At 40.6% G+C, this 144179-nt stretch overlaps 1 pseudogene; it reads left to right on the top strand.

Moving 5' to 3' along the window:
- Positions 1–52704: 52704 nt before the first annotated feature.
- Positions 52705–134077, top strand: LOC128061303 (cysteine dioxygenase type 1-like; annotated as a pseudogene).
- Positions 134078–144179: the final 10102 nt, after the last annotated feature.

Genomic DNA, 144179 nt, shown 5'->3' with positions numbered 1-144179 from the left:
ATTTGGATAGGTACATGCACCCCTGTGTTCATAGCAGCGTTATTTACAATTGTCAAGATATGAAAGCAACCTAGTGTCCATCTGTAGCTGAATGGATAAAGAAGCTATGGTATATTTATATGATGAAATACTACTTGGAACATAAAAAAAGAGTGAAAACCTGCCCTTTGCAGCGGCATGGATGGACGTGAAAGACATTATGCTAAGTGAAATTAGCCAGACAGAGAAAGATAAATGCTGTATAATATCACTTATATGTAGAATCTAAAGAATCATACAACAACAAAAAAGCAGAGTCACAGATATATAAAACAAAAGAATGGTTACCAGCAGGTGGGTGATATAGGGGAGGTACAAACTATTGGCTGTAAGATAGGCTCAAGGATGTATTGTACAACTTGGCAAATATAGCCAATATTTTGTAATAACTACAAATGGAAAATTACATTTAAAATTAGTGTAATAAATAAAAATAAATTAAAAAAAAAGAATATCATTATCCATTAACCATCATCTTTAGAACCCAGTAAGTCAAAACACTTTGGTTGACATTCCAGTTTTGCTGTTCATTGCAGTAATTATGTCCATCTAGCCTCGGCCAGTCAAGTTCTGCCATTTGCCTCTGCATCCCAGGATCCTACCATCCCCATTTCTATAAAGAATCCAAATCCTCCCACCCCCCACCGTCACTCCCAAATTACAGAAGATATCCAGAGTAGAATTTTTCAAAGACGCTACTAGCCTTTTCAAATGACAACAGTAACTGTCTTTGTGAAGAGAATATCCTAAAGGCCCCCTCCTGAGAAAGAGTTAGATGGAGGTGCTTGAACCATATACAATACAAGAAAAAAGGAAGATGCTGATCCATGTTCTGTTGCTCAGCCATGTCCGACTCTTGCGACCCCATGGACTGTAGCCCACCAGACTCCCCTGGCCATGGAATCCTCCAGGCAAGAATACTGGAGCAGGTTGCCATTACCTACTCCAGGGGATCTTCCTGTGGGGACTGAACCCGTGTCTCTTGTGTCTCCTGCATTGGCAGGCGGATGCTTTACCACTGCACCACCTGGGAAGCCCGATGCTGATTCAGAGTGCATTTATAAGCAGTTAACTCCATGGGCAACTGGCACCTAATCCCAGTGGGCATCTCCGGGAGATGGTGTGCATATGGAACTCAGAATGGTCTCACTCAAGGAGTGAGGGGACTGAGGGACCATTTTCTAATTCTCAAGTGGGATTGAAGGTTACCTGTAAAGGTGTGGACTCCCTAGCACTTCAGGCCATCCCAGCTGACCCTAAAGATTCACTCAGGTGAAGAGTTACAGGTGCTTGCAGTTAGACACCTCTGTGTGTGTGCTCAGTTGCTCAGTTGTGTCTGACTCTTTGTGACCCCTCGGGGCTCCTCTGTCCATGGGATTCTGCAGGCAAGAAGACTGAGGTAGGTTATCATTTCCTCCTCTAATGGATCTTCCTGACCCAGGGATAAAACCTACATCTCCTATGTTTCCAGCATTGACAGGCGGATTCTTTACTGCTGAGCCACCTTTGGCCTTATGAAAGCAGTGTGTACCAGGGGATATGGGCAAAATCTCAGTAAATTTCAGCTGGACAAATAAACAAATCCCGCATTCTTTAGTATTTGACTCTCAAAAATCACATTCTTGATATTCACTATTCTTGTATCAGTGGAGAATTGACAAGTGAACAGAAGGATCATTTCAAACTTATATAGAAATGCTTCCTTTCAGCAGACTGTAGAAACCATGAGAATAATGATTTTTATCTCCTTTGATCACTGTGACATTCCCAGTGGTCTAGTAGAATACCCAATTAGTTTTTATTTGCCTCATTTTATAGTGTCTGCTTTCTCATATTATTGAAATGGGAGGATTCTCTCTCTTTCTTAATTTTTGAAATTATGGTTCAGAGCATTCTACGAGGTAGGAATCAGTTAACCTGGGCCTGGTAAAAAGTAGGTGGTAGGTAATATTAGTAGAATGAAGGAGAAGCACAGAAAATCATTATTAGTGTTACAATTTTAGTCATGCTATATTTTGATAAATTTTAATATTTTGCTGTTATAAATATTGTGTTAAATTTTAATGGGAGCTACAGTGCTTATTCTGCTGATAAATATTAATACTAAAAGATATATATTTTTCAGTAAATGATACATGAGTCTATTTCATCTGCATGCATTTATTATAGTGTAGTATTTAGAATTTCAGATTATCCAGTTTATGGCTATACTAAGGAATATTTTGACTTTTGAGATGCAAACACACGAATGTACAACTTGACATTCTCCTTTATTCTGTTCATGGATATGTAGATGATTCCACTGAGTTCAGAATAATTGATATTTTGCACTGAACTATGTTAAGTAATTTATTCTTGCAAATGTTCTTCTTAAAGATTTTCCCCTTAGGTCTTGAAATTGGTTTGTATGCCCTGAACATATATCAGCTGAAAGCAGAGAGAGGTCTGACCCACAAAATTTGGGATAGAGGGGAGAAACCAACCTAAAATTAAACATGGACTTTATAGGATCCACAAAATATAGATTCGGCTTTGTCTTTTCTCTGTCATATACCTATCTTTAGAGCATTTGATGTCTTCTTCATCTAAATTCTTCTTTTGCCAAGACTGTATCTGTCTAGATACAGTTTTATTGGCCTATTGCCCTGGTTTCTTACAAGTAGAGAAAGATGGAGCTAATTTGATGTCTGTTACTTTTCCAGTAGTCATGTATGTGTCATGGATGTGAGAGTTGGACTATAAAGAAAGCTGAGTGCCAAAGAATTGCTGCTTTTGAACTGTGGTGTTGGAGAAGACTCTTGAGAGTCCCTTGGACTACAAGGAGATCCAACCAGTCCATCCTAAAGGAATTCAGTCCTGAATATTCATTGGAAGGACTGATGCTGAAGCTGAAACTCCAGTACTTTGGCTACCTAATGCGAAGAACTGACTCATTAGAAAAGACCCTGATGCTGGGAAAGATTGAGAGTGGGAGGAGAAGGGGATGACAGAAGATGAGCTGGATGGATGGCATCACCAACTCAATGGACATGAGTTTGAGTAGGCTGTGGGAGTTGGTGATGGACAGGGAAGCCTGGTGTGCTGCAGTCCATGGGGTTACAGAGTTGGATACTACTGAGGAACTGAACTGAACTGATACTGTTGGGAGGGGGTTCTCTGTAGGAAAATATTTCTTTACTTTTTTATTTCTGCCAAACATTTAGAAATAAATAGCAGGTTTAACACTTGCAATTTCATCTCACAATTATCTCCAATTACAAATTAGCTGCCTAAAATTATTTATAAGTAACACTTTTGCTGACACATTCATTGTAAATGTCTGTGGCTGTATCATGCAAAATGTATATTTAGCTTTATAATGCATTATTCTGTGAAAAATAACTATTAGTTGAGCACATGATGAATTTAGGTTTTGTGAAGACCAAATTTTAAAATTTTGAGAAGCCTGCTTTAAAAAATAAAAGCATTAATATTATTAATATAAAGTTAGGTATAAAAGCAAATATTTATTTAGAATGAGGAATCATAACAACTGAAAAATCATACTTAAGACAAAACCTGGACTGATAACACTACCTACTATTATTGACTATCTGATACGTATGTCTAATAATGTTTTCCTACATTTTTAACTACATATTTTTGAAAGTCTCTTCATAACAGCTATGTAATTTAATTTTTCATGGAGAATAGAAAGATAATTTAGTCTTTTCTCTAAGAATGTTCAACCAAAAGTTGTGTTTATTACTGCTAGTTTAGAAAATTTGCTTTCTGTTCCCTAACTTGTTATGGACAATGTGCTATCCTTGCAGGGAGTGAGGTTGTATTTGGGAAGACTCTCAGATTTCTTTCCTATCTGAACTGTGAGCTTGTAGGACATCACTAGTCGTCTCCTTATGAATTGCCTTTTCTGAACTACTCATCTCCCCTTAGAGAAATGTTGGACTTCTCCGTTATATTCTCTATGCTTCCTACCTTTTCTTTCACTTGTAATCTCCTCTCATTTTTTGTTGTGTGGAATATTTTCTTCTGATTTATCTTTCAGTTAATATGTGTTTTCCAGATCTATTACTAAATCTGACTTTTAAGTTTTAATTTCAGTTATCAAAGTTTTTATTTCTAGAAGTTCTTTTTGCAAATTTACTTAGGTATGTTTCAATCCCTTGATGATATTATCAATCTGCTTTTTACTTCTTTAAACCGTAATGTTGGTAGCTATTTGATATTCTGTTCTCAACATTCCAATACCTGAATATTTTGTTTAATGTTGATTTTGTTGATTGATTCTGTTTAGTATTGATTTTGTTGTGTCCTGCATGGCACCATGTTACCTTGTATGTTTTGGTTTTGACTGTGAGCTCACATTTTCTAAAACTTGATCTAGAGGAGTATTTTAAGGTTTGAGTTGCAGGTCCATAGAAGCAAATAAGATTTTTGTTTGTTCCTGCTTATTCATTAGCACTATCAACTCAGGACTACTTTAAAGTCAATTCTCAGCTCAAAGCTTTATTATTTTTCTTTTCTTTAAAATCTCATAGATAGTATGAATTTGTATGGTGTCTTGTGTCTCTGAATTCTTGGGGGGGAATTTCCCTCTTGACTGGGCACTGAAGTTAGGATAAGTATGTTACCTTGAAAGACTCTTCAGTCCATGGGTTCGTTTCTAGTTCTGCCTCACAGTGAAGGTGAATCTCATTGATATCCCACATTTGTGCCGGGTCCCTATTTGACTCCCTATCTTGGGTTACCCTCGGGGTTGGTCTCTTTTGTCTCATATGCAGGGCGCTGGTGGTAAAGAAACTGCCTGCCAGTGCAGGAGACACGGGTTCCATCCCTGGGTCGGGAAGATCCCCTGGAGAGGGCAATGGCAACCCTCCACAGTGTTCTCGCCTGGAGAATCCCATGGACAGAGGAGCCTGGTGGGCCACAGTCCACGGGGTCACAAAGAGTTGAACATGAGTGAAGCGACTTAGCACGCACAGGGCCATCAAAACTCGAGCTCAAGTTCATCGGGGTTCAGCTGCTGCCCTTGGAGTGAAACCGGAATCAGTGCTCTGCTTGGCTTTTCAGTTCCCCTTTCACCGAATTTTTTTAGCCTCTGAGCATTCTTTACTTCCTTTCCACAACAGCAGTACTTTTAAAAAGATGTTTAAAAAATGTCCACTGTGTTTATCTCTTTCAGCAAGAAAGTTTTTTCAGATTATCGGCGTTAAAATAGGCATCTCTTTGGCTTTGTGTTTAAAATAAGAACCTGTGGAAATAGAACAGGTTGTGGGTTCCTACAGCTCTGTGTTTGGAGCCCAGTTTCACCAGTTACTTTGATAAACTTGCATCAATCACAATTTTCTTATATCTGTTTCTTCTACTTTAAAGAGAGATGGTATTACTTGCTCTGCCTGCTTTTGTAATTATTATTAATGTGTGTGTTTTAGTTGTTCAGTCATGTCTTGACTCTGCAATCCCATGGACTGTAGCCCGCCAGGCTCTTTTGTCTGTGAAATTCTCCAGGCAAGAATACTGGAGTGGGTTGCCATCCCCTTTTCCAGGGGACCTTCCTGCCCTAAGAACCGAACCCAGGTCTCCTGCACTACAGGAGGGTTCTTTACTGTCTGAGCCACCAGAGAAACTGACTGTTATTAATAGTGTAAAGTAACTAGCTTAGTGTCTAATACATTGAAGATATTTAATAAACAGTAGCTATTATCATCATCACCCTAATATTTTTGTATACATAATTTACTACAGTATTTATTATTTTAACATCTTGTTAAAATATACACATACAATAAGATATTAAAATAGTAAATATTGTAAAGAGTTATGTATGTACATATATACACATATATGCATATGTATCTCCATGTTGTTCAGTTGGTAAGTTGTGTCCAACTCTGTGACCCAATGGACTGCAGCATGCCAGGCTTCCCTGTCCTTCACTGCCTCCAGGAGTTTGCTCATGCTTATGGCTATTGAATTGCTGATGCTTTCTCTATATATGCTTGCATATATACATATAAAGTTTGTTCTTTAATCTTCATTTTTTTTTTTTTGGTTGATGACAATCACAGACAAATTAATTCTATGGAACAACGTTTCTCCCAATAATACTTCACTGCTTTTGCCCTAGTCCAGGCCATCATCCCCTCATTCCTCATTATTACCATATCCTCTTAACCAGTCTTTCTTCACCCAGTCTTGGCCTCTTCCAATCTACTCTGAACACTGCAATGAGAATTACCTTTCTGAAATGTAAGTCTCTTCATATCACCCCTGTGCTTCATGGTTCCATTGCCCTTGAGATGATATGAAACTCCTTTTTGTGGCCAGTGAGGCCCTTTGAGACCTGCCTTCACTATCTCAAGTTTTGCCTGGTACCTTGCCTTGCTTCAGCCACAATGAACTTCTTCCAGTCTCCCTCTCCAGGCTTCCTCTTCCTTCCAAGCCTTGGCACAAAGTTTGGTCCTCTTGCCTGGAATGTTCTTCTTCTTCATTCCCTTTTCCATGGGAAATTCTCTTAAGGGCCCTGTTCTTCAAGAAGCCTTTCCTGAATTCTTGTCCCCTAAGTTGAAATTAGGTGCTCCTACTTCCTATTTCTGTAAGAGCTCAATTACCCCCCCTCCCATAGCACTGTGTAAGCCCAACAAGAGCAGGGTCACATCTGTTCTGCAGAACATCAGACCCAGCACAGAGTCTGCCATAATGTAGGTGCTCAAAATCTCAAAATGCATGAAAGGCTGAAGCAGTAAGTCATCAGTGATCTTTGCTGCCGGCTTCACTTCCCACCCCTTCCACCTCACCCTACTCTCCCAAACTGAGTGTATTTTGAGCATATTTCCTCAGTGGCTCCAGGGGTTTTTTCCTTCCCAGGCTTGGCAATGCTGTTTTCTTTCTTTTCCTCTTTATCTCATTAAGTCCTCCTTCTCCACGCTATCCACTTACATGCCACCCTCCAGTATCATGCCCTTCTTACCCTCTACCGCACTTCAGTTGATTATTACACTTCTGCCCTCCTGACACCACCTGCATGTTCTAAGAATGCTTGTTGAAATAGGCCTTCCCCATTCTCTTTCTAGTTCCTGTCACTGTGCCTGTCCCAGCTGATTTTTGTAGAATGAATAAATGAATGACCTAGTATTCTGCTGAACACACCTTGTGGAAAATACTTTAGAAATAGTTGCCTCCAGGCATTTATTTTATTCTTTCTGATTTCTTGCAAAACCTAAAATGAATTTAAATTGAATGTGTTAATAGACACGCTTTTCATTCTGAGTGTGAGGTATCAAATTATAAAAAAGAGCTTCCTCAACTAGGGAGAAGGAGAGCAAGAGTGCAGACAAGCAGGAAGCTACTGAAGTAATTCAGGTAGGAGATAATGGAGGCTTGGGCTGGGAGCCTGTAGCTGTCGTGGTGGGAAGTCTGCAAAGCTAAGGCTGTACATCCACCATGTGACTGGAATCAGCATGACACACACGAGAAAGAGAAGTCAAACATAAAATCCAAGAGAAGACATAACTGGCCTGAGCAACTGGGTGAATAGAGGAATCATTGCTGAAACAGAGCATTAGGTGTTGCCACAGGATTTTGGCAGGAAAGGCCATAAATTTGATTATGGATATTTTGATATGTTTATTAGGCAAAAAGTGGACATGTCAATAAGAGTTAGACACATTGTCAGGGTTGAAGATGGAAATTTCAGAACCATCCGTGATAAGTTGACATTTACAGCCAGCAGGCTGGAAGAGATCACAGAATTTTCTTTTCTATCAGGTTTTCTTTTAGAAACATCAAATAATAACTTTTTCAGTCTTTAGTGAAGCAGTCTATTACTGCACAAGAAAATCCAAGTGATGAGAATGATGTATGTCAGGAGTGCATTTTGTTGTAAGAGCTAAGGATTCTTTTGGAAATTAACCATTTGTAAGATAATGATCTAAAGGTTTTCTGATAGTTGCGATGCATTTTGACTTCAAAATGAGCCTTAGAATTTAAAGTAAAATTTTTAAAAATTAGTTCCATTTGAATAATGAAAATGAAAGGATACACTTTTCCAAGAATGCAAAAGGAATCTGAAAGAGATTGTGGTTTGCCAATGGTGTAAAGCAGAAGATGTGAAACTTTAATTTGAAGCCAAGTTTTCTTTTTTTTCAGGGCCCATTCTTTAAGCTACACAAACGGCAAGTCATCATGTTTGGAAGAAAACAAAGAGAATGCCCTGTCTTCCACTTCTCTCATTTGCTCTTTTGTGAAATCCACAAAACATGCTTTTAAATCACAGAACTGTACCTTAAATTATATCAGAAAAATAATATTATTTTTCATGTAGCAATCTTAAACATATATTTACTTTTTGTTATATATTTCAAATGTTCCATTGATTTTTCTGATTAGAAAATGAAATATATATAATGCAGAAATTAGCATGATGCGAAAAATATAAAGAGGAAATTTCTACCACTTGTACCATAGAAAGATGGTCATGATTCAAGTTTTGATGTTTTTATTTCAAGATTTTATTTTTCTGTGCATGCTCATTCACACTCAAGCTTTTATTTTTTAAAAAACAAAGAAATATAACAAAATGGTAAGGCCATGACATACTCAAGCTTTTATTTTTTAAAGACAAAGATTGAAATATAACAAAATGGTAAAGCCATGATGTATTATAGACACCTAAATATATGGACTAATAGGATCTATATTATTTTTTGTATAAGCTGTAGAGCATTACATTGGTAGAAAATCATAAGTTGTGTATATCAAATGTTCTACTGATGAACATTTCAACTATTATAATTTTATTATAATCAGTGTTGTGGGCAGTCATATAAAGGAATATATAACACAATAAAAATTTTTATGTCAAATGAGAAGTTGTTTTCTGTGGACATTGTACCAGTATATATTTCTTTTGGTACAATATGAGAGTGCTCATTTCTTCAAATTCTTGCCAACATTTTCTTTACTTATTCACTTTTTTTCTTTTTTTATTGGCGTATAATTGATTTACAATATTAGTTTCAGATGAACAACATGCTGATTAAAATTTTTTATAGATTATACTCTTATTATAGAGCTTCCCTAATGGCTCAGCAGGTAAAGAATCCACACCTGCAATGCAAGAGATGCAGGAGATATGGGTTCAATTCCCTAGAGAAGGAAATGGCAACCCACTCCAGTATTCTTGCCTGGAAAAGTCCATGGACAGAGGAACTTGATGGGCTACAGTCCAAAGTGTTGTGAAGAGTTGGACATGTCTGACGACATAACACACCACATAATTGTATGAAGTACTGAGTATATTCCCAGTGATGTACAATATATCCTTGTAGCTTATTTTATATGTACCTCTTAATCTCCATACCTGTTTTGCCCCTCTCCACTTTCCTCTCCCCACTGGTAAGCACTGATTTGTTCCCTATATCTGAGTCTGTTCCTATTGTTATATTCATTTGTTTGTTTTATTTTTTTATATTCATCATATAAATGAGAACACAGAATATTTTCCTTTGACCTATTTCACTATGCGTAATACCATTCAGGTTCATCCATCTTGTTGCAAATGGCAATATCTTATTCTTTTTTATGGTTAAGCAGTATTCCATTGTATATATACACTCTAGTAATACTCTGTGGCTTTTTCTATTTTTCAAAGTGATTTCTTCTTTAGTGGTGGTGGTGGTTTAGTCACTAAGTCATGTCCAACTCTTGCAACCCCATGCACTGTAGCCTGGCTGGCTCCTCTGTCCATGGGATTCTCCAGACAAGAATACTGGAGTGGGTTGCCATTTCCTTCTCCAAGGGATCTTCCTGACCCAGGAATTGAACCTGGGTCTCCTGCATTGCAGGCAGATTCTTTACAGACTGAGCTACAAGGGAAGCCTCATTTTATCCATACAATAACTCTGAGATATAGGCCAAATAAACATCATTTTTCTAATTTCATTGAAGGGAAAGTTGAGACACAGTTAAAAAATAAGCCTGAAAAAAAAAAAAAGAAAGAAGCCTGAGATTTCACAGGTAGGAAGTTTTCAGACTAGGAAAAGGACATTAAATTCTATTATGTTCTCTCCATGCTAATGAAAGTCTTGCTCAGTAACTGTTTATGTGTGTAAGATTTCTAGCTTACCTCTGTGTCTTCTAATCCTATTTTTCCCTTTTAACAGCAGGAGTTGGAGACACATGGTAGATACTCATTAAATACTTTGATAGATGCTCTCTATCAGTGAGGATAATGGTTCCACCTGAAGTGACTACCATGATTGACTGTACTTGCTACCTAGGGGACTGTGAGAAATATTCTGAGAGTATATCTGGGCTCAGGTGGAAAGAGTGTGATAATCGATGAGCGACATCTGTTTTTGAGCAGAAGAGGGCCATATATTCCCGCTAGTGAAGAGAGTAGTCATGCGTACAAATTACTTCTCATTTTTGAATTTCTTATCGACTATTTTTGAAAACTATTTTAAAAATAGTCTTTCAAGTCCTTTTTCTTTTTAATTTATGGATAAATTTATTCAATTCTAGGAAACATTACAGATCTATACTTATTTTAAAACAATGATTTTATGAGTTATGCATACTTCGTGTTTGTGTTTTATAAAAATAAATTCCTTGGGGAAGGATCCTTGGTTTTCTTGTTCATTGCTACATCCTTAGTGTCTGTGTATATTAGGTGCTTAATCAGTATTTATTGAATAAATGAATGAAAGTCTCAGTGGTTTTTATGTTTTTTGAAACCATGATTCCTTTATGTGTTGCTTTAAACTGATCAGAAGCTTAAATCCATCCTTGTGTGGGGGTTGGATGGACTCTGAAAATCTTAGAATCAAACTAGTTAAATAATTTACCTAATTTTAGTGAATATCTGTTGCTGTCTTATAGACCCTGTGACTGTATGAATCAAAAAATTTGAAACTGCTTGGTTAGATTAATGCATATTTAGTAGAATAATGTGGGCTTCCTGGTGGCTCAGGTGGTAAAGTGTCTGCCTGCAACGCGGGAGACCCAGGATCGATCCCTGGGTGGGGAAGATCCCCTGGAGAAGGAAATGGCAGCCCACTCCAGTACTCTTGCCTGGAAAATTCCATGGACAAAGGAGCCTTGTAGGCTAGAGTCCATGGGGTTGCAAAGAGTTGGACATGACTGAGTGACTTCACTTCACTTCAGTAGAATAATGTAGGTCTAGCCTTTGAAGGAGCTGATAGTTGATTCATCTGCCTTTTACTCCAATGGTGTAAGCCGTTTGTGAGATTGTAACGCTGATCCTTCTACCACTTTACCCAGCATAGTGCCTTGGGAAGGAACCAATTTTATCTTTCAAAAATGGAGGAGAAATTGAAAAGTCAACTGTTCAGAGGCACAATTTATTACATTATTGTGTTAATGGACATTAAAACCCAGCACTCACTCATAGCTTCTTTTATATATATCTGTGTCTCTATATATCTATGTCTGTATCTACTCTATGTACATATCCTTCTTGTTTCTTTCTTAGGAAAGTCGTGGCCATAGCTGAAAGTTTTTTATTCATTTTCATTTTATTGTAACTAAATAATTGAATTAAGAAGAGGTGGCAAGAATACACAGAAGAACTGTACAATAAAGATCTTCACGACCCAGATAATCATGATGATGTGATCACTAATCTAGAGCCAGACACCTTGGAATGTGAAGTCTAGTGGGCCTTAGAAAGCATCACTACGAACAAAGCTAGTAGAGGTGATGGAATTCCAGTTGAGCTGTTTCAAATCCTGAAAGATGATGCTGTGAAAGTGCTGCACTCAATATGCCAGCAAGTTTGGAAAACTCAGCAGTGGCTACAGGACTGGAAAAGGTCAGTTTTCATTCCAATCCCAAAGAAAGGCAATGCAAAAAAATGCTCAAAAACTACCACACAATTGCACTCATCTCAAATGCTAGGAAAGTAATGCTCAAAATTCTCCAAGCCAGACTTCAGCAATACGTGAACCGTGAACTCCCTGATGTTCAAGCTGGTTTTAGAAAAGGAAGAGGAACCAGAGATCAAATTGCCAACATCCGCTGGATCATGGAAAAAGCAAGAGAGTTCCAGAAAAACATCTCTTTCTGCTTTATTGACTATGCCAAAGCTTTTGACTGTGTGGATCACAATCAACTGTGGAAAATTCTGAGAGAGGTGGGAATACCAGACCACCTAACCTGCCTCTTGAGAAATCTATATGCAGGTCAGGAAGCAACAGTTAGAACTGGACATGGGACAACAGACTGGTTCCAAATAGGAAAAGGAGTACGTCAAGGCTGTATATTGTCACACTGTACATCATGAGAAATGCTGGACTGGAAGAAACACAAGCTGGAATCAAGATTGCCGGGAGAAATATCAATAACCTCAAATATGCAGATGACACCACCCTTATGGCAGAAAGTGAAGAGGAGCTAAAAAGCCTCTTGATGAAAGTGAAAGAGGAGAGTGAAAAAGTTGGCTTAAAGCTCAACATTCAGAAACCGAAGATCATGGCATCTCGTCCCATCTCTTCATGGGAAATAGATGGGGAAACAGTAGAAACAGTGTCAGACTTTATTTTTTTGGGCTCCAAAATCACTGCAGATGGTGACTGCAGCCATGAAATTAAAAGACACTTACTCCTTGGAAGGAAAGTTATGAGCAACCTAGATAGTATATTCAAAAGCAGAGACATTACTTTGCCGACTAAGGTCCGTCTAGTCAAGGCTATGGTTTTTCCTGTGGTGATGTAGGATGTGAGAGTTGGACTGTGAAGAAGGCTGAGCGCCGAAGAATTGATGCTTTTGAAATGTGGTGTTGGAGAAGACTCTTGAGAGTCCCTTGGACTGCAAGGAGATCCAACCAGTCCATTCTGAAGGAGATCAGCCCTGGGATTTCTTTGGAAGGAATGATGCTAAAGCTGAAGCTCCAGTACTTTGGCCACCTCATGCGAAGAGTTGACTCATTGGAAAAAGCTTTGATGCTGGGAGGGATTAGGGGCAGGAGGAGAAGGGTACGACCAAGGATGAGATGGTTGGATGGCAGCACGGACTCGATGGATGTGAGTCTGAGTGAACTCCGGGAGATGGTGCTGGACAAGGAGGCCTGGTGTGCTGCGATTCATGGGGTCGCAAACAGTCGTACACGACTGAGCGACTGAACTGAACTGAACTGAACTGAAATAATTGAATGAATTCAAGGCTCATCTTGTGACCCAGACCATCTCTCTCTCTGAAGGTAATTAACACATGCTGTATTCTAAGTTTAGAGTAGGAATAATGATGGGAGTAGTTAACGTCACAAGCTTAGACTTAAGTCTGAAAAGGACTGAACAGTCAGTAAATTGATATTTTCACTTCTTTTCTCCTATTGCTCCTTGTTTATAGGGTTGTTGATCTGAAATCCTTCAGGGATTTTGAAAAGATTCATCTATTTCAAATAAATTGCCCTCTGATTGAACTATAAAATGTCAGCTACCTTAATAAGACTAAAGTTTTGAATTAGAAAATGAGAGTTCTGTACAATATTTTAGGGAAAATTTTGATCATTGTAGAGACAGATGGTAGAGTTCTCACCTTCCAAAAAAAAAAAAAAAAACCCACAAATAGGAGCTTTTAGAAGCCTGGTGTTAAAATCACATAAGAATGGAAATTAAGGGAGGAAAGCTGGGATCTAAGAGATTATCTTAATGCATTTTAGATGTGTTCAATTCTATACAGTGATAACTTGTCAATCATCTTTAGTATTAAGTGTATACTTTTTGTAAATGAAGAATTTGATAACCTCTAAGTTAAGAAAGAAGAGATAAAACATCTATCTAGCTGCTGGGAACACCCCAGCAGACATGGAGAACATGAGCAGATGAAATGGAAGTTACTGGATTGAAGGTGCAGTTCAATGCACTGTACTGAGGTAAAATGTGAATGTCTAAAACTATTAAAAACAGCATCTATTGGCATTGGAGCAGGTATGGTATAAGAACAAGACTATGATGTAAACCAAGACATATCCGTTACAGGAATTTTCATATTTTATCCTGTGCCACAAACCCATCTTTCTCCCCTTCTTGGACCACAATTTGAATCCTATAATTTGGGGATTCCTATTAAATTCTTATGATCCAATGAATCACTCTACCAAAAATATTTTTATTTCCATTCATTTGGAATAAAATAATGATGATGTGATTTCTGTTGAAGAAAAATGAAAAAGGGAGATGAAAAGCAAGTAAAGGAGACAGGCATAGGGTATCAAGTCCTGGGAGAGGTGCTTATCAAAAATAGGTGAAGAAACTGAAGACAAACAGGGGCTCATTTTCAGCTTCAGCTCTCTGAACTCCCCTTATGTATACAAGGATTATATAATTTATTGTCAAAACAAAGACACCTTTCTGAGCAAGATGAAGTGCTGTTGATAATATGCCCGGATGGTGGTATAAATCTAACTTTTCTGGGGAAACAGGAATGCATGACCACTCTACCCACTTGGTTTCTTGTGGCATGAAATCCAGCTGCCATGATCGACACCTTTATTTTCTCTAGCAGATTCCCTTAGAGGTTGGTCAGTGTTCTTAACCACACAGGCTCCCACAGGTGGATCCCTTGCCTTTGTTTACTTTGTTCTCCTGGCACACAGCCTAATGTGACGGGTGTGAAACTGGCCAGGGATGCTTCCTTTCAAGAGAAACTCCAACAGTCTCCTTTTACTTTGGCTTCTCATTTGCATCCTAGACTCTTCCAGGGCGACGTGTCGGTGCCGTAAGTTGACCAACTGAGTAGCTTTTCCAGCCTTGGGCTAAGAACTGCCCCTGGGAACTTCTCTCCTTGCTGGTGTGTGTTCTCTGAATTTCCTCACCAGAAGCACAAGAGACTGTTGTGAGTTTAGAGGTAGAAGACAGTAACCTAGTTTATTTTTCTATCATTGTTTTGGCTCCCTGGGTTCATGTAAGCCTTAGCAAAAGTAAACCGATGAGTTGATCTAGTTTATCAGGGTTCTGCATTGAGATTTGAGCTCAAATTTTCAACTAATAAGTTATTCCTTTTCCCGGTTTATGTAAGAGGAGTCTTTCCATTTTAGCTGTGTGACATTTTCCATTTTAGCTTTTTGGTGCTCACGGTTGATCTTCTAGAATATTCTTTTACCTGCCCAGAATATTTAGACAGTATCAGAAGTGTTTGGAGTTAATCTGGATCTCTTTCTCAGAAGTCTGTAATGCTCCAGTGGGGACTATTCACAGATATTTGGAGACAAGGGCAGTTCTTTTTATTTACTTTCAGACATCAGCTTTTTCTGCTAGTCAGATACTTTTGGCTCTGCTTCTTTGCTGATAGATTGAACATCATTTCTAGCCTTTTGGGAAGGCTTTTTCTTTCTGTTTATTCCCTTTGTCCTCTCCCTGAAGCACAACATTGATTTTGCTTTGTGTTCTTTTTTACTTTATTTTTCCTTGTAAAAATGTAAAATATATTTCTATAAGGATGTGTAAACAAATACCTACCTTTTAAAGAGTCAGTAAAAATCTAATGTGTAGCCACCACTCAAATCAAAAATAGAATTTCACAGACACTTTAAAAATTCTCTGTATGCCCATTCCCAATTCTGTCCCCATCCTGGCAACATTCTGACTTTCCTGTTAATCATTCTCTTGCTTTTTAAACTATTTTTATTTTAAAGTCAGCTTTGTATTATGTGTCTATAAGCAATATATTACTTAATTTTACCTTCTCTGAACTTTTCTATGAATGAAAACTAGCTCTCTGGAATTTTGGAAATAATTAACTAATTTCAGTGGAAAAGTTTAACTATAATTTTAAGTAGTGGTATCTGAAATGATTAAAGCATAAATTATATCTGTTTAGTCATATTAATATTGATTAAGAAACTAGATTTGCTAAATAATTACATAAATTTTGAGGATTAACATTATTAAAAGTGTGACTTTGTTTTGCAAAATTATTAATAGTTTCCTTGATGCATTTGGGCTTTCCTAGTAGCTCAGATGGTAAAGCGTCTGCCTACAAAAAACCTGGGTTTGATCCCTGGGTCAGGAAGATCCCCTGGAGAAGGAAATGGCAACCCACTCCAGTATTCATGCCTGGAAAACTGCATGGACCAAGGAGCCTAGTGGGCTACAGTCCATGGGGTTGCAAAGAGTCGGACACGACTAAACGACTTCACTTTGATGCATTTAAATCTTGGCTAATAAGTAATTAACTGCTTTCAAAAAGCAAGGAGAAGGAAAGGCAGAAATTCTGAATGCTATACCTTTAAGGGCCATCACTTAGCAAAATAATTCAGGATTGGAGTTAAAGCATACCTAAGAGCATAAGGCAATAAAAAAGAAGTTTTTTTTTAAAACAATCCAGACATCTCGTCCTCTGCTGCCTTTTCCTTTTGCCTTCAGTCTTTCCCAGCATCAAGGAGAGTCAATTCTTTGCATCAGATGGCCAAAGTATTGGAACTTCAGCTTCAGCATCAGTCCCTCCAATGAATATTTAGGGCTGATTTCCTTTAGCATTGACTGGTTTGATTAACTGGGTTTCCAAGGGACTTTCAAGAGTCTTCTCCAACACTGCAGTTTGAAAGCATCATTTAGTCAGTGTTCAGCTTCTTTATGGTCCATTTCTCACATCCGTACATGATGACTACTGAAAAAACCATAGCTTTGACTATATGGACCTTTGTCAGCAGTTATGTCTCTGTTTTTTAAGACTCTGTCTAGGTTTGTCATAGCTTTCCTTCTAAGGAGCAAGAGTCTTTTAATTTCATGGCTGCAGTCACCATCCACAGTGATTTTGGAGCCCAAGAAAATGAAATCTATCACTGCTTTCACTTTTTCCCCTTCTATTTGCCATGAATTGATGGGACCGGAAGCCATGATCTCAGTTCTTTGAATGCTGAATTTTAAGCCAGGTTTTACACTTTTCTCTTTCACCTTCATCAAGAGGTTCTTTAGTTCCTCTTTGCTTTCTGCCATTAAGGTGGTATCATTTTCATATCTAAGGTTGTTGTTATTTCTCCCGACAATCTTGATTCCAGCTTGTGATTTATCCTGCCCAGCATTTTGCATGATGTACTCTGCATATAAGTTAAATAAACAAGGTGACAATATACAGCCTTGATGTATTCCTTTCCCAATTTTGAACCAGTCCATTGTTCCATGTCTGGTTCTAATTGTTGCTTCTTGACTAACATACAAGTTTTTCTAGAGACAAGTAAGATGGTCTGTTATTCCCATCTCTAAGAATTTTTCAGTTTGTTGTGATCCACACAGTCAAAGGCTTTAATGTAGTTGATGAAGCAGGTAGGTGTTTTTCTAGAATTCCCTTGCTCTATAATTCAACAAATGTTGGCAATTTGATCTCTGGTTCATCTGCCTTCTCTCTCCCCAGCTGGTACCTCTGAAAGTTCTCAGTTCACGTACTACTGAAGCCTAGCTTGAAGGATTTTGAGCATAACCTTATGAGCATGCAAAATGAACGCAGTTGTCCAGTAGTTTGAACATTCTTTGCCATTGCCCTTCTTTGGGATTGAAATGAAAACTGACATTTTTCTATCCTGTGTACACTGCTGGGGTTTCCAAATTTGCTGGCATATTGACTGCAGCACTTTAACAACATCATCTTTTAGGATATGAAATAGCTCAGCTGGAGTTCCATCACCTTCCCTAGCTTTGTTTGTAGTAATGCTTCCAAAGGTTCACTTGATTTCACACTCCATGGTGTCTGGCTCTGGGTGAGTGACCACACCCTCATGGTTATCCCAGTCATTAAAAATTTTTTGTATAGTTCTGTGTATTCTTGCCACCTCTTCTTAATCTCTTCTGCTTCGGTTGGGTCCTTATCGTATCTGTCCTTTACTGTGCCCATCTTTGCATGTGATGTTCCACTGAAGAGATCTCTAGTCTTTCCCATTCTATTGTTTTCCTCTGTTTCTTTGCATTTTGCATTTAAGAAGGCCTTCTTATTTCTCCTTGCTGTTCTCTGGAACTCTGTATTCAGTCGGGTATCTTTTTCTTTCTCCCTTGCTTTTTTACTTCCCTTCTTCAACTATTTGTAAAGCCGCTTCAGATAACCACTTTGTCTTCTTTTTTTCTTTTTCTCGGGGATGGTTTTGGTCACTGCCTCCTGTACAATGTGACAAAGCTCTGTCCATAGTTCTTCAGGCACTCTGTCTACAGGATCTAATTGAGTGAATCTATTGGTCACCTCCACTGTATAATCATAAAGGATTTGATTTAGGTCATATCTGAATGGCCTTGTGGTTTTCCCAACTTTCTTCAATTAAGCCTGAATTTTGTAATAAGGAGCTGATGATCTGAGCCACAGTCAGCTCCAGGTCTTATTTTTGCTGGCTGTGTATATAGGTTCTCCATCTTTGTCTGCACAGAATACAATCAGTCTGATTTTGGTGTTGACCATTTGCGATGTCCATGTGTAGGGTCATTTCTTGTGTTGTTGGAAAAGGGTCTTTTCTTTGACCAATGTGTTCTTTTGACAAAACTCTGTTAACCCTTGCCCTGCTTCATTTTGTACTCCAAGGTCAAGCTTGCCTGTTACTCCAGGTATCTCTTGACTTCCTGCTTTTGCATTCCAATCCCCTGTGATAAAAGGATGTCTTTTTTTGGGGGGCGGGGGTATTATTTCTAGAAGGTCTTGTAGATCTTTATTAGAACTGGTCAACTTCAGCTTCTTCAGCATCAATGGCTGAAGCATAGACTTGGATTACTGTGATGTTGAAAGACATAAATAATAATGTGTTGAAAGACGTATAACATTTCAGTAAATTTCAGTAAATCTCTTTTCATCTTTCCTATTCTGCTGAATTCTATTTTCAGAGGTCTTTCACTTACTCTCCTCTTCTTTGAAATAGTTATATTACTCTTCTGAGGAAATCACCTACTTGAGTCCCTGTTTAGTAGCTAAGATCCATTTTTCTTGGATCATGAATAGTCAATGAACAAATAGTTGGTGGCTATAGTGTATTGTTATTAGAAAAGGAATCAAAAGAAGGAGACTCCATAGTATATGAAAATCATTTTTAAGTATTCTCTTTTTTGGAAATAATCCTTTTTCTTTTTATGTTTTATGAGAAATATGATAAACTTGCCCAACAGTGTCTTAAAATAAGGTGAAACACAGTTGAACATCTGAAACATAGAATATCACAAAGAGCAAGCTACAGTCCATGGGGTTGCAAAGAATCAGACCCAACTGAGCACAACACAAGCAAGCGATGTTATGAATATACATCTATTTTTGCCTTATAAAGAATCACAGAGTAACTTTACTTTTCTCATAGAGAAATTCTTTCTTGTTTTGCTTTCACCTCACAGTACTTACCCAATCTTATAGTAAGAACCATTTCTACTTAAGGATGGGAATATGTAAGAAGTGCAAATTAATTAATCGGGCAGCTTTCAAAGTAAATGTTTTATCCTCTCCATGATTAATCATCTACCCTTTGCTTTAAATTCCATCAGTATTCTGGAGTCTTCCAAGTATAAATCTCCTGTTTAAATATCTCTTTAAAGCTGCATCTGCAAATCATTAAGAAGCATCTCCACTTGGATGCTGTGTTGGTCAGGGTCATGTTAGGAGATAGAAAATACATGACAATTTAAATGAGAGAATATTTAATACAAACAACTGACTGTGGCCTACCAGGCTGCTCTCAGTCCATGGAATTTTCCATACAAGAATACTGGAGTGGGTTGTCATTTCCTCCTCCAGGGGATCTTCCCAACCCAGGTACTGAACCCATGTCTCTGGCAGGTCTTGCATTGGCAGACATGGATTCTTTACCCCTAAACCACCTGAGAAGACATATGTATAACATATTGGCTTACAAAATAAGTTGGCAATGAAAACACTTGCAATAAAATAGCCTGAAATTATGTATATGTAATTTACATAGATAGCCTTCTTTGGTGTCTCAGCAGTAAAGACTCCGCCCGCAATGCAAGAGATACAAGTTCAGTCACTGCGTTGGCAAGATCCCCTAGAGAAGGAAGTGCAATATTCTTGCCTGGGAAATTCCATGGACCAAGGAGCCTGATGAGCTAAAGTCCATGGGGTCACAAAAGAATCAGACACGATTTAGCACCTAGGCAGTTTATTCAGTTCAGTTCAGTTCAGTCGCTCAGTCGTGTCTGACTGTTTGCAACCACGTGGACTGCAGCACACCAGGCTTTCCTGTCCATCACCAACTCTCGGAGCCTACTCAAACTTGTGTCCATTGAGTCGGTGATGCCATCCAACCATCTCATCCTCTGTTGCCCGCTTCTCCTCTTGCCTTCCATCTTTCCCAGCATCAGGGTCTTTTCAAATGAGTCAGTTCTTCCCATCAGGTGGCCAAAGTATTGGAGTTTCAGCTTCAGAATCAGTCCTTCCAATGAAAACTCAGGATTTATCTCCTGCAGGATGGACTGGTTGGATCTCCTTGCAGTCCAAGGGACTCTCAAGAGTCTTCTCCAACACCACACTTCAAAAGCATCAATTCTTTGGCTCTCAGCTTTCTTTATAGTCCAACTCTGACATCCATACATAACTACTGGAAAAACCATAGCTTTGACTAGATGGATCTTTGTTGGCAAAGTAATGTTTTTGCTTTTTAATATGCTGTCTAGGTTGGTCATAGCTTTTCTTCCAAGGAGCAAGTGTGTTTTAATTTCATGGCTGCAGTTACCATCTGCAGTGATTTTGGAGCCCCCCAAAATAAAGTCTGTCACTGTTTCCATTGTTTCCCCATCTATTTGCCATGAAGTGATGGGACCAGATGCCATGATCTTAGTTTTCTGAATGTTGAGTTTTAAGTCAACTTTTTCACTCTCCTCTTTCACTTTATCAAGAGGCTCTTTAGTTCCTCTTCTCTTTCTGCCATAATGGTGGTGTTATCTGCATATCTGAGGTTATTGATATTTCTCCCGGCAATCTTGATTCCAGCTTGTGCTTTATAGAGACATGTAAATTATTTGAATATATATCATGTTAATACAGTTTTTGCTTCTTGCACACTAAATGATTTGATCTATTAGCTGTTGTCAGTTCATATGGACAGATTCTCATTCTGACATCCAGAATATTTATATTTTAGAAAAAGATTGCAAAGCACATTAAGCTAGACAACCAGATTTGAGAAATAACTGCTACTTTCCACACTGAAGACTGACTGTAGGTTCAGAATAAAAGGCTGAGAGGCACTTTTCCATTCCTATCCCTTCTGGAGGATTAGCCAAGCATTTGTATTGTAGGACCTTGTTCTTGTTTGTTCTTAGTCACTTAGTCATATCCAACTCTTTGTGACCCCATAGACTGTAGTCCCCCAGGCTCCTCTGTCTATGGGAATTCTCCAGTCAAGAATACTGGATGGGTTGCCGTACCCTTCTCCAGGGCATCTTCCCAACCCAAGGATCAAACCCAGGTCTCCTGCATGGCAGGCAGATTGTTTACCGTCTGAGCCACCAAGGAAGCTCACTGTAGGACCTAGGCCAATATTTTTCCAAGTGTGGTCCTTGAACCACCTGTTTCCAACTTATTCAAGGCCCTTCCTATAAAAGGATCCACTCAAAACTGACTGACTAAGATGTATACATTTAAAGGTATTTCAAGCTATACTTATCCAGAGTGTGTTTTGAGAATCATTGATCAAGGGCCCCTTCTTTTCCCTTTTGTATCACCTTCAGGTTTAGCCAGGTAGCCTTTGTTGGGGAAGTCAGGCTCAACAAGGGATGCCATGAAGTTGTCAAGAGAAGAAGAGAATGAGGGGAGAGAGGCTGATGCTTGGAAGAAGAAGAGAGTGTTCTCAGCAGAGATTCACTGAGGCAGGCTGTGTTGATGGGTTATAGATTCTGTGGATGATGGAGATTTGCAAAGCTCCTCAACAGGTAATGGGCCACTGGTGGGAGTGGCTCATGGATGCTGGAGGACTTAATCCCTGTAGACAAGGTCTCGGAGAGGCACTTCTTTAGCTTTTCCTAAGAAACAGTATTTAACAGATACTTGAAAGTGACTTCAAGTATAGCATAAGAAAAACAATAACTGTGGAAAGCACCACCATTCAAAGCCAAGCTGACCTTCAGTTTCTTGAAACATGAGGATTCAGAGTTTTGTATAATCCAGTGGATTACAGGGTATGGGTTATGTGGGATAGAAGAATGAGAGCAAACTTAAATATTCAAATATACTCTTAAATGTAAAATACTCTAAAGACTCTCATAAGAAGACCAGCTAGGAACTCTACATAGAGAAGACACCATTGTGAAAATCCCAGAACCCAGGGTGAGGCTGAAGCACTCACTGGTCCACAGAGATGAGGAGAATTGGATTAGATGAGTTTGACAAGCAGTTTTGCTTTGACCACTTTGCTCCCATCGCTCCCAGGCTGGCATAGCACTTCAACAATATGGCACCCGATCCCCACCCCTTGGCCTGTGATTTCTCCAGTGGGAATGCAAAGTGGATATCTAGCTTTCTCAGCATTGCAGGACCCTTCACCAAGAGGTCTCCGTAAATTTCACTTCATGGTGATCATCAGGAGAAACACTGGGGATCAATCAGATAGACAGAAAGCAGACAGGGTTTACAGCAACTGGGCTTCAGATATTGTTCAGATATTCCTACTTGCAGTAGATCTCTAGCAGAGATCTCAGCTAATGGGACCCTCCCATCCGAATCATATGAGGAGAGTCAAGTCAGTGGGCCCATTTAGCCAAGACATGGAAACTGTCCCTGATTTGGACCCCTGGACAATAAGCCCTACCACTGTGGAGCTTGTTTTATGAATCCACTTGGGCCGAGAGACAAATATGCAGCTCCGGTCAACTGCTGAACAAAGCCTCTTGTCCGACTCAATCAGGAAGCCTGGTGAAAGCTGCAAAACCCATTCGACAGTCCCAGGAGCCAAGCCAGCAGCCCTGCCCAACTGTTGAGCATAGCCTGTGACTCTGCATAACCTCAGTAATGACCTTGAGTGGCCTACAGCCCAGCCCTGCAGCCCTGCTCAATTGTTGAATGTAGCCTGCGGCCTTGCCCAGGCAAGGAGACCAGCCAGTGGCCCTGTCCAGTCACAAAACATAACCTGTGGTACGTGGGAGCCTGAATAGTGACCCTGCTCTGCTGCAGCGCACAGGCTTCAGCTCCATACAGCTGTGGAGTACAGCTGGAGGTCATGCCCAGTCAGAGTGCCCGACCAGCAACCTTGCCCAGCAGTGCAGCACAGCTGCACAGCCAGTGGGATACTCAGGTTCAGAGCCCCAGCTGTGGCCCCACCAGACCCTGTAGCACTGCCCGTGGCCTCACCCTATCACAGACCACAGACTGAGTCCCCCCCAACCACAAAGCTCTGCTTGCACCCCACTGAATATGGAGTCTTACAAGTGGCACCATCCAGTTTAGCACAGCCTGGGGCCCCGCCAGACCAGGAGCAGTTGTTCAACCCAGCCCACAGCCATGCCAAATGGTAGAATCCAACCAGTGGCACTGCCCTGCCAGGTTACTTAGCCTGCAGCCCCACTGGCCAGAGCCTAGCTAGTGGCCTGACCTGACTGTGAAGCACCACCAGAAGCCCCTCCTGGGCATAAAGACCACACCATAGCCTCGCTAGAACAAAGAAGCCAGCCGGCAGGCTCACTCAGCCATCGAGCTTAGCCAGAGGCATCCGCTGCCTCTCCTTGACCTGAGAGCATGGGCAGTGGTCTTGACAAGCTAGAGGCCCTGAGAGCAAGCCCTGCATGCCCATGGACTCTGCCTGTTGACCCAGCCAGTACCCCACCCTCAGCTAACTAGTGAATGTTTTTCCATGCTGCAGTGAATCTGTAAAGACTGGAGGAAGAGACCACTTACTTGAATGGTCTCCTCATCACTTCATAGCAAATAGACGGGAAACAATGGAAACAGTGGCAGCCTTTATTTTCTTGGACTCCCTCACTGTAGATGGCGATGGCAGCCATGAAATTAAAAGACGCTTGCTCCTTGGAAGAAAAGCTATAACAAAGCAGGAGGAGAAGGGGACAACAGAGGATGAGATGGTTGGATGGCATCAGCGACTCAATGGACATGAGTTTGAGCAAGCTCTGGGAGGTGGTGAAGAACAGGGAAGCCTGGGGTGCTGCAGTCCATGGGGTCACAAAGAGTCAGATGCGGCTGGGTGACTGAACAACAACTTTAAGTAAGGAGGATGTGGAAGCGGAGTACATTGGTTGTTTCCAGGGCCGCTGGGAGAAATGGGTGAAGGTGATCAAAGGGTACAAACTTCCATATATAAGATGAATACATGTTATTCATCTTATAATGTACAACGTGATGACTATAGTTAACAACACTGTATTGCATACTTGAAAGTTTCTGAGAGAGTACATCTTAAAAGATCTCAAGGCAAAAAAAACAAAAGGTCCTCTGTGAGTTGAGAGGTGATAGATGTATTAACTAAACTTATTGTGATAAACACTTCATAATATGTAAGTACACCAAGTCATCACATTTTATACCATAAACTTACACAATTTTATATTTAATTATATCTCTCAGGTAAGCTGAAAGGAAAAAAAAATACTCTGATCACACTTGACAGTTCTTGTATTCATGATATATGGAGTTAATTAATATCATGAACCATGTATAATTTATATATTCATTGAATATTGAAGTTACACCTTAGAGGAATAATGAATGTTCTCTGTTCTGTTTATTTCAATACATATAAAATATTTAAAACAAAATGTTTAGTTTGTAAACCTTACTGAAAAATGTCTATGGCTGGCACAGAAACCAAGTCATCTCTTTTTATTTGTTGAGATCATGGGAGATAAAAGCTTTAATGAAAATTCAAGGACATTTTTTTGTTGTTGGAATTTCTATAGTATTTACTGCTTTTGGAAGAAACATCAAGTTATTTAATCTATTGCAGATTCACCTATCTCTTAAACTATTGGCTCAAGTCTTTATATTTCCTGGGGGAAAATTACACAATCATATAATGATGACAACAGTATTTTTTAGATTTCCTTTTTCCTCAGTTGTGTATGTATAGTGTGATGAAAATTGTTATTTTGACTATGCTCATTAAACCCTTTTTCACTATTATCTGGATTGTTGGAAATCATTTTAAAAGGATTTTTCTTGAACTCAAATATTTTACATCCACTGGTTTCTGTCTGAAATAGTCCAAATGTTCTGAAAAAATGTTATGCTTTGGTTTTTTTTTTTTTAAAGAAAGGCAGTTTGAATCATAATATTATAAGCTCTATTCTAAGGTTTTGCTTTTTTTTTTTTCTTTTGCTTTGAGTTTTAGTTAAGTCCTTGGGTATGAATGAAAGCCGTTGGTTTCAAAAATGTGTCTAACTGGGTAGGATGTTATCCTAGAAATAGTGGTAGGTGATGGGTAAGGCAGTCAGGTTATTTGTCCCAGCACTGACACCCACCAACTGGATGACTCTGAAGTGAGTCAATTCATGCCTCTAGTTTTGCAACCTAGTTTTTCTACCTATAAAGTGGAGATAATATTTTTTTAAATTCTATTTTGCTAATGTACTACAAGTTTAAGTTTACCTTCTTTCTAAGGGCCAAATGTTTCCAGGAATAAAGACACAAAGACATTAGCAGTGAGGAGAAGAAGGAAGATCCATTAATAAATGTAAAATTTACTGGATCTTGAATTGGCACCAGAGGGATAAGTCAGGACACAATGAATGTATGGGCTCAAATGGTACGCAACTTGCTGGGGAAAGACTGCAAGGTCAACGACAGCAGGACCTAGGGCTGCAGACACGTGGAAGTAAGGCACTGAAGCCCTGGGTATTGTTTCCTTGGTTTAGCGAGGGCCATCATCGCTGTCAGCTGTCAGTTACAAATGGGAGCCTTCAGGGATGCCCCTGGAAGCTCAGATAGCAAAGAAGCTGCCTGCAGTGTGGGAGACTCAGGTTCAGTCCCTGGGTCAGGAAGATCCCCTGGAGAAGGGCATGGCAACCCACTCCAGTATTCTTGCCTGGAGAAGTCCATGGACAGAGGAGCCTGGCAGGCTACAGTCCATGCGGTTACCAAGAGTCGGTCACAACTGAGCAACTAACACTTTCACTTTCAGGGCTGGGAAGACAGGAAGAAATTGAGAAGTTGGAGGCAGATGATCAGAAGACAGAGGATGAAAGAATGGCACAAGGGAAGAAAGTAGGTATTCCCCGTTTATGTTCTGTAAGGGCTGCAGAATAAGAGTATGAAGACCTTCTCAAGGAAAGATGTGGCTTAAGAATCTGCTGAACATCTAGTTATAAGAAGCAGTGTAGCCAGGGCATGTGTAGTGGGGACTGATTAGATATTCAATTTGGATGAGCAGAAGAACTTTCTTTGTTATAATCCAAATTCTGGAGTCAGGGACGAATGCATTTCCCATCACCACAGAAGCTAGTTCTAATTGTAACTGTTTAAGAGAGACAGGGCTAGAATCTGTAGACTTCCTCATCTGTTACCTAGACTAATATAACAGTCTCTGTATTTTCTCCCTCTCGCCAGTCACTTTTTATAATTTATACTAGGCACATTGTTGTCAGAGTGATCATAAAACAAAAACAAAATTTAAAAATCCACAGGTCTGATCATTGCTTAAAATTATTGACTACCTATAGAATGAAGTCCAAATTTTTCAATGTGATATTAGTACTTTTGGTCATAGTCCAGCCTACTTTTCCAACCTCATCTCCTAACCCCCTTACATTATATAAATTTATTTTATATAAAGTTCAATCTATATAAAAAACATTCAATCTGTAATACTGGTTTTCTTGCCCCAGAGTTATTGGAAGCTTTGAGATCAAATCTGTCCTGGATTCTTCTCACAGACTGAGGTTTCTTGTCTCCATGCTGCCCGTGGGCCACTGTGTATCATTTCAAGATCGCTTTCGGTGATCTCCAAATAAATTTTACTTGGGTTGTAGCAGTGGTTAAGTCTGAGCTGTGAAAAGTCTGCAGTGTTACTGTACTTGCAAGCTAACAAGTTGTCCTGCCATAGTTTTCTGTCTCTGTCCTCGTATGTCTGTCTCCAAACCCTTATCCGTGTGTGTGTGTGTGTGTGTGTGTGTGTGTGTGTGTGTATGTAATCTATATCTTTATATATATAAACATAACATCTCAGGATCAGGGAGAGGACCCTTCTCATAGAGCAGCTTCCATCAGTTCCCTGACTCCGAATTCTCCAGGGGGTGAATGCACAGTGAGTGCTGTATGAACCCACCCATGCAGAGGTTTGCACTGTAGGCGAGGAATCCCCAGATTATGAAACTTGGAATTTATATAAGAGTTGCAGGCACAACTGCACATCGTGCCCTCTGGGAGCTTCAAGGGGAACTGGGGAGGAAGGAGATGATGGGTAGAGGGAGGGAAAGAAAGCACAAGAAAGAGAAAATGGCTTTTGTTTTGTAATGTGAACAAACCCTCACTGTGCAGTGTGAACAAATGGTTCCAGGGTGATAACTCTTCGTTCTCTCCAGATGTCCGTATCTTTAGGGTTGCTCTTCAGCTTTCCTTCTACACAGGCGTCAGCGCTGTTCGCTCAGAAGGTCCTGAGTGCAGAAATGTGAAAATCCTGATGGAACACTGCCTCCCAACAGCTGCGCAGCCCGGTACTGTTCTCATCCTGTTACCCCCTTGTGCCTTCTCTGCTTTCCCTGGGTGAAAGATGAGTCAAGGGTATAAAATTTGGCACACTTTTAACAGATATTTGGGAATAACAGGAAGGAAGCACGACACAGGGAGGAATTTATTGTTGCTTCTAGCTGGGCCCAGTTTCAGAACTGATAGACCCTGACACAGGCCCATCCTCTGGGGGTCTCTTTGGGATCATTTCTTGCCTACATGACAGGAACCAACTGCCTGAGCCCATTAAACCTCCTCCAGAGAAGACTTCTCTGGAGCAGTTCACTGTGCTGGGAGAGCCTGGCATTAATGCAGGGATAGAGATAGTCCAGCGGGCACAGTAGAGAGCCCTGGCTCAATTTCAGCTAGATGTTCCATGATGCTTATGTTATAGATCAAGGAGGAAGAGAAATATGATTAAACAAGTGATTCTGGGACAGTTTTTCATATTGAAGGAAGTGAAAATACATTTTACTTCCCATCATAAGTAAACGTTACTTTAAAGTAGGTTAATTATTTAATTGTGAAAGGTAAAATGTGTTTTATTTTTTTGTGTAACTATGAACAAGTCTATCTCAAAACCAGACTGTGTTTTCTGTCACATAGTATGAGTTTATTACATGATGTTTGAAAATGTGTTTTGAGGCTCAGGAGAGATATTTCTGTGTCTCTAGAGTGCTTTATCAAAAAAACACCCCAATATTGTTTATTATGTCCCTACTGCCTTCATTTGTAAATTTGTAATATTTTAGATACAATTCTGTAAGAATTTAAGATGAAGAAGTATCAGAGATATGAAAGAAAATGGGAAAACAAGGCAAATACAGAAAAGTTTAGGGAGAGAGTACACTTCTAAGATTTTACTTTTAATAAGACATATTAAAATTTGAGTAATTTCCGAATGTTTAATAAAATATTTATGTAAGGCATTCTACATTGCTTCTCATCTCAAACAACTCCGAATTATTACTAAATACCACAAGTTGAGATTTGGCACTTAATAGATACTTATTGGATTTCTTGAATTAATGAATTGAAAAGAATTTTTAATGCCAGAAAATGTAAATTTCTGGCCATAATACTGTTGTTGTCATGATTCCGAGGTAGAAAATGAAGGTAACAGTGGCCAAAACTAATTAACATTTGATTGTGTTCTAAATACAACACCGTATTTACAACATTAGAAAGTGTGGTGGTCATTTGTCACTGTTTATTCAAACTCTTTCCAACGTTTGGGAATCCCCCACCTTGGCAGGAGACCGGGGACTATTGGCAAAGACCTCTCTCCTTCTGATGTGGCCCACTGGCTGGCTCAGACTGCCTTGCAGTTAGAGGGCGGGCAGATTACCCAGTGTGCACCGCGCAGCTGCCCTCCCATCAGGTACCGTGTCAGGAGCCAGTGACATGGGGGAAGGAAGGGTCAGAGCAGAGGCAGCAGGAGCTGTCCGGTCGGGCTCCTGGGCGAAGAAGTGCACGCAGCTGTTGTAGTTCAGTTCAGTTCAGTTCAGTTCAGTCGCTCAGTCGTGTCCGACTCTTTGCGACCCCATGAATCACAGCACGCCAGGCCCCGCTGTCCATCACCAACTCCCGGAGTTCCCTCAGACTCACATCCATCGAGTCCGTGATGCCATCCAGCCAACTCATCCTTGGTCATCCCCTTCTCCTCCTGCCCCCAATCCCTCCCAGCATCAGAGTCTTTTCCAATGAGTCAACTCTTTGCATGAGGTGGCCAAAGTACTGGAGCTTCAGCTTTAGCATCATTCCTTCCAAAGAAATCCCAGGGTTGATCTCCTTCAGAATGGACTGGTTGGATCTCCTTGCAGTCCAAGGGACTCTCAAGAGTCTTCTCCAACACCACAGTTCACATGCATCAATTCTTCGGCGCTCAGCCTTCTTCACAGTCCAACTCTCACATCCATACATGACCACAGAAAAACCATAGCCTTGACTAGACGGACCTTAGTCGGCAAAGGAATGTCTCTGCTTTTGAATATGCTATCTAGGTTGGTCATAACTTTTCTTCCAAGGGGTAAGCGTCTTTTAATTTCATGGCTGCAATAGCTGCAGCAAAATGAAGCGGTGGCTGAATTGGGGCTAGCGGGACGTTTGCTCTCCAGAGGGGAGCCTACTCACAACTCACCGTCTTGTCCTGAGACCTGGCAAAAGATCATCAGCTCCAAACACTGTCCAAAATAAGTCTATTTTCCTAAGTCTGTGTTGTTCCCTTTTGAACAATACCATATGTTGAGCCTTATATTTCCAGTGTCTTTACTGTTTCTTGTCTGCGCACAGCAAATATCGTATTTCTTCAGTTTCTAGCATCTTTGCTCCCAGTTTGCCTCTGAGAAAGCGCTTGAACTCAGGTACACACGCACATGCACACATTGCTGCAAAAACAAACACGACAAAGACATAGGGCAGTTTCTGTTCTTATAGAAAACTAGCAACATTTATCTCAACAGCCAGCTAAATCTTCAGAGACATAGCTCTGCTAGAAACATCTGTACTCAGGATGCTCACGATGGATGCTCTGTTGTGCAATAGGTGTTTCTATTTTCCTTTTTTCAGAAAATGAAGGGGCAGTTTGCCTCAGTGGTTAATTTGATTCTCTGTCTGTCAGGAGACAGAAGTATTTGCGGTTTTAAAATGATGTTTTTTCTTCCCAATTTCTGGTCATGAGATTAAAAGAAAAAAAATTAGGCTGAAAGCATATCTTATAAAAAGGGAAGCAGAACTGGACTTAAGGGACGTTTAAGAGTCTTCTCTGGACTTAAGGCACATGAAATAACATGGTGTTAATATACCAAGTGCTAAGTTTCTTCAGTCGTGCTCAACTCTGCGTGACCCTATGGTCTGTAGCCCACCAGGATTCTCTGTCCATAGGATTTTCCAGGCAAGAAGAGTGGAGTGGTAGCAATGCCCTCCTCCAGGGGATCTTCCCCACCCAAGGATCAAACTTGCGTCTCTTATGTCTCCTGCATTGTCAGGTGGGTTCTTTACTGCTGGCGCCACCTGGGAAGCCCAGTATAATAACATGGATATATGTCTTTTGGCCAGCCAGGCAGCACAACACCGAATCAGTTTGATTTTTGAATGATCTCATTAGGTGAGCGTAAGTGGGACGCACAGCCCTTCATCCCTTTCGCTATGGAAACTGAAAAAGGCAAGTTAGTCCCTCCCCCATCTCTGACAGCCAGAGCATGTGCGCCTGGTTTCAGCTCCACCATTAAGATGCTCCTGTCTGGGAACCTGGTCCTTGAGAAGAAGCTGAGGAGCTGTGAGGCCTTTAGCAATGACTTCAGAAATGAGCGGTCAGAGATCACACTCTGCAGTCGGCTTCCAGAGCTTTCTTGGCTCCTGTTTACATATCAAGCCTGCTTCTATACTTTGTGAACCCCTCTATGGTTTTATTAATCTCACCTATGCATAAAAGTCAGTGTTCCTTTCTATGGCTTGCAATCAAGGATGCAGACAGGAGAATATGATAATAATTTTTTGAGTCAGGAGACTGAAGAACCTACAACGTTGTTCTTTCTTGGGCTATAACCAGGCCAATAAGCAGCTCCTCTGTATTCCTTGCTCAAGTTTTTGACCAGTATAATTTTACTCATTTACCTTCCTTATCTCTTCCGACCTTAAAGATAGCAACATAGATCAATGAACACAGGATATCTCTTTTGTCTGTTTTGTTCATGGCTGAATCCTCATGATAGATTGTGGTTGTTTAGTTCTCAGCCATGTCCAACACTTTTGTGACCCCATGAACTGTAGCCTGCCAGGGCCTCTATCCATGGTATTTTGCAGGCAAGAATACTTGAGTAGGATGTCATTTCCTCTCCAGAGCATTTTCTGATCCAGGGACGGAACCTGCATCTCCATGTCTCCTGCATTGCAGGCAGATTCCTTACCAGTGAGCCAATGGGGAAGCTCCTTGTTAGATTAGTACCTGGTTTATAATAGGCACTTAATAATTATTTGTCGAATGGGTGAAGGAATAAATGAATGAATGGGAAAGGCATATGAAAATAAAAACATCAACTGTATTATAGTTATACTTAGTTGCAAGGCCCCTTAGGCCACTGGAGGACATGTGTTCACCAAGGGCAGACCAGCTGTCAAGAATAACAGGGAGGGGGAGTGATAATTATGCCAGCTTATCACTTCTAAATCTGCTTACAGATAATGGGGGAGAGTGAGCCAGGGGTGGACAGAGCCCAGGAGCTTCATGACAGGGAAGCTTGCTCCACAAGGAAAATAACAGCGGGGCTGAGAAACAATGTCCTGTGGTAAGACTTCCAAAGAATAGCAAGGATATAAAAGAAAGCCTTCCTAGGTGATCACTGCAAAGAAACAGAGGAAAACAGTGGAATGGGAAAGACTAGAGATCTCCTCAAGAAAATTAGAGATACCAAGGGAACATTTCATGCAAAGATGGGCTCAACAAAGGACAGAAATGGTATGGACCTAACAGAAGCAGAAGACATTAAGAAGAGGTGGCAAGAATACACAGAAGAACTATACAAAGAAAGATCTTAATGAGCCAGAAAACCATGATGGTGTGATCACTCACCTGGAGCCAGGCATCCTGGAGGTGAAGTCAAGTGGGCCTTAGGAAGCATCACTATGAACAAAGCTAGTGGCGGTGATAGAATTCCAGTTGAGCTATTTCAAATCCTGGAAGGTGATGCTGTGAAAGTGCTACACTCAATATGCCAGCAAATTTGGAAAACTCAGCAGTGGCCACAGGACTGGAAAAGGTCAGTTTTCATTCCAATCCCAAAGAAAGGCAATGCCAAAGAATGCTCAAACTACCGCACAATTGCACTTATCTCACACGCCAGTAAAGTGATGCTTAAAATTCTCCAAGCCAGACTTCAGCAATATGTGAACCGTGCACTTCCAGATGTTCAAGCTGGTTTTAGAAAAGGCAGAGGAACAAGAGATCAAATTGCCAACATCCGCTGGATCATCAAAAAAGCGAGAGAGTTCCAGAAAAACATCTGTATCTGCTTATTGACTATGCCAAAGCTTTTGACTGTGTGGATCACAATAAACTGTGAAAAATTTTGAAAGAGATGGGCATACATGACCACTTGACCTGCCTCTTGAGAAACCTGTATGCAGGTCAGGAAGCAACAGTTAGAACTGGACATGGAACAATAGACGGGTTCCAAATAGGAAAAGGAGCACGTCAAGGCTGTATATTGTCACCCTGCTTATTTAACCTCTATGCAGAGTACATCATGAGAAATGCTGCGCTGGAGGAAGCACAAGCTGGAATCAAGATTGTCCGGAGAAATATCAATAACCTTAGATGTGCAGATGACACCACCCTTATGGCAGAAAGTGAAGAGGAACTAAAGAGCCTCTTGATGAAAGTGAAAGGAGAGTGAAAAAGTTGGCTTAAAGCTCAACATTCAAAAAACGAAGATCGTGGCATCCAGTCCCATCACTTCATGGGGAATAGATGGGGAAACAGTGTCAGACTTTATTTTTCTGGGCTCCAAAATCACTGCAGATGGTAATTGCAGCCATGAAATTAAAAGACTCTTACTCCTTGGAAAGAAAGTTATGACTCACCTAGACTGCATATTAAAAAGCAGAGACATTACTTTGCCAACAAAGGTCAGTCTAGTCAAGGCTATGGTTTTTCCAGTGGTCATGTATGGATGTGAGAGTTGGATTGTAAAGAAAGCTGAGTGCTGAATTGATGCTTTTGAACTGTGATGTTGGAGAAGACTCTTGGACTGCAAGGAGATCCAAGCAGTGCATCCTAAAGGAGATCAATCCTGGGTGTTCATTGGAGGGAATGATGTTGAAGCTGAAGTTCCAGTATTTGGCCACCTGATACGAAGAGCTGACTCATTGGAAAAGACCCTGATGCTGGGAAAGATTGAGGGCAGGAAGAGAAGGGGATGACAGAGGATGATATGGCTGGATGGCATCATCGACTCAATGGACATGGTTTTGGGTGGACTCCGGGAGTCGGTGATGGACAGGGAGGCCTGGTGTGCTGCGGTTCATGGGGTCACCGAGAGTTGGACATGACTGAGCGACTGAACTGAACTGAGCGACTGAACTGAACTGAGCTAGAAAGATTCCAGAATTCCCAGGCAACTAAGCCCATGTGCCAAAACTACTGAAACCCTTCCTCTAGAGCCTGCCAGTAGCAGCTACCAATCTCAAGTACCTAGAGCCCATGATCCACAACCAGAGAACCTGCTGCAGTGGGAAGCCAGAGCTCCACAATGAAGAGTAGTCTCGGCTTACTGCAACTAGACAAAGCCTGTGCAAAGCAATGGAGAGCAGCACAGCCTATATATATGTGTATATATATACACATACATGCATATGTGCACATGAGCTCAGTTGTGTCCAACTCTTTGCAACCACATGGTTCTGTAAATTGCCAGGCTCCTCTGTCCATGGGATTTCCCAGGCAAGAATACCGGAGTGGTTTGCTGTTTCCTTCTCCAGGGGATCTTCTTGACCCAGGGATTGAACAGATTGGTGATTACCAGGGGCTGGGAGTCAGGGGAGTACGAAGTGTGTCCTTGCTACTGCTAAGTCACTTCAGTCATGTCCGACTCTGTGCGACCCCATAGATGGCAGCCCACCAGGCTTCGCATCCCTGGGATTCTCCAGACAAGAACAATGGAGTGGGTTGCCATTTCCTTCTCCAATGCATGAAAGTGAAATGTGAAAGTGAAGTCGCTCAGTTGTGTCTGACTCTTCACGACCCCATGGACTGCAGCCTACCAGGCTCCTCCATCCATGGGATTTTCCAGGCAAGAGTAGTGGAGTGGGGTGCCATTGCCTTCTCCAAGTGTGTCCTTAATGGAAATGGCTTTTCTTTTGGGGGTGATGATAACATTTTGGAACTTCATAGGGGTAATGTTTGTACAGCGTTGTGAATGTGCTAAATGCTACTGAATTATTCACTAAAAAAAAAAAAAAAAACTAGCTTGTTTGTATTTTTATTTTTTGGCCAAGATATGGGGCATGTGGGATCTTAGTTCCCTGACCAGGGATTGAACCTGTGTCCCCTGTAGTGGAAGCATGGAGTCCTAACCCCTGGGCTCCCAGAGGAGTCCCTGAATTGTTTACTTTAGAATGGTTAATGTTAGGTCATATGAAAATTGCCCCAATAAGAATGGCAACAACCACAAAAAATCCCATCTTTGGTAGAATACACAAAAACCTGATGATCTCTGGGAAGCTGTCAGCCACTTAAAAAGACAGAACCAGGAAGAGAGTGCTCAGGTTAGAGAGCCAGCACTACCAAAGCCATTCGTGCAACAGATTTTTACTGAGCATCTATCGTGTGCCAGGCTCTAGTTTACGTACTTGGAATATATCATTGAGTTAAAGTAAACAAAGCCCCTCTTCTCATGGAATTTGTGTTATAATGAGGGGAGACACATAATATATAAGAGACACTTTATAAAGGATATTCAAAGAATATAAAGTGCTATAAAAAAAAACTTGTGGTAGGGTAAGTGAGATCAGGAGTACTGAGGGGATTTTTCAATCTTAAATAGGATGGTCAGGGTAAGTCTCATTGAACAAGTGACGTGAGCACAGATTTGAAAGCAGTGAGGGAATTAGCTCCGTGGATATCTGGGGAAAGAGCGTTCCAAGCCAAAGGGATACGCTTGGTATTTCTAAGAACAAGGAGGCTGGAATGGGATGAGAGTGGGGGATAGCAAAGCAGGAAGAGCGGTATAAAGGGACCAGTGAGGTCAAACCCTTTAGTGTCCTGTGGGCAGCTATAGAGGTTGGACTTTGATGACCCAGTGCATGAGAATTTGTTGTGGTGTTCTGAATTATATAACTAAACTTTTATGTGTTTTATAAATGACTGTGACTGCTGCACTAAGCCCAGACAAAAGAGAGGCAAAGATGGAAACAGGGAGATGAATTAGGCATCTGTTGCAGTTGCCTCTGAGAGAAATGAGAGTGCATGAGAGCAGGATAGTAGCCATAAAGCTGGGGAGAAGTGGTCAGAACCTGGATACATGTTGAAGATCGTGCTGACAGGATTTCCTTGCTGGCTTGGCTCTTCTTTGTAAGGGGGGTGGGGGGGTGTGGGAAACCACAAGGATAGCTCTGAGGTGTTGACCTGAAACCTGGAGAGATGGAATGACTGTGAATTAATATGAGAAGACCATGGACCCAGTGGTTTGGGGAAGGAAGATCCTGGTAGAGTTTTGGACACATTAGGTGGAAGATGTTCTTTTAATATGCAAAGGGAGTTGTTATATAGGCTGTGGGCTATATGAAGAGAGAGTCTGGGAGGGAAATCTGAGCTTGGATGTGTAAGTTGGAAGCTGTTGGAATGTAAGTAGTACTTAAGATCACAGTCAGAGAAGTGAGGAGGGCTGAGGACTGGGTCTGCGATCGCGCCAACATTAGGAAGTTTGAGAGACAAAGAGGCACCGTCACAGGAGATGAGAAAGAGCAGCAAGTGAGATGCGAGGAGAGTCAGGGAAATGTGGAATCCTGGAAAGTACAAGGGAAGCCATGGCTATGCAGTGTCATGGATACTACAGTGACCCCATGTATCAAACACTGCTGTGTGTTCAGTTAGGTGTGGACTGAGAATTGAGCACTGGATTTGTCAATGTGATTGTAACCAGGGACCTTTACAAGAGCAGTTTCAGAGCACTGGTGAGAGAGATCCTGCTCACGTGAATTTAGAAGAAGGGAGCAGAAGAAGGATTGTAGGCAAGGAATGCAAATAATTTTTTGGATAAATTTCACTACAAAGCACGGGCAGAAGCTGGCAAAGGAAGTGGTTTCAAGAGAAGTTATTTGAAAGTGGGGAAAATAAGATCATATGTATTAAACACATTAGAGAAGAGGACAGATAAACCAGGAGAGCTTAAAGACTGGTGGTGAGTGTCCAGGTAAAGATGAAGACTGAGGATGAGTAAGGAGGACTAGAAGCAAGAAGCCGACATCTCAGTGCTGATTGGATCACGTGGGATGTGAACAAGAGGGAGACTCTGTGAAGGGACCAGTGGAACTGATTCTATTGCCTTCATCACACAGGCAAGGAGACATGGGAAATTCTTGTCGGAATCCCCTGCATAGCACATTGTATGTACTTCTCCTTACAGTTGATAACAATGTGCTTTCCTCAGCAATACTTTTCATCCCCAAGGCTTGGTTTCTTTGGCTCTAAAATATGGCTAACAGGGGGACACCTCCTTAGTACACGGTGCATGCAAAGCTCTCAGAAGAGTGTAGGACACAGAGAAAACGTTATTGTTATAATGGTCATTCTCAAGCAGCTCTTTTTTTCATCTTCACAAAACCACAAATGAAGTAATTCCTCTAATTTCTGCATTGTAGGACTGACAGGAAAAGTATCTAACAGCCGGTTTATCATCCGCAGTGACCAAGGAGTGGCACCAGCTATGGTGCTTGAGCAGGGCTCCGGGGTCCCTTGCAGTGGGAAACATTATCCCTTTAGTCAATGGACTGTAGCGAGGTGAGTGAGTGGGTGAGGATGGAGTGGGAAGCCTGTGGGGACTACCGCCATGGTAACCAGGTGACAGCTATTTTCAAACATGATATAATATTTCAGGATTATTACAGCCTGATGAATAGTGTGGCTCCTATCTGAACTTAGGAAAGAATTATAATTTTCAGAGCAGGTGACATCAGGGTGGGCAGCCTTTACTGAAATGTATAATGGAGATGCTTCTTTCTGTTGGCTAGCTTAGTTTTTTTAAAAGCAGGGAAAGTTAGCGGAAACAGAAACTTAGGATGAAAGAGTTCCTCTTTGTTAGCATGCCTCTGTGTGTGTACATATTGTGGAGTAGGGGGACATTTTTTCCTGGGTTGCCTCCTCTGCTTACCCTGCACAGAAGAACATTCCGATGTATTTATTGGTTAAATTGTTGGGAATACTGACTCACTGTGTGTGGAAGGCTGTGCATTTATTTACCTGTGACTTGTTTCTACTGCAGCCTCCGCCAGATAACCAGATGCATGAGGTCAGCTGTTTTTCTCCTTTTGTCTTGCCTTTATAAAATTCACTTGTTACTTTTTAGAATCCTGTACCACTTAACCAATTAGAGGATAATAGGAGCCTAGGTAACCTTCTGGTGAGGCTTTTAGTTTAGGTCAAGTGTTCTGCTGTCTTTGATTTGGAATGGTGTCTTATATACTATTTTAATTCATTGAATGTTTGTTTTCATGGAGGAATTCATGGGTGTGGAAGGATTGACCACACACAATTAAGGCACCTCTAGTTTCTTTAATTAACACCATTAAAGTCTCATTCTAACTGCTAACTAGTAAAATGAACTTTAAAATATGAAAGGAATGATTAATGTAAAGGCCACCCTGCTCCTTTAATAAATGACTGAAGTGTCAAGGGATATGTTTTCAAAAGAAGCAAGTAATCGAGGTGAAGAAACAAAATCACAGAGTATTTTAAGAAACGTAATAGATATTCCTGTAAGCTAATGCAATCCATGAAGATTAGAGATTGATATGAAAGGTTAAGTAACTGTGAATAGCAAACATTTGAGAACAAAGACAATAGAAATCAAAGTTAATGAAAGCATATTTCGCAGTTGTCAATAATGACACCATCAAAAACCAAAACACAACAGACTTCCTGAAATTTTCAAGAGGGAGGGAAGGGAAGTGGTTAGACTAAGAGATGAATACCACCGGGGCTTCCCTGGTGGCTCAGAGGTTAAAGCATCTGCCTGCAATGCGGTGAGACCCAGGTTTGCTCCCTGGGTTGGGAAGATCCCCTGGAGAAGGAAATGGCAGTCCACTCCAGTATTCTTGCCTGGAGAATCCCATGGAGAGAGGAGCCTGGTGGGCTATACGGTCCATGGGGTTGCAAAGAGTCAGACATGACTGAGTGACTTCACTTTCACCACTTTGCTTAAAATGGCATTTATCCAGAAATGATGGAGAACACAATTATTAACTGAACTTTTAGCACACACAATGTGAATGATTGAATATTACCAATACATATTATAAATCACTTTGTCCTTTTGCATTTGAAAGGTTTAGAAAATGATAGTTATAATGCTAAATTCCTTTGTAATTTGATTATTTCTTCATCTAAAGTATATAAATAAACATGTCCTATCAGTTAGCTTGGGTCAAGTTCTCTGGAAACCAGATGCAGAGACACAGAGAGTGTGTGAAGGAAATTTAGTAGCGGGTACTCTTGGGATCAGCGCCTATGAGAGAGTGAGGGAAGCGGGTCTGTTGAACTGTGATGCACAGAGCCCTCAGCTAGAGTCTTTAGAGTGGCCCAGAATCAGTGAGTGACGTAAGGCAACTCTGGCTGACATCAGGCAGCCGTTGGATATGAATTGCCCTTGTCAGTGGGACATAAACTTGGATGAGGCAGGTCCTCTGACTCAGGCAGAGTCTCAGCTCTGAGAGGTCAGCAGCCGACTGTCCCGGCAGCCTGTGGAAAGGATGCCAAGAGCCTGAAGGGGGATCTGGGTGACATTCCACAGCACCCACCCCACTAGTTGCTATGGAGTATTTTCTCTCAGGTAGGACATATGTCTTCATGTTATCCTTTTCTGCTAAAGAATAATATCCATTAACATTAGGGAGCTAGGCAGATCATATTGAAGGAGATCTTGTTAGGGCTATTTGAGAATAGCGTATAGAGGAAGAAAATAAGATTAAAAAAATCAAATTACCACTGTCCTAGGGCAGATTCTAATAAGTACTTTTCTAGACATTCAGTAATCTGTATTTATTCTTTTATATCAATTACTGTAATATCCAACCCAGTGACCTGAGAGATTTAATGCAGCTACTAAAAAATATGCCTAATTTTCACTAGGCAATGGTTCTTGCTTGATAATAGCTGTTCTAATGCTACATTTGCTTCCTTGGGACTCTCAGCTTTATCATTTTTTTTTTTTTAGAATGGAAGTGATGTATGGCCCCTCAGACCCCTATGATTATCCTTATTCCATAGCTGTGAAAATAAGAAAGTCATATTCTGGAACATTTACCCGAACATTTTGAATACATTTACCCGAAGAAAATGAGAACTGGGTTAAGACAATAAGTTGTTAGAACTTAATAGGAATTAAACCAGCTGCTTAATTCGGATCTGCTACATCTCACACTGGTTTCTTCAACAAAACAGAAAACCCAGGAGGGCACTGTGGTGCCATATTGCTTGATTTCTGTGCAGCAGTGATGCTATGACCAGTTTGTCCTTCTGGAGACTTGCCCTCGTTGGCTCTCGAGACACTAGTTTCTTCATGATTATTATGTTGCTCCATTCTGCCAGCTCTGCCAGGCTCTCCAAGGACTTCTTTTCCTCTCTCCACTCTTTATGTGTGGATGTCTCCCTGAATTATGGTCACTTTTCTTTTTCATCCACATTACATTGGTCTGGGATGATGTAATTTATTTTGTGGCTTCAAACCTACCGATGTTCTGGGGATGTTTAAATGTCTTTCTACAGAGTTTAAGATGAGCAAGTCCAGTGGCCCGCTAGACAACTTCATTTGCATGTTCCACAGATGTATCAACTCAGCACATAAGATAGAACACACCAACTAATAATAATCATCCACTATTTTCTATCTTGGTGGCTGTCATTATCGTTTATGGTCATCCCAGTTGTCCAGCTAGGAAAACAAAATCATCCTTGACCTCATCTCTCCTGCCAAAAGCTGGTGCCCAATCTGTTTATTCTGTCTTGCCATGTCTTGAAACAATCTTCTTCTTTCCCCTTTATATCTCTGTATCAACTATGTCTTTTTTTTTTTTTCATTGCAACTTTGCCTTCTTTCAATGATTTTTAACACGATGAAAAAGATCTAATTTGCTAACAGTTGTGAGAGTTTCTTCTGAGGAAGAAATACTCTTTATGGGAATATGCCTTGATGTGCCTGCTTGGGGGTGGCTGAACCACTCCAGGCAGAGAAGTGTACAGGAATCTGACATCAGAGCAGAGGGCATGCTGGCCAAATAGAGAAAAAACCATTTCTTGCTCCTAAGAATATGCCCAAAAGGAGTGAGAAAGTCACAGTGATACAGTAAGGAAAGAGAAACAGGTAACTGCTAAGGGAAACCCAGTTAGACTCTAGTGGGCTGCAATGGATGGCCAAGGGGATTTTGTGTTGTTGACATGTAAACCTTTCTGCATCTTACCGAAGAAAATTTCAGTGTAGTCTTCAAAACAAAATAAGAAAAAAAAAAACCAATAAACTGAAGACTTGGTGTGGGCTTCCCTGGTGGCTCAGATGGTAAGAAATCTGCCTGCAATACAAGAGATGCAGCTTCGACCCCTGGGTGAGGAAGATCCCCTGATGAAGGGCATGGCGACCCACTCCAGTATTCTTGCCTGGAGAATCCCGTGGACAGAGATCCCTGACGGGCTACAGTCCATGGGGTCGCAAAGGGTCTGACACAACTGAACAACTAACACTCACAAAGACTTGGTGTAAATGAAGAAAGTTTTTATTGTGTGTTTGAAATCAAAGGAGAAAGCTGGATTATCTATTGGGGTTGAAAGGGAATAGAAGCCTGAGAGACTGGAGAAGCCAGGAAACAAAAACTCCTCAGGGAACTAGCAGAACTCTCTGAGAGGACCCTGCCCTTGGGGGAATCCCAGGATATTCTTATTATGTCACTAAACGGGGTCAATGCCGCTGACATCAGGGTTACACATTGGTCACGCTGTCATCAGAGCCACTGTGCTTTCTAAAGTACAAGCACATCTTTTGCAAAATACTTCAGTGATTCCCTGTCGTTTCCGCATAGAATCTACACTTCTCATCAGTATAGAATCTATGCTTCTCATCAGTGAACACACAATCTATTACCACCTGCACCAACATCTCTTGTCATTGTTCTCCCGTCTCTAAACTCTGGTTCAATGCAGGTAATAAACATCCCCTTGGTTTGACTCTCTTCTCTATGATTGGATGCCTACTTTCTTGTCTTTGTCTGGCTAAGCTCATATATTGATAAACATGATATTTTCCCTACCTTTTCTGTCTTCCCCTGCCTTTGCTCCTTTTTTCATTCACCTGAAATTTCCATTTCTTTGCATATATAACATGCCAATATTTGAAAGGCATGTTCATGTAACAAAACAGATACGGGTGATATGAGATGGAGAAAATAGCATTTATTGGAATTCTTGGAGAAGGAACATATTTGGAAGAAACTCAGTAGGTATGCTTATGGAATTAGGAATGGTGGCTAAGTGATCAAGTTAGCTTTGTAGGTATACAAAGAAAATTACAACACAGTGTGGAAAGTGTGATGGAAAGGGCCTACAGAAAGACCTAAGGGAGTACAAAAAAAGACACTTGACTAATTTCAAGGACTAGGAGACTCTGTTTCTGAACCCTGAATGCCTGGATCCTAAAATAACTAGAAGCTATTTTCAGTATTTATAAAAAGCCAGTAGAAATGATTCATTATTATTGCAGACCTGCCCATGTTAATTAAAATGCCAATTTTCTTTGCTTTAGCCTGGAATTATAATTAGCACACTGTAGAAATACCAATTTTTCTAGGTTGTTTTAAATTGATGAAGGTAAAGTCCCTTATAGATAGTTGGACTTTTCCTTCTTCTGTCTAGTGAGGCTTCTATCGCCATACTCATCTGCCATATTGTCCCACTTTAAAAATGTCAATTTCTCCCCTCTTCTGGCCCCATTCTATCACTAGATCTTTCTCTTGTACACAAATTCTGTCCATTTCCCTAAGTACAATGCCTGCTTCGTAAACTTGTGGTTTCACTGCTGTGGTAAAGTATAATTTCAAAGTGATATCTATTTCCCATTCTCTGATTTAAGCAAAACCTGTCTGTTTTGTTATTCTCCTGGTGAGTTCCATTTGCCACTCTATAGATTACAAGTGTGACTTTCATTTGTGACAATGGGAATTCTTCCTGTGAAATCAACTCAAAGAACCCCAACTGGGGAAGAAGAGAGTCTCAGGAAAAAATAAAAGCAGAAACATTTGTTCTTCAAGGATGTTCTAGGCCTTTTGATGCTTCTTTGACAGCAGCTTTGTGTGGGAGTGCCCTCGGAGGGGGCTAGAGAGGGAAAGCACTTGGATTCTTTGTTCTTAGGACTTCTGGAACTTTTTTGGCTATGTTTTTTCATATAATAGTACCTTTCCAAAGCATCTGGTAAGTGTTTTAAGTGGTTTCACATCTATCATCTTATTTGATTCTCCTAGCAGCTGTTTCTAAGATCCAAGAAATTCTGGAGCTGAAAGATAGCTTGAGGTCATTTAGGTTAATCCTGTTCCTCTTACATTAAAAGAAGCCCATTCTAGAGAGTTTAAGTGGTAAAAATCTGACCATCACTACTAGGTCTTGGCCTGTGCCCTTTTTTGAGCAAAATAGATCATCAGAGTCTCAAATTCCTCCCTTCCCAATTCCCATCATGGAAAAGCCCACTCTGGGTTCTAGGTGAGTTCTAGGTGTTTTGCAGACAATGGAACTAAGGGCTTTAAATTTCTTCTACAAAAAAAAAAAGGTTGTGATTGAATAGTTATTGCTCCAGGGCCTACTTTTTATGCTCCTTTTTGTATTAACCTCATGCTAGTGATACCTAGCCCAGTTACACTTTGGTTCTCTCCTTTGATTCCTGGAGATAAGAAAATCATTTACTTTTGGGGGTCATGGAGGGAGGGTAGGTTTTGTAACCTGTCACTTATGCCAATTCCTATGGGAGCTTTCAGGCTTCCCAGGTGGCTCAATGGTAAAGAATCCACCTGCCAATGAAGGAGACGCAGCTTTGATACCTGGGTCAGGAAGATCTCCTGGAGAAGGGAATGGCAACCCACTCCAGTATTCTTGTCTGGAAAATCCCGTGGGCAGAGGAGCCTGGCACGCCTCAGTCCATGGAGTTGCAAAGAGTCCAGCACAGATGAGTGACTGAGCATGCAAGCATGGGAGATTTCAATCAAGATGTTTAATAACCCAAATAGGAACTAAGAGCCAATTTATAAATATCTGGAAGAGCCCCCAGTAACCCATCTCCCAGGATGCTATTCAGAGCTCAGTAGAGTTTGTAGCACAGTCCAGGGAGCCTGTAGGAGGCCCCTTATCCTTTGCCTTTGAATCTTGGTTGTACTGGCAGAGCTGATTTTTGACCTGACTACCCATTTAATTTCCTCATGGCAGAGGTAAAAGAGAAAAAAGTGGCCCATGACCTGACTCAGAAGACAGGCTTTGCCCTGGTCAGCTTACCATAAGTGGTCTCACATGGGTCCTGTAATCACATTAAGGGAGTATGATCTTTCCTACCTTAGCAAGGCCTTTGCCTCCAGCTCTGAACTCAGATTGGCAACTCCTTCTGCACAGTAGAGGGTTAACTAGAGCAGTATGGGGTCAGGAGGCAAAAAACTCCTTTCTCACACAAGGCTGACTTCAGAGAGCAGCTGTAAGGCAGGAAAGTATTAATGCAAGCAGACTCCTTGGAACACAATAAGGACTCACCACAGTTTGGCTCTTATTGTTATTTTTTTTTTAAAGATTTTTTTATGTGGACCATTTTTTAAAGTCATCATTGAATTTGCTACAGTACTGCTTCTGTTTTATGTTTTGGTTTTTTGGCCCTGATGTAGGTGGGATCCTAGCTTCCTACCAGGGGATGGAACGTGCACCTTCTGCCTTGGAAGGTGAAGTCTTAACCACTGGACCACCAGGGAAGGCCCTCAGCTCTTATTATTCCTGGGTGCTCCTCATCCTTTGGGGAATTGTGATAACCAAAATAAATCCCATCAAATAGGAAATATAAATGTTTGAACTACACTGGGAAAGGGAGCCCATAGGTAAGGTGAAATCTTTACTTTTTCCTCTTAGCTGAGGGGTCCAGTCTTGGTGAGAAGTAATTAAAGCTCCAGGAATCTTTTCATTTTTACAGGTTGAGACTAGGAGAAACCACCTATCAACTTCTATAGTTTTAGCAGATGTTTGTTCAGTTACAGTTTACATTTTGACTCAGACACCCTTTTAAGGGCTTATCTCATGTCCTTCTGTATGCCCTTGTACTAAAACATCTATTTTGTATGTCTTTGTCTGAATCATTCTATGTTGATAGAAAACGCTCTCCCCTATTAATGCCTCCTATCATTGTGCCTTCCAAGATATTAATGCCCCTGAATTTAGGTGTTCAAGTGCTCTGATAGTTTAGTCCTATTTATTAAAAGTTTAGGAAGTTCATGATTCCAAATACTTTCTAGGTCTTACCATTGGAATAGCTCAAAGCCAGGCAGCGGGTGTGTAATCTAAATTTTACTATTAATATTTACTTGTCCTAGAACTCTGATCAAGATACTTAGTCTCTGTTTGTATTAGTTTCTACATTTACAAAACAGGGGTAATAATAGAACAACCAAATAGGATTAAAAGAATTAATATACAGAAAGCACTTAGAGATCTATCGAATGCATATAGTAAACATCACCACTGCAATTATTCTGTAAGTAAAATTAATATTATCCGTGTGGATCACAATAAACTGTGGAAAATTCTGAAAGAGATGGGAATACCAGACCACCTGACCTGCCTCTTGAGAAAACTATATGCAGGTCAGGAAGCAACAGTTAGAACTGGACATGGAACAACAGACTGGTTCCAAATAGGAAAAGGAGTACGTCAAGGCTGTATATTGGCACCCTGCTTATTTAACTTATATGCAGAGTACATCATGAGAAATGCTGGGCTGGAAGAAGCACAAGCTGGAATCAAGATTGCCGGGAGAAATATCAATAACCTCAGATATGCAGATGACACCACCCTTATAGCAGAAAGTGAAGAGGAACTAAAAAGCCTCTTGATGAAAGTGAAAAAGGAGAGTGAAAAGTTGACTTAAAGCTCAACATTCAGAAAACGAAGATCATGGCATCTGGTCCCATCACTTCATGGGAAATAGATGGGGAAACAGTGGAAACAGTGTCAGACTTTATTTTTGGGGGCTCCAAAATCACTGCAGATGGTGACTGCAGCCATGAAATTAAAAGACGCTTACTCCTTGGAATGAAAGTTATGACCAACATAGAGAGCATATTCAAAAGCAGAGACATTACTTTGCCAACAAAGGTCAGTCTAGTCAAGGCTATGGTTTTTCCAGTGGTCATGTATGGATGTGAGAGTTGGACTGTGAAGAAGGCTGAGTGCCAAAGAATTGATGCTTTTGAACTGTGGTGTTGGAGAAGACTCTTGAGAGTCCCTTGGACTGCAAGGAGATCCAAGCAGTGCATCCTAAAGGAGATCAGTCCTGGGTGTTCATTAGAAGGACTGACGCTGAAGCTGAAACTCCAGTACTTTGGCCACCTCATGCGAAGAGTTGACTCATTGGAAAAGACTCTGATGCTGGGAGGGATTGGGGGCAGGAGGAGAAGGGGACGACCGAGGATGAGATGCCTGGATGGCATCACCGACTCAATGGACATGGATTTGAGCAAACTCCGGTAGATGGTGATGGACAGGGAGGCCTGGCATGCTGTGATTCATGGGGTCGCAAGGAGTCGGACACGACTGTGCGACTGAACTGAACTGAACTGAACTGAAAGGTAATCAACCCTGAATATTCTTTGGAAGGACTGATGCTGAAGCTGAAGCTCCAATACTTGTTGAGAAGAGCCAACTCATTGGAAAAGACCCTGATTCTGGGAAAGATCGAAGGCAGGAGAAGGGGGCAGCAGAGGAAGAGATGGTTGTATGGCATCATCGACTCAATGGACATGAGTTTGAGCAAACACTGGGAGATAGTGAATGATGGTGAAGCCTGGCATGCTGCACTTCATGGGGTTGCAAAGAGTCAGACATGACTTCAGAACTGAATAACAACAAAAGCAGTATTAAGATCCCTCCCACACAGGGAACTATATTTAACATCCTATGGTAAACCATTATGGAAAATAATATAAAAAAGAATGTCTATAAATGTATAACTGAGTCACTCTGCTGTATAGCAAAGATTGGTACAACATATTAAGTCAATTATACTTAAATAAAAAAATAGATTCTTTCCCATAATGCTTTATGGGAACCATGTAATTTATGAAATATGTTACTACCTTACTGCCTTGCAATATCAATATCAAGTTTGGGTCTTGGAATACCCACATTATTGGAAAGATGCCATAAACTATAAGGAGATTAGAAATGAACATGTAAATAAAATAAAGGAAAACTCAACTATCGTCTAAAAACAAAAATGTTTCAGTAGTTTTTAATATATCAGTAACTGTTCTCACTAGAAGCTAAAGTCCATTTAATTTAAGAACTGATATAATTCTTCCAACCACAGACAAACAAGTTAATGCTCAGTTCAATTCAGTTGCTCAGTCATGTCAGATTCTTTGCGACCTCATGAATTGCAGCACGCCAGGCCTCCCTGTCCATCACCAACTCCCGGAGTTCATTCAGACTCATGTCCATCGAGTCAGTGATGCCATCCAGCCATCTCATCCTCGGTCGTCCCCTTCTCCTGCCCCCAATCCCTCCCAGCATCAGAGTCTTTTCCAATGAGTCAACTCTTTGCATGAGGTGGCCAAAGTACTGGAGTTTCAGCTTTAGCATCATTCCCTCCAAAGAAATCCCAGGGTTGATCTCCTTCAGAATGGGCTGGTTGGATCTCCTTGCAGTCCAAGGGACTCTCAAGAGTCTTCTCCAACACCACAGTTCAAAAGCATCAATTCTTCAGCGCTCAGCCTTCTTCACAGTCCAACTCTCACATCCTACATCACCACAGGAAAAACCATAGCCTTGACTAGACGGACCTTAGTCAGCAAAGTAATGTCTCTGCTTTTGAATATATTATCTATGTTGGTCATAACTTTTCTTCCAAGGAGTAAGCGTCTTTTAATTTCATGGCTGCAGTCACCATCTGCAGTGATTTTGAAGCCCCAAAAAATAAAGTCTGACACTGTTTCCACTGTTTCCCCATCTATTTCCCATGAAGTGATGGGACCAGATGCCATGATCTTCGTTTTCTGAATGTTGAGCTTTAAGCCAACTTTTTCACTCTCCTCTTTCACTTTCATCAAGAGGCTTTTTAGTTCCTCTTCACTTTCTGCCATAAGAGTGGTGTCATCTGCATATCTGAGGTTATTGATATTTCTCCCGGCAATCTTGATTCCAGCTTGTGTTTCTTCCAGTCCAGAATTTCTCATGATGTACTCTGCATATAAGTTAAATAATCAGGGTGCCAATATACAGCCTGACGTACTCCTTTTCCTATTTGGAACTGGTGTGTTGTTCCATGTCCAGTTCTAACTGTTGCTTCCTGACCTGCATATAGTTTTCTCAAGAGGCAGGTCAGGTGGTCTGGTATTCCCATCTCTTTCAGAATTTTCCACAGTTTATTGTGATCCACACAGTCAACGGCTTTGGCATGGTCAATAAAGCAGAAGTAGATGTTTTTCTGGAACTCTCTTGCTTTTTTGATGATCCAGCAGATGTTAGCAATTTGATCTCTGGTTCCTCTGCCTTTTCTCAAACCAGCTTGAACATCAGGAAGTTCATGGTTCATGTATTGCTGAAGTCTGGCTTGGGGAATTTTGAGCATTACTTTACTAGCATGTGAGATGAGTGCAATTGTGCGGTAGTTTGAGCATTCTTTGACATTGCCTTTCTTTGGGATTGGAATGAAAACTGACCTTTTCTAGTCCTGTGGCCACTGCTGAATTTTCCAAATTTGCTGGCATATTGAGTGCAGCACTTTCACAGCATCATCTTTCAGGATTTGAAACAGCTCAACTGGAATTCCATCACCTACACTAGCTTTGTTTGTAGTGATGCTTTCTAAGGCCCACTTGACTTCACATTCCAAGATGTCTGGCTCTAGGTTAGTGTTCACATCCTCATGATTATCCGGGTTGTGAAGATCTTTTTTGTACAGTTCTTCCGTGTATTCTTGCCACCTCTTCTTAATATCTTCTGCTTCTGTTAGGTCCATACCGTTTCTGTCCTTTATCAAGCCCATCTTTGCATGAAATGTTCCCTTAGTATCTCTAATTTTCTTGAAGAGATCTCTAGTCTTTCCCATTCTGTTGTTTTCCTCTATTTCTTTGCATTGATCACTGAAGAAGGCTTTCTTATCTCTTCTTGCTATTCTTTGGAACTCTGCATTCAGATGCTTATATCTTTCCTTCTCTCCTTTGCTCTTCGCCTCTCTTCTTTTCACAGCTATTTGTAAGGCCTCCCCAGACAGCTATTTTGCTTTTTTGCATTTCTTTTCCATGGGGATGGTCTTGATCCCTGTCTCTTGTACAGTGTCATGAACCTCTGTCCATAGTTCATCATGCACTCTATCTATCAGATCTAGGCCCTTAAATCTATTTCTCACTTCCTGTATAATCATAAGGGATTTGATTTAGGTCATACATGAATGGTCTAGCGGTTTTCCCTACTTTCTTCAATTGAAGTCTGAATTTGGTAATAAGGAGTTCATGATCTGAGCCACAGTCAGCTCCTGGTCTTCTTTTTGTTGACTGTATAGAGTTTCTCCATCTTTGGCTGCAAAGTATATAATCAATCTGATTTTGGTGTTGACCATCTGGTGATGTCCATGTGTAGAGTCTTCTCTTGTGTTGTTGGAAGAGGGTGTTTTTAATGCTGCAAAGATTTTTTTCTACTAAAAGAGAATGAAGTAAGCTCTCTACATGAGTAGGAACATTCTAGAACTCTCTGCCAGGATTTCATTTACCTAGAGATTTCAGTCTTGTTGTAAAAGCTAAATTATTTGAATGCCCTTGTATTTGTCTATAGACTTTCCTGTTTTTTTTTTTCTTCAGCTGAAGTCAGTGATTGTCTATATTAGTGACTAAGATGACTGTGAAGATTTCTGTATATAAACCTTGTATACTGTGCTTTAGATCAGTTTGAGGGATTTTTGAAGGATAGTTTTGATTATAAACAATTACGGCTTTAACCATGGAGACATAGGATTAATTTTCCTACCACTGATCCCCTGCAGGTTGGCCTTCTAGTTAAGTAATTGAGTTTCCTTGAAGTTCCATACAGACTGGTTTTGAGTCAGTGCTTAGGATGATCAGTCCTAATCAGCTGCAAATTTGGACACTGACCTCCTATCTTCATCCGTACCATCTTGGGAGGAAGGTGCTGCAGTTATCCTCAACAGTGAATACTTAAGATGAAAGGATATGATTGGAACCAAGGCTCTGTTAACTAACATTGCTGTTGTACCTTGGCCCCTGTTCAAACCAGGAAAGGGGCATGCTTCCTTAATTATGCAGTGTAGGAGCCCTAGAGGCCCAAAGTTTGGGTCCCTCTTTTATCATCTGAAATACAAATGTGATAGATTTCTATGCACAACCCAAGCAGGTCTGCTATATGGGACCATTGGCTATTTGCACCAAATTGTGTGATAACCATGGCTTGTATGGGCGCATGCTAAGTTGCTTCAGTCATGTCTGACTCTGTGACCCCACTCAGTGTGGCCTGTCAGGCTCCTCTGTCCATGGGATTCTCCAGGCAAGAATACTGGAGAGGGTTGCCATTCCCTTCTCCAAGATGGAATAGTATACATACATATATTTTATACATTTACAAATCTTACTTTTTAAATTTTAAAGAGGCAAAATTCTCCCATTGCTTCCTCTATCTTTTCCAGCAGAGTTAGAAGGTTAAGGAAGACATAAGCCTAAAACCCTAAACCTCAGTTTTTCAGCCTTTTGCACTTTTCTGCTTGTTATATTATTGAAGTCTAGGCATTGTGTCTATGTCATGTTGCTATAGTCTATTGGCTTCAAGCAGCAATAACAACAGTAGAAAGTTTGAATATCATTTTCCAAGCACTTGTGACAAGCAGTTCAAAGTATTATCTTCCTTAATTCTCATAAGTACCCTCCAAAAAATTATTTACTGTTTTATAAGTGAATAAATAGATGATCAGAGAGGATGAGGAACTTGTTTGTGGATCCATAGCAAAAAGATGACTGATCTTTGAATCAGTCCCTAATCTGTCTGACTCCAGCTTTCAAGCTCTAAAACTTAATCCTCTAGCACCTTTCAACTCTGGGAGTGAGGTGGGGACCCGGATCTGCCACATTACCTCAGTCTCTATTCATGTCTCTTCATCCACAATATTATTCGAAGACTGCTTCCTATAAAGAAGCCTGTATTTTATTTTTCTTTAGATATTGGAGGCACTGACTGTGTAGTTGCTGTTTTTTTCTTAGAAATGTTATTTTGTGACACTTCCTTCATAAAACAATTATCTTCAGTAATTTATTTACAAGTTCATTTACAAAAGGACAATTCCTAAAGGCATTAATTTAACACACTGACACCTTCCTGATATGACTGATTATCTGATTTCAAAGTTCACTGTACTTTTGAAGCATCAAACAAGACAGCAGAGCGCGTTGATGGAGGCTAGGTGTGGCATATGACCACCTTCTATCCTACTCAAATTATCATTTTATTTTAGTTTTTATATATTGTCCTGACAAGTAAAGGAGTTGACAGAAAAATAACAAAATCTGATATGTAAAGTTAAGTTTAAGATTTGGGTAAATAATTCCACTAACCTCAGGAGATTGTCAGGTGAAACTGTAGTAGTATTTTATGCTGGTTGATGTTTATGTGATGATGTTGAGCCATTCCATTCCATATATGTTCTCTCTTAAAAATGGCAATAACACTTTAAATATATATTTGGAATGCTTTAATTACAAGTTAGATTTATAGTAAACATTTTTATGTTTATGAGGTTAAACCTAAATTAGAAATCCATCATTCAGAAAAACACTGTTTTTCAGAGGATGTCCACTTTTATGGTGGAGTACATCAAAGCCCATCAACACCTGAATCTACCATGGATTTACTTCCAAAATAATGATACCTTGGAGTCGTTTGGTGGATATATTGAAAGTCTTCTCTCCTCAGCTAGTTTGCCTGTATGTTTCTCTTTTCCTTACGGTGGGAGTATAGGGGATTTGGAGTCAGTTCAGATGAGAATGAACCTTAGTGCTGTGACCTTGGGCAGGATTTACACCTCCTATTATAAGAATTTATTTTTAAACTCTGGTGGCTCAGATGGTAAAGCATCTGCCTGCAATGCGGGAGACCAGGGTTTGATCCCTGGGTTGGGAAGATCCCCTGGAGAAGGGAATGGCAACCCACTCCAGAACTCTTGCCTGGAAAATTCCATGGACAGAGGAGGCTACAGCCTCTAGTAGGCTACAGTCCATGGGGTTGAAAAGAGTTGGACACGACTGAGTGACTTCACTTTCATATTATAAGAATGTGGTAGCTACGGATTTTTTTTTCTTCCCTGAACATATTTTCTTGTCCTTAACTTTCTCTGGTCACTGAACTCTTCTTTCTATGGGGACCTTCTTTGTGTGGTTTGGTTGAGGCTGATTACACCTTCTCACTACACGATGGGCATGTGACCCACCCTGGCCAGGGTGCCCTGTTCAAATCATTGGTTCAGATAGAGTGATGTGATCCAAGCCAAAAAACCAGAGACTTCCTTGGAACGTTTTTCCTCAGAATTGTCAGGAAAAAGGCACTCTTTCTCCCCTCTGGGATTGTGAGCTCTAAGGCTGATGTCAGCCTGGCACGATCGTGGTCATCCTTGACATACATGGCGAGAGTCTGTCTCAGAATAGGGCCAACACAGAGGGAAACAAGACTGAGCAAAGAAGATGAAGCCAGCAGTATGATAACCTTTGAACCTGTGGCCTCAGCCAGGCCTGAAGGCAGTGCTGTAGATTTTCCAGTTGTTTGAGCCAACTAAATTCCTTTGCTTAAAATAGTTTGAATTGGATTCCTGGCAGTTTTACCCAAAGAATCCTTATTCATAGACTCCTTTGGTTTTCCAATTTGTGAAATGGTAATGAGATTCAGTACATCGTAGAGTAAGGTTTAAATAAAATGATGTGTGCCAGCTACACAGCACACATTACATCCTCAACAAATGAACTCTGAATTCAACAGCAGGCAAGCCCTCCGATTTCCTTCCCTAGGAAGAAATCTCTGTCTGCAGTTTCTCTCTGCGCGGCTCCCAGCTGACAGCCGTTGTTCTTGCCTTCTCCGGGATGGGTCACTTGACTGTGGGGCTGCCTGTTCCCGAGCCCAGTTGGTCAGAGAGGTTTGCCCGGCTTTTGGTGGCAGATGTTCTTCAGAGGGTGAGGAAGGAAAGGTCTCTTCCCTGAGGCGCGCTGGAACTGAGAGAGGTCTCACCTAGAGAAGACAGCAGCTCTCACAGGAATGCCCGAGGAGACCACATTTAAGGCCCGGATGAGCTGATTTTGGTCCTCGTTCAGGGACATCTGGAGGAACAGCTGTGGATGACAAGAAGTGTTTATCTCTTTCAAAAAGAAAAGTAGTGAAAAGGCAGGGACCGCAGCTCGACCAAACAGAGATGTGCTCCCATCATCCAAACTTGGGGTGGAGAATAATGGAAGAAAAACACAGCTTGTTTTTAAATCAAATAGCTTAAAGGGGAATGAGTTGAGGGGGCGGAAGAGAGAACCAGTCTTCAAGCCTTGATGCTTCCTATCTGCTGCTAATGGTAGTAGTAAGAATCTAGACAATATATCAATGTCTGACTTCAAAATTTTCTCCACTGGCAAAACCTAAACTTCTTCCTTATTATTGGAAGATTAACTCCCTTGGGATTTTATTTGGGAGCTAGTATTATTGATGACCTGAAAAAGTCCCTAAAATTTACTATACTTTCACAAGTCAGAATTTTCTTTCTTTCTTTCTTTTGGCAGCATTAAAAAGACTACTATGACTTTTTCATGAACAAATTCAATAGTTTGGGCTTCAACCTTACAAATTTATGATCATGGCTTTTAAAAGAATTTTGTTTTCTAAAAAAGTGCCTGCCTCATATTTCCCAAAACTAGGAAAAATAAAATTTAAGCATTTATGATACTTGGAAAAAAGTAGGCTAGTTGCAGTTTTATGGTCTAAACTCTGACTATAATAACCACTTTTTTTTTTCTTCTTGTAGCCAAGTTACCGAGGGTTTTTTCTCTCTCCTTATAAGCAAATGAAGCTTCAAGTAAATGAAGAAGAATTAGAATCTGATATTAAACTAGTTGTGGAGGCATGTTAGATTGGTTATTATTACATACTTTCTAATTTTCCTTTGTGGGGAAATGATAACAAATCATATCTAGAATACTCATTTGTGGTAGTGCAATGGGGAAATTCAGGTTTATTTTTAAGAGGGAGAAAAAGCCTTGCAAAACATATGGGCTTAGCTTTATAGGAAACAGTTTCTAGACAAACATGGATGAATGATTTAACAGCAGCAGGGCACCCATTTATGTAAATACTGAACTGTGGGACTCAAAAAAACAAATTCAAAGAAAAACATTATTAATCAGCTTGAGATCCCCCCGCCTCCTCTCAACATTCTAAAAGAACAAACAGATCAACATTAAGGAATGCTTTCAACAAGAACAACAAGCAAAGCATGATTTAGAGTTGCCCTTGATAAAACTTTTCAGAGTTAAAAAAAAAAAAAAACTTTTCAGAAGTATTTAGACTCTTTAGCTATTCTTCATTTTCATGCATCATACATGTGGAAATAGTCAAACATCAAAATACCATTATGTCCTAATTGCTTTTCCTTTAAAATGTTGCCTAATCAACTCTGGTTGACCCACCAAATATGCTCCACCCTCTATATGATGAAACCCTGCTTTCATATATACCTGACTTTCATAGAAGAGTTTACATACCAGTGCTCAAACTGCCTTACTGAAAGTGTCTTTGTAGAAAGATACCACAGAGTATTAGCTAGAAATCTTATATTAACTAAATTTGCAAAGTGAAGTGGAGATTTAAAATGCTCTTCTGAGTAATCTAGATCTGAAACACTTTCAGGGTAATCACCTAAAATAATTAAGAAATGGACAGAGAATAATTTTTGTTCCTTGATTTATCACTGTAATTTTCTTCATTGAATGCTTAGTTCAGCCAAAACTTGTGCAAAAGTTCTGATAGTCCCATGACAGACTCTAGGCACCTGTTAGATAAATGTTCAGTCACTCACATCTTACCAAGCGGAAGACAGGGCCACTGGCTCAGGTCCTCTCTGGCTAATCATTTTCATACTCATGTTCTTTAATCAGGGGTCTCCAACCTCTGGGATCTAATGCCTGATGATCTGAAGTGGAGCTGATGTAATAAAAATAAAAAGCACACAATAAATGTAATGTACTTGAATCATCCCCAAACCATCACCCTTCCTGTCTGTGAAAAAATTCTTTCGTGAAACAGGTCCCTGGTGCCAAAAAGCTTGGGGATCACTGCTTTAGATAATTTTGCTTACGCTTGAAGAAGTTCATTGCAGGGTTGGGATGGGGGACAATTTTTAGATATAATAGTAAAACTGTCTGCACATTCCTAAACAGTGTTATTGACCATGAGGTTAATGCATTTAGATTCTTGGATGGCCGATGTTAATCTGTACTTGGATTTGAATGTCTCTTTATATATATCTTTGTTAGGGTTAAAGATTGTGTTTAAATGTAATTGTCAATGCTGAAGATGCTCCTTATTGTATTCTTATAGATAAATGGGTATAATCACACATAAAATGGTCAATAAGTTGTAAATGGGGGTAAATACTTTCTCAAACACATTCAATGGTGCATTTATAAAAATCTAACCCATGTTGAAAGATATTTCTCAATAGAAATAGGTACATAAAAATAATTTCTCAGTAAGTCTATCACTTTTAGTGTCTAGATTAGAGAGCTAACTAGTAGATCTAATTTCTAGATATTTACAACATTTAACAACCATTTATCTGCTATTAGGAATCCTAGTATAACTATTTTCAACTATTTGAGGATTCCTTATGAATTTTTCATAATGTTTTAGTAGGTTTATAAACTATTACAGAGAAGTTCTTTGGACAATGAGATTGCTTACCGTTTTTTATGTGTATGACCAAAAAAAATAATAATGAGCAACTTTCCATAGTCAAATAGCTAGATTTTTAAAAAGAGTTTAGTAGGTATGGTTATGTGAACAGTGTAAAATGACATGTAAGCAACATAATAACAGTGAAACATTTTTTAAAAAATCTTTATTTTCTTGGAAATTTTGTCTCTTCAACAAAATCTAGCTATTTTAATTTTTTTCCTGAACTTTTTCTAGTCCTTATCTATATACTTACAACATTTTAATTATATAGCATGCATTTGTAAGTTATATGTATATGCTATAGTATTTACATTTAAACTATTCTTAAATGTATAGTATATACATTTAAAGTATACTTTATAAAGTATATACTTTATATATTATTTATATACTATATAAAAATTAGTATATATTATTTATATACTATTAAAATATACATAAATATTATAAAAAATATATAAAGTATATACATAAAGTATACTTAAATGTATAGTATATGCATTTAAAGTAGTCTTATTGTTATTTACACCATTGGCGTTGTGTTTCAGCTTTGGTTTTTATGAAGTGCCTTAGTCCATGCTTATTGGAGATCTACATTTGTAAACATGGAAAGTAAAGGTAGGCCTTAGGGTACTAAAAATTGAAAAGTATTAAAATCAAATATTTCTTTTTTGTTACTTAAACACATTTTCTGGTCATGAGGATGAAATATATTAATAACATGATAATTTATTATGGATAATTTATTGGACATTAATAACATGTCCAAACAAAGTTGGACAACAGCAATTATTGTAGTTCTGTTACTAGCTTCTAATAGTCAGTCAGTCAGTCAGTCATGTCTGACTCTTTGCGACCCAATTGACTGCAGCATGCCAGGCTTCCCTGTCCATCACCAACTCCCTGAGCTTGCTCAAACTCATGTCCATCGAGTCAGTGATGCCATCCAACCATCTCATCTTCTGTCGTCCCCTTCTCCTCCTGACTTCAACCTTTCTGAGCATCAGGGTCTTTTTCGATGAGTCATTTCTTCACATCAGGTGGCCAAAGTTTTGGAGCTTCAGCTTCAACATCAGTCCTTCCAATGAATATTCAGGACTGATCTCCTTTAGGATGGACTGGTTTGATCTCCTTGCAGTCTAAGGGACTCTCAAGCTTCTCCAACACCACAATTCAAAAGCATCAATTCTTCGGAGCTCAGCTTTCTTTATGGTCCAACTCTCACATCCATACATGGCTACTGGAAAACTTGAATCTAATGTGATCATGAAATTATATCAGTACTATCTTTGTTCGGGCTGCTCTGGTGAGCACTGAAGGATTCATCGTGTCAGTCACTGACTTTCCATTCTGTAGGGAAGCAAACAAAGGAGAGAGTACTCAGCAGAGATGGGCTCCGGTTCTGACTATTTATACATAAATAAAGAGCAATTAATAGCTTTTCATCTCTACTAACTTTTTTTTGATTGCAGTTAAGTGTTGCACCAAATAGTTTCATCTATGTTTTCTTTCTTAAATGCTCCTAACAATCTTATAAAATAGATCCCATTTTGCAGATAAAGAAACTAAGATTCCAGTGCTTGAGAACCTTGCTTAAAGTCATCTCTCTACAGAGCAATGCCATCGAGCCATGTGTTAAGCCAGGTGGTATGACTCCACAGCAAGTACATGTAACCACCAAAATGCATTTCACCTAAGAGTGAAAAGTTGAAGGAACTCAACTGTTGAAAAAGACCACATTGCTGTCATTCTCTAAGGATTTCATTGTCAACATCATGATCATTTGTCTGGTGAGACATTCTTGAGCTTGTCTTGGAGATGACTCATTTATCTTACTATGGATTTTATATATAATATACTGTGGTACCATGTTGTATATTGGATCATCACATCGTCTTTCAGTATCTGCTCAAGAGATTGAGCCCTTCTTTCCTGGAAGGGGCCTGGATTTACTTTGGGAAAAATAGATCCAAATATGTTTCACTTTTCTTTGTGTACATGATCTAAAAATTTATGAGACGGAAGAGAAGGTGGTGCAGATGCTACTCGCTTCCTGTTACTGCCTGGCCATTATCGCTGCATATTTGCCCTTTGCTACAAATGTGGAGCTGACTCAGTGTAGTGGAGGTCCCAGAGCCTAGATTATATCCATGTCTAGTCCCAGAGCTCTGGAGTGGATGGACATGGAGACTATTTCTCCTGGAGAGAGTTGATAACAGTCAAAGAGTTAGACTGTGAAGAAGGCTGAGCGCCAAAGAATTGATGCTTTTGAACTGTGGTGTTGGAGAAGACTCTTGAGAGTCCCTTGGACTGCAAGGAGATCCAACCAGTCCATTCTGAAGCAGATCAGCCCTGGGATTTCTTTGGAAGGAATGATGCTAAAGCTGAAACTCCAGTACTTTGGCCACCTCATGCAAAGAGTTGACTCATTGGAAAAGACTTTGATGCTGGGAGGGATTGGGGGCAGGAGAAGATGGGGACGACCGGTTGATATAGCTGGATGGCATCACTGACTCGATGAATGCGAGTCTGAGTGAACTCCGGGAGTTGGTGATGGACAGGAAGGCTTGGCGTGCTGCGATTCATGGGGTCGCAAAGAGTCGGACACAACTGAGCGACTGAACTGAGCTGAACACTACAGTCTAGAGCCATTTAAACCAAGATTTTCAGCTCAGTCTGTCTATAGGGTCGCACAGAGTCAGACACTACTGAAGCGACTTAGCAGCAGCAGCAGCAGCAGCAGCATCCTGGAGTTAGTGAGAAAGAAAGCAACAGCTTGTTTCTAACCACTGAGTGCTGGAGTTGATAATAACTGTTCCAATGGACAGGCATATTACAAAACAGTTTATTCACTATGGACAAAGTTCTCTTAAGAACTAAGGACTAGAATTGGCAAGGTGTATTATGATTGCCTGGGCAAATTTTGCTTCATATTTTATCTATATTGTGTCCTTCTTTAAGATATTTTTCTGGTCAGTTCATCTTTTGTGGCTTAAACACAGGTGCCATCCAGTTCTTTTAGGCTGTTGAACCCTTTGGAGACAACAAAATCAACTGGAAAAGCTATCAAAGTTATGAGTCAGTTTTCTTCCTCAAAGTGGAAATCTTTCAAGAATTAACTACGGAAAACATGTTCAAGATGTGTTCACTAGATAGATATGGAATACATTTAGCTAGAAATAAGAATACAACTTTCTTTAAAATGTCTTCATGATATTCTGCACTTATGTGAAGTTAATTTTCACTTAGATTAATCACTTTCCTTGGTTCTGTTTACATAATATAAAAATGTGTCTAAAGTATCATAATAATTATTCCAGAACCATCTGCTCCTTTGTGTCTCCAGAAGCAGAGAATGGCATGCTTTAGCATTTTAAGTTATTCAATTTCTAACAAATGAGAAAATTTTAGAACAAAGATAGATTTTTATGGTTCATACAACACTATACATAATTAGGCAACATACTTTTCAGTAACTTCTCAAGAATGTGAAAACTCTGGGTAAGAGAAAAATCAGATAAGAAATTAACCTCTTATAGAGAGATTTCATTAGGAAACTATCTAAGAATCTACTATATGGTTCATTAAAGACTTAATCAATATTTGCAGTGAATTGTCAATGCGATTTACTTCCTAGAAAGAACATGACTCTACAGTATGTGATGGAATTAAAAGCCAGTAAAATTTAAGATTGTAAGAAATATTATACTTGTTGTACATTGTTTATCATTTTAGATTGATAACTGAAACATTAGCAGAACATGGTGATGTCTGGTATTATACAAAGAGCTCATATTACAAGCTGTTAGTGTGGGATGTGCTTCACAATAGTCTTGCATTGACTTGTCAATAATGTCTTCTTTAGTGTTGCTTATGACTGGTAGCAGGAATGTTTAAAGCCATATGGAAGTAAGAAAATATGTTGTTTCACTGGAGCCTTCAACTTTACATGTTCTTGAGCTGGATAGGGTGAGTAGGAAGCAAGCAAATAGGCAAGTAAGTTGTTTTCCTGGCTAGGGATACTGATGCAAACAAGGACTTTCTTTCTCTAGCTTTCCGCCTAATCATTGTCATTGAGTCATCCATGTTTTATTATTTGGAAAAATGTGTATAATAGTTATGTCTGTATGGATTCAATACAGGTATGTTCACTATCAGCATTTAATTTCTCTCTCTATTTCTTCTAATGAAAGTCTAAACCTTTGGCTTAGCTACAGGAAGCTTTCTTTGCATTTAAGCAATTAAACATTTTCCTTATCCCTCCATGTCCATTTCTGAAAACAAAAATAAATAGATTTTTATTTATTGGGAATAAATAAATAAGTGGGGAGAAAACATTATATTGGAAAATGATGGGATGGGTTTTAGTTTCAGATCTCTTCCTGAGTAGCCAATAATTATGGACAAGTTATGGGCAAATTGCTTAACCACTCTTGGTTTGGGTTTTCTTATTTGTTGGCTTGAGGAGATGGGATCAGGTAAGTTCTAAGACTTGTATCATTGTTGTGTTTTTATGAGTCTAAGCATTTTATTCGGAGAAGGCAATGGCACCCCACTCCAGTTCTCTTGCCTGGAAAATCCCATGGACGGAGTCGGACACGACTTCACTTTCACTTTCACTTTTCACATTCATGCATTGGAGAAGGAAATGGCAACCCACTCCAGTGTTCTTGCCTGGAGAATCCCAGGGACGGGGGAGCCTGGTGGACTGCCATCTCTGGGGTCGCACAGAGTCGGACACGACTGAAGTGACTTAGCAGCAGCAGCAAGCATTTTATTGAGTTAGTCCTCTTATATACACTTATGGATAAGTCTATACAAGTACGCATCTCCATTCTCCCCTTATTTTGTCTCCTATGAACTTTGAAAAGAGCTATCTCTGTCTCTTTTTTGAAACATTCCTCTTTTTTCTTCAGTGACACCACACTCTGCTGGTATTCCTCTCAACTCTCTAGCTGCTCTTTCTCAGTCTTTTTGCTGAGAACTTTTTTCCTCATTAAATATTTCTATTGCCTTTCCTGAGCCCTCTTCTATTTTGCATACTTTCTCTATCTATTATCTTACTGATACTCATACCTCTAAATGTTATCTATATCTTGCTGATTTTCATATCCATATATTTAGCTTTGATTTTTCCTTTGAGCTTTCGGCTTATAGTATTTTAAACTGCCTGCTTGATCTCTCCATTTGAAGGGTTAATAGAAGCTCTAATTTTAACACATCTTATCCTAAGCTCTTGATTTCTCTACCCTCGCCATTGTCAATCCTATTTTTGTTGTTGTTGTTGTTGTTGTTTTGTTTGTGTGTTAGTTGCTCAGTCATGTCTGACTCTTTGCAATCCCATGGACTGTAGTCCACCAGATTCTTGTGTCCATGGATTTCTCCAGGCAGTAATATTGGGGAGGGTCGCCATTCCCTTCTCCAGGGAATCTTTCTGACCCAGGGATTGAACCTGAGTCTCCTGCATTGCAGGCAGATTCTTTACCATCTGAGTCACAAATCCTATTGGTAAATAGCAAGTCCACCTGTCTTCTGATTGTTCAAGCCAGAAATCTTAGACCCATTCTTGATTTCTTCTCTTTCTTCAGAATCCAAATGTCAGCATCAGTTCAGTTCAGTTCAGTTGCTCAGTCGTGTCCAACTCTTTGCGACCCCATGAATCGCAGCACGCCAGGCCTTCCTGTCCATCACCATCTCCAGGAGTTCATTCAGACTCACGTCCATCGAGTCTGTGATGCCATCCAGCCATCTCATCCTCTGTCATCCCCTTCTCCTCCTGCCCCCCATCCCTCCCAGCATCAGGGTCTTTTCCAATGAGTCAACTCTTTGCATGAGGTGGCCAAAATACTGGAGTTTCAGCTTTAGCATCATTCCTTCCAAAGAAATCCCAGGGTTGATCTCCTTCAGAATGGACTGGTTGGATCTCCTTGCAGTCCAAGGGACTCTCAAGAGTCTTCTCCAACACCACAGTTCAAACGCCATCAATTCTTCGGCACTAAGCCTTCTTCACAGTCCAACTCTCACATCCTACATGACCACAGGAAAAATCGTAGCCTTGACTAGATGGACCTTAGTCGGCAAAGTAATGTCTCTGCTTTTGAATATACTATCTAGGTTGCTCATAACTTTTCTTCCAAGGAGTAAGCGTCTTTTAATTTCATGGCTGCAGTCACCATCTGCAGTGATTTTGGAGCCCCCCAAAATAAAGTCTGACACTGTTTCCACTGTTTCCCCATCTATTTCCCATGAAGTGATGGGATGAGATGCCATGATCTTCGTTTTCTGAATGTTGAGCTTTAAGCCAACTTTTTCACTCTCCTCTTTCACTTTCATCAAGAGGCTTTTCAGTTACTCTTCACTTTCTGCCATAAGGGTGGTGTCATCTGCATATCTGAGGTTATTGATATTTCTCCAGACAATCTTGATTCCAACTTGTGTTTCTTCCAGTCCAGCGTTTCTCATGATGTACTCTGCATATAAGTTAAATAATCAGGGTGACAATATACAGCCTTGACATACTCCTTTCCCTATTTGGAACCAGTCTGTTGTTCCACGTCCAGTTCTAACTGTTGCTTCTTGACCTGCATACAGATTTCTCAAGAGGCAGGTCAGGTGGTCTGGTATTCCTATATCTTTCAGAATTTTCCACAGTATATTGTGATCCACACAGTCAAAGGCTTTGGCATAGTCAATAAAGCAGAAGTAGATGTTTTTCTGGAACTCTCTTGCTTTTTCCATGATCCAGCAGATGTTGGCAATTTGAACTCTGGTTCCTCTGCCTTTTCTAAAATCAGCTTGAACATCAGGAAGTTCACGGTTCACGTATTGCTGAAGCCTGGATTGGAGAATTTTGAGCATTACTTTACTAGCATGTGAGATGAGTGCAATTGTGCAGTAGTTTGAGCATTCTTTGGCATTGCCTTTCTTTGGGATTGGAATGAAAACTGACCTTTTCCAGTCCTGTGGCCACTGCTGAATTTTCCAAATTTGCTGGCATATTGAGTGCAGCACTTTCACAGCATCATCTTTCAGGATTTGAAACAGCTCAACTGGAATTCCATCACCTCCACTAGCTTTGTTCGTAGTGATGCTTTCCAAGGCCCACCCGACTTCACATTCCAAGATGTCTGGCTCTAGATTAGTGATCACATCATCATGATTATCTGGGTCGTGAAGATCTTTTGTGTACAGTTTTTCCATGTATTCTTGCCACCTCTTCTTAATATCTTCTGCTTCTGTTAGGTCCATTCCATTTCTGTCCTTTATTGAGCCCATCTTTGCATGAAATGTTCCCTTAATATCTCTAATTTTCTTGAAGAGATCTCTAGTCATTCCCATTCTGTTCTTTTCCTCTATTTCTTTGCATTGATTAGCATATCCTGGTAATTTTTTCCCTGAGATTTATAATAACCCTATTTCCTTTCCTCGTCACTACTCCACCATCTTGGTCAAGAAAATCACTCTTTCTCATCTGGACCTTTACAGAATGAGGTCCAGACCCTCACTTCCACTTTTGTCCTCTACAACCCTTTTTCCAAATAGCAGCTGGAATAATCTTCTTATTATGTAAATCAGATTATGTAAGACATCACACCAAAGATTGTCCCTTACTGGAAGATCAAAGCACTCTGCTGCTGCTGCTGCTGCTGCTGCTAAGTCGCTTCAGTCATGTCTGACTCTGTGCGACCCCACAGACGGTAGCCCACCAGGCTCCTCCATCCCTGGGATTCTCCACGAAAGAACACTGGAGTGGGTTGCCACCATGGCCTTTTAAGACCCAGACTTTGACCCCCTCTGCAGCTTCATCTTGGGCTTCCCTGGTGATTCAGACAGTAAAGAATCCACCTGCAATGTGGGAGACCTGGGTTCGATCCCTGGGTTGGAAAGATCCCCTGGAGGAGGGGATGGGAACCCTCCAGTATTCTTCCATGGAGAAGTCCAAGGACAGAAGAGCCTGGCATGCTACAGTCTATGGGGACGCAAAGAGTCGGCCATGACTGAGTGACTAAGCACATCACACCCAGCCTCATCTTGTGGCCCTTTCCCCTGCACTCATGGCTCCACTAGCCTTTTAGTTCTGTGAAAAAAAGTTTTTCCTGCCTCAAAACCTTTGCATTTTTAATTCCTTCTGCCTCTAAGACTGACTCCTTCTCATCCTTCCCATGACACATATTCCCATTCCTCATTAGTCCTTATTCCTTACTAGCAGCATCATACCTTTTATATTATACTCATTACAGCAACTATTATTTTTTTGTAGATAGTCTTCTTGAGGTGGACACTGTTAGATGCCTTCCTAATATCTCTTCTTGCTTTTTTCTTATTGAGAAGCCCTTGGTATTCTTCAGAGTGTCATTGTGCCCAGGTAAACAGAAATGCTTCACTAAGTTTTCTTGCTACTAGTATGGCAGTGTGATACAGGTCTAGTCAATGAGTCTTAAACTGATGATGGTTTCCTATGAAGCTTAGAAACTCAATCCCATGTGTAATGCATTCTTGATCATTACATTTTCCTCTTGGATGCAACTGAACGAGAACAGCAGCCATGTCCATCTTGCAGTCCCTGCATGTTCCTTAAATGCCTGACACACGGTAAGCTCTCAGTTAATGTTAGTTAATTTAAGACTAGAATTTGAAGCACAAAAACAACCACTACAAAAAAAAGCCAAAGCAGACATTGGGGAAGAATATTTTCAGCATACATCAGAAATACTATTAATATATTTAAAATATGAAGATTTGTAAAAAGCAATAGGAAGAAATATTAATATCAAAGTAATACATACTAAAACAATAAATTGGCATATTTGAATCAAATATTTGACACAATCCATTGTTGCTGAATGCAAAACAAAATGGATATTTTTAATTGATTTTGTTTGTATTGTAAACAGGCTCAACTCTTCCGAAAGAATTTTAGTACAGTTCACTTCAGTACAGTCGTTCAGTCATGTCCAACTCTTTGTGACCCCATGGACTGCAGCATGCCAGGCTTCCCTGTCCACCATCAACTGCTGGAGCCTATTCAAACTCATGTCCATCGAGTCAGTGATGCCATCCACCACCTCATTCTCTGTTGTCCACTTCCCCTCCTGCCTTCAACCTTTCCTGGCATCAGGTTCTTTTCTAATGAGTCAGTTGTACCCATCAGGTGGCCAAATTGTTGGAGTTTCAGCTTCAGCATCAGTCCTTCCAATGAATATTCAGGACTGATCTCCTTCAGAATGGACTGGTTGGATCTCCTTGCAGTCCAAGGGACTCTCAAGAGTCTTCTGCAACACCACAGTTCAAAAGCATCAATTCTTCAGCACTCAGCTTTCTTTATGATCCAATACATGACTACTGGAAAAACCATACCTTTGACTAGATGGACCTTTGTCAGCAAAGTACTGTCTCTGCTTTTTAATATGATGTAATATTTTTTGGGGCTCCAAAATCACTGCAGATGGTGACTGCAGCCATGAAATTAAAAGATGCTTACTCCTTGGAAGAAAAGTTATGACCAACCTAGATAGCATATTCAAAAGCAGAGACATTACTTTGCCGACTAAGGTCTACCTAGTCAAGGCTATGGTTTTTCCTGTAGTCATGTATGGATGTGAGAGTTGGACTGTGAAGAAGGCTGAGCGCCGAAGAATTGATGCTTTTGAACTGTGGTGTTGGAGAAGACTCTTGAGAGTCCCTTGGACTGCAAGAAGATCCAATCAGTCCATTCTGAAGATCAGCCCTGGGATTTCTTTGGAGGGAATGATGCTAAAGCTGAAACTCCAGTACTTTGGCCACCTCATGTGAAGAGTTGACTCATTGGAAAAGACTCTGATGCTGGGAGGGATTGAGGGCAGGAGGAGAAGGGGACGACAGAGGATGAGATGGCTGGATGGCATCACGGACTTGATGGACGTGAGTCTGAGTAAACTCCGGGAGATGGTGATGGACAGGGAGGCCTGGCGTGCTGCAGTTCATGGGGTTGCAAAGAGTCGGACATGACTGAGCGACTGAACTGAACTGAACTGAGTAGGTTGGTCATAGCTTTTCTTCAAAGGAGCAAGTGTCTTTTAATTTCATGGCTGCAATCACCATCTGCACTGATTTTGGAGCCCCCAAATATAAAGTCAGCCACTGTTTCCATTGTTTCTCCATCTATTTGCCATCACTTCATGAATGTCATGATCTTAGTTTTCTGAATGTTGAGTTTTAAGCCAAATTTTTCACTCTCCCCTTTCATTTTCATCAAGAGGCTCTTTAATTCTTCTTCACTTTCTGCCATAAGGCTGGTGTTGTCTGCAAATCTGAGGTTATTGATATTTTTCCAGGCAATCTTGATTCCAGCTTGCGCTTCATCCAGCCTGGCATTTCACATGATGTACTCTGCATATAAGTTAAATAAGCAGGGTAATAATATACAGCCTTGACATACTCCTTTCCCTATTTGAAACCAGTCTGCTGTTCCATGTCCAGTTCTAACTGTTGCTTCTTGACCTGCATACAGATTTCTCAGGAGGCAGGTCAGACGATCTGGCATTCCCATCTCTTGAAGCGTTTTCCACAGTTTATTGTGATCCACACAGTCAAAGGCTTTGGCATAGTCAATAAAGCAGAAGTAGATGTTTTTCTGGAACTCTCTTGTTTTTCTAAGATCCAACAGATGTTGGCAATTTGAACTCTGGTTCCTCTGCCTTTTCTAAATCCAGCTTGAACATCTGGAAGTTCATGGTTCATGTACTGTTGAAGCCTGGTTTGGAGAATTTTGAATATTACTTTGCTAACATTGAAATGAGTACAATTGTGTGGTAGGTTGAGCATTCTTTGGCATTGCCTTTCTTCAGAATTGGAATGAAAACTGACATTTTCTACCCTGTTGTCACTGCTGAGTTTTTCAAATTTGCTGGCATATTGGGTGCAGCACTTTCACAGCATCATCTTTCAGGATATGAAACAGCTCAACTGGAATTCCATCACCTCCACTAGCTTTGTTCGTAGTGATGCTTCCTAAGGCCCGCTTGACTTAACATTCCAGAATGTCTGGCTCTAGGTGAGTGATCACACCATTGTGATTATCTGGGTGATGAAGATCTTTATTGCATAGTTCTGTGTATTCTTGCCACCTCTTCTTAGTATCTTCTGCTTCTGTTAGCTCCATACCATTTCTGTCCTTTAATGCAGCCAAATTTGCATGAAATGTTCCTTTGGTATCTCTAATTTTCTTGAAGAGATCTCTAGTCTTTCCCATTCTATTGTTTTCCTGTATTTCTCTGCACTGATCACTGAGGAATTCTTTCTTATCTCTCCTTGCTATTCTTTGGAACTCTGCATTCAAATGGGTATATCGTTCTTTTTTTCCTCTTGCTTTTAGCTTCTCTTCTTTTCTCAGCTGTTTGTAAGGCCTCCTCAGACAACCATTTTGCCTTTTTGCATTTCTTTTTCTTGGGGATGGTCTTGATCACTGCCTCCTGTACTATGTCACAAACCTCTGTCCATTTTTCTTCAGGCACTCTGTCTGTCAGATCTAATCCCTTGACTCTGTTTTTCACTTCCACTGTATAATCAGAAAGGATTTGATTTAGGTCATACCTGAATGGTCTTGTTATTTTCCATACTTACTTCAATTTAAGTCTGAATTTTGCAATAAGGAGTTAATGGTCCGAGCCACAGTCAGCTCCCAGTCTTGCTTTTGCTGACTGTGTTGAGCTTCTCCATCTTTGACTTCAAAGAATATAATCAGTCTGATCTCAGTATTGACCATCTGGTGATGTCCATGTGTAGAGTCTTCTCTTGTGTTGCTGTTGGAAGAGGGTGTTTGCTATGACCAGTGCATTCTCTTGGCAAAACTCTGCTCGCCTTTACCCTGCTTCATTTTGTTTTCCAAGGCCAAATTTGCCTGTTACTCCAGGTATCTTTGACTTCCTACTTTTGCATTCTAGTCCTCTATAATGAAAACGACATCTTTTGGGGGCGTTAGTTCCATAAGGTCCTGTAGGTCTTCCTAGAACTGTTCAACTTCAGCTTCTTCAGCATTACTGGTTAGGGCATAGACTTTCATTACTGTGATAATCAATGGTTTGCCTTGGAAATGAACAGAGATCATTCTGTCATTTTTGAGATTGCACCCTAGTACTGCATTTCAGACTCTTGTTGACTATGAGGGCTGCTCCATTTCTACTAAGGGATTCTTGCCCACAGTAGTAGATAAAATGGTCATGTGAGTTAGTGTTTTTAGTGTTTCACATCAAAAACTGTAAAACTGATGTCCTTTGATTCAGTAGTTTGTATTTTTTTTCCCCCGAGAAGGAAATTTTGATAAAGGACATTCTTCTTCACAGGAAAAGTAATTGAAATGTCCAACTGAAGAGGAATATGGGTTCCTCACCTTCTAACAGAGTATTATGTGACCATTACATATAATTATTAAGCCTTTGTAGAAATATAAAAATGATTAAATCAGGTGTTAGCACGGTTGAAATGAAAGGTAGGAATCAGAGGGCTCTCTGGTGAGTCGTGGATGACTGTGATGAGGCCTTGTTTATGGCTACCATAGTTGTAAGCAATCAAAGGTTTTCAGAATCGTCCAGGTTTAATAAGCCACAAAAGATGGGAAACTTGCTGTCTGTTAAAACTAGAGCACAACAGTGGGTGGTGCTTTGCAGTCTGAGGAGGTCTATTTTCCATCTTTGGTTGCAGTGTGGGCAGTATCCTCCCAGTAGCCTTATTGGCTGCAAAGTCATGCAGCTGCTCATGGTTGGATCAGCAGTGGTGAATGACACTCTAGATTTAATAGAACAAGCTGGAATCATGTTGGTGGTACAGGCCCTTGCCCAGTATTCCACTGGTGCTCAGCTGGCTGGAGATCTTTCTCCATTGACTCCAGCCCAGTTATGCCCTCACTATGCACAGACTCCAGGCAAACCTCCACAAACCAGGGTTGACAATGTATAATTTTAATATAATATAGCTTCTAAGCAAGCACAGGTAGACTTCATATAACCTCTTATCTCTGTCATAAGAGTTTTGGGATCAATTACAAAGTGTTATGTGTTAGTCCCTCAGACTCTTTGCGACCCAATGGACTATAGCTCGCCAGGCTCGTCTGTCTGTGAATTCTCTAGACAAGAATATTGAAAAGTATTTGCCATGAAAAGGGGTTGCCATGCCCTTCTCCAGGGGATCTTTCCAACCCAGGGATTGAACCCTGGTCTCCTGCATTGCAGGCGGGTTCTTTACCATTTGAGCCATCAGGGTAGCCCTGATCAGGAAAAACAATTTCCTAATAAAGTATTTGAGCAAGTATTTTGGCTTTGGTGTACATGGGCACTGTAAGCAGGCAATCTGGCTAACTCAGAATTCAGTCCTGATTTCAAACTACCCTAACTCAAAATCACATATAGTAACCTTATTGCTTCCTGCAGTGTTGATTGACTTTCATGTAAACATACCTATGAAGTTGGAAAATATAAGAAAGGATAAAGAAAAGAAAGTGGCTGAGTGGAAGGACTAAATTGCTGATTCTGTGATGTATGAATGAAACAAATAATTATCCAGATGACTCTCTGTAGGATTCAATTCAGAGAGTAATCAGCTCAGCTTTGTTTCCTTCCTCTGAACAGTCCTTTCCTGTTCTGTGTGAGATCTGATTCAGCTGAAACTGACATTATTTTCTTTTCTTTTGTCACTTGAACTCCTGGTTTTGTTTACATTAGTCAAATTAAATGGCCTTGGTGGAACTGAAGAGTTTTGTCCAGGAAAAAATTTAATAAAAATAGCTGCCGTTTATTGAAAGGTCTATTAGGTGCCCATCTTCTGTGGTGGATTATCTCAACCAGTGGCTCAGTGGTAAAAGCATCTGCCTGCAATGCAGGAGTTGTCACTTCGATCCCTGCATTGGGAAGATCCCCTGGAGGAGGAAATGGCAACCCACTCCAGTATTCTTGCCTGGAGAATCCCAGGGACAGAGGAACCTGACAGGCTATAGGTCCATAGGGTTGCAAAGAGGCGGACACAACTGCGCGACTGGACACACAGCACAGCACAAGCCTCAGAATAGTTCTGGAAGCTGGATGTTATTATTTCATAGTTATTTTGCGTATCATGGATAAAGAGTCAGAGGCTTAAAAAGTTAAGCTATAACTATGACAAGTTACGCTCATCTCTGGTTCCGAAGATCATGCTATTTGCCTCATATATGAAGCTTAAAATTTTTTTTTTTCTCCTTTTGAGAGTTAACCTTGCCTGTGCAGATGTGATTTTAGCTTTTTACTAAGGACAAGGGTGAAGAAGAGTTATTACACATGTATGGCATTTGCAGATCTTAGGATCTCCGCTTTAGGAAAGAATTGTAATAATGCCACTCAGTATTCCACCTACCTCTGGTGAAAGGAAGATTAGAAGATTGGAAAATTTGACATGACTTTGATGTGTTAAATGCTAAATAGTGCTGCACAGGATAAAAATTCTTTGGAAGAAGACCATAACTATTTTTGCAGGTGTTTTAAGAGCAAAAATCTGTTCACTCAGTGATTCCACATTTTTGGGAAGAAGGTAACTAGGAAAAATTTTAGTTTTTTTCTTTTTTTTCTCAAGGAAGGAACATGAAAATGCCAGAAACATAGAGGTAATTATTTCGATCAAGCATTTATGTTACTCATTATGATGGCAAAATCAATTTGTCCTTTATAGAATCATTTGTCAAAAAGCTTGGGAGTATAGCACATTGATAATTGCGGCAAAAGCAATTATATTTGGTTTCTTGATTAAGAAGAAAAAAACAAGTATAACCCATTAATTAACAAAATTACGAAGAGTCTCAAGTCAAATATACACTTATTTTTCTTGATGACTATGAGGTGATTTGACATTCATAAAATCCCATAGCAGTTTCAGCAGTCCAGACTTTCTAAATGTCAAGAGAAGATAAATTGAAGCTTCACTGGTAACTTGTTCAATAAAATATGTAAGAAAAAGATTAAGGTTCGCGAAAAGGAAAATATTGATCTATCAGGACACTTGAAACTACTAGAGAGATGGGATCCACATAGAAATATTTGACATAGTCTTGGAATATAGCTTTGTATTAGGCTGTAATCCAAATTACAAATCTGTATTTAACCAGATGACAACTAAGGTCAAGATCTGAATCATCCAACAGCTTGATCCGGACCTTTTGTGAGGCCCTGTTAGCCTTTGAGACTTCCCTTGGCATCTGGGTTGACACAAAGAAGCATTAAATATACTGTGACAAGATCGGGAAACTGGCTCCTAAATAAGGCTCATTTCTTCTAAAACCATGGATTTAATATCCATTAAGCTTGTGAAAGTTCTTTCAGAAACTTCTTTGTGTGGGCTGTAGCTCATTTTCGTACTGTATTTTTTTCACGCCATCACTTAGGACAATTAAAAATCCACCAAATTTATTTGAAGTAACCAATTAATACTTTGAGAGGCAACAATTAATATGTAAATTATACCACATTAAGAATCTCAGGAGGAATGAATTAAATTGAAAGTATGCAACCCTTTAGAAGTTAAAAAAGATATTGTTTTACCATCACAGAATTTTTAAATCCATGTGATTTTTCTTCTGTGGTTCATTTTATTATCTCCTTGCCTAGAAGTACCAAAACAAATGACCGTGCCTGTCTTAAATGCATTACATCAGGAGACTAATAGAAGGATATTACACATGATAGTTATATTTGACAGAAGACCTGATGAGGCAAATAACAATGCACATAAATAAATGTGAATTCAAAACAGAATAATTACATCAAAAAGTAAATAATTATCATTGCCATTTCCTTCTCTGAAATGCTCACAGGGAAATGAAGGACCAAGAGGTCATTTGGAAAATATTATCAAACAGGCAAAGTCTTTACTCATGCGTGCAAATTCTGTGGTACAATTAGATTTTAAATGGTTTTTCCTGGTGACTGGATAATGTTAGGGAAATATGAATGTTATCAATAGAACACTTTTGAAATAGTAGCCGAGTCTCCCTGGGTGCTTTTCACACACAGTTTGCTCTTCTCAGGGATTGGCCTGTCATCTAAACCTCACAACAGCTCTATGAAATAGGTATCGTGGTTACTGTCTTACAGGAGAGGAACCCTAGGGCAACGTGATTGACTGAGGCTGCCCAGAGAACAGGGCCAGGGTCTGAGCCTGAAGATCTAACTCAGGAGCCCACCTTTTCCACCATGATGTCATCTCTGAGAAAGGGGCCAGAAAATATTGTTGTGTTTTTTTGAGCTTAAGTATTAAACTGTTAGAAAATTAGATGAATATTGCTATTTAGATAATTGTCATCATGTTTACTTCTTGCTATTATTACTACAATCTAATTATTATTATTCTAAATATATGATAAAAATATGTTGTAAGAATTAATGCACAGGTGTATTGTTTTTCCACTGAGCTCAGGAAGGTTTAAATGTATCATCTCATTATTTTACCTTCAGTTCAGTTCAGTTCAGTTCAGTTCAGTCGTTCAGTTGTGTTTGACTCTTTGCTACCCTATGAACTGCAGCACACCAGGCCTCCCTGCCCATCACCAACTCCCAGAGTTTACTCAAACTCATGTCCATTGAGTTGGTGATGCCATCCAGCCATCTCATCCTCTATCGTCCCCTTCTCCTCCCGCCTTCAATCTTTCCCAGCATCAGGGTCTTTTCCAATGAGTCAGTTCTTCACATCAGGTGGCCAAAGTATTGGAGTTTCGGCTTTAGCATCAGTTCTTCCAATGAATATTCAGGACTGATTTCCTTCAGGATGGACTGGTTGGATCTCCTTGCAGTCTAAGAGACTCTCAAGAGTCTTCTCAAACACCACAGTTCAAAAGCATCAATTCTTCGGCACTTAGCTTTCTTTATAGTCCAACTCTCACATCCATACATGACTACTGAAAAAACCATAGCTTTGACTAGATGAACCTTTGTTGATAAAGTAATGTCTCTGCTTTCTATTATGCTGTTTAGGTTAAATTTTCCTTAATTAGAGATTAGAAGAAGCTACATTTATTCTCCTAGTGTAAATGACAAATATGGAGGTGGTTATTTAGTTACTGGTAGTGGATATTTGCAAGAGAGTTGAGCTAATTATTAAAATTATTGTGGAAAACAGGTATTTTGCAAAGAACTACCAAGTACTAGATTCTCTTTTTTCTTATATATTGACTTGGCCAAAAGTCTGTTTGGGTTTTTCCATAAGATATTATCATTATCATCATCACCATTATTCCTGTCTTTTTCCTAAAGATATGAGACAATTGCTTGAACTATATGCTTCAGGTAGAAGTCACTTTTGGCCTAAAGGATAAATTAAGTCCATTAACAAGTGATTATTAAACGTGTATTCCATACAAAACACTGCATTAGCTGCTTTGTGATGATAATTTTGAAATGCTCTAACTTTTGAGAGCCTGCAGTTTCACTGGGTCAATAAATCATACACACAATTAAAATCAAGGATGTCTGAGGAAAATACTTTTACAAGTAAAAAATCACATAAGAGTGTATAGCGTATTTCCAAGTGGGAATTAAGGATAAGTAGGAGGAAAATCTGAAAATGGTCATGGAGAAGGTGTTTAAATTGAGTTTTATGAGCACAGTAAGTTGTGTACACTCATCTAAATCTATTTATTTTGTGACAGTTTACCAGCTTTCCTCTTAAAGATGGAACTTTTTTACTTTCTGTGAAAAATACTGTGCTAGACAGTCAGTATAGCAGAACTTGAACCACAGCTTTTCTGCTTAGTCACTGTGTGATCTTGGGCAAATTCCTCTGCCTCTGTTTTCTTACCTGTGAAGTGGAGATGATGGTAATATCTGCCTCATAGGGTTCTGATGAGAAGTGAATTAATATGAGTAAAGCAGTACAGTGCTTGGCACTATATAAGATGTAACTGCTTGGATTATTATTTCAGTGGGGATAGCAAGTTCTAACCACGTACATGTAAGAGGCAAGAGTCATTTTGTATGTTTCAGAAATAAGAGGGAGGGCAAAAGACATGAGCTAAGAATGTGGCAAAAGCCCAGATATGGAGACACACAGGGCTTGTTTAATGTCATTCTGTTTTTTTTTGGAGGAAACAAATAAGTGTTATGTCTTCTTTATCATAAGGCATATTTATAGATCAGATAAAGAAAGATTGAGTTTTTGAGGACTCATGAACATTAAATGTTGAATTCCCATTTTGCCTTAGAAGTCTTAGGTTTTTGATAAGAGCCAATACATCATTCCCAAGACTGCCTACATGAAGTGGATAAAATACTGGGAGACAAAACAGGATAGAACCCACTGAAAATTAACTGATCTTTCAAGAGGATTAAAAGCAATCATTTCCTTCTCCCCCACGTATTCATGTAGTAAGGAGACATTTTATTCTCGGTTTTTCCTGAGAGTAAAAACTGTTCTCAATACTGTAAGACAATGTAACTGATTTCTATAGGAAAATTCTCACTTAAGCAGTTATTCACCTCTCTGATCACTTAGCTCATTTGTTATTGTTAACCCAGGCGAAAGTGAAAGTCCTTCATTTCCAATCTTGTATTCCCAAAGCTTATTGACTTATTTTTATAGGGATGCTCAGGTTTTTATAGTAAAAATCCACTTGAAAAATCTTGTCTAGATGTATTCAGGTGCATGCTAATTGATTTTCCTCCTTTTATTAAAATTTGACAAGAGGACAGCTGGAGACAGTTTATTAACTAATTGGAAATCTTGGGCTCGAGAGATACTTGGAAAAGAACAGGAGGGGGAAACTAGAATGATTTAAAAGAACACAAGTGTTCTTCCTGACAGTGAGATATAATATTTATACATTTGCCCATTGACTACTTCCTCTACAAAACTTCTGGCTCAGAAATAGACTGGAAATTAAATTAAGACTGTCTCCTGCATGATGCTCCAATGTATGTATCTTTTGGTATTTGATAGCTGATACTGCTGAAATATATATTTCAGAACCTTCTGTTCCAAATGATAATCACTCAACTCAAAATATTTTAAGCAAAGGAAGGAATTTATTAACTCGTTTAACTGGAAATTTCAGAGTGGTTCTAACTTCAAGCATGGCGGGGACTCATGTAATATCTTTTGGATTCTATCTTGCTGTATCTTGTAACTTTCCTTCCCTTGTGGTCTAGGTACACTTTCTGATGTGTTGTTGTTGTTGTTGTTTTGTAGCAGCAAAAATGGCCCTCACAACCCCAGTCTTAAATCATTGTGGCTTGAGGTTTAGAAGGAAAAGGAGCCCTTCTCCCTAATATGCATGTATCAGGTGTGAGAGGAGTTCCTGACTGTATTTGCTTATAACAAAGGTCCTCTCATGTATGATAATTAGCTGCTCAAACTTTAACATATATACATATCATAAATAAACTCAATAAACGTGTTAAACTGCAGATTTTAATTCAACCCACTTTTACATTTGTTATATAGGTAACTTAACTCCCAAGGCATATAAGTTGCCACAGATATCTTTTAAGCCATATTATAAAAAGGAAGAAAAAGAATAAATGGAAAAAAGAGAAGTCTTCTTCTAGAAGGACCATGCCTTGAACACACTGTATCACTGAAAACTATTAGAGCTTGGGTGCTCCGCCGGTCAGTTGTGTCCGACTCCTTGCAGCCCCATGGACTGTAGCCCACCAGGCTCCTCTGTCCGTGGAATTTTCCAGGCAAGAGTACTGGAGCAGGTTGCCATTTCCTAGTCCAGGGATCTTCCCAACGCAGGGGTTGAACCTGTCTTTCACGCATCTCCTGCATTGGCCAGCGGATTCTTTACCACCAGGGCCACCTGGAAAGCCCATGTTGTTTTCTAAGAATTGAAAGAATAGTATCCTCAAGGCACACTATTAATATTAGACCTCAGGGTTGAAACATTTCATATGTATTACTGAGTTGCAATATGTTTCCAGGAGAAGCAGTGAGAAATCCTTAGAAGTGAGAACAGCGGTGAATATGGGAACCTAGGGAGGTGGATACACATTTAGGCTGTTCTTTTCTTGAGAGCACTCAAACCATGGTGACTTTGAGCTTACAATTTGATGGTTACACAAGATGCAGGACATACTGACAAAACCTAGATCTAAAATGCACCTAATTGGAGATTCGGAGGTTGATAATAGAAAAATAATGAGAAAGAGAATTATTTGAAAAGATAGCTGTTAAGAGTTTTTTAGTCAACATGAGAATGTTAAATCTCTAAGATTTAACTCTGTTGTTTCTGTTGAGTCGCTTAGTTATGTCTGACTCTTTGTGACCCTGTGGACTGTAGCCCACCAGGCTGCTCGGTCCATGGGATTTCCTAGACAAGAATACTGGGAGCGGGTTACCATTTCCTTCTCCAGGGGATCTTCCTGACCCAGGCACTGAACCCGTGTCTCCTGTGTCTCCTGCACTGGCAGGTGGATTCTTTACTACTGAGCCACCGGAACTCAAATGTTTCTATATCCTTAAAGTGAAGTGAAGTGAAATCGCTCAGTCGTGTCTGACTCTTTGCGACCCCATGGACTGTAGCCTACCAGGCTCCTCAGTCCATGGGATTTTCCAGGCAGGAGTACTGGAGTGGGCTGCCATTCCCTTCTCCAGGGGATCTTCCTGACCCAGGGACTGAACCTGGGTCTCCCGCGTTATAGGCAGACGCTTTACCGTCTGAGCCACTAGGGAAGCTCCTTAATGTAGGTATAAACTAGAAATAAAACCATTCCTCAGGAGGAAACAGTAAAGGATGTTGCTTATCCTAACACGCAGCTGAGTGAGAGGAAAAAACAATCCCTTGGAAATGTATAACTATAATCTTCATATAGATATGTGGTCTAGATTCATCCTATCTATGTAGCAAACAAATAAACAAAATCCATTAATTTGTGATTTCGTTGAAAATCATTCTGGGATTGTAATGCCCAATTACAGTGCATTACAGTGAATTACAGTGCCTCGTAGAAGCAAATACATTGTCTCAGGAAAACCTTCCTTTTATGCCTCAAACTTCTCACATGTCAAGATTAAGTTACATGAGTAACACAAATGTCACAAAATACATGCGGACATAAGGTACCATGAGTCAGAGCTAGCAGAAAACCAAACAAACCTGAGGACTCTTTAAATATCAACACAGAGTGCGTGCGTGCATGCTCAGCCGTGTGTGACTCTTTGTGACCCCATGGACTGAACCTCCATCACCTGTGTCTCCTGCACTGGCAGGCAGATTCTTTACCACTGAGCCGCCTGGGAAGCTCACAGAATATAAACATGTTTAATATATTTATAGAAACTAAAGAGGGAGTTGAAAGTGTAATAGAAGAGCAAGACACTTAAAATTTTCTTGGTAGGTAGAAAAAGAAAAAAACCCAGAACAGTAAGAAATGGAAAATAAAATAATTAAGAAAATGAAAAAATATGGTTGACACATATAAGAGGCTTTTTTTTTTAACTATATCATAATCTAATTATCTGGTCAAGCAGTTGATTACAGAAAGATTAGGGGGGAGAGTAAAGTATTGTTTAATAGCTGAGAATTTTCCAGAATTGGTAAAAAGTACCAATCCTATGGTTTTTCCAGTGGTCATGTATGGATGTGAGAGTTGGACTGTGAAGAAAGCTGAGCGCTGAAGAATTGATGCTTTTGAAGTGTGGTGTTGGAGAAGACTCTTGAGAGTCCCTTGGACTGCAGGGAGATCCAACCAGTCCATTCTAAAGGAGATCAGTCCTGGGTGTTCATTGGAAGGACTGATGCTAAAGCTGAAACTCCAATACTTTGGCCACCTCATGCAAAGAGTTGACTCATTGGAAAAGACTCTGATGCTGGGAGGGATTGGGGCAGAAGGAGAAGGGGATGGCAGAAGATGAGATGGCTAGATGGCATCACCGACTTGATAGACATGAGTTTGAGTGAACTCTGGGAGTTGGTGATGGACAGGGAGGCCTGGTGTGCTGTGATTCATGCGGTCACAAAGAGTTGGAAACGACTGAGCAACTGAACTGAACTGAACTGACCAATGCTTAGATTCAGGAAGTTCATTAAATCCCCATGCATGGTAAATTAAAAGGAATTTTCAGTTAAACACATTATGTAAGGTTGTAAACTGAGGTGGGGAATGGTGCAGATGAAGTGGGTGGGTGGAGGAAAATGTTTTAAATGTTGTTGTTGATCAGTCACTAAGTCATGTCTGAAATACAGTGCTGAACTTCCACAATAGAGAAGGAAGAAAAGGAATATAAAAATTTCATTTAACTGAAAGATCAAAAAAGGAAAGAGAAAAAACACAGCTCAAATGTAAGTGCAAAATAATATTGTAGCAACAAGTCCACATATGTTAGTCATCATAATAAACATAAATGGACTAACTTTTCATTTAAGAGATAAAAATCGTCAGGCTCTATAAAAAAATAAAACATCCATTTGTAAGGGATACAACTAATTGCAGGATACAGAGAAATTATAAGACTAAACAAAAATCCACAGGGCAAATGTTAAAACCTCCTCTGTAAAGTTAGAGTAATTAAAACATTTCAGTAATGGTGCAGGGATACTCAAATAGGCATGTCATCCAGGCTCTGCCACTCAGTGGCACCCGTGCCAGACACGAACTCTGGGCCTGGTGACAAAAGGCAGAAGGGCAGTAGTGTTGGTGATGGAAGTGGTTGCTGCAGTTGTTTCCTTATCAGACTAGTTCTGCAGTGTGATTTTCAATGTTTTCCCTGTAAGATTACCTGGAGCTGGAAATTCTGTAATCTACCCTATCTATCCTATGTATCACTCACCTAGAGCCAGACATCCTGAAATGTGAAGTCAAGTGGGCCTTAGAAAGCATCACTACGAACAAAGCTAGTGGAGGTGATGGAATTCCAGTTGAGCTATTTCAAATCCTAAAAGATGATGCTGTGAAAGTGCTGCACTCAATATGCCAGCAAATTTGGAAAACTCAGCAGTGGCCACAGGACTGCAAAAGGTCAGTTTTCATTCCAATCCCAAAGAAAGGCAATGGCAAAGAATGCTCATACTACCACACAATTGAACTCATCTCACACGCTAGTAAAGTAATGCTCAAAATTCTCCAAGCCAGGCCTCAGCAGTATGTGAACCATGAGATTCCATATGTTCATGCTGGTTTTAGAAGAGGCAGAGGAACCAGAGATTAAAATGCTAACATCCGTTGGATCATTGAAAAAGCAAGAGAGTTCCAGAAAAACACCTACTTCTGCTTTATTGACTATGCCAAAGCCTTTGACTGTGTGGATCACAATAAACTGTGGAAAACTCTTCAAGAGCTGGGAATACCAGACCACCTGACCTGCCTCCTGAGAAATCTGTATGCAGGTCAAGAAGCAACAGTCAGAACTGAACATGGAATAACAGACTGGTTCCAAATCGGGAAAGGAGTATATCAAGGCTGTATATTGTCACCCTGCTTATTTAACTTATACACAGAGTATATCATGAGAAATGCTGAGCTGGATGAAGCACAAGCTGGAATCAAGATTTTCCAGAGAAATATCAGTAACCTCAGATATGCAGTTGACACCACCCTTATGACAGAAAGTGAAGAAGAACTAAAGAGCCTCTTGATGAAAGTGAAAGCTGCTGCTGCTGCTGCTAAGTCGCTTCAGTCGTGTCCGACTCTGTGCGACCCCATAGATGGCAGCCCACCAGGCTTCCCCATCCCTGGGATTCTCCAGGCAAGAACACTGGAGTGGATTGCCATTGCCTTCTCCAATGCGTGAAAGTAGAAAGTGAAAACTGAAAGTGAAGTTGCTCAGTCGTGTCTGACTCTTAGCGACCCCATGGACTGCAGCCTACCAGGCTCCTCCACGAAAGTGAAAGAGGAGAGTGAAAAAGTTGGCTTAACACTCAGCATTCAGGAAACTAAGATCATGGCACCCGGTCCCATCGCTTCATGGCAAATAGATGGGAAACAGTGGAAACAGTGACAGCCTTTATTTTCTTGGGCTCCAAAATCACTGCAGATGGTGACTGCAGCCATGAAATTAAAAGATGCTTGCTCCTTGGAAGAAAAGTTATGACCAACCTAGACAGCATATTAAAAAGCAAAGACATTACTTTGCCAACAAAGGTCCATCTACTCAAAGCTATGATTTTTTCAATAGTCATGTATGGATGTGAGATTTGGACTATAAAGAAAGCTGAGCACCGAAGAATTGATGCTTTTGAACTGTGGTGTTGGAGAAGACTCTTGAGAGTCCCTTGGACAGCAAGGAGATCCAACCAGTCCATCCTAAAGGAAATCAGTCCTGAATATTCATTGGAAGAACTGATGCTGAAGCTAAAACTCCAATACTTTGGCCACCTGATGCAAAGTACTGACTCATCTGAAAAGACCCTGATGCTGGGAAAGATTTAAGGCAGGAGGAGAAGGGGACAACAGAGGTTGAGATGGTTGGATGGCATCACCAACTCAATGGATATGAGTCTGAGTAAACTTCGGGAGTTGGTGATGGACAGGGAGGCCTGGTGTGCTGTAGTCCATGGGGTCACAAAGATTCAGACAAGACTGAGCGACTCAACTGAACAGAACCCTATGTCTTTAAACAAACAAATGCTCTCCTGCTGTGCTTTTTCACTCAGAGTCAACTTCTATCACTTGCAACTAAGAATCCTGACTAATACAAAATGTGCTTCCTAAGAGGAAGAAGAGAATATTTTAAGGTTTTAGCCTTAAATTAGCCTCTGGATTGCTAGTTGGGATCCTGTCACTCTGATCTTTCCTGCAAAATGGGAGCACATTTCTGAATTCTCCCATGATTTGCAATGATTTCTTCTCTTCCATTTCCCAGCAAAATGTAAAAGATTAGAATCTATGTTCAGAAGTACATCCAATTTACAAACAACCCGAAGCAAGAGATACTTTTTTAGGCAAAGTTCAGCTTTCAGAAGTTCTTGATGATAATTTTAAAAGAAAGTGATGATAATTTTAAAAGAAATGATAATTTAAAAAGAAACCTGAAGGCGGAGAGTTGATACATGAGGTACATAATTTTTATATTTTTAAATTTTATATTACACAATTTTATATATTAAAAGTAATATGTAATTTGTTTGGAGATTTTTTCTTTCCTTTCAAGTTTTTTTTTTTTTTTTTTTTTTTCTGAAATATAGGCCTAGTTATTTGTACCTTGACCCAGTACTACTTTTCTTAAATGATTTTTCATGTGACTTTGTTTAAATGCCTGCCTCCCTGGGAGACTGTAAGCATCACGAAAGCAGAGAAGAGCTTGTCTTGTTTATTGGGTACTCCTGGTGCCTAACAGAGTGCCTAGTATATAATAAGTGACTGAAAAAAATATTCTCAGTTAAATGAAAAATAATGAATAAGTAGAATATGGTAAAGGCAAAACAGTGTTTACTCACTTATTTCACTAAAATGATAATTTCACACTGAGTGGTTTTAAATATAATACCATAGAAACATTTGAAAAATATATCTGCATGATTGATTAGCATGAAGAAGTACAAATTGTCTTTTTATATCTCCAAACCAACAAAATGACTTTTGATTACAGACAAGTTTAATGTTCTCATTCAAAATTCAACTATTCCAGAAAAAATTTAATTTAATTTTATGTATCCAATAGGCCCTCTCCCAGGATTTTCTTTCAAGAAGTTCATTAAATCTTCTGGATTTGAACAGAAGATTAATCTCCAGAGCTTTCATCTAAATGTCTGTGTAGCACTATCTACCGTAATGAACTTGCCTTTCTTTAGGAATTATTCTTTTTCAGTCTTTAAATAAAATTTCCACTTCTTCCCAGGACCTTCTAAATTAAACAATTCATCTGCCTGGACAGCGCCTATTCCTTCTTCCTCTAGATTAATATTATTTGGAATTTTTACTTAAAAAACCTTTCTTGATATTTATGATGAAAGTGAAATATTAAGTCAAGTCCATAGTGGACTTCCATGATTGACATTGTACTTTGCTGGCCTTGAAATGTATGTCCATGCTGGTGGAGGTGATGGTGAGAGGAGCGAGATGGAGTAGCCACTGTTGAATCTCTCTGGAGAGGGACTGCCTGCCATGTATATGCCCTGGGATGTACATCCCCAGGATGGTCTCCTCATCCTGGGATCAGTCTCCAATGTTCTAATGCACTCCACATTTCCAGTCCCTGCCTGATTGAACAATGCTCAGTGTGTCCCCTGTAGAGCCAGAGCATCTGGGGGATTCTCCATTCTTTTTGATCTATTATCATGGCCTAAGCTGGTGGCTCAGAGGTTAAAGCATCTGCCTCCAATGCGGGAGACCTGGGTTCAATCCCTGGGTCAGGAAGATCCCCTGGAGAAGGAAATGGTAACCCACTCCAGTATTCTTGCCTGGAGAATCCCATGGACAGAGAAGCCTGGTAGGACATTGTCAGAGTTGGACACGACTGAGCGACTTCACTCACTAAGCTCTCTGTATTAGTTTGCTAGGGCTGCTATAATAAAGTACCATGGACTGGGTTGCTTAAGCAACAACGGCTTATCTTCTCACAGTTCTGAAACCTAGATGTCTGAGATCAAGGTGTCAGCAGGGTTGATATCTTCTGAACTCTCTTTCCTTGGCTTATGGGTGTCTATCTTCTCCCCATTTCTTCATGTAGTCTTTCCTCCATAGTTGTGTATCCTAATCTCCTCCTCTCTCAAGGACATCAGTCATACTGGATGAAGGCCCACCCTAATGACCTCGTTTAACCTTTCTCCAAATACAGTCACATTCTGAAGTTCTGGAAATTAGAACTTCAGTGTATGAATTTGGGGGCAATACAGTCATCCCATAACCCCATATATCTTGCTTCTTTGGGCTTCAAAAGCCTACTTGTGAATTGTAAAGGAAAAAGAAAAAGAGAGCCGAGAACATTCGTTGCTTCTTCTTCATCTTCAGCCTTGAACAACTCTAATTTTCCGTGAGGAAATGATTCAGCAGTAGGATTATGTGTAAAGAATAGCAATGGATGGCTATTTTAAAATAGTGTTTCACTGCTTCTACACTTTGCCATGAGTTGTGCTGGGAACTTCCTAAAATTAATCACCTCACTCACATGGGCACTGAGGTGACAGTCTATGCAAGAGGCTGCAGACCCAAGAAGAGTTTGGGTTAGGTGTACAAGGCTAGTGATAGGATTGCAAAGCAGGAAAGTCCATCTCTAAAAACCAAGCTCTCATTGTAAAGGTGACTGTTCTCAGTGTTAGTTGGGCAAGAAAGTTGCAGTGTATGTAGATGCTATTAAAGGCTCATACTGATTATAGCTAATGGATGAAGAGCATTGGGAGAGTAATATGGTGGCCTGCTCTAAAATTAGCGCAGTAGTAATAATTACTGGAGTTCATGGCAGGATCCTCTTCCTGCCATAAGACAGCCAATGAATACACAAGCCTTATGTTTTTGCCATGTGATTCTAAGGCTTTCAATAGGGCAGAGTGGGCAGGAACCTCTCTATTGTACTGATTGGGGCAGAGCTCGGGCCTCTCAGCTCTCTAGGTTTTAGCCCACTCTTGGAAGAGGATTACATCACTTACTACCTGCAATATCCCTTGTCACTTTTTTACACTTCTTACAAAACACCACCAAGGAGTGACAGAAGCAGTAGGCATATAAGCTACTGGGTTAGGAAGGAATTTCAGTGGATGTTTTTCTACATTTTTAAGAAATGTTTTCCTCTGCAGAAAGGAAAATGACCAATCATATAATTTTGATTGTGATGATCATAATGACAAAGAAACAGTATAAATTATTACCATGTGTTATGTTTTGGGCTATGCACATAATACTATTAATGAGTAAAAAAGTGATCTTTACAGACTGAAATGGAATAAATCACAAAATTAATTAAATCTATTTGTCATTATTCCTGGCAGATTTTATTTTTAGCGTTTTTATAACAAAATCAATGTATAAGTTTATTCATAGCAAAGTAACTTATTTATGTGAACTCCGAGTCACATAAATTACTTTTTCTTTTAGGACCAATGTAGAATATATCTGATACCACTTATTAATAATTAAATTTTAACCAAGAGATTGAAAAATACAAAGTAATGCAGTGATTTATTTGCTAGACCAGAGGTTACAGGGAGAGGAGCATAAAATTAGAGTGAAGAAGCTCATGCAGGGTGAGATAGGGAACATGTGGGAATAATAAGAGCCTGTGCATTCTGAACTAAGGGTTCAAGATTCTGAGACTGCTAGGGAGAGGTTGAAGGTTTGGGTTTATTTACATAATAATAGAAGAGGAGGGCGTGTGTAAACAAAGAGTACTATGGAGGCATAGATGTGTTCCTCATCTCCAACAAAGGTGAATTAAAGATGCGTCTTAGTTACAGGTTTTAAAGAAATTTTCTAACTTAAAGTTGCCAAATCCAGATAAAGGTCAATAAAGGAAAATCATCCATTAACTCATTAAACCAACATTTGTTGAGTGTCTTCTGTATAAGCCAGTGTGTGGGCACTGGGCTTGCATCAATAAGTAAGACAGAGATTTCTCATTGGCCTTATTTATCTTATAGTCTTGTAGAGATTATCCAGTCTTTCTGGATATCCTAATAAATAGAACAGAAGTCTTCAATTAGATCATTTTGAATTCTGAGAGCTCACCTGGTTAAATACAGAAGGGAACTTGCTGTATTCTCCCAGGTTTGCTGCTATTTTTGAAGTATAGAAGAAGCTTTTTTTTCAATCTCACAAGGGACTAAGAGAAACATTTCCATTCAAACCGCCTCAAAATTTCAGGAAGTTTTTAACAAGAGCTCACTTGGAGCCCAGAACTTCGGAGTTAGGATACGTGTCTGCTTTCTGTGGTAGTTAGACAGAGCATCTGTTTCTTATGTACCTGGGAGCCAATGGGCTGCAGAAGAGGGGTAGAGGACTGTGAAAGGGAAGAGAAGAAGAGGTGCCAAGGTCAAGAGATACGCGATCAGTGAGAGGGAGGCTCTAGGCAGGGCAGTTTGCAGACGAGTACAGTAAGTTCCCTGCATGCAGACAAGTTCCATCCTGAGGTCACCCTCCTAAGTCCAATGTGTTTTTAAGTCCAACAGAGTTAGCCTAGGTAGCCAACTAACACCATTGGCTATATATTAATAGGACTGTACTGTAATAATTTTATGATATTTTTCACACAAATAATACATAACAAACACAGAAATAATACATTTTTAATCTTATAGTACGATACCTTGAAAAGTACAGTAGTGCAGTACAACAGCTGGCATACAGGGGTTGGCATCCAGTGAAGAGGATGGAAGTGTTACTAATTGGGGGGCGGGGGTGGGGGATGGCAGACCTGAAGGAGCAACAGCAATAGGTGGAAGACAATAGAGGGCAAGCTGCAGTTTCACGCAGGCCTGATGTTGATGGCACAGGTTCTGGTTCCTTGTTGGAACCAGATGTACGTTCACATCTTTGAAAGTTCCGGAATTGAAGGTTCATAGGTAGGGGACTTATATGTTCTTAGACTGCCTGTGATGTTTCCTCCTTAGCAAGATGGTGATGCTCATTTTGAGAGACTTTCCAAATTTCCTATTTCAAGGAGGTGTCTTTTAGGAGGTAAATTGCTCATCTGCTGTCTCTCCCATCCCAATACTTGGGAGGCAGCAGGGTCTATCGCTACAAGAACTCTAATGTCTACTGCTGGGTCTTCCTAATACTCACTTGCAGACAGAGTCCAATGCAGGTCCTACCAGAAAGGCTTCTTGCTTGAGGAGAATGAGTCTGCTCTTCTCTGTGCCCTTTTCAGTTAAATGAGCTCCTCATTGTTTCTTGCGATCAAGCCTTTATTTGTAATAGGGTCCTGGTCCTAAAAGTTCCCTAGTATCTCTGTTGCTTGGATCCTAGATTGCTCCTGGGACTCCTTTGTCCTTTCTCTTTAGAATGCCTTCCCATGAGGTCACTGCTTTCTTCCATCAGGTCCTCCTAATGCTCAGTGCCTCTTGGCTATGGGTTTGCTACCTACTGGAATAGCCCCCTGATTTCCTACTCAGTCTCACTGATATGTAATGCTGCCTGCACTTCTGTTGTTTTTGGTAAAAAGGGATTTGGGAAATAATTAATAGTCCTTAACTCGTCAGAAGCGTCTCTCTCTTATGAAAGTATATGAAAGTGTTAGTCACTCAGTCATTTTCTAAATCTTTGTGACCCCAAGGACTATAGCCCACCAGGCTTCTCTGTCCATGGACTTCTCCAGGCAAGAATACTGGAGTGGGTTGCCATTCCTTTCTCCAGGGGATCTTCCTGACCAGGGATTGAACCCAGGTCTCTGCATTGCAGGCAGATTCTTTACTGTCTGAGCCACCAAGGATACTCTGTAAAGATGCTAATTCTGGGTTCAGTGGAGTTCTGAAAATGTTAGATATGATTAATGTTTACTGTGTGTACAAACCACACATTTTGGTTTTGTTTTTATTGAATTTGTTTTGGTTGAATATATTTATGTCTGAGAACCACATAAGATCATGGGAGAAAGGAATGCTGGCTGAAAATGTTGAGCATGAATTAAATGACGAAGTATCTTTAATAGTTAAAATTACCTGTGAAGGTGCAAAACCGAGAGCATGAATACAGTTGGGCACTTAGCTTGATAAAGATCTTCTGATGCTCACCCTGATCACTGGAACCACAGACCAATATGTGGCTCTTAGAAGAGTGAATAGGTATTTTGAGAAAACCTCTTTAGGATGGAGTAACTTCATGGTCTGCTCTCTCAGAATTCTGTGAGGAGCAAGTCTTCCAGTCTGTCTGCTTGGACCCCAGGAGCTCTGCGGTACAAGGACTTGTCCAGCCACCCTCGGGGATCTCTAGCCTTTCACAGTCCTAAAATCTAAGCTTTATTTTGTGCTCTGGTAATTAGAGGTGCAAGAAAGAAGGCAAAGGCTTCAGCTTTTTCTTCTGGGTTCTCCTAAATAGTCCTAGGGCTAGACCCTTTTTTTTTGGGAGGGGGAAGGAGAAAGGAACTTTAATTAGAGTTTTTAAATGCAAATCTGACTCACTTAGCTTACTGCCAGAATGCCTGAGCACTTGAGTGTCCGCTCCCAAAACTGTCCCATAGCCTCCTGATGGCTGTTTCTCTGCTTGTATTTTGGAGTGTCATTTTTTTTTATCAGACAAGTTACTATATTTTATTTTCTGATTCATTCTACTTAAAAATGAAAAACTTCATTAAACAACTATGTTAGGTTAATAGTTAAATCAATACAGTTCCTGATTTTAAGGAGGGAAACTAATGGATAAACCAGAAAGTGGCATGAAGTGATAGGTCATGGTAGAAAGTACGTACAGGTGAAGGAATGAAGGTGAAAGGAAGAAGGGTCAGATACCGAATTTGAAATTACTCTTGGGTGAGTTTTAAAAATACCTTAAGTCAACCCGTTGGAGATGGACAGGAAGGCCTGGCGTGCTGTGATTCATGGGTCGCAAAGAGTCAGACACGACTGAGTGACTGAACTGAACTGAAGTCAACCCCAGTGACTGCTAAGCCCTGGCTCTAAGACTTGGGCTTGGCTAAGCCAGGCTTGCTTCCCATAACGAAGTCCATTGGCCTCTCAGATTAATTATTCCTGTCCACAAAATAGCAAAGAAACATCAGGCCAAAGCATTTGATTATCTTCTGCTTGAGGCTTTAATTAATCAGGTTTTCGCTGATTTATCATAATCTCAAGCAAGTGCCAGAAAAACATCACGGTGGAATGGAAAGGCACCTTTATTTGCTCAGAAATCACGGAAGATCGAAAGCTCTAAAGAAGCAGCTTAGAACTGGGCTTTGCCATGTACCTGGGCTTCATCAGTCTGAGAATGAGGATGTTTCACTGCTATTTAAAAGCAAAAACAAAAACCTCACCTGCTACTTGCATTTTAAGAAACTGGCATTCAGCCTGTTTTGGGGAATTGACATATGGCTTCATTTTCCTGAATTTCTGTGGCTGTGCTTCTAGGGATTATCTAGAGATACAGACAGTCACGGTGGTTCTACTACAATAGTTTTTCAAGTATTGGCTACCAATATTATAGGATATATGATGTTATTGATTATGGGAAAGAAAGTCCTTTTGCCTCTAGATGGAAGTGGGTTGTATTTTAACATCTAATGCATTTATTTGGTCTCACCATTTTCCCTAAGTTTGGCAAAACTTTGAGAAAGATCAAACTAAGGTTGTCACAAATGGACAAATTTCTGTCAGTGACCCAACAATAAAAAGTTTTAGGTCAAGAACAAACTCATCTTGAAAATTTTTGTCCATCTTCTTCAACAGCTAGCTTTCTTAAGGAGAGCTATAGTTGTTCAATTTTAAGAGTGGCTTGGTAGAAAAATTTATTACAATTATTTAAATGCTATCATCTCATTTTATACTCATGTGAACTATATGGTGTAGGTTGTATTATCTCTGTTTAGTGAATGATGAATTCAGAGCAGATGAAATCAGGTGGCTTGTACAGTTTCAGACAGGTGGTGTGGGGCAAAACTGGGACTCAACTTCACCAGATCCACATGGTTTCCATTAAACCACTCTGCAGTTATGCAACCAATATTGTAGGCTCCTTGAAAACTAGTGATCATTTGTAGCATTTTTTCCCCTCATTGTACCAGATATCACTCTGGGAGTAGATGGCTTGATTTCCTCAGTTTATGGCGCTATTCTCTAGAGGTGTGTAGGTAACTATACCAAATAAATATGGATATATGGCTATATACTATAGCCAAAATATGGAACTATAAAATCCCATTGACTGGAGAAATGAGCATAGAGAATAGACTTATTATGGACATGGGCAGAGGGGAGGAGAGGGTGAGATGTATGGAGAGAGTAACATGGAAACTTACATTACCATATGTAAAATAGATAGCCAATGAGGATTTGCTATATGGCTCAGGAAACTCAAACGGGGCTCTGTATCAATCTAGAGAGGTGGGGTGGGGTGGGAGATGTGAGGGAGGTTCAAAAGGGAGGGGATATATGTATACCTATGGCTGATTCATGTTGAAGTTTGACAGAAACAATAAAATTCTGTAAAGCAATTATCTTTCAATAAAGAAAAAATTTTTTTTAAATCCCATTGACTAACATCTTACAGAGTACTTTTAAGGACTGTGAATTAAGGATTAGATTTTACCCTACTTGCAAACTATGAAGTAAGCCTGCCACAATTTCATAGAGGCTGGTGGAAGACCCAGATTTCTCAAAGTAATAGCAGTAGCCATCAACATTTTTCATATTGTTTCTCCAAGTTCTGCTTCCTATCTGGTGATACCAAGAGGGCCAGATAACACCTCTGCATGCAATGAGTTGTATTATAGGAAGGAACTATAATGGGATAGTAAGCATGCTTCTGGGCTTCCCTGGTGGCTCAGCTGGTGAAGAATCCACCTGCAATGCAGGAGACCCTGGTTTGATTCCTGGGTCAGGAAGTTCCCCTGAACAAGGGATAAGCTACCCACTTCAGTATTCTTGGGCTTCTCTAGTGGCTCAGATGGTAAAGAATCCACCAGCAATGCAGGAGACCTAGGTTCCATCCCTGGGTTGGGAAGATCCCCTGAAGGAGGGAATGGCTACCCACTCCAGCATTCTTGCCTGGAGAATCCCCTTGGACAGAGAAGCCTGTGGGCCACAGTCCATGGGGTCACAAAGAGTCGGACATGACTGAACAATGAAGCATAGCACAGACAGCAAGCATGTTTCTACTCCAAAGTAAGACTGTATTTTATTAATATCTTCTCAAACTATTCACTATACAAACAGTTTAGAAAAGAGTGTTATGGGAAGCAAGCCTGGCTTGGCCAGGCTCAGTTCTTAGAGCCAGGACTTAGTGTGCACTGAGGTTGACTAGAATGTTTTCAAAACTCAGCCCAAAATAATTTCAGCTCTGGCATCTAGAACAAAGGGTAGGTAAGCACCTTGCAAGAAGGTAGATAAAAGAGAGGACCATGGAGAATTATCTCCCAGGACATATTCAACTCCTTTACTTGTGTTCGGCATACAGTTTCAGCGTCTGGGGAGGGCAATTTCCCCACACCATCCAACAATCAATTCTCTGACATCAGTGAGGTGTCCTTCAGTTCAACTCAATTCTAAGGCTATATACCTGGAGATAGCATCGGATTCCACACACCCCACAGTCCTGCAGGACTGCTCCCCTTTCACATGCCAATCTCAAGCCCAGGTTCCTCTGCCTGGCTATAAATCAGAGGTTCCTATGACTCCCTCTTTGGGTTTGATTAACTTGGTGGCTTACAGAACTTGGGAAACCCATGTACTCACTAGATTACCAGCTTATTATAAGGGATATTAGAGGATGTGAATCAACAGCCAGGAGAAGAGATGCGTAGGGGAAGGCATGGGGAAAGGGCTCCATGCTTCCTCACTTCGTCTCCTTCTCCAGGCACACCACTCTCTAATTATGTGGTTGGTTCTCCTGGCAATCAGTGTCCACTATCAGCTTCTTATTCTTTAGGTCTCAGTTTAAACCTTCCTCAAGGAGACTAATCCTACCCCCACGCCTTGAATGGTCTGAAGTTCTACCTTCTGTGAAAGCTAACGCTTTATCCTGCCACACTTTCATAGATGCTGGCAGAAGACACAAAACTTGTGGGTCAGAGACGGTCTTTATTATTACCAGAACAGGTTCATTTGCCAGACATGCAACACGCCAGATGCTGAAAGGCTGAGGCTTACAACAGAGAAGAAACTTACTTGCAAGGTAGCCAAGTGAGGAGTCAGGAGAACAAATCTCAGATCTGCCTCCCAGAAGACGGGGTTTAGGGATGTTTAAGGGTTAGAGGGGCAGGGTGATCTGAGGCATGGGGAAAAATGACTGGGGATAAGAAAAGTGAGGTCACGGCTGGTCTGCACAAGAGTGCTCAGCTTTCGTGCCTCTTACAGGCTGCATGTTCAGAGAATGACTTCATTAGCTGCTCTAAGGGTGGAGTTTTGGGCCCTATGTTGTCAAAAAGTCATCCATCGAGCATTCACTCAGGCCCACTCAGATGGTCCGTGGTCTCAACTGGTCCCAACGGGCAAGATCTAGCTCCAAGTTCCAGAAAGACAAGCAATCATTACTCCAGTGACCCATATGTCAGAGGTGTTTTCTATAAGGAAGCTCTTGGGAGTTTAGTTTAAAATCCGCTAGAAGCCAGCAATCAAAAGCCAGTGAGGCAGTTAGGTTTGGCAGGCTTAATCAGATTTGCCCTCACTTTCATTTCTTTTAGTTCTTTTCTTTTTTTGGCTGCACCGAATCTTCAGTGTTGCGTGCGGACTTTCTCTAGTTGAGGCGAGCAGAGTCTCAAGTTGCAATTTGTGGGCTTCTCATTGCGGGGGCTTCTCCTGCTGCAGGCTCTGGGGCGTGCAGGCGCAGCCGTCGGGGTGCACAGGCTCTGGAGCACAGGCTCAGTAGTTGTGGTGCGTGGGCTTAGTTGCCCTGTGGCATGCGGAATCTTCCTGAACCAGGGATCGAACCTGTGTCCCCTGCGTTGGCAGGTGGACTCTTAGCCCCTGGTCCACTAGGGAAGTCCCTCCGCTTCCTTATTACTCACAGCATAGGAGGCAGCACAGGTGTCCTTTTGCCTCAGTCCCTCTTGTCCCCGAAGTCTCAGGGGGATGGTGCCGAGTAGAGCACGTCAGCACTGTACACACAGTGGGTTTGCCGCGCAGCTGCGGAAACTCATGCTGAAGAACCTTGATCTTCTAAAGGGGACTTTCCGCAAACCTGCCCATCCTTTGTCATGGAGGGTGCAAGAGCAAACCTTCCCTGTGCTTCAGAGGGAGACACTATCTCTATCTTTTGAGGCTGCTTCTTATATAAACATCCATGAAAAGAAAGAAGGGAACAAAAGCTGACATAAGATATACATGAATGTGAGAGACCCAAGGAGAATGGTCTCCCAATACCCCTTCACGACCTCATCTGCATTACGATAAGTTCTCTTGTTATAAATTCTCATAAAACTGTTATTTTCTCTTGGTAACACTTATTCCAATTACATTTAATAAAGTGCTAGTATAACTGCTTGTTTTATTTATGTCTTCTTCACTAGATTCTGAGTTCCAGGTGGGTATAGACTAATTTGAATGCTAAACATATAACCCTTAGCAAAGCCTACACAAGGTGATCCATAGATGCTCATAGAATTTTGTAGAATGATGAATGAACATGGCTGGGGCCTCTCTGCAAGGAGGTCCAACCAGTTCATCCTAAAGGAGATCAGTCCTGAGTGTTCACTGGAAGGACTGATGTTGAAGCTGAAACTCCAGTACTTTGGCCATTGATGCAAAGAGCTGACTCATTTGAGAAGACCCTGATGCTGGGAAAGATTGAAGTCAGGAGGAAAAGGGGATGACAGAAGATGAAACAGTTGGATGGCATCATCAACTCAATGGACATGAGTTTGTGTAAACTCTAGGAGTTGGTGATGGACAGGGAGGCCTGGCATGCTGTAGTCCGTGGGGGTCGCAGAGTCGAACGTGACTGAGCGACTGAACTGAACTGAACTGGGGCCTCTCTAGTGCCTGGACCCTCCTTTGAGAAGTCTTCCCAGATTCTCTAAATATTGGTTTGATGTCCTGTGAGCTTCTGTCCTATCTTATATGTGGTCATATTGCAACGTTCACTGCACCACTGAAATTATTTACATAACTCTGAACTTCTCCACAGCAGAGTCATCATTTCTTCCCCAGTGGCTGGAACAATGCTTTGCACAGAGTAGAAGCTTAATGGGTATGTGCTTTTGTCTACACAGACCTAAATCTCCCTGTTGACAGCCTTATACATTAAACTGCTCTTGCAGGTCATCTCCTAATATCCTGTAAGAAAACAGATAAATGAGTCACAAATATAAAGTTATACCATTTTGATTCAGTGTTTGACCCATACTTAACTCAAAGAGGAAAATATAGGTAGGTAGCTCAGTTGAACAGCAGTGACTATTTTGTCTGGGAATATCAAACCTAAATCAAATAAACATGATCACCAGTTTAAGATATTTTACTTTTCTTATATGTCTGATATTTCTGCTGTTGTCTAGAATATTGAATTGGGACAATTCTCTCTCTCTTTTTTAGAATAATTCTTATTTTATTAAAAGAAAGTGGCAGGATAGCTTAGTTGAAAGTTCATGGACTTTTGAATCAGAAAAAAATAAAACAGGAATTCTGGCTTTGTCATTATGAATTCAGGTAAGTTATACCTTTCTTGATTTCTCAATTCAAAAATAGGAATTGTTATATTTATTTTATTGTGCTAAGAAATGGGTATTACCTCTGTCATTTGCTTTGAAAACACATCTGCGCCCCATCCCTTTTGACATTTGCGAATTCTTTGCAAGTTTTGCCATGTGCCAAAGACCAGCTTTCCCTGTAATGCTGGAGATGGCCTGGATACTCAGGCACAGGTAGGTGACAAAAGGCTTGCCAATCAGAGACACCTTCTCCAGTGGTTGACTCTGTACCTAGTGACACAGCAGAGATGCTCACTTTGTGCCCCTCTCTCTGTCAACAGGGCATTAGCCATGCTTTCCTGGCTTAGTTCTTGACACAGAAGTGACAGTGCCCAACCCCTGATGATGGCTGCACTATTTTCTTCATCACATCACTCCTACGGCATGATTTTGACCATTGTTCCTGGAAACTCAGCCTTGAGCCTGCGTCCCTAGCGCTCCCCGTGGTTCTGGGAACTTTTTTGCTGTTGTTCCGTCGCTCGTCCTGTCCGACTCTTTGCAACCCCATAGACTGCAGCACACCAGCCTTCCCTGCCCTTCACTAACTCCTGGAGTTTTTTGAATACTGGAGTGGGTAGTCATTCCCTTCTCCAGGGGATCTTCCCAACCCAGGGATAGAACCTAGGTTTCCCGCGTTGCAGGCGGATTCTTTACCATCTGAGCCACCAGGGAAGCCCTCTGGGAACTACATGATATCTTTAATCTCATTTGCTACCTACTCAGTCAGAGATAGCTTCTGTCACTTTCATCTAAAAACTTCAAGCCGACACATGGCCCCAGATTTTGAAGGTCCAGTGGGTTCGGCAAGTGAGAGTCAGACCAGTTAGCTCAGGTCCAGGCAGGGTTGAGAGGCTTCTCGACAAGCCCAGAGTCTGGGGCCTTAGATGACTGATGATCTGAGCACTGTACATAATTATTTAGGCCCAGAAAGGTGGAAATGAGGCAGTCGCCGATTCAAGCAAACACGCATGTTCTTTCCTTTGACTTTCTTTTTTAGGGCATTTGGTTTGACTTCGTGCTCAGAATTAACTCAACTTCATGCACTTGCCAAAGAGGCATGTGCCGGGGCGTCAGTGAGTATGAAAAGCCTTTCCTCTAAAAAGCAAGGAGCAGCCAATTTGGGGATGCACCAGGCCCTCAATCAAAAAGGAGGCATTTACAGAAATCCTAAAATTTTATGAAATGTTGGCACCAAATTAAGGCATTATTTTATCATCATGTATTTTTGGTGGAAGTGTTTAGGTTTTCTGATCATAAGCATTAAAACTTTATGTGCAGACTTAGCCTTTAATTTTGCTTTCAAAGACTTTCTAATTTTCCCCAAACCACAAAGAATAAAAAGCTATTTTTAAAAGTCCTATACAACTTGGTTTTAAATAAAAACAAAGAGTAACGTGATTTTAAGAGCTCTGGGCTTGAAGTCGAAAGTTTGTGATTTCTGCCCCTCCAGCTTGCCCACTTTCCACTGTTTGATCCTTCCTCGCTTCTGTTTCCCCATTTGTGGAAGTGGGTCATAAGATTTGTTTCACAGAGCTGTTTTGAGGATAAAATCCTGAGACTGTGTGTGCTAGAGCCCCTGCCTGGAGACTGGACATAGGAAGACGTTGAAGAAGACTGACATTTATACACTATTGTCCCTAAAGTAGGCTTCCCTGGTAACTCAGCTGGTAAAGAATCTGCCTATAATGCAGAAGACCCCGGTTTGATTCCTGGGTCAGGAAGATCCCCTGTAGGAGGGATAGGCTACCCACTCCAGTATTCTTGGGCTTCCCTGATGGCTCAGATGGTAAAGAATCCGCCTGCAGTGTGGGAGACCTGGGTTCAGTCCCTGGGTTGGGAAGATTCCCCAGAGGAGGGCATGGCAACCCACTCCAGTATTCTGGCTTGGAGAATCCCCATGGACAGAGGAGCCTGGTGGGCTGTAGTCCATGAGGTTGCAAAGAATCGGACATGACTAGGCAACTAAACACACACACACGTGTGTAAAATAGCTATTGAGAAGCTGCTGTATAGTGCAGGGAGTTCAGCCTCGTTCTCTGTGACAACCTAGAAGGGTGGGATGGAGGTGGTGGGAGGGAGGTCCATGAGGGAAGGGATATATGCATACAGATAGCAGATATACTTCCTTATACAGAAGAAATAGCATTGTAAAGCAATTATGCTCCAATTAAAAAAAGAGGTTGAATTGATTTTGGTTCTGAAACTATTCTGACATAATTTAAGATAAACTATATGGCGAAGGGGAGAAATGTTAGGTTCTTCTATATTGCAGTTAATGTTTATTTTTGGGAAACTGCTCTCTCATTATTATTATTTTCCCATAGTCTTAAAAATCTGAAAAGTGAAAGTGGCTCAGTCATGTCTGACCCTACATAGTCCATGGAATTCTCCAGGCCAGAATATTGGACTGGGTACCTATTCCCTTCTCCAGGGGATCTTCCCAACCCAGGGAATGAACCCAGGTCTCCTGCATTGCAGGCAGATTCTTTACCAGCTGAGCTACCAGGGAAGGCCTTAAAAATCTGAACCCAAATGATTGGTCCAAATCCTTATTAGAGAGAGGAATTTTTTTTTTTTTTTTAAATATAAGAATGTCAGGATGGGGGCTAAAAGGAGGGAAGATCCAGATTGTGATAAATGAGGACTCCATAAACCTAAGTTTGTTTCTTTGGGGCAGGAGAGAAGGCATCGTGGGAAACTTGGGGCATCCCATAGGAGGATCTATCCTTTATTTCTGTCTGGTTTCCTGCTCCTGAGCTGTAAGCACTACAAATACAGTGCGTATCAGCCCTCCTTTGCCATCTTCCCTCGCCCACACACACAAGAACAATTTGTTACTGTCCTAGGGCTTGCAATTACTGAGTCTAAACCTGCATACACATAAAGGAGTACAGTTCAAGTTGAGCGTCAATGTGAAAGAGCGGATAGCATTTCTAAAAACCTGCCTCCTTTGAGCCTGAAGGATTGAGAGATGTGTGTGTTACACAGAACGTCTTGGAGCAGGGCATTTGTTTGTGCTTTGATGTGTGGCCAGAGCCATTTGCAGGGCTTATCATCATGTGATGTTGGTTTGAAGCCTCTGCCTGACAAGGGCCAGCTCCCAGCTCCTCCACCAGCCCTCTCCCGGGTTGTTAGTATCGGCCCTTGGTGTCTGAGGTCACTTGGTCACAGCAGTGCCTCCATGTATCCTGAAGTCACTCCTTTAACCTGCCATGCTTCTGCTCTGGCTATTTCAGCTTTCCTGACAGTCTTGTCAGAGCAGTTCTGTTGGGCAATGAGGTTCTTCATCTCCAGCCTGGAACTCTGATACAGGCCCATGTTAAAGAACATCAAGGGAAGGCTGGACCCACAGAACCGGCACCAACGTTTAGGTCTATAGTTGTGCCTTGGATGGAAGTGTTACATAAGGGTGTTCATCATTCACTATGCCCAGCCTCGACGAGCCTGTACACCGGCTTGTGGAGGAGATGGCTTCTCTGGGACTCACTCGCACACATCAGGCACTTTCAGAAGGGCTTCTGGTTTTCAGGTCCCTGCGGGTTTGGTTCAGACTTCTAACTATTGGGATGGTCAGATGTGGCCAAAGCAGCTACTTGAAAAACTCATTCAACGAGAAGATGCTCTTTCTCATGGCTATACCATTGACCCCACTTTTTCTACCCCACACTCCACAGACAGCTTGTATTTAACTAATTTTGCTGTTAGTCTCTCTGTCGTGTCTGACTGTTTGTGAGCCGGGGCTGTAGCCTGCTAGGCTCCTCTGTCCATGGGATTCTCCAGGTAAAAATACTGGAGTGGGTTGCCATTTCCCTCTCCAGGGGATCTTACTGACCCAGGGATTGAACCCAGGTCTCCTGCACTGCAGGCAGATTCTTTTTAGTCAAAGCCATCAGGGAAGCATCAATTCTTTAATGGCTATACCATTGACCCAACTTTCTATGCCCCACACCCCCCAAAGTAGCTTGTATTTAATTAGCTTTGCTGAGCCTCAATTTTTCTTGTCTTAGAAATGGGGATAGTATTTTATATCTCATAGAGTTTCTTTGAGGATTAAGTGAAATAATGGTTAGAAATCACTTGACAAATCAGAGGCATTGTGTTTCCTTCTCTTTATGTTTATAACAATTGTCACAACTTGTCATCCTTAGGGATGATTCCACCATCTGTTCTGTGTGTCATGCCAACAAAAATCGTGCTGAAATATATATAGAACAAAAACTCAGCACTTCTGGCCAGTAAAAACCTAATGAGACCTGTTAATTAGCTAGATTATGTTCAACCCTGTGCTTTGGCAGAACAAGATAAATGACAGAAATTAATCCATGACTCTTGTATCAGCTGAAATGAACAAGGAATTTCATGGCATGCACTAAGGGCTTATGTATACAGTGGTCTTAATTACATGTACATTATTGCAGTGGGGTCATCAGTGAATATTGTGCGTATTGACTCTAAATCTGCTTAGATCCTTAGTTACCAAATAAATATTATATTCATTATTAGCCCTCATATTTGAGTAGCCTAGGCTTCCCTTGTGGCTCAGATGGTAAAGAGTCTGCCTGCAATGCAGGAGACCTGGGTTCAATCCCTGGGTCGGGAAGATCCCCTGGAGGAGGCATGGAAACCCATTCCAGTATTCTTGCCTGGAGAATCCCGTGGACAGGGGAGCCTGGTGGGCTACAGTCCATGGGGTTACATAGAGTCGGACATGAGTGAGCAATGAACACACACAGACGATTCTGATGATGGAGATGATTCCAAGTTCTTAAACTTCTGGTATCTCAAAACTTTCCTAAAGAAGTATCCAATCAGGAATGGTAACCAGTGCTTCATTTAGAACATGGAGATCAGTTGCCAGAGGTGGATCCTGACTCTGGTAATTAATTTCAAGACCACAATCGAAAACATCTAGCTTCCAATCAGAGTGTGTGTGTGTTAAGTCACTTCAGTTGTGTCCAACTCTCTGTCACCTTGTGGACTGTAGCCCACTAGGTTCCTCTGTCCTTGGGATTTTCCAGGCAAGAATACTGGAGTGTGGGTGCCATGCTCTCCTCCAGGGGATATTCTCCACCCAGGGACTGAACCCTGGTCTCCTGCACTGGCCAGGCGGGTTCTTTACCACTAGCACCACCTGGGAAGCTCTTCTAATCAGAGTAACTGCTAATTACACTCAAGATCCCGTTAGAAATTTTAACCTCGTTATAACTATATAACCTCGTTATATATATATATAAAATATATATCTTTCTGATTTAAATAAGAATGCTAAATATTTGCTTATACCTTGTAGTAGTTTGGGGTTAAAGTATAAAGAAGAGAAAGGTAATTGATGACAACATTATCTTCACAATCACTTGCATTGATTGCATTACTTCTGACTCAAAAGAGAGTCAGTTTGTTCAGATTATAATCACGTGTTATATTTTTTTTAGATGGCACAATTTCATCAGGGGTGTGTCTGTGGTGCTTTACAATTGGCAGATTCATTAATGAGTGACCAAAGCTCTGCCTCAAGATTTAGCATATTTAGTAGTAATTGGGGTCTCAGTAGAAAACATCCGTTCCTAATATACTATGATTATTCTATTAGGCTGATTCTAGGAGATGATGCTTAATTCTCTATCCTGTCATTTACAGCTGGTTTTCCTAGTAATGGTGATTCACTTATGTCTTATTCTTGATTGTCCGTAGCCAAGTGGCGCTTGTGGTAAAGAACCCACCTGCAATGCAGGTAGGCATAAGAGATGCGGGGCTGATCTTGGGGTCAGGAAAATCCCCTGGAGGAAGGCATGGCAACCCACCCCAGTATTCTTGCCTAAAGAATCCCATGGTCAGAGGAACCTGGCAGACTACAGTCCATAGAGTTAGAAAGAGTCTGACATGACTGAAGCGACTTAGCACAGCACAGCATGCACAGCCAAGTACTGTAATACTAACTTTAGTAAACAGAGTCTACAGGTAACTTGACACCATATTTGGTTAGCTGTCACTTGTGGAGCTGTATTTGTTTTGTGGAATTCTCTCTGCTAGATCTAGGAACAGGGAAAGTTGGCTTGAATATTTGAAAGAATACGATTCTGTTGGCATAGAACTAAGAAACATAATATAAAATCAATGAAGAGTGATTTTGCTGTGTGTTTTACTATTGCATCAGCTGAACAGTTTATTTGTGTTTTTCCGTAACATGTTATGAAAAACCCAAATGAACTTTTTGGCTAACCCAATACTTTACATGTCTCACTTCCATCCTTAGACAGAGATAAGAATGTCTATGTATCAAGCTAAGGAACGAGAAGAAAATGACCAGGACTGTGTGTTTATTGAACAATTTTAACGTTAAACTATGTAGGGTTAACTAGCAATCTACTTCTGCTTCATTGATTACTGTAAAGCCTTGGACTGTGTGGATCACAACAAACTGGAAAATTCTTCAAGATATGAGAATACCAGGCCACCTTACCTGCCTCCTGAGAAATCTGTGTGCAGGTCAGGAAGCAACAGTCAGAACTGGACATGGAACAACAGACTGGTTCCAAATTGGGAAAGGAGTGTGTCAAGGCTGTATATTGTCACCCTGCTTATTTAACTTATATGCAGAGTACATCCTGCGAAGTGCCAGACAAGCTGGAATCAAGATTGCCAAGAGAAATATCAATAACCTCAAATATGCAGATGACATCACCGTTATGGCAGAAAGTGAAGAGGAACTAAAGAGCCTCTTGATGAAAGTGAAAGAGGAGAGTGAAAAAGCTGGCTTAAAACTCAACATTCAAAAGACTAAGATCATAGCATTTGGTCCCATCACTTCATGGCAAATAGATGGGGAAACAATGGAAACAGTGAGAAACTTTATTTTCTTGGGTTCCAAAATCACTACAGTTGGTGACTGCAGCCATGAAATTAAAACATGTTTGCTCCTTGGAAGAAAAGCTATGACAAACCTAGACAACATATTAAAAAGCAAAGACATTACTTTGCCAACAAAGGTCTGTGTAGTCAAAGCTATGGTTTTTTCAGTAGTCATGTATGGATGTAAGAGTTGGACAATAAAGAAAGCTGAGTGCCAAAGAATTGATGCTTTTGAAGTGTGTTGGAGAAGACTCTTGAGAGTCCCTTGGACTTCAAGGAGATCAAACTAGTCTATCCTAAAGGAAATCAGTCCTGAATGTTCATTGGAAGGACTGATGCTGAAGCTGAAACTCCAATATTTTGGCCACCTGATGCAAAGAACTGACTCATTGGAAAAAACCTTGATGCTGGGAAAGATTGAAGGCAGGAGGAGAAGGGGACAACAGAGGATGAGTTGATTGGATGGGATCACCAACTCAATGGACATGAGATGGGAAGGACAGGGAAGCCTGACGTGCTGCAGTCCGTGGTGTCACAAAGAGTCGGACATGACTGAGCAACTGAATAACAACATATATACCTCTTGGTTTCTTAAACCAAATTTTGCCAGCAAGGCACCTTTTCACATAAAAATGCTTCTGCCACTAACCCTCAAATACTGTTTGGCCTTATGATGTCATGGAAATGATTGGAGACAGAGAACATGACTGTATACAGATGCCTGAATTGATACTGACTGGAAACAATCTTGTGACTTGATTCTGCGTTTATATAAAGGCAGGAATTGGAAGTTCCAGACTCATTGCCCTTAGAATTGAGATGGCAATGGCACCCTACTCCAGTACTCTTGCCTGGAAAATCCCATGGACGGAGGAGCCTGGTAGGCTGCAGTCCATGGGGTCGGGAAGAGTCGGACATGACTGAGTGACTTCACTTTCACTTTTCACTTTCATGCATTGGAGAACGAAATGGCAACCCACTCCAGTAGTCTTGCCTGGAGAATCCCAGGGACGGGGGAGCCTGTTGGGCTGCCATCTATGGGGTCGCACAGAGTCGGACACGACTGAAATGACTTAGCAGCTAGTGAATTAGTTTAATCAAATGTTTTGAATCTCTAGCCATTTTCAGCTCTTAAACACCCAGCTAGGGTCTTTTTTCTGTTAGGGTCTCATCCCAAATTAAGGCACAAAAACAGTAACCAGAAACAGTTTCTTCACGACGAAGCCAAATCTGAAAAGTTGCCGTCTTGAAAGGTAGCAAATTCAGTCTTATTTGAGTAGGAAAAAGCAAAAAAGCGCCCATGTCAATTTAACTTTACTCTTGGGAATAACAATACCACAGTTTTGCAAGTGAAGTATTCCTTTGTATGGAATATGTAACAATGGGAATTTTTGAGCAGCTCGGATAAATTGGAAAGAACATGGACATGAGTAATGAAAATGATGAAGGAGCTGGAAGATCTGATTTATGGCAGAAGATGAAAAGAATTTAATATGGATATCTTGGCTAAGTAAAGAATAGATCCTTTGATTAATAACTATGCATTCTTGAAGTGCATGAGCACTATGAAAAAATCAGTAAGTTTGGGGGTGTGGAAAACATGAATAATGGAATCAATTAAGTAAAGGAAAATAGGCTGAATGTAAAATGTAAGATGTCTATTTCTAGATTTTTCAGATGTGCCTCTTGAGGTACTTTCAATGTTAAATATTTTCTAGTAAGATGAATAAGCTCTTAACATTTTCAATTGTGTTTTTTTTTTTTTTTTTTTCTAAAAGAAGCAAAATCTCCCAAGAGTTTTAAAAGGATGCATTTTGTCACAGGGGCATAGTGGTCAGATTCTGGTCTATGATCTTCAGGACAGAGACTTTGTATCTAATGTTATCCATCCTAAAGCTGAAGAACAGGGTTCTGATTTTTCTCTGGGAAGTTTGTCTCAGGCCTCTAAGAGAGGCTGAGGGAAACAGTTGCCAGGCCTTTGACACCCATTGATTCAGGATGACCTGAATGCACGTTGTCACCTAGTAAGAGGAGTCTGAGGCTTGGTTCAGAAGTTGGAAAAGTCTTCAGTTGAAAACTATGAATGAAATACGTCAGCATGGTTATGCTCAGACTTCAGTTGCCAAGACAGGAGTTACAAATGCACCCAAGGATGTGGAGGAGCGAATCTGGAGATGCCAAGCAGGCTGGCACCGTGGTTTAACTAACACATGTTCGTGGATTATCCGTCATTCCAATAAATCTTGGAATCCAGGGCGGCAGCTTCCTGTTTAATCTCAGGCAAATGCCCACCCTCTCTGCATCTCAGTCTGCTCTTTGTGGGCAGCTCCAGGAACTGTTGTGAGGATTGTGTCAAAGATGATATTTACAGAGCTCAGCAAGTGCCTGATTTAGTAAGTGTTCATTGCACGCATGAGTGTGCAGTCGCTCAGTCATGTCTGACCCTCTGCAGCCCCATGGACTGTAGCTTGCCAGGCCCCTCTGTCCATGGCATTTTCCAGGCAAGAATATTGGAGCAGGTTACCATGTCCTTCTCCAGGGGATCTTTCCAACCCAGGGATTGAACCCGAGTCTCCTACATTGGCAGGTGGATTCTAAGTCACCTGGGAAGCCCCTAAGTGTTCAGTAAATCTTAGTAATTATTCTTGTTACTAGCTGGGTTCTCTACTCTGACTATATCCTCCACCACTCTGATCACACCTCTTCTTCCAAAGGTAAGGACCAGTGATGGGCTATTCTTGGGGAGACATGAAACAGAATAATGTCATCATTCCATGAGAAAGTATGGGATATTTCACATATATGTAGATTTCAGGAAAACCTCCATGGTTTAAACTAAAATCTGAATGGTCTGACATGTCTAAATTATAATATTCTAATAGATATTCAATCTTATTCTATTATATTATGAATGATAATCGCTTTGCTTATTTCTCTACTGTTTTCAAATCTTAATTCACTGCTTTTATTTGTATTCTTTCTGTTATTAACTTTTAAATTCTAATTTATATTTTACTAAGATTTTTGTGATTTCTAGTTTCACTGTAAGCCATCCCAAATCTTCCATATAAAAATTAAGGGTATAAACAAATAAATAAAATACACATAGTTGAACTACTTATAAAACAACATTTTATATATATATAGTTTAGGAATATATGCTCATGTTCTTAAAGAATGGAGAAATTCATGTCAACAAAGAATAGCAATCTAATGATGCTGATTCACCCTGGGGGAAAGAAAAGGGAGTTTGGGAAGGTGCATCCAGAAAGCTTTGGCTGTCCTGGGAATGTATGGGATGGATCTAGGGAGAACAGTAGGTTCAGGCTTCAGTTGTCGTTCAGTCGCTCAGTCACGTCCGACTCTGCAGCCCCATGGACTGTAGCATGCCAGGCTTCCCTGTCCTTCACCATCTCCCAGAGCTTGCTCAGACTCAGGCTTCAGTACCATGACATAGTTTCCATGTTGAGTGATCCTGGGAAAACTGGCATAAAGACTGTCTACGAAGATCAACTTGATAAATTCAAGGGTGGTGAGAACTCTGAAGCACAGTTGGCTTCTGCATGTGCTGCTTGTGACTCGGGTCTCTGTGCTTCGTGATGCACCTTCTGACAGTGCTTATGTTCCTTGCTGGTTTGAATCTTTTCTGTCCTTATTATTTTATTTTCTGGGAACTCGGTGTACATACAGGGTTCTATTAACAGCACTGACAGCTCAAGTTTTTAATACCAAATGCTTTACAGGCACCATCTAATCCCATCACTTTAATCTTCTCCTAAAAACCTTTGCAATTCTACACTTGAAATTAGAGCAGAATCAACTAAATTGAAAGTCCATCCCCTCCAGGAAGGCTAATCTAACAGTGATGTCAGCTACTGGGTTTTCAGGTACAGGGTTTGGCTGAGCACTTCTGCCTGGGTTAATTGTTGTGACAGCATAACTGTGTTAGGAAGGCTTAGAAAATGAGCAATTTGAAATTAGAGGCAAAACTGGAAAATAAGAATCTTGGGTGCTGCAGATATAGATCAAGAAAAGGGATCAGTAACACACTGTGGGATTGACTTACATGGGCAAGGCATTAAGTTTTGCAAATGGATAAATATCAGAAATCCAAGTCAGATGAGAATGTCACATCAGAAGAGGAAAATGAGGCTTACAGAGCATTAAGTGATGTGCTCATAGCCACATAACTAGTGGTGGGCAGAGCTGGCTTCAAATCTAGATTTGTCTTTCCTCTAGAGCTCCTGTCCTTGACCTTTAGGTCATGAATGTATGTGCAAATTTCATAGCTGTTTTACTCAACTGAGGAAACATGTGTATCTCCTCACGTGTCAGTAAAAATTTTAATTTCTCTCTCGAGCTCCTCTGATTTCTGATGCAAACATTTTAATTTAGACATTACCAGGGAAACCCAGTCGTATTTAATTTTGTTGTCTCTCATTTCAGGTTTGAAGTTATTCTGCTACAGAGCCTGCTTTTCCCTGGAGTTAACACTGTGCTCAGCAGGCTACGTAGACCGTGCGGAGGTGTTTTATTTTCTGACTTGGATGTGTCTCGGTGGCCCGCTGTTGTCCGTTCGACTTTCCAGCTTGTCTCCACCGTAGTATGGTGCCTGTGGCATTTTAATAGTGGGATCCCTACTGGACAGGCCACTTTATAGTCTCCGTGCTAGTGCCCTGCTGTAATTCCTCTGTAATCTACCAGCACTCTGCACTTTGGCCAACTGCTGCTCCCAGCCTGGGGGACCACAACAACCTCTCAATGTGTTCCTGCTGATTCCAGGGTAGAAAGAGTCTCCTCTCCCCAGCCCTCTTCTCCCCTGCACCCCCCCCCCCCATTATAGTTTATTACAATATATTGAGTGTAATCCCCTGTGCTATAGAGTAGGGCTTTATTGGTTACCTATTTTATATATAGTAGTTCATCTGCTAATTCCAAACTCCTAATTTGCCCCTCCCCAACCCTTTTCTCCCCTTTGGTAGCCATGGGTTTGTTTTCTATGTCTGTGAGTCTGTTTCTGTTTTGTAAATAAGTTCATTTCCATCTCTTTTTTTAGATTCCATATATAAGCGATATCCTATGGTATTTGTGTTTCTCTGACTTACTTTACTTGGTATGATAATCTTCAGGTCCATCCATGTAGCATCATGGATCCAGCCCTCTCCTTTATCCTTGATGGTGCCCACACCACCCTGGCACAGCCAATTCCTTTCCAAGGTCCTCCCCAGGAAAACGGAGGGCCAGGTTTCCCCATTTTTTGAATTTAATGACTGCATTGAAAGGTTGAAGGTATGTTTGGCTTCGCAAGGAGGCTGACCTTGAAGAATGGAGGCATTAGGATACCACTTCCTGCCTCTCTCATTAACGGATAACTCTCATGGTTTGTATCTGTTCTAGCCCTCATATCTTTTCCACCTCAGCCTGCAGCATTCTCTCTAGATTGACGTAGGGGTGAGGAAACAGAACCAAGCTGACGATGTCGTTGTTGTTGTTTAGCCGCCCAGTCGTATCCGACTGTTTCGACCCCAGGGACTACAGCACGCCAGGCCGTTAACAATATCGTCTTCCTAATCCTTCAGTCTTACTCATGGATCTGAAATGTTTGAGCTTACTGGTCCGGTTGTTCCTCTTGAAGCTCTTCCTTAGAGCAAAATGGCCTGAGGGCTCCCAGCCTGGTTGGGGAGGTCACATCTATGGGGGGGCGGGTGATGAGATGAAATAGCACTCCAGTTTGTGCTTACAAATCATTTTCCAACTTCAGGGAAATACTTACACCTTGTTGGAGGCATCTGCTGCTGCTGCTAAGTCGCTTCAGTCGTGTCCGACTCTGTGCGACCCCATAGACGGCAGTCCACCAGGCTCCGCCATCCCTGGGATTCTCCAGGCAAGAACACTGGAGTGGGTTGCCATTTCCTTCTCCAATGAAGGAAGGTGAAAAGTGAAAGGGAAGTCGCTCAGTCAGAGGCATCATTTTGGGGGGGATTCCCAAAATTCATACTATTCTGTAAGTTGCTGATGTTGAAAGGTTGCCTAAATACTGAGGACTTCATAAGTTCAGTCAAAGTTACTTAATTTGCTACTCTGCTGTTACTTCAGGAACCTTGACATTTAAGACACATAAAAGGGAATAATTATGTAAGTCATAAAATTAACACATACTGCGGCAGTTCACAAAATACGTAAGCCAAGTCTGTCTTCCTGCAGGTGTTGGGAATTCAAGGGTGAGAAAACTTTGGCATTGACACGGGATGCTGATTATTATGTGGGCTTGTGCAACTTACATTATCAATCATCCTTGTTTGCACAAGAGAAGCCCTGTTACAATAGTCTTTAAGGAATTGCCCAGATTCTTTTGTTCACATCAAAATGGCTTTAATCCTGGACTCTTGGTTCATCTCCATATCCATGCAGAAACCAAATTCTGTCTTGCAAATATTTGTCCTGGCTTCTCCATCCCCATTATTACTGCCTTAGTTCAGACCCTTGTCTGAACTAGTTTATCTCTTGTCTATAATATTATAAGATCCTCCAGACTCTTCCTGCCTCACCCAGTACATACTTTGTGTGTACCCAGGTATTTCTTATTAAATACAGATCTGATCCTCCCTTCCCACTTGGGAAGCTGTGATGCCTGGCTACTGCTTATAGAATAAAGCACCATCCCTTGGAGCAAAGTGTATAAGGCGCTTTTCTATCTGCATCTCAATCATGTCAGCATGTATGCATGCGTTCACTGACTTGTTCAATAGATTTTTATTGAATGCGTCATGGAAATATATACAAAGATTAATGGGCACAGTTTCTGCCCAGGTAAGAGTGGGGTTCTGGGTAAGGAGTAGACAGAAAGGAGAAAAATAAGGAGAGAAACCACTACACTGGCTGTAATAGGAAGATGCAGAAGACAGAGTGGAGTGCGTGTGTGTGTGTGTGCTCAATTACGTCTGACCCTTTGTGACTCTATGAGAGATACAGAGGAAGTGTTCACTAAATCTGTTGGGGAAAGTTAGAGAAGACATTATCTTCTAGTACTTAGACTTTCCTTCTCTAAGGCACCTTTAATTCAGCTGTTCCACCATCATCCTTCAATTCTGTGAAATTAAGAGTTTCATGATAAGAAGATTCTTTTTCCTTATCTTTGTTGTCCCAGAGTTGCCTAACAGAGTACTTGGAACTTTGTGGCCTCCAGTAACCACAGTTGAATTAGGATATCATACTGAATTTTGTCTGAAATATGCTGAGGTTTGGAACTGTGTTTGCTCCTGAGGGATGTTCATTTTAATGACAATTATTTATGAAAAATAATCTATTTTTTCTCCTAAATATACCCGTAGATGTTTGCCTTACTATCTGTTCTCTTTTCATATACTTGTTCGCATTTAATTCTTAAAGTTAGTACTTAGCATTTTTAAGAGATGGGATTCCAATAGTCATAGGGAAAAAAAAAGCTTCCTAATTATAAGGACAAACTTAACATAATAGAGAAAATACTGCAATAAAAGCACTGAGTAGCTGAGTACTGAGACTAATCATGGAAAGCTTCATGAAGAAGGTTAGCATCTAGCCTGATTTAAAAAGGAGGGGTCAGGTGAAAAGAAGCAATGAGAAACATTTCAGAGAAAGTGGTCTATATGCAAAGGTGAGAAGTATGTATAGGGCATGAAATATGGGTGGTTAGACTATAGGGAGGGGAACATTTAAGATTAAAAAAGAAAGCGCTTGGTATGCTTGTTTTTTTTTTTTTTAAAGATTGTATCTTGTGCTTATAAGGTGCTTAATCCAAAATTTATTGATTTCCTGGATTAATAGCAGAATGATTAAAAAAATTAAGAAAATTGAAACCCAGATCGAATCTCCTGGAGAGTACATGAATTTAATTTTAAGTATATAACACTTCTTTTTAAAATCAAAGTTTTAGAATATAATACAGTGGATCATTTCTGTCTACCAGGGCTTCCCAGGTGGCTCAATGGTAAAGAATCCACCTGTCAGTGCAGAGATGCAGATTTGATCCCGGGGTTAGAAAGATTCCCTGGGGAAGGAAATGGCGGCCCACTCCAGTATTCTTGCCTGGGAAATCCCATGGCGGAAGAGCCTGGCGGGCTACAGAACCATGGGTCACAAAGAGCCAGACACAATTGAGCATGTATATATACATATATATATATATGGAATAGTAAACGGTTGGGCTCTGATCCCCTAAACAAAGCCAGTATGAAAGAAGGAAGTTGGAAATCAAGAGAGGAGCTGTCCTTGAGAGACTGGAGAGCATCATGGTAATATTAGCCCTCCACCCTCCCTACCCTTGTTTTCTCTAAGTCCAACTTCAGCTTAGGCCTAGCGGGTGAAAGGTCTCCCCACTTGTCTTGCCAGGTTAAGTTATGTTTCTGTTATTCGGAGCAGAAGCTGATCTGGCAAGGTTAGTGACATATCCACCGAATCATAAAAGAGACTTAATTTTATCATGAGAAAGCTCTTACAAGGCCTAACCAATTTCTGCTTCCCACTGTCATCAATGCTCTGATTCAAAATGTGTGTTAAGTTGCTTCAGTTGTGTCCTGCTCTGTGCAACGCTATGGACTGTAGCCTGGCAGTCCTCTATCTATGGGATTCTCAAGGCAAGAATACTGGAGTGGGTTGCCATGCCCTCCTCCAGGAGATCATCTTGACCCAGGGATGGAACCCACATCTCTTGTGTCTCCTGCATTGGCAGACAGGTTCTTTACCACAAGTGCCAAATAATGCCCACCTATTTTTAGGTTAGTCTAGATTAGAACACTACTATCTCAACTTCTGGGAGAGGAGGGTGACTAAGAGTCATCGTCCCCCATCCAGGTCTGAATATCATGATTCCAGCTTTCACAGCATACTAAGAAGGCATTTGAGTGTAGAAAAGACTGTTTTCTGGTAACTCAGAATCTCATAAACGCTTGTTGCTTTAGCTGCATCTGACATTCTACTGGGGGACAAATGGGCCCCTGCAGTGGCCAGATTGTTTTCATGTTTTATCTGTTTTCCTTTGGAAAAGGTTGAACTCTCTACTTTGTTTTGTGATGTCTAAGGGTACTGTGTTTATGTGGTTTTTGGCAAGTTTGTTTGACCCTGGATTCCTCCAAATGTCATTCTCTAAGGCAACAGAATATTCACTGAAGACTCTTAAAAATACAATAGTTTTTTTTTGGGGGGGGGGAGGGGAGTTGTCCTTGATTGATTAAGGTATGATTATTTGTAATAATGAATATACTATTACAGGAACATTTTTGAGCAGAAGCAAAACATTTAAAAATGCAACAATAACAACTGCATCTAAGAAAAACAAGGTGTCTTTTGATGATCCCTTTAAGATTCATATCCCTATTCTCATCTTTGCATCAAATGTTTATTTAGTAGGATCTAATAGAGAACATCTTGCCAAGTCTTGGGGACAGCAAAATGAATACATCTCCCGACTTTTCAGGAATTGCAATCTTGTACAGAAGTCAGGGCATATATTACTATAACCAGAGTATATCTAGGCTCCACAGAAAAATACAGTTCACAGTGATAATAAAAAACAAACCAGCAATATTTCTCCAGCTCATCTACTATATATAGTTTGGTCTGCCATTTCCCACCTCAAATTTTCCCAGCTAATTCAGGAAACCCTGAGGGAGTATCTCACCTGTGCTAACCAGCAGCGGTTTCTTGTCTATGAGGTAGGCTCCAGGAGTTCTTCATCATGCCTTGGTTGGCTAGTTGGTTGTTTAGTTGCTAAGTCATGTCCAAGTCTTGCAACCGCATGGATTGTAGCCTGCCAGGCTCCTCTGTCCATGGGATTTCCCAGGCAAGAATACCAGACTGGATTGCTATTTCCATCTCCAAGGGATCTTCCTGACCCAGGGATTGAACCTGCATCTCCTGCATTGCTCGCAGTCTCCTGAACTGCATGCGGATCCTTAACTGACTGATCCACCACGAAAGCTTTCATCATGCCTTACTGCGCAGGTATCTTGGGCACCTTGAGAGCCTACCATGTTCGCTTTCCTGCCTTTCGCTCTGTTCAAGAGAAGAACATGCTTTCTGTCCCTAGTTGGTTGTATGGTCTACTGCCTGGACTAAAAAGAAGCAGCACTGAGTGTGCTCTGTGCCCGGTGGATCTTAACAAAGCAGCACTTTCATTTAATCACGTTATAAACTCTAACTCCCTGGGATTTTGGCTAAGTTCTGCTAGAGTTATTAGGTAAGATGGTGATGGATGGGCTGAAGGAAAATGGGAACAACATACTTCAGTTCAGTTCAGCCAGTTCAGCTCAGTCACTCAGTCGTGTCCGACTCTTTGCGACCCCATGAATCACAGCACGCCAGGCCTCTCTGTCCATCACCAACTCCCGGAGTTCACTCAGACTCACGTCCATCGAGTCGGTGATGCCATCCAGCCATCTCATCCTCTGTCGTCCCCTTCTCCTCCTGCCCCCAATCCCTCCCAGCATCAGAGTCTTTTCCAGTGAGTCAACTCTTCGGATGAGGTGGCCAAAGTACTGGAGCTTCAGCTTTAGCATCATTCCTTCTAAAGAAATCCCAGGGCTGATCTCCTTCAGAATGGACTGGTTGGATCTCCTTGCAGTCCAAGGGACTCTCAAGAGTCTTCTCCAATACCACAGTTCAAAAGCATCAATTCTTCGGTACTCAGCCTTCTTCACAGTCCAACGCTCACATCCATACATGACTACTGGAAAAACCATAGCCTTGACTAGACAGACCTTAGTTGAGTGGCATTTAAAACTACCCCTCCTTTCCTACATGACCCACTGGTCTTGGATTAATCGTTGCTGACAATAATTTACTTTCATAGAATGCTTCTTTGCTTTTCAGGCACATAGATCTTGTGCTCTCTCAACCTTAATGTTCCTCTACCTATGGATTTATTTGATAAAATATACTGAGTACCTACTATGTGTCAGGTACTCTGTTGGACCTTGGCAATATACTGGTGGATGAAACAGTCCCAGTTTCCGTTATCATGCATCTTAGCAGAAAGAATTACAGCCCTAAATGGTCTGAATATTCAGTAGATAGACAGCTTATGTTTTTTAAAAATTTACTTATTTTTAATCGGAAGATAATTAGTTTGCAATATTGTGTTGGTTTCTGCCATACGTCAACATGAAGCAGCCATCAGTCGCCTCCCTCTTGGCTTCAAACCCCTGCTGCAGAACAAATGAACAGCAGAAGGCTGTTTGTTAAATGCAGAAGAAAGAAGCACCATAGGGTTTCAGAGGAGCAGCTGATTACTGGAAAGGCTGGACTAAACTCTGTGAAAGAGATGAGAGTTGAGACCTTGAGAGAAAGGACTAGACGGATGGAAATGAGCAGGAATAGCATTCTAGGTGGAGAAGGAAATGGCAGCCCACTCCAGTGTTCTTGCCGGGAGAATCCCAGGGACAGGGGAGCCTGATGAGCTGCCGTCTATGGGGTCGCACAGAGTCGGACACGACTGAAGTGACTTAGCAGCAGCAGCAGCAGCATTCTAGAACTGCGTATGGCGGGTCCCAGAAGAGAGAAGCAGTCCAGGTTTGTGTCCATGCATACCAGGAGAAATTCTCAGGTCAGTGTAAAGTCTCGATGACCTTGATTCAAATCACAGTCCAATGGCTTAGCGTGGATGTGAGTGACTTTGGGTTTCTAGAGACTAGATTCTCTGAGTCTCAGTGTTCTAGTCTGTAAAATGATGATATTAAGACCTACTTCCTTGGTGGTCCAGTGGTTAAGGCTTCGTCTTCCTGTGCCAGGGGTGCCAGCTTGACCCCTGGTTGGGAAGCTAAGACCCCACATGCCTCATCGCCAAAAAAGGAAAACAACAGATTCAAATACAAGTTTAACAATGGGCCACATAAAAAATATTTTTCAAAAGGACCTACTTCTTGGATTTTTGTATTGATTATGAGAGCACAAAGTATATAAATATAGGAAAAGTGCTCAAACTGGTAGGGCTTGCTGTTTTGGTTGAGCAGATGATGCTGTAGGGTGCAGGAAGTACTTACTTTTAGATACTTATTTTAGATATTTATTTACTTACTTTTAGATATTTATTTTTGGAGTTTACCTGTTGCTCTTGAGTGGGTGAAAATAACCGAGAAACATTCTCTTGTTTTGTTACCCACAAGGTGAAAGAAAAACCAATAGAAAAATAAATGAAGAACACGGACTATTTTCTTATAATTCTTCCAACTTCTTATCATATGTGTTGAGCAGCTGAATTACTCAAACCAGATTCTGTGTTTGGGAACATGTGCTGGGCCAGTTGGGGGCTGCGAAAGGACAGCCCTTTTTTCCCCATTGCTCTTTACTTGGCAAATGGGGAGCAGAGCTGTGTGTGAGATGATCTAACCACATACATCATTGTTATGCCAGAACATCAAGTTAGGTTATTTGAATTTAAAGGCTATTAACAAACAGGACTCATATGTTTCTACTTCCCATCATAAACACTAGCTTATAGACACTCATCTCTATTTGTTCCCATTGTGTCTTACCCTTTATTTGTGACAAAATCAGCTTCACTGATTTAACTTGCTCAGTCCTACTGTTGGCTTCTAATCTGTTTCCTTTATAATCACTTTAAACTCAAAGTCAATTGTAATACCGTAAAAATGGCAGCTTCAACGTGAAGATGCCGTTTCTCATAGAATAAAGTAGATCTTTAATTTCGACTCCACATAGTCAAGGCTTTGAACAAGTCCTAGTGGAAATCTCACCTGAGTTTCTGTTGTAGCCACACTACAGTAAAATGAGCAGAATCAGAAATAATATGTCTGGCTCTTTTTAGTTCTCAGTGTCTTTTGCTGAAAGAATGCCAGCTTGTACCAGAAAATCTAAAAGAGAAAGACAGAGAATTGTCAGTGGGAGTGAGATATTTCATAGTTGCAATGAAAAACCAACTAAAACGAAAAGGAAAGTGAGAGCATTTGGTAAACATGAAAAAAGAAAAGCAAGAAATAGGAGGAAAAGAATTACTAGATAAGTTAACAGTTTTCAAATAAGACAAATGACAGGGAATTGTTGAAAGAAGAGTGGTATAAGATTACTGGCCAGCAATTCCACACTTGTCCCAATTGAATGAGGTGGAAGACTCAAAGGGGATTATAATTCCAATCCAGTGGGTTTCTTTTACTCTGAATTATTAGCAGACTAGAACAGCTTGTATCATGGTTTAATTGAGCAAGGCATCTCTCAATTTGTAGCCCCAGTCCTTTTTGTTCCTAATATGGTTCCTTAGCCTTTCTTCTGAGATTGAACACCTGAGCACCGTTGTATTCAAGTTAATTGATTGAGTGTATCATTGTAGCTGCCAGTGAGACTCTTGAGGGCATGGAGCCTGTTGTGTCCATCAGTGAGTTTCCTATGCCTGACCCAGGACTGGGCACACATTAGGTGTTCTCTGAAAGTTGTGACATACATGAATAAACTAGTGACCCTTTGGCATGGCCAAACAGGCTTTCAGCCCATTTCTTTGAGTATTCTTTCGACAGATTGCTTATTATTCTACTTCCTCTGAAGCAATGAATTCTCTCTGACATCCAAGAGACATTCAAAAAGAGAAACAGGACTTTGATTCCCAAAAGGGTTTCCCTGCAAACACTAAGTATTTCAAGTGTAATGATGAAAGAACCCAAATCAGTCTGGCACCATCATGACAGTAACTGACAGGCTGACAAGCTGTGCTTTGCCTGAAAAATCTCAGAGGGCTGGGTGTGTTTTTCATACCCTGCCAGTTTTGAGCTTCCACCTGACAGATGTCTGTCGGGTGGCAGCAAGAAAAAACAGCCTCGGGGAGGCCCAGTGGTGTTGCCTGTATGTGCAGCTGGGTGTGAAAAGTGGCCTCACTTTGACTACTACGTGATCTCATCTCTGGACCTGGAACCTAAGATATTTTCATTTCCCCAATTCTGGGAATTAGAGTCACATTCAGAAATAGGAACTTCATTGTCCCTTTATTCTAATCTGTATGTGTGTGCATGCTCAGTCATGTCTGACTCTTTGAAACTCCATGGACTGTAGCCTGCCAGGCTCCTCTGTCCATGGGATTTCCCAGGCAAGAAGACTGGAGCAGGTTGCTGTTTCCTACTCCAGGGGATCTTCCTGATCCCGGGATCAAACCTGCCTCTCCTGTGGCTCCAGCACTGGCAGGCAGATTCTTTACCACTGTGCCCCCTGGGAAGCACGTGAAGTGAACGAAGACAGTTTATTAAAAAGGTGTAGATTTGGAAATCAGATGAATAGTTTTTAGGTAAGTGAAAGTGAGCAAATATCAGTGAGTCTGTGATTCTTAATCCAAAGAAGTGTGTATACTTGTTTCACAGAGTTGCTGAGAATGGAGATAGTGTGCCTGGCGTTTATGTTTGTTTGCTCTCCCTGAAAATCCATATGTTGAAACCGAATCCCCAGGGTGATGGCATGAGGACTCATGGCCTTTGGAAGTGATTAGGTCATGAGGGTGGATCCCTCATGAGTGAGATTAGTGCCCTCTTAGACCTTGAAGTGCTTACTCTCCACTGCCACCCTGTGAGGACAGATCGAAAAAGATGGACTGTTTATGACCCAAGAAGCTGATCCTCACCAGACACCAAATCTGCTGGTGCCCTGAGCTTACTTTCCAGTCTCTAAAATTGTGGCATATAAATGTGAGTCAGTTAAGCCACCCAATCTATGGTATTTTTGTTATAGCAGCCCAAATGGATTAAAAGAGGATCTATTGAGCAGTGGTTCTTAACTGGAACAATTTTGTATTCCCCACTATCTAGGGGCATTTGGCAATGTCTAGTGACATTTTTGTTCGTCACAGCTAGGGAAGTTGCTGCTGGTATCTAGTGGCTAGAGGGGTGCTGCTCAACATTCTGCATGCACCACCACCACACACAACCCCCTCCCTCTAAACGAGGAACTATTCTGCCCCAAGTAATCAGTACTGCTTAGCCTGAGAAATGCTGCTGGAGAGCAGGAATGCTCAAGCCCTGAGCAGAAGCTTGTAGGTTTAGGTCCTAGAAGGCTTGTTGTCTTGTTCTCCTTAAATAAACCCCCACTCAGAAATCATCTGACCCTTTAAACCGTGCTCCTCATTTAAAAAGCATTTGGGCTTTAATCTTTTAACACTAGGTTGAACCAGAATGTTCTGTAACATATTTTAGTGACTCAGGCACGCACTCTTTCAGGTCTGAGACCCATGTCATCCTCCCATAGTCTCACAGAGTCCTGCAAAATATTTCCCCGGGCTGTCTCTCATCTTGGCCACATTCCATGGAGTGATGTGTGGGGTCTGCTGTCTGGCTTCTAACTTGCTGTGATTTCCGAGGCACTGTGTTGGCAGAGTTTGCTCATAACTCAGTTGTCTAGCTGTTATGGGTAACTCCCAAACCCCCAAATTCACATGATAAAGTCCCAACCCCCCAATGCCTCACAATGTGACTGTGTTTGAAGTTAAGGTCTTTAAACAGGTGTTCTAGTCAAAGTTAGGTCATTAGGATAAACCTTAATCTAATATGACTGGTGTCCTTCTAAGAGGAGATGAGGACACAAACAAGTACAAAGACTAGCAGTATCAGGGGCACCTGAGAACTCATTAAAAATGCAGATTCTCAAGCTCTATCTCAAACTTACTGAATCAGGAACTGTAGAGGTGGGACACAGCAATATTATGTTTTTAAGAAGCCCTTCAGGAGATTCTGATTTCAAATTTGAGACTCATATTCAAATTTGAGACTCATATTCAAATTTGAGACTCTAGATATGGCATCTTTGATCCTCTGAGAATTCTTTTTGTCTTCAGCACAATCTTTTGTCTGAAAGGGCACTCTGGTATCTAAATGTTGGAATTCCTCCCCAGAGTGACATACTATTCTTTCATTAAAACACCCTTCAGCTGCTTTACTATGGGGAGATCATCAGTAGGTTCACAGATTTTATGATGGGAAATTCAATGCTCAATCATCCTTCCATCAAAATCAGAGCACTGGCTAGCTCATCCCCTGAAAATTATTTTTCCCTGACCAGGCTTGTAACATATTTATCCCTAGTTGCAACATTAAATGCCCTTGTGTGTTATCACCAGGCTGCAATTTCCAAATGTATGTGCTTGATGAGGAAAGGAGGAGGGGAGGGGATCTTCTCAATAGTTTTAGGCAAATAGTAAAATGAATAGTTTCACGTTGTAAAGCATTTTCCAATGTACAAAACTCTCTTTACCTCCTGAAATGTTTGTGTCCTCGTCTGTACAGCAGGGATAATTCTATTCAGCTAATAGGGATTTTAAAACACGCTCATGAGTTTGGTTCCCCATTTCTCAGAAGAGAAGCTGAGGTTCAGAGAAATCACATGACACAAGCTGTGAGTCCTGCAAAGAGATTTTCTGATGCCACCATTGAAAAGCAAGACAAACCCATTTGCTCCCATGTTGTAATGTTTTAGCACTAAATAGGAACAGTCTGCAAGGAGATCCAACCAGTCCATTCTGAAGGAGATCAGCCCTGGGATTTCTTTGGAAGGAATGATGCTAAAGCTGAAACTCCAGTACTTTGGCCACCTCATCCGAAGAGTTGACTCATTGGAAAGGACTCTGATGCTGGGAGGGATTGGGGGCAGGAGGAGAAGGGGACGACAGAGGATGAGATGGCTGGATGGCATCACTGACTCGATGGACGTGAATCTGAGTGAACTCCGGGAGATGGTGATGGACAGGGAGGGCTGGCGTGTGATTCATGGGGTCGCGAAGAATCGGACACAACTGAGCGACTGAACTGGACTGAGGAATGGTCCAGCCACCAGGACTCTCACTGACATGTGCCTGGGAGTCAAATTATGCTTCTTATGTCTTTGGTTGCTGATCCGTGGCCTCACTATAAATAACTGAAATGTACAGCCCACGGGGGCCGGCTTTCAATTCTCTTCTGTAAATTTACAGAGGGGGAAGACAGAGTTCTTACTCCAGCTAATTACAGCTAAAGTCAATGGGAAAAAAGGAGTTGTGACAAAAGCCAGCCAGCAGTGGCAAGGTACTGTCAGCAGTGGGAGAACTTGGGAAGGCTGGTGATGCATGGCTGTGGAAAGCTCTGAAGATGAAGGTGGCTCTTCCTGTTACTGCTGGACACCTGCTGTAAGGAGCCTGAGGATCCGGGGGAAAAAACGGGCTCTGTCCACAAGTTGGAAAACTTTCTGTGTTAGAATGTTGCACATTGCCTGATGCAAAAACTCTGGGGGGATGCTACAGATGATTGACAATTCCCCCAAAAGAGAATGGTGATAGAGTCTTGTGAAAGACTTGCAAGAAACTGGAAAAACTCTGCTGAAACCTTGATGCTTGAATGAGAAAGCGTATGCATTTGTGTTTACGTGTATGTACATGCCCCCCACCCTCTCTGTTTGTTAGTCACTCAGCTGTGTCCAGCTCTTTGCGACCCCGTGGACTGTAGCCTGCCGAGGCTCCTCTGTCCATGGGATTCTCCAGGCATGAATACTGAAGTGAGCTGCCATTCCCTTCTCCAAGGGCGTATATATGCCTATGTGCAGGCAAGTGCCTGTGCTTGCGTGATTGTGTTTAATGCTTCCTTTTATTATACCTTTTAAAAGCCCCACAGATGTTTGCGGGAGAGGATTCTAAGTAATATGTGGGCATGTCAGGTTGTCTTTGAGAAAACATAAATTTCTGGGAGCCATGGAAATTGCAATGGAATTTTCCTAGGTTCTTAAAAGAAGTGAGTGCCAAAATTTAAGGTATAATTAGAATATGTTAAAGTATATTCTTGGCAACCACCTACTTAATAGGTATTTTATGTCTTTTTTTTCCCTCCCTTTCAAGATGAGAGTTAATTGTTGGCCACTTCTTAGCATGTTGGCATAATTTGGATACGTAACCTTGTTCTGACTTCTGAAAACTGCCACCTTGGCCCTTTTGTTTTTCGTTTTGAATGTATAAGTTATTGTTGCTTTTTGCAGTATGATGATATAACTAAAGCTCCAAATAAGTCACAATAATAATAATACAAGAGTTGATGTTTATTTTCTACTATCCACTGGACATTGTTCTAAGATTTTATATGTAATATCAACTTTAACTCCTACAGTTTAGAGGCAGACTGTACTTGCTTCCCTTTTTTACTGAGTTCATTGTAATGAGGGCAGAAATAATCTTTTTAAAAGTATAAATCAGAGATTGAAAGCTGACAATCAAGGTCTGCATTTTGCCAGTGAACATATTTTGATTGGCCTGCAAAGTGTTTGGAAAAATAGTATTTTCTAACATTTAAAAACTGATTGTTTCTCATAAGAGTTCATATCTCTGTCAGTTCTGAAAAAAGATTGGATATTTAACATTTCAGATATTTGACATTTCCTTCTCACAGGTCAGTGATTGGCTTGGGGTGGGTAATGGTTGCCATTCTAGATGAATAGTTAAGTCTTCAACATTCTGCTACATAGTTATTTTATCTTCTTCTAAAATGTTGAAGTGCCTAGGGCTTGATCCTTAGATCTGTTATTTTTTCTATCTATACTCATCACTCTGTACTTACTCCCTGGGTGATTTCATCTAATCTCATGACTTTTAATATTATTTCAATACAGATTAATGCAAAATTAATATTTTCATTACAAAATACTCTGCTTTTCAGTAAATGTCTATTAGCAGATGAATGGATAAAGAAGATGTGGTTCATATATACAATGAAATATTATTCAGAAGGAGTAATAAGAATAAAGGATTAAATAATGCCATTTGCAACAATGCCATGGATGGACCTGGAGATGATCATACTAAGTGAGAAAGAGAAAGACAAATACCATATGATACCACTTATAGGTAGAATCTTAAAAAATGATACAAATGAATTTATTTACAAAACAAAAATGGATTCACAGACATGGTTACCAAAGGGCAAAGGTGGAGAGGGATAAATTAAGAGTTTGAGATACTATTGCATGCAAAGTAGATCAATGGAGAGGATCTATTGTATAGCACAGTGAACTATATTCAATATCTTATAATGACCTATAATGGAAAAGAATCTGAGAAAGATTATGTATACATATATATATATATATACTTATACATATATGTTTATATCTGAATCACTGTATATACCTGAAAATAATACATTGCAAATCAACTATACTTCAATTTTAAAAAATGCAAGTCAGTTCATGGCTCTACACTGCTTAAAATCCTCCACTGACTGCCCAGTTCACATAAAGAAAAGCCTCAGTTCAGTTCAGTTCAGTCGCAAAGTCATGTCTGATTCTTTGAGACCTCATGGACTGCAGCATGCCAGGCTTCCCTGTCCATCACCTGCTCACAGAGCTTGCTCAAATTCATGTCCATCGAGTAAGTGATGCCATTCAACTATGTCATCCTCTGTTGTCCCCTTCTATTCCTGCCTTCAATCTTTCCCAGCCTCAGGGTCTTTTCAAATGAGTCAGTTCTTTGCAGCAGGTGGCCAAAGTACTGGAGCTTCATATTCAGCATCAGTCCTTCCAATGAATATTCAGGACTGATTTCCTTTAGGATGGACTGGTTGGATCTCCTTGCCGTCCAAGTGACTCTCAAGAGTCTTCTCCAACACCACAGTTCAAAAGCATCAATTCTTTAGCTCTTAGCTTTCTTAATGGTCCAACTCTCACATCCATACATGACTCCTGGAAAAACCATAGCTTTGACTAGACCAACCTTTGTCAGCAAAGTAATGTCTCTGCTTTTTAATACATTGTCTAGTTTTGTCATAACTTTTCTTCCAAGGAGAAAGTGTCTTTTAATTTTATGACTGCAGTCACCATCTGCAGTGATTTTGGAACCCAGAAAAATAAAGTCAGCCACTGTTTCCACTGTTTCCCCATCTATTTCCCATGAAGTGATGGGACCAGATGCCATGATCTTCATTTTCTGAATGTTGAGCTTTAAGCCAACTTTTTCACTCTCCTCTTTCACTTTCATCAAGAGGCACTTTAGTTCTTCACTTTCTGCCATAAGGGTGGTATCATCTGCATATCTGTGGTTATTGATATTTCTCCCGGCAATCTTGATTCCAGCTTGTGCTTCATCCAGTCCAGCATTTCACATAATGTACACTGCATAGAAGTTAAATAAGCAGGGTGACAATATACAGCCTTGACATACTCCCTTCCCGATTTGGATCCAATCTGTTCCATGTCTGGTTCTAACTGTTGCTTCTTGACCTGCATACAGATTTCTCATGAGGCAGGTCAGATGGTCTAGTATTCCCGTCCCTTTAAAAATTTTCCACAGTTTGTTGTGATCCACACAGTCAAAGGCTTTAGTGTAGTCAATGAAACAGAAGTAGATGTTTTTCTGGAGTTCTCTTGCTTTTTTGATGATCCAGCGGATGTTGGCAATTTGGCCTCTAGGTCCTCTGGCTTTCCTAAATTCATCTTGAACATCTGGAAATTCTCAGTTCATGTACTGTTGAAGCCTTGCTTGGAGAATTTTGAGCATTACTTTGCTAGCATGTGAGATGAGTGCAGTTGTGCAGTTGTTTGAACATTCTTTGGCATTGCCTTTCTTTGGGATTGGAATGAAAACTGACCTTTTTCAGCCCCGTGGCGATTACTGAGTTTTCCAAATTTGCTGGCATATTGAGTGGAGCACTTTCACAGCATCATCTTTTATGATTTGAAATAGCTCAGCAGGAATTCCATCACCTCCACTAGCTTTGTTCCTAGTGATGCTTCCTAAGGCCCACTTGACTTCACATTCCAGAGAAAAGCCAAAGCTGTCTTAAAGGTGTAAGACCTGACACAGTCCTTTGCCCTAACCTTGCGCATTGCCTTCTGATCTCATTGACTCCTCACCCTCTCCCCTGTACAAGCCACTTCAGTGGACTCCTTGTTCTTCTTTAAACATGTTAGGTATGCCCCAGACTTGGAGCCTCTTTAATTTCCTGTCTGGAACGCTCTTTTCCTGGATATCTCATTTCCTTACCTCCTTCATATTCTTGCTGAAGTATCACTTTCTTACTGAGGCTTTACCTGACAACCCATCATGTATTTCATTGTGTTGCATTCCTACCTCCTCTCCTGCTTTATTTTGATCCTTTGTGAAAATTATCACCAGCTGAATTGCTATATGTATTTATTTTATTTTATTATCTCTTTCTCTTTGAATTGCAATGTTGCTTTCCAAAGGCCAAAATGTTTTTTTTTTTTTTTTCCATTGCTATGACCCATATGATACAATGGTACCTGATACTAAGTAGGTGCTCAATGAATATCTGCTGAATAAATGAATGAATGAATAAATAACTTGGCTCCAAGTAAAATGTTTTCAAGGTGAATGGAACAGATCCAAAGAAACAGATAAAACAAGTAAGTGGCTAAAAAATACTCAAAATTAGATTAAGAAGGTATATATTTCTTTTTTCAACCTGAAATAACATTTATGTGTACTATTTGAAATGAACATTCTTACAAACCAATAGTGTAAAGGGACACAGAAAAAAATAGAGCTATGTTTAATAATGAATTTTTAAGTGTTGGCTTAAAAATCATTGAAAGTTGGAGTTAATTTTAAATGGACCAGGCTTTAGCTGATACCAAAATTTAAAAGTCACAAGCTTAAAGAGCCTCTTCTGTGAACATTACTTTCACTTTCTTGCACTAACCCAGTGGATTGGATCCCCCAGGAAGAGCAGCATCAACATCCTTGGAACTGGTTAGACATTCAGATTCTCAGACCCCACCCCTATCTGCTGCATCAGAAAACAGCTAACGAATGAGAACACACTGTATAGTACAGGGAACTCAACTTAATGCACTATAGTGACCAGAGCGGGAAGTCAGTCCAAAAGGGAGGGCATATATGTATACGTATAGCTGATTCACTTTGCTGTATAGTAGAAACTAGCACAACATTGTAAAGCATCTATGCTCCAATAAAAATTTATTTAAAAAAGGAAGTCCTGGGGTAGGGTTCAGAAATTTGAATTTTAACAAGTCCTCCAGGTGATTCTGATGCATGCGACAGTTTGAGAACCATGGCTGGCTGTCACCCGCTCTCGCTCTCCAAGGGACACACTGCTTCCCTGCCGCCCTCCCAAATGGAAACTGTATTCCAGTTGCTTTCTTTGGACCACTGTCTTGACGTGAGCTAGTGGTGTAGTTGTTAGACCTCCTTGCCTCTCAGGCCGTTTTCACTCCCTCCTCTGACAATGGAAACACGTACACACACACACACACACACACACACACACAGAGGTTATCAGACCAGACTTCTTACCCATTGCACCTTCTCATTTGATATCATCCTTGTCTTCTGCCTCATGCACAAACAAGGTACGCTTTTCCCATTTCTAAAACAAAACAGGGCTTCCCTGATGGCTCAGTAGTAAAGAATCTGCCTGCTAATGCAGGAGACGCGGGGTCGATCCTTGATTGGAGAACCCACATGTCCCGGAGCAACTAAGCCTGTGTGCCCACAATACTGAACCTGTGCTGGAGAGTCTGCGAGCCACAACTCCCGAAGGCCACGTGCTCCAGAGACTGCTCTGCAACAAGAGAGCCACCACAACGGGAAGCTCACGCACTGCAGCTGGAGAGTGGCCCCCTCCTGCCACAACTAGAGAAAAGTCTATGCAGCAACGAAGACCCAGAATAGCCCCAAAATAAAATGATAAAAAATGAAACAAAAACTTGAAAATTCTCTCAAGAACTTCTTTTCCCCTAAGTCATTCTCCCATTTCTCAACTTATTTTTATAGCAGAACTTAAAATGAATTCTCTAAAATTTCTACTTTTTCTTTTGAATCCACTAAATCAGGCTTTTTACTGACACTGCTTTACTAAAACTGCTTTTATCAAGGTCATCTCACTTTGCTACATCCAATGAGCAGTGTTTAGTTCTTCTCATATAGTTCGTCTTCTCTGAGTACCGACCACTTCCCTATTCTATCTATGCCCATTCTACATCTAATACCATAGCTTTAAATACCAATAAAGAATCTGTCTGCAATGCCAGAGACCCAGGTTTGATCCCTGGGTCAGAAAGATCCTCTGGAAAAGGATATGGCTACTCACTCCAGTATTCTTGCCTGGAGAATCCCACGGACAGAGGAGCCTGCAGGCTACAGTCCATGAGATAGCAAAGAGTCAGACATGACTGAGCGACTAACCCTTTCACATTCATATATTGATGACTCCCAACTTTGTATCTCTAGATCCAAATGGTACCCTAGTTCTAGAGCTCAAACCTATATCCAAATGTCTGCTTCTCGTATCCATTTTGGTGATTAACAGGCATTTTGAAATTAATGTATCCAAAACCAATCGCCTGTATGTTCCCTCCCAGACCTACTTCTTTACATTGTTATCTCAGTTGATTATAACTCCATTCTTCCAGTTCCTTAGACCAAAAACACTGATAACCTTTACACTTTTTTCTCGTTCATGTCACATGCAAAGCAACAGCAAACATGGTTGGCTCCATTTTCAAAATACATCCAGAATCTGACTGCTTAGATTCTTCTTCCAGAGCTCTTACACTGGCCCAAGCCACAATCATATCACGCCTGGATTGTGTGGTAAGCTCCTAAATGGTCTGACTTCTCTTGTTCCTGGTGAGTCCATCTCAGCGCAGCACTGGCCAGATCCTGCTAAGCCTAAGTCAGATCTCCACTCCTCTGCCCAGATCCTTTCAGTGATTGCCTCACCAGGCCAGAGTGCAAAGCAGAGCACTTATGATTGAAGACGTCTGCTGTGATCAGTCCACCATTAAGTTTTTGATCTGAATTCCTGCTCACTCTCTCCTAGGCTCCCTGACCTTCTTGCTATTTTCGTTCTTCCTTCTTTTCTGAAAAGTTTTGTCTGTTTGGACACACCATGCAGCACGTGGGATCTTAGTTTCCTGACCAGGGATTGAACCCGTGCCCCCTGCAGCGGAAGTGTGGAGTCTTAGCCACTGGACCCCAGGGAATTCCCATCTTTGCTGTTTTCTTAAACACTTACCAGGCGCAGTCCCACTTCAGGGTCTCTGCCCTGCAGTAACTGCTGCCTTTGCCTGGACTATTTCCTTGCAGTTTTCTGCATTCCTCTCTCTCACATCCCCCAAGGTCACAATTCCAATGTTCCTTGTCTAATGTTTTAATTCTCTCTGATAGCTTCTCTCTCCCTTCCATTTATTTATAACACAAACTTTATGACTTAGCACCATATGGCAGATGGTGTATTTTATTCATCTGTGTTGTTCATTGTCTCTCTTCCATACTAGACTATAACTTTGTGAAAGTAGAAATTTGTGTCTCTTTTGCTCTTCCCCAGCACCTAGAGCAGTGCCTGGCATGTCCTAGACACTGAATATCTCTTTACTGAGAAATTAGTGAACTAAAACGTAAGCTCATAATTTCAAAAAGAGCATCTGTACTCATCCACAGGCCAAAGGGATAATATAAAACTCTTGCATTTTTAATGGAAAAAAATTTATAAATATTCTTGTGATGACTTTGTTAAGGCCTATCCCTCCTCCCACTTGATTCTGAGTAGCATGAAGACTGGAACTGAGTCTCATTTGCTCACAGTTGTCCAGGAGCAACTGTGACAACTGAGGCTTGTTCTTTGGACATTAAGTGTAATTGGAGGAGGGCACACCAAGTAATCAAGATACATAATATTTTGATACAATATTTTTAAAATGTCAAAGTGTAAAAATCTGATGAATAGCATATCAAAATAGGATTAGTATTCCTGACTGTCTTTAGCTTCAGTCTCAAATTTGGCTTCACTTGGTGCTAATTTTACCTTTTTTTAACCTATATTTATATATATTGACTTGATTGATTGATCCGAGCATGGCACATAGTAAGTGTTGGTTGCTTTAGTTATTAATGCCAAAGCATAAAGGAAGGTCTCTAAGAGATAGGTTTCTCATACTCTGTACCTTTGCTGGCCTTCATTTCTTTGTTCATGCAGCAAATGGTTATCAGGTGGCAAAAGGTTATGAATGTGTGTGTGCATATGTGTATAATAATTTATTAATTTAAACATTCCCCACACACTATAAACAGTTATTTCTGCTATCACCCCCATTTTACAGATGTGGAAATTGAGGTACAGAGAGATGAAATGACTTGGGTGCGTTCATAGTAAGTGGCAGCTCTAGGCTTGATAGTGGCAGATCTTCTGTGGATAGGAAGTCTGGTAGTCTGTGCGGCACCAGGATACATTCCCGGAAAAGGGAATCTGAGCAAATTCTTTTTACTCTTATAGAGCAAGTTCACACAGACACCAAAATAAATCATGAAAACCTAGGAAAAAACATATGTCATGATCTAAACACTAGGCTAGGGAAACTAATGTGGAATTATTTTATGAAGCCTGTGAAACATATGGAACACGTTACAAAGCAGGGTCATTAGTTTCTTTGTTTTTTTTTTTTTTTGTTGTTGTTGTTGTTGTTTTTGTTTTAAAGTACAATTGGCTTCAGGAACCAGGGTGTAGTATAGAAGAAAGAAGAATGAAGGAAGGAGGTAAATTATCCTACCCTCTACAGTAACAGAGACAGGTTGCTCTGATAGTTTCCTTATCATTATATACCTTTTAAAATGCTTTCTCCTTGTGAGAAATAATTCATGGTGCCCTTATGCGAATGCAGGCAATCCACTAAGCTCTAAATGGTTTTGTATATAACAGGTAGGATCCTGTTATATACAACAGGTAGGGATTACGTGCTAGAGATTATTTGTAAGTCACTCATAGCGAATACCATTGGTGTTAGCTATACTAATTTGGAATAGTGCTTCAAGGCTATTGTTGACGTTTATCACCAGAAAGATAGCTTACCATTTAAAATGTATAAGCAAGCTTTCAGGAAATAACATTAACACATTTAAGTGAATATCATCTCTACGCCATTACTAAAAGCACCATCTCCCCTTGCTTTGTGCAAAACAGTGAACTTTTATTGCATTTGGTGAATATTGGCAGTAACATAAGTAAATCTTTGAGAAATGGGTTAAGGGTAAATAATGTGAGAGGCCTGTAGGTCTGGTCCAGGCTTCTGTCAAATTACTGTTCTTGTCCCTTTTCCTAGTGCATGTGAGGTTTGTGTGTGTGCTACCCTTGTGGCTCAGATGGTAAAGAATCTACCTTGTAATGCAAGAGACCCAGTTTCAGACCCCAGGTTGGGAAGACCCTCTAGAGAAGGAAATGGCCACCCACTGCAGTATTGTTGCCTGGAGAATTCCATGGACAGAGGAGCCTGGCAGACTACAGTCCACAGGGTCGCAAAGAGCTGGAAATGACTGTCCACTTTTTGTATTTGCAAGCTCTGTCTTAAAACAAGTTGCATAATATTTGGGTAGTGACATGGTTTTGAATTCCAGGTGCTTAGATGACAACTTCTGGCTTCCCTCTGCCCTTCTCAAAAGTCATCAGCAAAGTGGGCTCCACCTGGACTTGAAGCCACAGGCTTCCCCTCCTGAGCTCCTAAGCTGTTCACCCTGGCAGACGAGAAAAAAATAAGAAAATAAAAGTGCATCCACCCCCAGGCTCCAAGTGGAATTTTATATTCTGATCTGACTCCTTTTCACAGGTGTTGAAATAAAGTCAGATTTTTTTTTACTTCCCTTTTACGTGATTTTCTGAGGCTCTTTGAAGTCCCAGAGCGGACCAACAGCTTTACTTAGTTGTTTTATGAGACCTTGTAATTGCTGTCCTCCTGTGCCGTTTTGTTCTGTGTGTTCTTGAGAGTAGAACTCTTTGCTTTTTGGAGTATGTGAGGAATGATCCCTGTCCTAAATTACTGAACGCTTCATTGGAAATAAAGAGGCGTTTTAAAGTTGTGATTTCACATAAAAAGGGTCTTCTCTAGCAGCACAATTTGAAAGCATCAATTCACTACTCTATGCAATGTGGATGACTAATAAGGACCTACCATATAGCACAGGGAGCTCTACTTAGTCTATAAGACCTAAATGAGAACAGAATCTAAAAAAGAGTGGATATATGTGCATGTATAAATGACTCATTTTGCTGTATGGCAAAAACTAACAACATTGTAATTCAACTGTACCCCAGTAAACATTTTTAAAAATAGTAGTTATTTCAAAAGATGGGGGAGGGACATAGCCCCAAAGCATCATTTTCCAATGTAGACTAAAATCATTTGGTATCTCCCAGTAGGAAAAAAAAGAGTCCGAGAGCACTGAGACCAGACTTCTTTGATATTTCTGAAGTCGAGCGCAGAGGTTTGAGAGAAAACCCTGGATTTATCATACTGTTCCTGTTAGGCAATATCACGATGAGTTACAGTCTAATGTTACAAGAGGGCTGAAGCAATGAGTGTGGCAGCCTTGTTAAATCACTCTGCTATCAATCAGTTCTGTGACCTTCAGCAAGACACTTTTCTGGGACTTGAGCTTTTCTTTTTCTCTAATTCTTTTCTTCTACCTATGCAAGAAGAAATTTAAAAGTTCACAGATAAAATTTCATTCATTTGTTCATTGGACATTTGTATTGACCATCTACTTTTGTGCCAGACTGATCACAGGGTACCAATGATTTAGCGGCAAGCAAAGTAAAACTTGGTTGCAACACTGTTGGAGTTTACATTCTAGTGGGAAGAGGTATGCATTATTCTAAAATCATAAAAAGAAAAATGTATAAATATAATAACTTTAAAGAGTTAGGGGAAATGCTTTGAGCCATGCAAGCATTTTAAAGGGAGAATTGAGCTAGTCCACCATGATTCTATTTTATGCAAGGAATAGTTTAGGAAAAAGAAAATGTTTATGACAAATTTTTTTTTTCACACAAAAACAGTTTTATTGAGTCACACAGAGGAAATCATATATCTTTATTTCATGGTATGGAGAAAAACAATTTAGTAGATTATATAAGAACTCCTTGAAGGTAGAAAACCAGTTTTGTACAGAGAAACCAAGCTTCTAAGGACTGAGTATGGATGAGCTTCTGTGTGAGTGAGCAAATGGGCTACATTTGTGAACAGGCTTGAAGGTGTAGGATAAGAAGAGGGAATGGTGAGTGGAGAGAGCAAGATGACAGACAGGAGGCAGTATGAGAGGGACCCCTACGGGGCTTCCCAGGTGGCACAGTGGTAAAGAATCCGCCTGCCAATGCAGGAAATGCAAGAGATGTGGGTTCAATCCCTGGGTGAGGAAAGATCCCCTGGAGTAGGAAATGGCACCCCACTCCAGTACTCTTGCCTGGAAAATTCCACAGAGGGGCCTCGTGGGCTACAGTCCAGGGACTTACGAAGAGTCATACATGACTGAGTGACTGATACCTCCCCATGCCCCAGATCCTTTAAGTCTTAAAGCTACTCAACCCATATAGTGTTTCTACAGAAATTGATATAGAGGTTGGACTTTGTGATTCTAGGTAATAGGCCAAGAAACAGAGATCCTGAACTGTCAGGGATCTGCAAAAAGTGAAGCTGGGGTCTCTGGGTGTCACTAAGGTTAAGTTCCATAAGATTTCTGTGAGGCAAGAGGATTCAGCAAATATCAGTGTTATACTCCATGTTCTATTATATGCTATATTTAATAGAAGACAGCCAAAGAGAAAATTCGCTCTGCTTTTTTGCTACTAAAATGGTATCTGTTATCTCCAGTGACTGTACTCAAATCCGCTGAGCCTCATCTCCCCGTGGGCTTCAGTTCACCTCATGATATCTTCTGTTATGTACACATCTCTTTCTATAGACCCTGGTGGAAACCTGCTCTCTCAAGGATTTGAATGGACTTGGAAATTGGGAGAGTACCACTTCCAAGAGCATTCTTTATGGAGTGTGGGAACAGATGGATAAATTCATCCCCATGTGGATAGTTCTAAGATACATTAATATACTTTTTATAAACCCTCCAAGAACAAGCCCAAGTTGTCCACAGAAGTGACCTCAAAAATTAGCTTTTCCCTCCTCCTTAATTTTCCCTCTTCCCTCTCTCCTTCTAAGAATTGCTCCTCAACTGGACTACCTGGATACAAGTCCTCATATCAGGATCTGCTTTTGTAGGGAACACTAAAGATGACAAGCGTTAAAATTGGTGTGTATTTGAAAAGAAGAATATGGATGCTGCTCTCTGTTTTTCCATTCCTGGATTTGTTTATGCCTTTTTGAATTCCAAAGTACTATTATTATTGTGTTTTATCTTTGAAATTATTCTTAAAGTAAGAATTTTTATTATCCCCATTGTACAGGTGAAGAAATTAAGGCTCAAAGGAAAGAAGTGAAAAAGTAACTTGCTCAGTGTTGCACAGACGTCGCCCACATGGAACTAAAATTGGTTATTCCGCAGTCACATTCCACACATGGAATGCCTACCGTGTGCTATGTCCCAGGCTAGCCACTGGGCCTTGTTATTCTTCTTTCCCCTGGGTCTCCTTTCCAGATCTCTGTAGGATCTCTCTTCTACTTGGGCTGATCTAGGCCTGATCCAGAAGAGAAGGGCACTCCCTCTAGCATCTGGAACGACTGGTGGACAGGATACTAAGATTCCTTTCTTCTTGAAGTTGCTCTTGTCCCAGTGGCCCAGAGATATAGTTCCTTCATCTTTCACCTCAGAGGTATCTTTATGGACTTCATTTCACTCTTCACTCTCAGCCAGATGGCCCAGGACCAATAATTCTGAAAAGATTCCTCTTTGAAAAGTTTGCCTTGGTAGTTTTCTTCCCTGATCTCTCTGCTTGGTAAGTTCTGAAAGGTTGTGATTGAAATTATTTTATAGAATGTATCTCAAGGCTGTATTGTCCATGATCTCTCCTCGGTGTTTTGAAGTGTGTTGACTCTTAGATAGGCCTTGAATGAATATGAAATTATCCTTCCCCCACAGACAGCAATGAATCAACTACAAATGGTTTGATTTCTGAAATGATCCCTAAGGCTGACATAAGAAAAGGATACTGACCAGAATCAATAATGCTGGACTATCAATCCACAAATTACTATGCATGCCTTGATTTGGAATTGGGAAATAAGAAGGATAAAATCAAGATCACTTAAACATCTGTATTGTTTTGCTATGTATATTATAAAAGTATACTGCAAATGGCATTAGAAGTTTGCCTTATTTTCTACCCAACATGAAATAAAAGAGCACACATTAAAAAAATTGTCAAATGGACATTAATCTTAAAATATTCCTCTGCCATTAGCAGAGCAACTAAAACAGATTTTTGGTTTCAGGCTTCATAACATTTAAGAGAGAAGTATTTTAAGCTGAAAAATGTCTTACGCTAAAAGTCTTCACGGTACTTATTTCATTTATATAGAATTTTGAGAGTCTGAAACCCCACTTTCCTAAAGGATTAGTGTTCTTAATGATCATTTTCCAAAATTTATAGCTGCTGTTTTACTAAGTTCATATTTATTACTTTGTGTAAAGCTTTTTTTTTTCCACTAGCAAAGAACAAAACAACACCATAAAGAGCAAACACAAATTCTAAGGTTTACAAATTCTTTATGACTTAAATATCTTATGTCATAATGTCACCATAGAGTACTTAGGGATTTTATGTGGTATGGAATTTTATATGGAATAGTAAAAGGAAATAAATTATCATAGGTTGTAATTTTTCATATATATCTATATATTTATATATCAAACTGTATTTGTATAATTATATATATAGTATGTATAGGTATATATAAAATTATGCACATATATATATGCACAGATGTCTTCCCCTGGATTCCCTTGAAAACTGAATGTAACAAAAGGCTGCGGTGCTAATGCATTTTTGGAAAGAGAACCCCAGGGTAAGGACTTCCTTGGTGGTCCAGTGGTTAAGAATCTGCCTTCCAATGCAAGGGATGCAAGTTCAAGTCCTGGTCAGGGAACTGAGATTCTCACATGCCTTGAGGCAGCTGAGCCCCTGCACCACAACTATTGAGCTTGCATACCCCCACTAGACAGCCTGCATTCCACAGTCTTCAGAGCCCACGTGTTCTGGAGCTCATGCACCTAAGCTAAGACCCAATGCAGCCCCAAATAAAAGAATAAATAAAAGTTAAAAAAAAAAAAAGAATTGCAAGTTAACAAGAGTGAAGAAAAGGGCAAGTGTGGCAGCGAACAATGGGAAGCACATCCAAGCTGACATGTTATCATACTGACCACTGCTTCGCAAAGAGCCGCAGTGAGACGTAGCCATGCCGTCAGCTGGGCACCTACTTGGCCGTGTGTCGTATGGCTTACCCAGATGGCACGGCAGAACCTTGTATCTCTAACAGCCCATCTCAGGGAAGAAGTGAGATGACATTTATCTTCCTGCTCTCTTTCATTTTCTGTTTCTTGTTGGTCGCAGTTGGACTCATGAGAGTTGATGCACATACACTTAGAAAGTTCTCTCATCCGGTCCCTTCAGCAGCTTTGGGGAAGCCATCACAGTCTGTGCAATGTGTGCTTCTAGAAGTGGTGAAAGGAACCAGGGGCTCCATATATTTTTGCTTGTTTGGTCTCAGGTATAAAATCACACATCAGACCCACAAGTAGCTCTCGGGGTCAGAAACTGGATGGAGGAAGTTGCTGAGAGCCTGGGAGTCAGGTGAGGTCAAGAGAATGTAGGTAGGAGGATAAAATGCGATAATACAGTATCAGCTAGTCAATCTCAGATGCAGCCTCAGTACCAACATAATATATGATGCATCCTCAAACCTCTGCACTAAAGAAAGAGAAAGAAGTATTATAAGCTTGTACAGAATACAATATGAAAATATGCCAAACTTTGGAATGGGTGTTTATATTTCCTGAGATCCAAGTTAAAAATCTGAAAACAGAGTAATGAAGATTTATTTGGGAGACTTGGCTTAGGAAGCTAAAGAAAACCATCTTTATCTGTCATCCTCTCTTTCACTCCTTGGATTAACCACTTGCAGTAAAAATTTGTCTTGAAATAGACAGGAGAGTCTTCCAAACAATGCCAAGAATTGGATGCTTAGTAAGAGCTGTCTCCCAGAGCAGAAGAAATAGATCTTTGGATTTTAAACAGCTTCCCCCTAGGCTGCCTGTAAACAAAATGAGGTAGGAAGCCAACAATACAAGTGGAGAAGTTGAATCAATAAACCTGAAACTCAGAAAACGGCAGTGTGAGTAACAATCTTTCAGATAAACAAGGCTGAGAATTATAAGTGCTTAATTTACATGTATTTTCTAGGTACTGTAGGAAGAGATCTATATAGGAAAACATACATTCTAGAAATCAAAAAGATGAGGGTTCAGAATATTAGACCAATATTCTTATAAACAGAAAGTCATTATGTAGTAAAGTGTCACGAGCAAGTTGATTTAAAAATACCTAAGGGGCAGGTTTGGTCCCTATATGTGTGCACAGTGCATACCCAGATCTACCACAGTGGATGTCTTGGCGAGGCTTTCTTTATATTGTGGCACTTGGGCATCTAGGGCTTTTGGGTCTGTGTGTAACTGTCTAACTAGCAGCTAGGGACACTGCCCTCCCTACCCCCTCCTCAGCTCGCTCAGCTCCCCCATTGCAGCCCAGCAGAGAGAGAGTTTGGCAAGGGATGGAGCAGGCAGACAGAGGTGCTAAAGCCACACTCCCTGCCCAGGCCAATCTGATCAGCATCCCATGCCAGCAATTCGCAGGTGAACAGGTCAGTGTGGAGGACATGCAGGCAGTCTTGGAAGCCTATGGGAGCAAACCCTGCTGAGTGGGCAGTGTGTGCCAAGTTCGACCAGTACAAGTGTCCCTGAAACCTGGAGAATCAAGGAAATGGAAAATTTAATCTCGTGATTCTATGGGTGAAAGACATGGCAACAGTATCCATGATCGCACCGACTCCTGCGGCCTTCTGGGTATGCTGCAGGGAAATCTAAAAGATATTATTCTTCAAACTTCAAATCAAGAAGTCTGAACGAATCTTGAGGGAAAACCAGTGTACCTACATCAACGATTCCATTGGCTTACATCGAGTACAGACTATCAGCCATACAGAACCTACCCTGAGCCTTCACTTGAACAGTTCTGCTGGGAGCCAGCGTGAGGAATCCCACCCATGGCAAAGGTCATGAGGAAGGAAGCCCAACAAAACGCAAAGGTGTGATCTGGCTTCAGGGGTTCCCCCTGAGTTTTCCTGAACATCTACCCCCAAAAACCAGAGTAGGCCTGATTTTATTGTACTGTGCTTTTCCACTCTTCTGACACTCTCTGGAAAAGTTAACTTAGGGCTTCAGTCTTCTGCATTTGAAAGGAATGTTTCAGCTCAAATCCCCTCTGATAGCTCTCTAACTTGCCTAACAGGTTCCCCCGGAATTTTTACAACTTGTGAATTGTTTACAGCCCCCCAACCATGAGAGGCACAAAGCTTAAAGCATCTTAAAGATATAGAGCCTTTTCTAAAGAGCTAAAAATCATATTGGTGATGGGTTTTCACCGTTGAGTCAATGACTGTTGCCAAGCCTCCATATTCTTTATCTTTTAACACCTGAAGGATATTAATCAATGTAATTGGGATATAGAAAAAGGAATATAGTAGTTTTGATGTTAGCAACACTAGACTTTTGAGTTAACTACTTTCCTTTTGTTATAAATCACTGTACTCCTTTTACTTGTTGTAAATTGTTGTGCCTTTGCTATGTAAGAATGTAACTTTATTTAGTGCTTTCTGAGAGTGGCACCAGACTTTGGGAACAACAAGACAAATAAGTCTTCTGGTTGAAAAACCCTTATCAGAAAAGGGCCGTAAAATGTTAATTGGCCCTCTGGCCAGAAGATGATGTAAATCACCTAAGACTTGTGTATACAACTAGGTATGCAGAAAGAAAGCCTGGTTTTAATAAGAGTCAGGGCTGCTGATGCTGCATAATTTTATATTATCCATTGATGTCTATGTACATAAAAAGGTATAAAAGGCCTTTCTGGACAATAGGGGATGGGCCAGCCGCTGGACTGGTTTCCCCCATGTCTTTACTCTATTTTCTGGCTGAATTCCCATCAGGGGCATGGAGGCTTGCCATGTCTACTTACTTGCCCTGGCTTTTAAGATCCACGTGAGAGGAAGCCTAAGGTGGGGCACCCCCCCGCTATTCAAGAGGACGCCGGTGGCCTAACATAGATGGTGCAAGTTCCTTGTCTGGAACTTTATTGGCTTTCCATGTAAACCAAGTTATTCAGCCTCTTTTCTCCACTAAATTTTCCTACTACACTATTTCTTCTTAATCTCTCTTTATATTTCTAAATAAATAAGCTTTCCTCGCCTATGCTGTTCACCCTTCGAATTACCCTGGATCCACCGGGGCAGGACCCCGGCACAGTTCGCCTCACCAACTCGATAGACATGAGTTTGGGTGAACTCCAGGCGTTGGTGATGGACAGAGAGGCCTGGTGTGCTGCAATTCATGGGGTCGCAAACAGTCAGATACGACTGAGCGACTGATTTGAACTGATGCCTTTGATCAAAGAACAGGATGTAAAAACAGTCACCCTGACATACCATAGCAACTCTGGAATCAGGACTCCACCTACAACTTCAGGATCACTGGAGAACAACTAAGGAACACCAAACCCTCAGAGATCTTACTTTAAGTTCCAGGAAAAGTTTTGCCTTGGGAAAGGTCTCCCACCATTTGCTGTCCAGTAATACTACTCCTTGGAAGGAAAGTTATGACCAACCTAGATAGCATATTCAAAAGCAGAGACATTACTTTGCCAACAAATGTCCATCTAGTCAAGGCTATGGTTTTTCCAGTGGTCATGTACGGATGTGAGAGTTGGACTGTGAAGAAAGCTGAGCACTGAAGAACTGATGCTTTTGAATTGTGGTATTGGAGAAGACACCTTGGACTACAAGGAGATCCAACCAGTCCATCCTAAAGGAGATCTGTCCTGGGTGTTCTTTGGAAGGAATGATGCTAAAGCTGAAACTCCAGTACTTTGGCCACCTCATGTGAAGAGTTGACTCATTAGAAAAGACTCTGATGCTGGGAGGGATTGGGGGCAGGAGGAGAAGGGGATGACAGAGGATGAGATGGCTGGATGGCATCACTGACTCAATGGACGTGAGTTTGAGTGAGCTCCAGGAGTTGGTGATGGGCAGGGAGGCCTGGTGTGCTGCAATTCATGGGGTCACAAAGAGTCGGACATGACTGAGGGACTGAACTGAGCTGAACTGAATATACTTTACAAGGCCAATGCTTAGATCATTAATACTGTAAAGCAGATGTTAATTATAAGGCATTAAGTAAGCAAATAGTGCCCTAAGCTACTATAGAAGAAAAAAAAAATCGCACTAACTTGTGATTTTAAAATACCAAATCAGGGGCACCACTGCTTTTACTCTCAAAACCCACTGGAACCATACTTTGAATGTTGATGAAGGTGTTCATGGTTTTTGGAAACGCGTTCTCTGAATTGTAATTAGAAACAAATAAATGTAATACAAGACATCAAACCACATGTCTAGTTACTTGAAGGACTAAACATAGATGTCTTCAATATACTTTGTATGTTCTTAATATTTGAAGAGAATTCTTTACATCTGTGCATTTTAGTTTTCCAGTATTACTTTACAAATACCTGTTCTATAAATAATAAGAGTATTGTAGATAGAGAAACTTAAGGCACATTGCCATTTGGTAATGAAATAAAGGACATAAGATTTAGAAAAGTACATGTACCCAAACCCACAACAAACCAAAATTAGAAACTCATGTCTATTTTGTGTCCAGTGGTCAAACTTTGTCCTGCTGCCAGAATTGCCAAATAATTTTAATAAAATGGATTTAAACATAAAAAAATAAAAATCAGGGGCAATTAACTTTGGGGTGGGATTCTAGAAGTACCCATTAGAATTCTAGATAAAGAAGACAAACATGCAAACTCTTGAAATGCACAAGCTTTCAGGAGATAAAAATATCTTTGTGGTGGTTGGTGGTTTTGCTGCTAAATCATGTCTAAGTCTTGTGACCCCACAGAATGTAGCCTGCCACGTTCCTCTGACCATGGGATTTCCCAGACGAGAATACTAGAGTGGGTTGCCATTTCCTTCTCTAGGGGATCTTCCTGACCCAGGGATTGAGCCCAGGTCTCCTGCACTGCAGGTGGATTCTTTACCACTGAGCCACCAGGGAAAGCCAAAAATATCTTTAGGAATGTCTTAACTATGTGTTTGATATTCTAGGAAGATCTAACAGTTTTTACATTATTTGTAGTCTGGTGGCAAATCACTTATAATTTGTTAATGTTAAATATATATATATATATATATTTGTATCGTCTGTTAGAGATTGCTCCATAGAAATGAAACCTCTACATATGGAGTTTCAGGTTTATGGCCTGTGGGCAAATCATGCCTACTGATGTTTTTCAAAATATTTTCAAAATTAGGAAAAATTATTGTAGAAATTTACTATCTGGCCATACTAAGTGCTCAATCGTTCACAGCTGATACTGGCTGGAGATAAGTGTAGCAAGGGTGCCCTTGACACGGGTGCTCTTCTGTTACCTCACTTCATGACTATTCTATTGAATAAACTTCATCGTCTCCTGTAGGTGTAACTGTGCGCCTCCTCAAACAGCCACCTTGAAGGAAATGAATCCAAAGAGATTCCCCCGAGTGTTCATCTGTTTGACTGTTGGTGCTTGCTAGTTCAGCATGGTTGGTCTTCCTTTGGCTCTCACGCGTTCCTCGTTGCCATCTCTGGCCGTCCCTCCAACGTCGTCTCTCTCACAAGCGCCATTTTCGGGTATTGCCTGTGCATTCTTAGGGCTCTTTCCACCCACTTCAATTTGGGATTTGGTCTTCATCCTCTCCCTTGGTACTGAAAGCTAATTCTAGTCTCACAGGTTGATGCATCCCAATGTTGTGTGTGTGCTCAGTCACTCAGTCGTGTATGACACTGTGCAACCCTGTAGACTACTCTTCATGGGATTGTCCTGGCAAGAATACTGGAGTGGGTTGCCATTTCCTCCTCTAGAGGATCTTGCAGATCCAAGGATTGAACCCACATCTCCTGAGGTTCCTGCATTGACAAGCAGAGCCTTTACCTCTGAGGCACCTAGAAAGCCGAAATTGTTGTGGATTCATCCAAGTGACTGAATGTGACTGACTTCTTATTTTCAGTATGCCTGTGGTAGAGAGATTGTATGAATGGGCCCAACTTTCCGTGCCTCTGTGTATCCACATCTTTTGATACTGAATCTCTGCCATCTCCAAAAACACACATTGACTCTGGGCTCAGCTGTTGCTGCTGCTGCTAAGTTGCTTCAGTCGTGTCCAACTCTGTGCAACCCCATAGACAGCAGCCCACCAAGTTGACCCAAATAGAGATGTTAAAATGCACTTGTACATTTACACTTCCTCTCTTGTTTTGATTGACTGGAAAACACATTTAAGCTGGCCAGAGAGTTCCTGAGCTCACTTATTGAAGGGTTATGAAAAACAGGTGCAAGTGAAGACACAAGAGTTCAGTTTTCCCAGCTATTGAGTTATATGAGTCTATTCTATATCAGCTTGCAGAGAGCTAACCTCCCAAACATAATAAAGATCACAGAGTCACCTACTTGACATGCAGCTGTTGCCCAGATATGACAATCTGACAATTCTGGAATTGTCATGCTGACCTATAAAATAATCAATAATAAATGTCTATTATTTTAAGCCATTGAGTTTTAGAGTAGGTGTGTTACATAGCAATGACTAACTGATACAGTGTCCCAGTTAGTGAGATATTGGTTGTACTTACCATATAGTTTTCTCATGAAAACAAATCTGTAGGAAGAGCTTGGGCAGCTATACATGTAACAGTACACCAGGAAAATATTCTTATAATATTTTGAAGTTCTCAGAAGTAAAATAATTTAATTGAAGGGTTCCTTTGGGGTAGGTTGTTTTTATTTGGGAGAATGTGAACATGTCTCGTCTAAAAATTGAACATGTTCTGGGGACATTCAAACCCAATGTTTGTGTTGCAAATGGCGTTCCAAACCCATTTCCACATAGGTACAGGGATCATGGGCTGGCATACAGAAAATATTTCAAAACAAACCATTGCATTCACTGTTACTTTGAGGTCTCTATGCAGGAATGCGATTGAAAATAAATGCATCAGGGACCTCAGAAAGTTTGGCAGTGCCTTTTAGATACTTATCTGAGCCACACAAGTTCGGAATCTGGGATGGAAATCTCCTAAGAATAACCATTCTCATGAAATTTCCAATCCCTCTTTTTTTTTTTTTTTGGCAGAATTTAAAATTCCGTGGAAATGGCTCATGTTGCAAGACTTCTGTGTGGTGCTGGCCAGCACCAGGCAGAAGGGTAGCCCAGCAAAGGAAAACCAAACCAGTGTGGCTGCATGTTTTCACGCCTTTGAAAAGGTTTGGGTTTGGCTCAAACCAAGAAAGAGCATTTGAGGTTTTTATTTTGTGCCAATTCCTTCAAATACCATTCACCTGAATCATGGAACTTTGTGCATCAGGAGGAAACAAACCGTCAACCATCATTAACCACTTGCTTATCTCTCAATCCCACATTAACCAACCATTCGTCATTCCCAACATGACTTTCACCCCAGTAGCTTTCACCCTCTCCATCCTTGGGTCACTTCATCAGCCTTCTCATTTGCAAATATATAAGGTCAGCAAATGTTCATGACTTAGGACTTTTTCATCCACTGGTCTAATTCTAGGATGCTAATTTAAAGAAATCTTAACTTCTAGACTCTAAAACCATTTACAGCTCTGAATTATGTGACATCTAATAATATGGTAATATTTGGATTTGAAATGCAGAAATTCTTTCCCACAAAGTTAAAACAGGATAAAGATAATCTGATTATTTTTCAAGTTGCCAGTGACTGGGTACTTCATCAGATTGTAGCATGAGATGGTACTAATGAAGCAAAGGTCAGGGGTTCATGTCTCTGTCTGGTCCAATTAGCATTATTATTTTTCACCTTCCCTTTCCATTCCCCTCTCTCTCCTACCAGTTAGTGCAACTGTGCAAAGAGACGTCCAGAAAAGAGAGCATGGAAAGGATTCAGTGACAACTCATTCAATTCTGCATGAAGTCAGTTTATGTGCACTCGCCCCTTATGTGTACACATACGTTTGTGCCTGGCGAGGGTTATTTTGGTATATGCAGGCATAAATATGTGTCTGTCCAATTTCTCTCACTCCCACATGATTTGAAAAGCGTGCATTGTTTTAGTCAGATGGAAAGATTAGGTTACCTGAATACCGGTATTTAATGTACATTATCACATTTATTATCATATCAAAACCAGATGTTTAAAATTTGGGCTAGAAATTCCATAACACGGGTTGTATTACCTCAGGGTCACCCGACCGCCTTATGCTCACTGCTCAGCTGTATTTTGTTACGGCTCTAATACAGCAGTAATGTGTTTCCACAAGTCTTAGTCTGGTATTAGATGACATGTGGGCTAATTTTGGTGGGTTGAGCAGACTGGTAGGGGGTTATACAAACCAGAGCAATTTGCTTTCCCAACAATAAGAAAATATGTGAAGAATTATTGTTAATGGTCAAAGCACCCCCGTCTCTCTCTCTCTCTCTGGCTTTGGCTCCTTCTCCTAACCTCTCCTCTTCTCTCCTCTCTCTCTGCCTTTCATTTTTTTAATCTTTGGTTTCTTTATTTAAAGTTTGTTGTCCTTTTCATTGTCTCCAAATGCCCCTCAAACTTACTCCAGAAACAGGAGCTGCCTCTAATTACTAATTTTCTTATCTCTGCAAAAGCTATTGGAAACCTTCCTCTTATTTGCGTGGCTTGCATTGCTTCTGTACTGATCAAATTCAAACAAGCAAGCTCAGAAAAGTGATAGCATTCTTGATTTAAGAAATTATAATCAGTACAATTTAGATAAGGTTTTTTTTTTTTTAAAAAAAAGGAAATAAAAGCCCATGTGGAACCAAGCCAACGATTCATCTGTTTGCATTAATAGGTTCCAGCTATGGTACTACAGGCACGGAAAGCCTGCTCGCCACTGCACTTAGCAAGCACATGAGCTTAAAAATAAACTTTGACAATGTAGATCTCTTTGTCCTTTCAGGAATGGAAAACATTATGTACTTCAAAGCATACTAAGCCTGATTTTAAAATATAGTTGGGACATTATTACTGTGGCAATTGGGAGTGTCTTTAGGCTGCACACAGTACATGATGCTTTGGGTGCAGTAGTACTTGAGCCACAAACTAATGCGAGTAAATGATTCTGGCAATTTGGATATGCTCATTCACAAGGAAGAAACTTCTGCCTTTTGAGTTCTCTGGGACAACTGTGACATAGTTCCTCCTTTCAATGAGGGAATTTCTTCCTGAACCAAACCGCAAAAACAGTGTTTGAGTAGCACATTTTCACTTGCATACAGCAGCGTTTGTTCACTTTTGAGTGTTTCTGGACAGGAAATCGATCTACAGGGTAACATTCACACACAAAAAGGAAACAGTATGGGACAATGTCTTGTTAGTACAAGTGACTCTGTTTGGGAAATTACGGACAAGAAGCCTTGGAGGAAGAACGGCATTAAAGATCAAAAGCATGATGACTCCTGATGAAAACATCCCCAAATGATGAACCCACGAGCAAAAAGGAACTTCTACTGTAAGTATTTTTGTGATAATCAAGTATCTAAATATTTTCAAAATTTCTAGAGTATGTGGAGTTAGATTTCCAAACAAGTACTTGATGTAAGGAGTCTTCATTATAGTCAAGTCTATAATTAAACTCATTGGGTGATTCCAACAGAGGATTAGTTACTGGAATTTTTTCCATGACCTTGAAACACAAATAAATTGCAAGTTGACATGGGCATGTTTTATACAATAAGCATGTAATATCAGGCTTTTAATGTGTGATATATTACTCTGGCAATGTAAAATTGATCAATATTTGTATCTATAAATCCCCTTACATTTGGATTCCAGTTATTTAAATGATATTTACTTTGGTTTTGTGTTATGTTTAATCCTGCAATTGTGTTTTTTCATAAATAGTTTGACACATTATTTGTAATTTGCTTAGAGAGAATATTAGTTCTTTCCTTAGTGAATCTAATTTATATACAGTAGGGGGGAAGAGATGTGTTAGAATTTTGAAAATGGGGAAGAAGAGATATGATAGTTTTAAACTTGAAAGCTAAGGCATTTGAAAATGTTTACATTTGCATAATATATTGGTAAGTAATTCTGAAAATCATTTAGATTTCTGTATGTAAGACTTATAACTCCATATGAATATTGTTACGGTCTTGGAAATGTGAATCAAGCTCATCAATAGCATAATGCTATCTAATTATTAAATATAGCTAAGTCCATATTTAGTGCCTGGCACAGAGTACGTACTTGCTAGTTGTTGCATATTGAGTATAGGCTGATGTTGGGTAATAGAACAGGTATCCTGATTGTACAATAGTCATTTCATATCAGGATTTCACTTTATGAACTTACCCATGAATGTGTGATTAAATTGTTTAACAAAGAACTGTAGAATAATGGTGTTACATTGTTTTGCTGTCTTCAATCAGGAATAGCTTTAAAAATCAAATTTTGAATGGATTTCTATTCCTGGTTGTTTGTGTAACATTGTTTATCTGAAGGGGTATCATAATGCTTCTGGAGCAATTCAGTATATAAACTATCAGTTTAGTTCCAATTAGTATGTGATTTCCAGGAGCTAGTTTGTGGCATTGAGACTTGGAATTAGCAATTTTGGAGCCCCCTCTGCTGAGGATTGATGGGTAGGTCAGGACACTGGCCAAATCCTCAAATGAGGAGATCATTTTTTAGGTGTAAGGGACATGAAAACAAACTGAGAGGTGAGTAGATGAAGAGATTCTTGGAGTCAAGCCAAGTGTTTTTGGAATGAAAGAAGAGAAGCAGAAAATATGGAAAAGGCATAGAGTGGGAGAGAGCTGGAGAGGCAATGGAAACCCATTATAGATGCCATCTCTGTCTCATGTGATGCCAGATAACACTGTTCTAGGACCTCAGTTTTTTCCTAGGTCACTTGCTATAGATACTTATCAAACTAAATACATGTCCTTCTACTACCACAAGTAGGAAATAAGAATGCTATATGCATGATTTTGTTGTGTCTTATTAGAAGTGATGGGGACCTTTGAGTAGGAGATGATGGAAGCTGTAACTAAGCAACAGCTGTCATCAAGGTAAAAGATTTTCGAATAATCATATATAATATTTAGATAAGCTTATATTATCCCAATAATTGTTCGGTTTAGTCACCTACTTTCTATGTATTTTTATAAGTAATTTATCCAGGCATATCTATCAGAATGTAACTATAATTAGACCAAGATATTCTATAGGAATCATTTAGAAGTTCTTTTAAGAATTAAAAGGTTGGCTGATATGCTGATATTGTCTGCATGAGCACTTTTTCACATTAAATTCATCCTGATTTATTAGGCAGGACTCTGAGACCTCAGTCAAGAAATGATGCAACATTGGAGGAGTCTTAAGCCTTCATTTTTAAGGAACAGAAAAGGATCTGATTATAATCTGAAAGCCAATGTATGGTAGACTGATTTTAAGGATTATCTTCAAAAGGAAAATGTAGGTTTAGGATGTGTCCCTCCCCCCCACCCCCACCCCCGCCAGTACTGATCAGAATATAGTTATTGATAACAAAGAATAATTGGAATTTTTATGGCATAGTATAATCTTTCCTAGTTAGTTGTTTGACACCAGAAATACCTATTGCCGAACAGTTTAAGATTTGCTGTATTAGGAGGAATAAACTCCTTGCTACTCCTACTGCTGGCAGATGAGGAGGTTCAACATGCAGGGAAAAGAAAACATTTTGAATCAGACAAATGTGCATTGGAATTCCACATTTCTCATTCATAAACTGTGTGACCTGGAGCAAATCACCTAAACTCTAAATGTGTGGTTTCCCATACAGAAAATGGGGTTAATAATTATTCCCTTTTAGATTTATTGTAAAGATTAAGTGAGATAATTTATGTCAACTGCTTGGCCTGGTAAGATGGTTAAACTACATGAGCTTTGGAGACCTGTCTAGTTTTCTCATTCTAGTAATTCTAGACATTTGCCTGCGTGGTGCAAAGTCGCTTCAGTCAAGTTCCGACTGTGCAATCCTATGACCTGCAGCCTGCCAGGTTCCTCTGGTCTGTAGGACTCTCCAGGCAAGAATACTGGAGTGGATTGCCATGCGCTCCTCCAGGGAATCTTCCCCACCCCAGGATGGAACCAGCCTCTCTTCCATCTTCTGCATTGGCAGGCAGGATCTTTACCACTAGCGCTACCTGGGACGCCTTCCGCTCTGCTAAGTCACTTCAGTCGTGTTCGACTCTGTGTGACCCCATAGCCAGCAGCCCACCAGGCTCCCCCGTCCCTGGGATTCTCCAGGCAACAGCACTGGAGTGGGTTGCCATTTCCTTCTCCAATGCATGAAAGTGAAAAGTGAAAACGAAGTTGCTCAGTCATGTCCGACTCTTAGCGACCCCATGGACTGCAGCCTACCAGGCTCCTCCATCCATGGGATGCCTTCGACATTTAAAATAACCTAAATTCCTTGCTTGTGCTAAAACGCTATTCGAACATGCAACTCAGTAGAAATATCTATTCTCCATCTCGTGGGCTCCTCATAAGAAAATTGTACAGCAAAGCTATTACAAATGTAGTAAAAGAATAAGGCAATCAGAATGTATGATTTGAAAGTAAAAAAAGGTTTTTGTGATGTTTTTGATGTGTTCAGTTCAGTTCAGTCGCTCAGTCGTGTCTGACTGTTTGCAACCCCGTGGACTGCAGCAGGCCAGACTTTCCTGTCCATCACCAACTCCCGGAGTTTACTCAGACTTCTGTCCATTGAACTGGTAAAGCCATCCAACCATCTCATCCTCTGTCATCCCCTTCTCATCCCACCTTCAATTTTTCCCAGCATCAGGGTCTTTTCAAATGAGTTAGTTCTTTGCATCAGGTGACCAAAGTATTGGAGTTTCAGGTTCAGCATCAGACCTTCCAATGAATATTCAGGACTGATTGTGATGTGTTAGGTGGTCTAAATTAATTTGAAAGACTGTTCTACAGTCTTCAATGACTAAGATGTTGGCCTTGGCTAATGAATTTCCTCTTTCCTGTTTTTAACGCACTTTAGGAAACCCACCATAGCCAACAAGGTAATTCTCAGGAGAAATGGTTTTGGAGAGTTTCAGTTCAGTTCAGTTCAGTTGCTCAGTTGTGTCCGACTCTTTGCAACCCCATGAATCACAGCATGCCAAGCCTCCCTGTCCATCACCATCTCCCAGAGTTCACCCAGATTCACGTCCATCTAGTCCGAGATGCCATCCAGCCATCTCATCCTCGGTCGTCCCCTTCTTCTCCTGCCCCCAATCCCTTCCAGCATCAGAGTCTTTTCCAATGAGTCAACTCTTCACATGAAGTGGCCAGAGTACTGGAGCTTCAGCTTTAGCATCATTCCCTCCAAAGAAACCCCAGGGTTGATCTCCTTCAGAATGGACTGGTTGGATCTCCCCGCAGTCCAAGGGACTCTCAAGAGTCTTCTCCAACACCACAGTTCAAAAGCATCAATTCTTCAGCACTCAGCCTTCTTCACAGTCCAACTCTCACATCCATACATGACCACGGGGAAAACCATAG

Source organism: Budorcas taxicolor, chromosome 16 (assembly GCF_023091745.1).
Source record: "Budorcas taxicolor isolate Tak-1 chromosome 16, Takin1.1, whole genome shotgun sequence".
NCBI lineage: Eukaryota > Metazoa > Chordata > Mammalia > Artiodactyla > Bovidae > Budorcas > Budorcas taxicolor.
This window is presented reverse-complemented; position numbering and strand designations above follow the sequence as displayed.